Source organism: Calliphora vicina, chromosome 4 (genome assembly GCF_958450345.1).
Source record: "Calliphora vicina chromosome 4, idCalVici1.1, whole genome shotgun sequence".
Taxonomy (NCBI): Eukaryota; Metazoa; Arthropoda; class Insecta; order Diptera; family Calliphoridae; genus Calliphora; species Calliphora vicina.
The window spans coordinates 99,275,408-99,419,586 of NC_088783.1; the positions used below are offsets into that span (position 1 = coordinate 99,275,408).

The 144,179-nt window shown below is 31.6% G+C and overlaps 6 protein-coding genes across 9 annotated transcripts; 3 read left to right on the plus strand and 3 right to left on the minus strand.

Annotated features, from left to right (window-relative positions):
* Positions 1–8,785: 8,785 nt before the first annotated feature.
* Positions 8,786–33,687, minus strand: sol (small optic lobes). Of its 3 annotated transcripts, none has more exons than XM_065510080.1 (11): positions 33,431–33,687; positions 32,963–33,318; positions 23,166–23,698; positions 13,497–14,700; positions 12,951–13,195; positions 11,566–11,838; positions 9,929–11,481; positions 9,658–9,864; positions 9,335–9,601; positions 9,122–9,264; positions 8,786–9,044 (listed from the first exon to the last, which is right to left on the minus strand). In XM_065510080.1, exons 2-11 carry the CDS (start codon positions 33,301–33,303, stop codon positions 8,867–8,869), a joined length of 4,944 nt encoding a protein of 1,647 aa, XP_065366152.1. In that variant the 5' UTR covers positions 33,304–33,318; positions 33,431–33,687; the 3' UTR covers positions 8,786–8,866. The 3 variants fall into 3 exon arrangements, with proteins under 3 accessions (XP_065366152.1, XP_065366153.1, XP_065366154.1); XM_065510081.1 differs by having other exon boundaries at positions 32,963–33,343; XM_065510082.1 differs by lacking the exons at positions 23,166–23,698; positions 33,431–33,687 and having other exon boundaries at positions 32,963–33,132.
* Positions 33,688–35,427: 1,740 nt separating this feature from the next.
* On the plus strand, positions 35,428–37,182 carry LOC135957807 (acylphosphatase-2-like). Its single transcript, XM_065508611.1, has 4 exons — positions 35,428–35,557; positions 35,617–35,633; positions 36,536–36,645; positions 36,702–37,182. The coding sequence occupies exons 1-4, from the start codon at positions 35,428–35,430 to the stop codon at positions 36,814–36,816; spliced, it is 372 nt and encodes a 123-aa protein (XP_065364683.1). The 3' UTR covers positions 36,817–37,182.
* A 14,500-nt stretch (positions 37,183–51,682) lies between these two features.
* On the plus strand, positions 51,683–60,722 carry LOC135956559 (uncharacterized). Of its 2 annotated transcripts, none has more exons than XM_065507093.1 (5): positions 51,683–51,701; positions 52,338–52,506; positions 52,622–52,880; positions 52,944–54,536; positions 59,830–60,722. In XM_065507093.1, exons 2-5 carry the CDS (start codon positions 52,389–52,391, stop codon positions 59,942–59,944), a joined length of 2,085 nt encoding a protein of 694 aa, XP_065363165.1. In that variant the 5' UTR covers positions 51,683–51,701; positions 52,338–52,388; the 3' UTR covers positions 59,945–60,722. The 2 variants fall into 2 exon arrangements, with proteins under 2 accessions (XP_065363165.1, XP_065363164.1); XM_065507092.1 differs by lacking the exon at positions 51,683–51,701 and adding an exon at positions 51,950–52,279.
* Positions 60,689–76,910, minus strand: LOC135956560 (uncharacterized). Its single transcript, XM_065507094.1, has 2 exons — positions 76,770–76,910; positions 60,689–61,849 (listed from the first exon to the last, which is right to left on the minus strand). Exons 1-2 carry the CDS (start codon positions 76,877–76,879, stop codon positions 60,919–60,921), a joined length of 1,041 nt encoding a protein of 346 aa, XP_065363166.1. The 5' UTR covers positions 76,880–76,910; the 3' UTR covers positions 60,689–60,918.
* Positions 76,911–97,659: 20,749 nt separating this feature from the next.
* Sik2 (Salt-inducible kinase 2) lies at positions 97,660–114,917 on the plus strand. The gene is given in 13 exon segments (XM_065509500.1): positions 97,660–97,785; positions 97,869–98,120; positions 100,442–100,558; positions 100,636–100,699; positions 100,835–100,950; positions 101,012–101,182; positions 106,732–106,855; positions 106,918–108,164; positions 108,234–108,355; positions 108,414–108,532; positions 108,599–109,004; positions 113,471–114,497; positions 114,582–114,917. Coding segments are annotated over 13 exon segments (4,197 nt in total). The 3' UTR covers positions 114,888–114,917.
* Positions 114,918–128,046: 13,129 nt separating this feature from the next.
* LOC135957271 (G-protein coupled receptor moody) lies at positions 128,047–136,302 on the minus strand. Its single transcript, XM_065507991.1, has 5 exons — positions 136,121–136,302; positions 135,813–136,051; positions 135,218–135,743; positions 128,677–128,756; positions 128,047–128,612 (listed from the first exon to the last, which is right to left on the minus strand). Exons 1-5 carry the CDS (start codon positions 136,277–136,279, stop codon positions 128,210–128,212), a joined length of 1,407 nt encoding a protein of 468 aa, XP_065364063.1. The 5' UTR covers positions 136,280–136,302; the 3' UTR covers positions 128,047–128,209.
* Between the last annotated feature and the right edge of the window lie 7,877 nt (positions 136,303–144,179).

Consider the following 144,179-nt stretch of genomic DNA (forward strand, 5'->3'; position numbering starts at 1 on the left):
GAAAGCCACAGAGTTGATAAAAGCACACGTAACTGAGGGGCCTGTAGTGACTATTTATGTGGACAATCAGGCGATACTTAAGACTTTGAAATGTCACTTAATACATATTAAAAACATTAAAACATATTCAAAATCAAAAAAAAATAAAACAAATACTTCAACTATTTTAGAAGACTTTATATATTTAGAAAATGTCACAAGTGATCTGGTAAGCCTGAAAACTTACTCAACTTACTCTATATGTCCTACAAATACACCGAGTAAAAGATGATTTTCAATGTCTAGTTTTATAAAAACAAAAAAAGAATCGATATACTCCAAAGCATTTAAACTGTGTTTTACTTATTCCTAAAAGATTATTTTACCTTCATAAGGTCTTCAAATTTACTGACGTTAACGATCTTCGGGTCAAATTTGACCCAAATAGAAAATAGATTTTTTTTTTTAAAACTAACGTAGTTATTGACATTTAAAATTAATTAATGTCATAAAATATCAAAAATAACAACCACTAATTTTTAGAAAAAATGCAATTTTAATTATAAAATAAGTAAAATTTTACCCGAAGACCTTATGAAGTATAAGAAAAACAGTAGTTTGAGTATAATGTTCAGCAAATATGATAAAAAGAGACAGATATATATTAGAGCTACCAAAGATATATTGTAGTGCTACCAAAGCTCTAAAAAAATGTAACTTAATTGTGCGTAACAAAAGACCTTAAGTCCAAACAAGTTTATAGATATTTTTTTTGCCAATTTGTTTTTCTAAAAACCTAACGTAGTTGTTGACATTTGAAATTAAATAAAATTCATAAAATATCAACCACTCACTTTTAGAAAATATTAAATATTAATTTCAAAATGGGTCAAATTTGAACCGAAGACCTTGTGAAGGATAAAAGAAGTAATCAAAATTATTTTAATAGATAAAACATTTTTTCTTCTTATTTCTAGGCGGTTTAATATTTTTCCAAAAAACCGGTTAACCAGTTATTATAAAAAAAACCGAAACCGGTTTATATTAAATTGCAATTTTCGAAGAAACCGAAAATCGGTTTCTAAAAAATGTCGAAGAATTGATCACCCTACTGGCTATACATGGCTCTAATCTTGACCATGGTACTAGGGAAAGGGGGGGCAATACCTCCGATTTGAAACTAGATGCAAAGGCAACCAAAACGCTAAATGGGTTGGATAGGTGTAGTCTCAGAATTCTCGTAGGAGTGATAACGGGTCACTGCTCAATTGGGGGCTTCATAGGTAAATGGGATAATACCACACAGGATTTTCTAGGGTGTGTGGGGATGTAGAGGAATTGGAGACAGTAGAGCACATTATGTGCAACTGCCCGAGACTACACACAGTCATTTAAATCAATGGCTAGGTAACAGAATTCTAGATGAACTTGGTAGTGTTTTACACCGTTTAACCAAAAAAACGTTTTTTTTTTCGAAATCTCGGATTTTGGCGAACTGTTTAATTTAAAAAGTTGATTTTCGGTTAACCGGTTTATCCGGTTTTTATCACTCGGTTAACCGGTTTTTAAAATTTGGGACTAAAATTATTAAATCTCATGTTTTTGTGCATTTTATATTCATTGTGTACATTATATCAAACATTTGATGATTTTACTAAACGTTAAGTTGAGTAAGTCAATCAGTTTGACTTCATAGTGTGTTTTGTTCTTAAAATTTTATTTTATTAATCATTTCGTTAGCTTAGTGTGATTTGAAAAATTTTTGAAATCTGATAATGGAGTTTTATTACTTACATATTTGGTATGATATATAATGACAAATAATCACAGCTAAGAAGAAGTGCGTTTGCATCTTATAGGTCTTTTTTTGGGACTTGCAACATTTTCTATTTCATATCATGCAAATTTCAAAATTATCAAATATTTAATTAAAAAATTTATTTACATTTTTTGGTTGAAATTTAATGAATAAACCAATAATTAAAACAAGTATTATATATTTAGTAACATATTTATACTCAATTCCATTTGACTGAGTTAATAATTTTGAAATTTTTACAAAATAAAATGGACTTAGCACCTTTGTATATTTAATGTAAAATTAACAATTCCTGACTACTAAAAACTACAAATTTTAAAGCTGTATATACAGATTTTGGAATATTGGAAATTTTATGTTTTCTACATGGCAGAATCAACCAGGTACAATTATTAGGGAGAGCTTTCAATCAGTTACCTTGTTATGTCAAACTACAGAAATAAAAGAAACGAAGCAAAATAAAATTGTATATTGTTTCTTCAGATTTACACCACCAGCTTCACTTTATCTGCTACATTTCACATATTTTTGTTCAAAAGAACATTTATTAACACTAATTTTATAAGCATTTATTTAAAATTAAATTTTAATATTGTTTAAATTGAAAATTTTTGAAAATTATTTTATTTTTGACATTTGCTTTTATTGTTTTTCCAGTTTTATTTAGTTTGTATGTATTTGACATTTTAGGGAAATTATAATTGAGAACATACTTTCTAATAATTGTACCTGGTTTGTTCTGCCATGGTTTTCTACACATATATGACGGTTAACAGGTTTTTTCGATGTCGGTTAACCGAAAAATCGGTTTTATAAAAAAGGCCAATTTTCGGTTAACCGACAAACCGGTTTTTTACAAATACTAGTTGTTGTTGTTGTAACAGTTCGACTGTGCCAGATTGTTATTTCCTGAAATTATAAGAGTGAATATTTTAATTAATTGTGTTGATGTCAGTAGGTGGTAGTGGGAGCTGGAGAAACTGCGCCACCTCAGTTGGTCTTAACCACAGGTCTATGGGGCGCAAATTTGTAGACCTGGTGGGACAATTAAATAAATGCATTGTATCGTGAGGACTTTGATGACAGGCGGGGCAACGGTTTAAAGTGCCAGGAACGATACGTTCTCGGTAGCAGTTGAGGAAACTGCAACAACCGGCTCTTAATTGTGCTAATATAGTTCTTGTATGCCTTGGTAATTGTCTCTCACAATCCGATATCGCAGGGGTGTTCATTTAGGACTCTGTTGCATCTGTAGCCATTAATGGCTTCAGTAACCGCCGTTTGATGCAACAATTTCCGAGCACTTGCAATAGCCAATCTGTCGACGTCCGATGGTATGACGTCTTGGATGTCGCTGCGAAAGCGTCGAAAGTCCATCCGGATGTGTCGGGGAAGAGGATCCTGCATCAGAATCTGATGGTTGGGGTGACTCGGCAGATGGCATGCCAACAGGAACTGTCTAGTCAACAACACATTATGTTGTCTGACCGACCGTAACCTGGTCTCCTCATGTAGATGATCCACATTCGTCATCTTGACACAACCGGTTGCGATCCGGAGAGCATTATTTTGGGCCGTTTGTAAACCTCGCCATTGGGTGTCACTGAGGAATGAGGTCCATACTGGGGCAGCATAGTTGAGAAGAGAGCGACCAATTGCTTTGTATGTCGCTACAATCGTCTCTTTGTTCATGCCTCAAGAGGTGCCAGCTAGAGCTTTAAGGACCTTGTTCCTATTTTTAACCTTTTGGTTGATGTAGGTTGCGTGCCTTGAAAAGTGAAGGAGGCTGTCGAAGACTACCCCTAAAATTTTCGGGTTTTGAACCGTGGGGATAGTTCGACCTTCGACTGAGATGTTGAGCGCCGTCCTTACTTCTTTAGTCCAAGAGGTGAAAAGGGACACCGAGGATTTCGGAGCAGATAACCTGAGTTTGCGTTCCTGAAAAAAGTCTGTTATGGTGGCCAGGTATCGGGTGATTTTGGCACTTATGTCGTCGATGTTGACACCTGATGAAATTATAGTGCAATCATCTGCATACGACACCATGGAGACATTTGGGGGGGTTCAGGTAGCTTGGCAAGATATATGTTGAAGAGCATCGGTGATAGTAGTCCTCCTTGTGGCACGCCCATCTTTATCTTGCGGTATTTTGATTTCTGGCCTCTGAACTCGACAAACGCATGTCTTCCACATAGATAGTTGGCTATCCAGCGTTTTACATCATTTGGGAGTGTGGAGTTCACGATGTCATTAATCAGCATCGAGTGATCGACCGTATCGAATGCCTTGGATAAATCCAGTGCGGCGACGATGGTACGTTGACACGGTCGTTGCTGATTGAGGCCATTGGCGATCTGGGAGGTTATCTGAGTTAGAGCCGTTGTTGTGCTATGCGCTTCCCTGAATCCATGTTGATGTGTGGCTAGCGGGAAATGCTCTTTCAGGGTGGGTAATAGTAGGGATTCTAAAATCTTTGCTATTGGTGACAATAAGGAGATGGGGCGGTATGATACTCCTAGGGTAGCTGATTTTTCCGGTTTTAGAATTGGGATAACTCGAGCCACTTTCCAGATATCTGGAATCACCAAATGGTGAATCGAGAGATTCAGAAGGTGGTTGAGATATTCCAGACCTACTTTACCGAGCTTCTTTAGCATTATCATTGAGATACCATCCGGACCTAGAGCTTTAGAAGGTTTCGATTTGGAGATAATGAACTCGACTTCACGGGAGGTGAAGGAGCATGGCTGAGGATCTCGAGTAAGATTCTTAGTTCTCCGAACTATAGTCCTTTTGGTCCGGTTCTGCGTGGCGGGGTGTTCTATAAATTGCCTGCAGAATTGTGTTGCGCATTTCTTGGCATCTGTATGTTGCAAGTTATTAAACGCAATAGCAGCGAGGTTTTGATTTCGATTATTGTGCAATGATTCAGGTGGTCCAACTATTTGTTGCGGCGATGTTCGTCGACGATAAAGTCAATTTCAGCCGTCAACTGTTCAATTTGCTCATTAGCTGGATTGCTAGCACGCAGGAGATCGCGTTCTTGAGCCAATCTGTACAAACCGAAACAAACACTAGTAGTGTTGCTGGCTGTAAATTGAGTAACATACTAGTTTGTATCAGGGGAAATAGGTGGCTATTTAAAGCATAGTTTTTCTTCAATTTACACGAACACAACCCAATGTAAACAATAGATAGTAAAAATACAAATATTTCAAACAGTTGCTTGATGTTGTTGGGGATATTTTATTGTTTACCCATACATGCATACAAATATAATGCCTCTATTTGCGGGACTATGATTTAAAGGATATTCTAAAGTGACTTCAAATCCGTAAATCCTTTTTTCCGCTTTATGAAGATTTGGATTCCTCTTTTTGTTTCGCCTTTTACTATTTCTAAGACAATACATTTCTTCATGTCCCCCTCTCTCGGGATGGGCATACTTTTTCTATAGGACTCTTGAAGCTCGGGGTGGAAGTACACATAGTACTTATGGTAACAATAAATGTTAAAGCTGCTAACAACAGAAATAGAACATATTTGTTCAATTCACAACTGACGTTGTACAGTCGTATGAGTTGTAAGTCGTTTGAATGTACAATAGTTGTACAAATGTTGTTGATAATTTCTATATAAATATTTTGTACAACACCTACAACATTTTTACATATGTTTTTCGAATGTTGTATGAAAATTTAAGTGTTACCAAAAGTTCATATTTATACATAAACAAAAAATTTAAAATATTTTAGCCCAAAATAACAGCCAAACGGTAACACTGAAATCAGTAAATTTATTTAATTTATGAAAAACGATATTTTTTTTAAATATTTGTCAATTGTTTGCATTTTTTACACAATGCACACATTAGTTTGCTATTGTTCGCTTTCATTATTAATTTTACATATGAATAGATTTTGGAATGTTTTTTTTATCATCTTCGTTTGGACTTGGCGAAATTTGTGTTCACAACCACAATAGTTGTAACATACAACGTACAACATACAACTAGGTTGTGAATTGGACAATTATTTTGTTTATTTGTTGGAAAATAAACAAAATATTTTTAAAAGATAACTGTTACATTTTGTTAAAAAGATAATTATTGTATGCTGCTATTAAATAATAACTATTAAAATAATTTTTGCATTTAAAACATGTTTCTTTCCTGGTTCCGTTTTTAAGACCATGCCTGCATCTCTTTTGATAAGAATAAATTCTTACTTGAACCTCGATATTGTGGAGGGAAAGGAATTTTTTCCGGTAATTTGCTAAATGTTTTTTGTGGACGTCCACTATCTGTTACTAAATTAATAAGATCCTTGCCTTCAACTACATTGGCTGGTATATTAAGCAAGATTGATATCAAATCATCTCGAGTCTAAAAAGGAGCTTTTTGGATGAAACATTTTATAAATAAAAAATGGACACAGTCATGTCCGGGATAAGAAATTTGTTTTTCCGGGACTGGAGTAGAATTCGATAAATTTCTGCCATTTTCCCATTATAAGCAGCGATGTCAACTGGTTTGATCTTTAGGTCTCTTCTATTTGAAACGGTTCGAATAACCGGTTTTTAGCTTTTTTGTCAATTTATGAATTGAGGTATAAATTAAACTAAAATATTTTTTTTTATTAAAATCGTAAATCGTTTTTTTATTAAAAAAGGAGCAGAAATAACACGTTCAGTTGAAGTGGAATTAACTGCTAAAATTGCATTGTATAAAAGATTTAATTTATTTTAACTCTTTGAAAATTTGTCCAAATAATCAAAATCTTGTTTATGAACTTATTTTAATGTTAAACTGAGCTGAGCTTTCACAAAAAATTAAAACGAACCTGATTGCCCTTTAGAAATAATGATAATGACGCGCGACATTTGCAACTTGGTATTGATGTATAACTTGTTAATGGTATTCAACATAAAACTATGACACACATTTAGAAGAACAGTGTTGTTTAAAATAATCGCTAATTATTAAAAGTAATCGCAGTCTTAAAATAGGGGTCTTTTCGGAAATGCATCACTGCGCTGCATCTGATGCGCAGTACGTTCTAAAATGCAAAAGTTGCCAACACTGTAAATGCGCAAAAACCCATCAAACAAGCAAAAATTTGCCGTATAAACAGTGAATTATTTTTTTATTTGCAAATAGCTAACTCACGAAAACAATTCCTGATTAACGACACTATATGCAAATTAGATTTTAAACATTGCCATATTTTTTAACGTTTTTAGTTTTTCTTTCGTATTTTAAATATTTCATTGCGTTTTTGCATTAATTGAATTGTAAGACAAACAAGAATTTTTAATTCTTTCATTTTTGCATTTAAAAAAATAAGAATTTTCCGTAACCAAAGTGACATATAAACAGAGAGTTAGTTAATTGCAAATAATTTTTATTTGCTAATAGGCTACGTATAAACGTAGTAACAGATGCGCATCAAATGCAGCGCAGTGATGCATTTCCGAAAAGGCCCTAAATTAAAAAAATATTCGATTTTGTCGAATAATTCGAGACAAAAAACCCGGTTAGTCGAATAACTCGAAGAAAAACCCGGTTTAAAAAAAACGGAAAATTAAAAAAAAAAAAAAAAAAAACAGTTTTTCGAATAATTCGAAAACCGGTTTGACTACTTTAATTACCAACCAACATCGCTATTATCATCATAACTAAAATTCCCATCAAATGAATTTTAGACAGTTACCATCTATAATACCATTTCGGAAACTGAAAACGCAACTTTAGTTCGGTTGCCATTAGAGTTATTCACGCAAAATTTTTAATCCCGAAAATCCGTGAAATTGTGCGAGAATTCCCGGTAATTATTTTCCTTAGTTTTATGTGATGTTTTTCGAACTTGATTTCTCTAAAAGGTGCTTAAAGCTCCAAAACAAATGCAGAAGATTCATACAACAAAAAAGATTTAACCCAAATAACCAATAAAAAGTTCATTATTAAAATTATTCCAATCGAAAGTGGAATTAGTTTAGTATTTTGCTTTTTCACAAAGTGTAAAACGTAATTTTTTGTTTAATATTATTAGGTTTTGTTCAAGTTTTAATTAACATCATTACTTGATTTATAATTTAATAAGCTAAACATTGCCGATTTAAAATTAAAAATAAAATATATTATAATTTCTTTTTTAATTAAAAATTGGAAAAAATTGAAAAATGGAATATGACGAAGGTAGAAAAAATCTAATGGAAATTGAATGGTGACAGGTTTGTATATAACCAAAATTAGAAATCGAGTCAGTTCTCTATATAAAATTTTTATTGGACTTTTTATTTGTATCCAATTATATTTTAAAACCATAGACATTTTTTACATTCTTAAAATTTAATAATTTGTTCTAGGCGGCAACTAACTAGTTAATAATAAGAAGTGGGTGTTTAATGGGTCGATTACGGATGGCAACCGAACTTCAGTTGCGTTGCCAGAGGGCAACCACAAATTTCTGCTTGCCAATTTGGCAACAGAAATGATAGCTGCCAGTTGCCATCTATAATATCATTGAGGCAACTGAAGTTCGGTTACCATCCATAATCGACCCATAAAAACATAATTTTGGAAAAAATTCAAGGAAAAGGAAGTTGACAAACACACAAATGCAAAATTTATATTTTTTAAACAATATAATTTATGTATATTATTTATATTTTGTATTTATTATATTATTACTTTTTTTAATATGCACTTAACATAATGTACTTACAATTTTTTAAATAAAAATAAATAAAAACATTTTTAAATAATAATCGTAATATATAATAATAATAATATCATAGAGCATACCTACAATTATAATCAAATACGTACACTAAGAATTTCCATATTCATTTGTTTTGTTTGTATTTTAGTTTTTCTGAAATTGTTTCTTTGGAAAATGTATTTAAATATGAGATTTAGTATAATTATGTATGTATGTGTGGTTGTGGTTTTGGATGTGAGTGTTTGTAACAATTAATTAAAAAAAATTTTAATTAATTATGACAATAGCAACGACGACTAGAATGTTTGGTGAGGGTAATAAAATTTTGGTTTGGAATTTGATCCGCTTATGTTATTAAACGAGGAGCATGTAAGCCATGCACACTTTCAATTGGCGGACAATGTGTTGCACCTGGAGGGCCCCAGTCATGAAGACCACGAGAGTTGGCTAAGCGATGAGTTAGACGGTGGGCAATACTAAAACCACCACTGCCTTCCAATTGTGTAAGTACAATTATAACTTGTCTTTACCGACAACAAAGAAGAAAGAAACAATTTAATTTAAAACAATCCACCGCATTTGCGGACATTTTTTCGTTTACCTCTGAAGTGGTGGCACAGAATCAACTGTTTTCAATTCACCTCTGGTAGAGACAACGTTGTAACTTTCTTGGCAATCACACTTGACATGTATCCATTTGTTTTCATGGCGATTTTCGACCATTACCACAAGTCCTGCCCAACCCTGCAACAATAAGTTGATTGAATGGAGATTAGTAAAAACGGATTCAATCCTACGGCTCGTAATAAAATACCTTTGTTAAGTAGTATGCTGTCATTCCTTCTCTGCCCTCGTGACGTTGTCCTTTTGTTAGAGTTAAACTGATGATGGCGTCAGCCAAGAGATGTGGTGGTGGAGTTATTTGTTCTACAAGCAAACGCTTTGAACTGTGGATGGCTAAAATACAGCGTGGATACTGGTGGGGATCCTCAAGCCCTGTATGCCAATGATTAAATGCCAAACAAACTAATAAGTAAATGTCACGTTCCAACATTTTATGACAACCAACGAAGCCTCGAACCTAATTTAGATTTAATTATTTTTAAGGATTTGTAAATGATAATTGTTTTCAATTACCTGACGTTTACTGTGTTCCACTAAACGTCCTATTTCGGGAGAAGCCGGTGATCGTGTTCTAAATATTACCACACATAAATCCAACTGGGAACGTTGCGATTTTTCGGAATTTCTTTGGCCCTCTTGGAACAGTGTGAATTCAGCTTCGGTTGGTTCTAATACCGTTAGCAAAACACATGACATTGAACACAATGGTTGTAGAGTTCCCTAAAACAAAAGATGTATCAAATCGATGAGCAAAAGTGAAAATAAAATCAATTTAAATGTTTACCTTCAATCGTACTTCATTCCATCCTGAACGTACTTTGCAAATATCAATACAGTCAAAATAATTCAACACATCTTCAAATGAAATCCAAAAAACGCCTTCTGATGCTCCGTGTGGCATTAAAGTCTCACGCAATTCTTCCGTCCAAAGGTCAGAATCGTCCGACCAGTCACCGCGCCACGAAAAATGACCCCATGGATTGCGCAATTTCAGCAGCCGATGACCGTGTATGTCCTTTACGTCGAGGACAGAATACGCATGACGTGGTCTGAGACCTTTGCGATGATACTCATCCTCATCTACTTTCATATTGCCACCACCGCAACTAGCACCCATAAGAAAACGCACGCCTCGAGAGCTTAACAATTGCGCCCAGATAAGGTCTTTATCTAGTTCATCTTCACTAGGCATGGGCAGGGAACTGGCCTGCAGGGGTATGCTTTCACAAGGAGCTCCTGTTAGTGTGGCCAAACCTTCAATGGCACGGCCTGATACTAATGCTTCATAGCAGCCGTGAATTTTTGCCACCGCCTTTTCGATCAGTGGCACCCAGAGTTGTTTGCGTTTTGCTTGAGAGTAGACTAGGTGGCCGCGCTTATCACATGGTAAAAGATCATCCACTAGCACCGTTGTCCATTTACCATCCTTGCACAGGCGCACCTGATAAGCTCCCTGGGGACATATCTCTTTGGTTACTAAAACTTCTCTAACAAGATCTTCACGTTCGGCCAACACAGCCAGAGCACTCAAAAGCCAACAGTTTCCCAAAACACCTTGACAGATGTCCGAAGGCAATGGTGTTCGAAATACGGCCCAAGGTGGAAATGCTCCGCCATCGCAGTTTATTTCATGAGGACGACGCCACTGTACTACTGGATTTCCTTCGGCCATACTTTGTTGTGGATTATAATAGAGACTCTTGGGTGCTGGAGGAAATGAGTCATCTACGAAGAGTTCATTATTGTCTCGGCAGTATTGTATTATATTCTCCCACTTGTGCAATGCCTCGGCCTCTTCTATTCGTCGGAGATTCTCCATTAATTTGCTTTCCTGTTGCAACTCAGCAGAATGTCTATTGGTTTTATGTAGCAGCGCCATTTTGGTAATATTATTAACTAGACCTCTAGGACTCGAACACATTTCACAAACCACTGAGGCTGAGCAATTTTCATACGTGCATGCTGGACATTGCCAGGTTTTTAAAGAACCACTCGCAACAGAACTCCCACTCGAACTATGTCGATTTATCTGCTGACTCCCACTACTACCGCCGCCGCTTCCGCTACCATTGCTGGCCGAGGTTGTAGCAATAGGTGTCGTATTGCGCGACACAATACCTGCACCGCCACCCGTACTGTGTCGTTTAGGAATAGCTCCGGAAGCTGTACGATTTTGTCGTGGCGAGGGACTTCTAGAAGTGCGAATAGGCGGAAGTTGAAGATTTGTAGTTGGCGTAACACTGGTTGGCATTATTCGCTGATGAGCAGACGGCGGTGAAATTGTATCCGAAATAAAAACATTACTAGCACCACTATGATTCATACTACGATGTAATTCTAAAAAAATAAAAACAATTCAAGCAAACACAAGTTGAATTATATGTTGCTCTATTCGGTTTAGTTGCTTTCTTACACTCTTACCTTCAGGTATTGGAACAACAATACGTTCTCTATCACTTTCAATTGGCAGTGTTCTAACAGCTTTACAAGCACTACAAACCCCAAAAGCCAATGAATTCTTCAAAGTACATTGTGAGCAAGTCCAAAATTCTCCCTTACGTAGTGTCATGTCTTCGACAGATGATATACTCTTCAATTTAGAACCACCACATACAACGCAAGCATGATCTTTGCTCGAGTTGACCAGAGTACATTTTTTACATGTCCAAGTATCGATGGATCGCTGTATGTTTTCTATAGAAAAACAAAAAACCAAAAAAAAACCTCAAAATTATATTGTTATAATTGATTTAATGGTTTAAATATAATTGTGTACTTTATTTGTTCAACGCGATTTCAAAGTACACACTTGACCAAATTAAGCGGAGTTTCTGAATTCATTATCGTACTTTTTAACTCATAATATCACACGAGACGTGATACATAATTGCATTGACAATCATTGGATCTCTTTCTACTATACCTACGGATGCGCAGGATATACAGCTGTATCTAATACCACTGCAATTATGAAAATTATGGAGATGACGTTAAACTCGGAAATCCAGTTGGAAATTCCTGTGAAGAGTTTGGACACGAAGAATCAGATCCGTATTTTTCAGGCAGAAATACTGAGAATTTATTTATTTAATTTCAATACAAAGAACGCATTCGTGCCCAATAACACATGCATTGTTAGAATAATATCGATGTTTAAGTAAAATTTATGATAATAAAATGCAAAATTTATTAGTTATAAAGGGATAATATCATACAGTATTTATATATGTTATAATAATATTACTAGAAGAGGGTTTTTATGATGTGAATTTGCCAAAATATATTTTGACATTAACAGTGATGTATAACATTTTTAGGATCGCGACTACATCCACTTTCAAAAAGCATTAATTTTTTTTTTTTAAAGTGAAGAAAAAATGTTTTTTTTTTTTTTAATTTCGAACGAATTTTTTTATCATAAAAATTTAAATTAAAATGTTTCTAGAAATGACTATACGTAGCTGTTAATATAGTATTTCACAGAAAAAAAATCAATGTAAAATCTTTATTCGTTTAGCACCAAAAAGTATATTGTAAACCTCTCAAAACGAAATGGGTATGTAAATAAAGCAGCTTTTTACGAAATATTAGGAATTCCCTTAGGTTCTATTCCAAGAAACCTTAAATTTATGTAAAATTTAAAATAATATGAACATTTTAAAAATTTATTACAAAATTCTACTTTTCAGTCAGATAATAAAAATTCAATATGCACAATTTTGAGTATTAAAAATTTTGAGCAACCAAAAAAAAAAAAAACAAAAGACTTTTGGCCGCTATTTCAAAATTAAAATAATATTACATACCAGTCGTTGTTGAATCTGTTTTGGTAACTGTTATTAAATTGGGTTGAGTTAAAGAGGGTAGAGTACGCAGATTTTCACAAATTTCGCAACGTTCAGTCCACATACGATTGTATGCATAGGAACAGTTTGTACAAGTCCACATTCTACGTGAATTTGGAATTGAATTATTGTCAGTTCGGGTACCGGCCGCTGATCCACTTATATTATCACCAATACGATTTGACGAAGATGTTGGGGCATTTGATCTGCAACGAAAATGAAACCATACAATGAGAAATATAAAAGCAATCGACGCAGCAATTGTTAAATGTGTTAAGTGCAGTTATTTAAAAGAAATGAAAACAAAATGAAATTAATAAAGGTTAATTTGAAAATACAAATTATACACAAAAAATAAATGTGTTTTTCTTTAGTACCAATACATTTTTTATTCAACCATAACGAAAAGAAGTAATTAAATACGAAAATTAATAAAAACAAAAGAAACAAAATATTAAAAAAAAATTATAATAATTTAGTTTAGTTTTTTTCGTATATTTGTCATACATTTTGGATTCACTGGTCTTTCGTGGACCTTTCCATACTTTGGCATATATGGAATGTTCTGCATTGCTGTCGCTTCTCATATCAGCTGTAATGGATGTTGTTGTTATCATTGGATCAAATGATTGCGACGATGATGATGTTGTCTTGTTGGGCGCTAAACCCTGATGTAAATAATGATGCTGCTGCTGCGACTGCTGATGATGATGGTGGTCACCATCGTTTCCCTCTAGAATGTTTGATTCGGTTTGCAACATATTGCCCATGATATCGGACGTGCTATCAGCAGTACAAGTTAAAGAACTGGAAGGATGGATGTTTGTCTTTAATTTAATATTGTTGTTGCTATTACTATTGGTAGTATTGTTGTTATTGTTTAACAATAAATTATTCGTTGGTGTACAATCATTTGCTGTTTGCTGTTGCTTTAAAAGAGCTGCTGCGGCGATCAATTCACTTGATTGTTTATTTTTCGTCTTGTTATTCTTATTGACCACGGCATATAGTGGATGATTGGTTGCACAGGCATTTCCAGATGCCATACCATTACTGCCATTATCATCCGATGAATCTGTACATTGCAGCGAGACTGGTGTAGAAGGTTTCGTTATTGAAGTACCACATCCGCGACCTGTTGCAGCTGGTGATCTTTGTATGATGCAATCATTCTCATAAATGTGCTGTGGTTTATACATTCCTTTGCTGAATGTTGCATAACATATGCCACCAATACTAGCACTCTCGTTCGAACTGCGCCTCTGAATGGACTTTCGTTCGATACTATCGCTTTTATCACAATATTGAGGCAGGGATTCAGCCTTTATAACCGGCTGGCGATGTCTTCTCTTTTCATCACCAACACCAATAGCTCCTGATGCACTACAAGTATCTGTGGATCCTAAGCTACCACTTACAGCGCCCCCTGTTTTCCCACAGCCACCCACCACACCTTTGTGAGTGTCCAAGTCTTGTGTTGCCCAACAATCATTGACTGCAATGAACACACTATTGCGTGGTATGGTAAATTTCTTAGTATCATTTACCGCCTTATTGGTGCGCGACAATGTCGTTATAGTAAAATTACACTTTGGTTCGCGATTCTGATTCTGATTATGCTTTCGACAAATTGTGTCTTTTCCACCCACCAATTGATTTAAACGTCTTGAAGACTGCTGTTGTAATGGCGGCAGTTGTCCAAATGAACTTCCTAAATATCCAATAACAATAAACATTTTTATTATTTTCATTTAGTATATACTTTTGAAGTCAAGAAATTAAAACAAAAAATAAAAGCCTTTTTTTTTAATTAGAATACGACAAAGTGAAATTATAAAAGATGAATAAAATTAAAAGTCAAAGAAAAATTTTCTTTAAACGTTCCAAATTTCCAGATGGGGAACATGTTTGGATGTTAAAATGTCTGTGATTGTGCGAGAGGAGTTCGCATTTTTCATTTATATTATTTTCAAAAGGTAAAAAATTACCTTATTATATTTTCTATGATCACAATAAAATCAAAAATATGTACATATGTATGTAGTTTGGAATCTACATTTTGAATAGTAATAGTTTACTGCAAACATTTTGAATACCAGATTTAAATTAAAGGTTTATCAAAACCTAGTTTAAAAATTATTGTTATCTACATTAAAATGCATTTAAACAGAATATTTGTGAAAAATTGTCTAAAAAATCGTTTTAGACAATTAGATGAGCTACAGCGGACTTTATTTTTTGGCAAACTATATGTGCTAAAGCGTATGAACTGTAGGTAATTTAATTGATCATAAATTTTATAGAAATGAAAACTAAACGACTCACTAAAATGCAATTCTCTGAGAGCAAGCTATTTTAAAAAATATATATATTTCGCTTTATTCTGAAGACACCAGATTTTATAATTTTGTCAAGCTAGATTTAAGATTGGAATCACAGCGATAGTGTTGGGAACTATTGCCGCAGTCATAATATAAATCATGATACAGATTATTTTAATTGTTAACACCTTTTCTAATATGAACAAATTGGATTCCATTATTCCTATTAAAAAATAACTGTACTATAATGTTACATTCAAAATAAATAAATTTTTTCTACAAATTTAAAGCTAATATTAAGCATTTAATGACTACAATGACTATTGCCATTATCAGTTCCTAAGCTTTCAGGACCGCTGCATTCGTTGGCTGGTCTTCTTTTTGACATTCGAGTTGACAGATACTTACTGCATTTGATAATAATTAGGCAACTTATATCCTCAAAAAATCTACAGAATTGAAGTTTATTTCTAAAAAACATACTTTCTGCGAATTTCATTTTCATACTAACATATTTTTAGAGACTTAAACGCGTTAGAGTAATTCCCGCATTAGGCCTTCTATGGTAGAAAAATAGTCGCATATGCAAATGACGTGGTAATTCTGATCAAGGGAAAGTTTCTTGGCGATCTCTCGTCGTGGACGAAAACTGACGGTTTGGGTGTAAACCCATCAAAAACAGAATTGGTGTTCTTACTAGGAAATATAAGATGGAGAGCTTCAATTTGCCGAAATTAGACGGCGTTGAGCTGAGTTTATCAGGGGGAGTGAAGTATTTAGGAACCTTCCTTGACAGTAAAATGTCATGGAAAATAAATACTCAGAAAAGATTAAAGAAGGGCCTTAATGCCTACTATACATGCAGGAACTCAATTGGCAAAAATTGAGGTTTGCGACCAAGTATGGTTAACTGGATCTACACATCTCTTGTTAGACCTATTATTACTTATGGTTGCACAGTGTGGTGGGAGGAAACGTAGCTATAGGGTTATACTCAATAAAGCTCAAAGGTGTGCATGTCAACCCGCAGGTGTCCTTGGATATAATCCTAAACCTACTACCCATTGAGAACTATGTTGAGAGTGTGGTAGCAAGGAACTTACTCAGAATATTTGAATCTTCTTTGGTAAATCCTTTGCGGGCAGGTCACACTAGGATATTCCATCTGGAATCTCTGACTATAGGGTCGCGACCTTCAACTTAGGTGCATCACCCCCAGTAGAGTTCAACAGCAGGGATAATTGGGTTGGATCCGATCAACTGTTTGATGGGTGCACAGTTTTAACTGACGGATCCAAGATGGACTGTGGTACAGGGTCTGGGGTTTATTTGGTCGACAATAATATCAAGCGCTCTTCCAGGCAGAGATCTTCGCGATCTGGAATGCACACGTCAATAAGGGGTCTGCAGTGACTATATACGTGGACAGTCAGACGGCACTAAAGGCTCTGGAATGTCATTTAATTCATTCCAGCCTAGTAGAGGACAGTAGGAAAGCTCTCGAGGAGATCTTAATAAGATTGTGTTGGATACCAGGGCACTGTAACATACATGGTAATTAGGTAGCAGATGAACAAGCTAGACATGGTTCTGATCTAGATCATGATACTAGGGAACGGGGGGTAAATCCACCTATATATCACTACTACAGGTTAATATATGAAAGATTCCGTGACTATACCAACCAATCCTGGAGCAGTAGGACGGATTGCAAAGTGTCCAGGGCCTTTTGGCCAAAACAGAATGCAAACGCAACCAGAACACTGATAGAGCAGAATAGATATAATCTCAGGATTCTAGTTTCACTCCTACCGGTCATTGCCCAGTTGGAGCCTTCAAATGTAAATGGAATAATGGCACACAGGACTTCTGTAGAGTGTGTGGGGATGTAGGCTCGGTAGTTTTAGTATAATTACCTTATTATATTTTCTATGATCACAATAAAATCAAAAATATGTACATATGTATGTAGTTTGGAATCTACATTTTGAATAGTAATAGTTTACTGCAAACATTTTGAATACCAGATTTAAATTAAAGGTTTATCAAAACCTAGTTTAAAAATTATTGTTATCTACATTAAAATGCATTTAAACAGAATATTTGTGAAAAATTGTCTAAAAAATCGTTTTAGACAATTAGATGAGCTACAGCGGACTTTATTTTTTGGCAAACTATATGTGCTAAAGCGTATGAACTGTAGGTAATTTAATTGATCATAAATTTTATAGAAATGAAAACTAAACGACTCACTAAAATGCAATTCTCTGAGAGCAAGCTATTTTAAAAAATATATATATTTCGCTTTATTCTGAAGACACCAGATTTTATAATTTTGTCAAGCTAGATTTAAGATTGGAATCACAGCGATAGTGTTGGGAACTATTGCCGCAGTCATAATATAAATCATGATACAGATTATTTTAATTGTTAACACCTTTTCTAATATGAACAAATTGGATTCCATTATTCCTATTAAAAAATAACTGTACTATAATGTTACATTCAAAATAAATAAATTTTTTCTACAAATTTAAAGCTAATATTAAGCATTTAATGACTACAATGACTATTGCCATTATCAGTTCCTAAGCTTTCAGGACCGCTGCATTCGTTGGCTGGTCTTCTTTTTGACATTCGAGTTGACAGATACTTACTGCATTTGATAATAATTAGGCAACTTATATCCTCAAAAAATCTACAGAATTGAAGTTTATTTCTAAAAAACATACTTTCTGCGAATTTCATTTTCATACTAACATATTTTTAGAGACTTAAACGCGTTAGAGTAATTCCCGCATTAGGCCTTCTATGGTAGAAAAATAGTCGCATATGCAAATGACGTGGTAATTCTGATCAAGGGAAAGTTTCTTGGCGATCTCTCGTCGTGGACGAAAACTGACGGTTTGGGTGTAAACCCATCAAAAACAGAATTGGTGTTCTTACTAGGAAATATAAGATGGAGAGCTTCAATTTGCCGAAATTAGACGGCGTTGAGCTGAGTTTATCAGGGGGAGTGAAGTATTTAGGAACCTTCCTTGACAGTAAAATGTCATGGAAAATAAATACTCAGAAAAGATTAAAGAAGGGCCTTAATGCCTACTATACATGCAGGAACTCAATTGGCAAAAATTGAGGTTTGCGACCAAGTATGGTTAACTGGATCTACACATCTCTTGTTAGACCTATTATTACTTATGGTTGCACAGTGTGGTGGGAGGAAACGTAGCTATAGGGTTATACTCAATAAAGCTCAAAGGTGTGCATGTCAACCCGCAGGTGTCCTTGGATATAATCCTAAACCTACTACCCATTGAGAACTATGTTGAGAGTGTGGTAGCAAGGAACTTACTCAGAATATTTGAATCTTCTTTGGTAAATCCTTTGCGGGCAGGTCACACTAGGATATTCCATCTGGAATCTCTGACTATAGGGTCGCGACCTTCAACTTAGGTGCATCACCCCCAGTAGAGTTCAACAGCAGGGATAATTGGGTTGGATCCGATCAACTGTTTGATGGGTGCACAGTTTTAACTGACGGATCCAAGATGGACTGTGGTACAGGGTCTGGGGTTTATTTGGTCGACAATAATATCAAGCGCTCTTCCAGGCAGAGATCTTCGCGATCTGGAATGCACACGTCAATAAGGGGTCTGCAGTGACTATATACGTGGACAGTCAGACGGCACTAAAGGCTCTGGAATGTCATTTAATTCATTCCAGCCTAGTAGAGGACAGTAGGAAAGCTCTCGAGGAGATCTTAATAAGATTGTGTTGGATACCAGGGCACTGTAACATACATGGTAATTAGGTAGCAGATGAACAAGCTAGACATGGTTCTGATCTAGATCATGATACTAGGGAACGGGGGGTAAATCCACCTATATATCACTACTACAGGTTAATATATGAAAGATTCCGTGACTATACCAACCAATCCTGGAGCAGTAGGACGGATTGCAAAGTGTCCAGGGCCTTTTGGCCAAAACAGAATGCAAACGCAACCAGAACACTGATAGAGCAGAATAGATATAATCTCAGGATTCTAGTTTCACTCCTACCGGTCATTGCCCAGTTGGAGCCTTCAAATGTAAATGGAATAATGGCACACAGGACTTCTGTAGAGTGTGTGGGGATGTAGGCTCGGTAGTTTTGCTGGCTGTAAACTGAGTAACATACTGGGTTTTATTAGAGGAATATGGTGGCTTTTTGAATGACGTTTTACAGCGATTCTAAATCCGTAACAAAATCTTTCTTTTTTTCCTTTTACAAGGCGGTTTTGGACTCTTCATCAAATGTTCGTATGCTAAGCGAATGCGTGTTATGCCGGAAATCTAAGCGATGTCGGTTTTCAATATACTATAGAGAGGAAAATACTTGCGACCGGTAGAAGGCCTTCTATACAGGACTTTGTAAATATCAATTTTTAATACAATTTGGACCATAGTCGTAGTTAGAAAGGTATTTTTTATTTTTAATTTGATGTATAAAAAAAGATTGGCCATTACATAGTTTTCGAGTTATATGCACAAATATTTTCAACTTTGAATGCCCTCCCACTCTAAAAATCCTATATGATAATATCTTAAAACCGATTTGTTCCTATAAATTATTTGAAATTTTAGTGGATTAATTATATTTTTAAGACCTTATTCATAAACAATTTTTAAATTTAAAAAAACTTTTTAAAATCAAATTTTGTATGGAATTTTTTTTGAATATAAGTATTAATAGGTATATAATATATTTTTTACGTAATATTATTGTATAACAATCACCCGTATTCTGGTTGTCGTCGTCGACTTGCGTCGACAATTTAAAATTGGTATTCTGTTTGTCGTTATTGACTGCTATCGATAACCGTCGACACACATTTGATATTCTGTAAGTCAATACGGCGTCGATATTGTATTGTGTCGACACTGATTTTGTCGTCGTCATTTTTGGTGACGACTAGTTGTTTTTTTAAAGTTAAAAATCAAAAGATATAACAAAATGGAAAAAAATTAAAAAATTTAAGTAACAAATTCTTACCAATTTGAAAAACTTGTTGAGGAGTTGCGGAAAAATCCATCTCTCGCAAGAGGATTTAATCGAGGAAATGTTCCAAGCAATTTTAAAGTTCAATGAGAAGATATGACCAAAGTTTTAAATGCTCTTTGCCCACCCAGGAGACTTTTCGATGGATGGCAAAAGATATGGAAATCATTAGATGTTTATATATGTATCATAAATATATCATATTTTTTAGGCATGAAGAGATTTAAAATTTAAAGTTAAAAAAATGGTAACTAACAGAAGTGAGTGTAATGCTACAGGTGGTGGTAGATTTAAACAGTTGGCACTCATCCATTTGGAGGAAGATGTAGCAAATCTCTTGCAGTTTATTAACATATAAATCCGGAAGGTGTTGTGCAAGGTGTCCAATGGCAGAATCAGGGCAATAATGTTGAGATCCCAGAATCAGCAGGATTTTTTGGAAGGAGTGTCTGACGTTATTGAATTGGACACAATAGATGCCCCCATTGAACTAGAAAAACTTGAACTTAATTGCGAAATAACGTAGATTCGGTACCTTCAAGCTCAAATCCTCTACAAGAATATTGTACTCCGAAAAGGAAAAGAACCAGTTCTGTTTTCAAAAACTCTCATTTCTAAAGCATCCAGAGTTTCGGCCAATATTTTAGAAACGGCAAGTTGCGACAAACCCAAATTAAAATCGTTTCCAACACTAACCTGATACGAACCCTGTGCCAGAAATCTTAATGTTGTTGCCAATTTTATTGTTTTTGAAATAAATGATGATTTAATTCCATCTTTCAAATAAGGCGATATTGTTTCCAGAACATTCTTAAGGGCGGCCTTATTTAGTCGAAAGTAGCATTCAAACCTTTTGAAAAAAATATCATAATAAGCAATATGGAGGTATCATATTTTGATTTTTTTTCTCACTTATTATCTGGAAGTTTAAAGATATCAGAATTTTCCGGAGTTGTTTTCTTTGTAAAATTAAGTTTTCTTTATTTTTTTAAATCATAAACATAAAACATTTTCAAAAATAACGCCCGTATCACAATTTAAAATAGAAATAAAAAAGTTTCTTTTTTTAAATATAAAACAAAATGAATCAGCTGACTTAAATATTAGAAATGTGTGTTTTGTGTTATTGCATTTTTCGATAAACAGTCGACGTCGACACAATACGGTTACAGAATACCAAAATAGTGTCGAGGTGACGTCGACATAATGTGATGTCGACTCAAAAACGACGACGACAACCAGAATAAGGGTGAATATGAATGTCGTGGCGCTATTATTTTGAACACTGCTGTATATTCTTACATATATTCGTTAGTCAGATTTAATCGATTTGAAACAATGGTTATTTACATTGTACTACAAAACTGTTTTGCTTCGCATTTTTAGGACAAATTTGTTTTTCTTTAGTACATAAAATTTTTAAATAACAGGTAAAATAATTTAATAATTTTAACAATTTTCATTTTTGTTTAATAGTTTGATGCATTTTATTATATTGCTCCACAAAAGTCCTTTGTCTTTTTTTAATTCCAGTTAATTGTTTGAGTTTTTTGGTACACTTTTGAAATTTTTCTTTTAATTTATTAATTTGTTTGCTATAAGGATGCGTAATATGTATTTAGTCCTTATAGTCCAAAAATGCCGAAAGGAAAATATTTTAACATGTCCGAGGGAAAAAATATTTTGTACCTTTACCATTTTCCATGGGATTAACGTCATGGCTTTGAGGAGTTGTTGGCAAGTATGTTATAAAAAACCTAATTTTGACGGTTAAATGTGTGTGTTTCGGGTCATAATCATGTAAAAAATAAATGCTATTTCTTTGTATACCCATTTTGTCGGCACCGGAATTACGATTTTCTTTCCGAATGGATAAGTGGTTTTATCCTTACACCACGCCTGTTGATATTGTTGGCCCTCAGCACCCCACGGACTGTGTCCCGTTGTTTACATTTGTACATAGCGTTCTTCTTAGTTTGCCATTGATATATTAGGTAGATAAATTTGGGTTTACACCGTTTTCCTTGAGTATAAGTCAATCCTAGCATGCATTCAATAATTTTGGACGTACACTTTGTTGTCAATTTTCATTGCTTCCTCGTAATGTTGTCCAATTTATTACATTTTTATTGTTTCTATTAAATATATAACAAATGTATTTCATTGATTTGCACTTCTTGTAAAGGTGTAACATAATGTTTATCTCGGAAATTTTTAATTATTTTCCCTTTGGCATTTTTGACACAAAACAAACAAAATAATTGACCTGTAAATTGTGATGCAAAATAATAAAATGTAACAGCTAAATTAATATTATTAGAATATGTTGGGGGGTTTTCGCATTTTACACAATCACCCCTATCGCGAATCAACATTTCACATGAAATATTTTCCCTTTTCCTTTTTTCGTTCATCAACTTTGTTCACGTGAAAAAAATTCCCCTTGTTGTGAAATTTTTAGATGGAATTTTGTAAACAATAAACAGCTGTTACGAACAAAATCAACTATTGTGAATGTAAAGTTCATCATGATATTCCCGATAGCAATTTTCCCTTCGAGGGAAATGGATATTTCATGGGAACAAAATTTCACATGTTATTGTCGATAGGGGTGAATGTCTATTATCAATAACAAAAAAAAATATTTATCTTGTTATCTCCTAAAAATGCGTAATCAAAATAGTTTTGTGATACATCGCTCATTTGTTAAAAAAAACTAATAGCAACAAAAAAAAAAACTCAATGAATATTTAAAAAAAGAAAACAAAAATAAATGACAACATCTATCTACAACAATAAATTGAATTTAGCTCACCAAATATTTCATCTGAGCTTTGAGCTCCACTATTGGAAGAATATTTATTCATAAATGTTTCCGGTAAATTGAAAATATCTTTACGATTGTTGACAAAGCATATGTGACAACTGCGACATGAGAATGATTTTTCTGTTGTTAGGCTTTGTGTTCTACGAAAATATGGCGCTTTTTTAGCATTGCGTTTTGATTTGTTGTCAAAATGTTGGCCTCCTTCGAAACTAGATTGCTTATGATGTGGCGGTAATTTTCGATGACTTAGAGTTTCCTTATAAATCGGTGCCAAATAACTGACCGTATCGCAAATCAGACAGTGCCATGTAACTGAATTATTATCTGTGTCACATCTATCACATATCCAACGACGATTTAATGAAGGATTTGAGAAATGATGGAATAGTTCAATTGAATTCTTTACGTATTTTCGTGTGTTCTCACAGTCCACACAATTAGCTGGTAGGTTTTGTTGATTACGCTGCGGTCGTTTAAGACAACCTCTTAGTAGAGACTTATAAACACGTTTGTATTCATTCCTGAAATATCAAAAGTTTCATTCGAATTATTCATGTTTTTATACATAACCACATATTTTAAATTTGTATTATATCTGCTGATAACCGAACTAAAAAAAGAACATTTTTATGTACAAGTAAATAATAACAATATTAGGGGTTCAATTTATTTTATATACAAATATTCATATAATTGCAGAGTTTCATTACTGTATTGAACGATTGTTAAACACGATATAAAATTGTGTATAAATAACTAATAATCTATAAATAAAGTATGTAAATGATAATGTAATTACTATTTTGGGTGATTCGATAGGTATTTACTCAATTATTATACATATGTATGTATTATTACTCAGTATATATTATAGTTATACTGTATAAAATACTAATAAATGCAAATTTTTAATCATTAACAACCTAATCACAATGATTATTTACTCTAGAATTGACAGATTTCAAATGTCAAAGATTATAAATATAAATAAATTAAATCCTCATCATCATTTTCTGAGATATCTCGTAATAAGGGAAATTTTTACTTCTCCTTTAATCAAACGATTTCTTTGAAGCCATGGTAAAGAGGATTCTCACTCGGGTCATGCTTATGATAAGAAATTTTTGAACTTGATAAGGGTTAGTGACTTCAACTTATGTGAAACTTGCAATGTCATTGAAACTGCAAATCATTTGATATTTTACTGTATTAAGTATTATGATATACGTAGAAAACACATGGTTTTTAATAAGTATATATGCCTTTTCGAGTTACATAGGAATTACAACAATTTCTTCTTTTTTTCCAAATTATTTAGAGCACAACCCCTCTCGTACACGAAAGTAATCTGTGGAAGTAGGCGTCTGACAACGCCTTTCAAAGTTTATTTACGGAGTTACACAGAATCAGTGATGATTCCTATCATCGCATAAAATAAATCGCTAGTGGGCTAACCTGGCAATTTGTGTGTTGCATACACAGCCATATGATTTAAAACTCAAAAAAAAAAAAAATTCCTCATCATATGAAAAAGATTCGAAATAAATAAGGTTTAGCAAAAGACAAGAAATAATAATTAAAAATTGTCTGCTCTCCGGACACCATAATCGTTAGTATATATATAATGTGATGACAATTGTTAGAACCGAAAGCCTTCCTAAAGTCAAGAAAAACAAAAACAAATTGAATAACCTTCATTCATACTCTTCCAAATTGTTTCAATAATATTTAAAACTGGCACATTACCCGCTACTTCATTAGCAAATATTTTGATATTAAAATAAAAGTATATTAATGTACAATTATAAAATGTGTTCCCTAGAATTCTCACTCACTCACTCACTCAGATCCATATAACCTTTATTGCATGTTTCTAGGTTGGTGAAAAAAAGTACAAAGCATTGAATTCTCACTCACTTATGCCCATATTCGCTTAATTTCATACTTCTAGTTCCATTATTACAGAAAATTCAAAATGAGCTCAAGAAAACATACATATGTTTTAAAAAAGTACTAAACTGTTTACACCGATTTGGCCCAATATACACATTGGCACTCGTTTTCCAAATAATACTGTGTTAGTTAATTTTTGTATGAATCCAGGAACCAATGTTAAAAATTTTATAAAAATTGGCTTAATAATTTGAAATAAAATGTATTTTACCGTTTTTACCCCACTTTTGGTACTTTTTTCATCCCCATTGCGGTGATAAAATTTTATTCAAATAAGTTTCTAACGGTACTTTTTTAATACATTTATAGTAATGAAGATAGAATTATGAAATTAGACAAAAATTATCCTGATTGAGTTAGTATCCGCAAAAGGTGGATTTAGTGGTACTTTTCTTCCTTCTATTGCTACTTATACAATTTTCTAAAATAATTGACCTAGAAACATGAAATTAACCATATATGGTTCTGGAGGAGATTTTATGGTACTTTTTCCTTTTCGAATGCTACTTTTTGTATTTTCTTTACCAATGATAATTAAATAACCATAGTACTGAATAAATAAAAAACCACAACAATGAACCTAGAAACATAATCTTAAGCAACATGGTCTTGGTGCGTGAGAATTCACAATTTTGGACATTTTAGTACATTTTCTTTATTGAAATGGTATGTTTAGAATATTTTCTGATAATAGACATAGAATCATGAAATTAAACACACTTGATACTGAATAAGTCACAATCCTCAAAGGGGGATTTAATAAAATTTTTAATATTCTATAATATTAAAACATGTCAAGGTCATAAACTGCGGAAATAAAAATTCATTTGAATTTTTAAGGACCGTAGTTGGGAAACTTGGCGACCTTAATCCAGCCTTAAAACTTGAAGTGATACGCACTTCAGAGTTACCATTAAGGTCAATAGTGACAGTATGGATTCCTCCACCCGTAAGACCGGTGGAAACCATATTGGCACTGTTGAAAAAACAGAATGTTGATCTCCCTATAGACCAATGGAAGGCGGTAGCCTCCATGGTGTGTAAGGAGAACAACGGGAGGGATTTCCGGTTCGCAGTGGATCGTAAATCCCTCGAGATTTTGGACAAGGTGAAAGGGGTTGTCAATTTTGGTTTTGGCACTGTCAGGTTTCGGTATTCGAAACATGACACTACCAAAGAGGCTGCTGGTGGTGCAGATAAACCTGCATCATTGTGAAGCGGCCTCAACAGAATTGGCAAACTTTCTCACCAAATCCCAGACCGATGTGGCCCTGATCCAAGAACCTTGGATTAACCAAAATAAGGTTTGCGGGTTAGGGATAGCGGGATACACGTTATTTATCCCGTCCACTGAGGACAAGGTAAGAACGTGTATCCTGGCAAGGAGAGAACTCAAACTAATAATTTCTCATTCTTTTAGGGGCGGTGACATCACTGTTGTGAATAGGGAAACCAGGGGTGAGCGGACGCTGACTTTGGCTTCGGTGTATATGCCGTATGATGCAGTGGATCCACCAGGCAATGAGGTGCAGGAGCTAACGGCGTATACAAAAAGGAGAGGTGCTATCCTGGTTATGGGATGTGATGCAAATGCTCATCACAGCCAATGGGGCAGTGCTGATATCAATAAAAGAGGTGAGTGCGTCTATGATTTCATAACTGTCAATAATCTAGTTATCTGTAACAAGGGCAATATGCCCACGTTTAGGAACAAAGATAGGCAGGCGGTTATAGACATGACCTTGACGAACCAAGATGATAATTTCGTTAGAGATTGGAGGGTATCCACGGACTGTTCCTTTTCGGATCATAGTAGGATTACCTTCACTTTGAATTTTAACTCGTCCTTAAGGGTACCATTTAGGGATCCTAGGCGGACAAATTGGGGAACCTTTTATGATAAGGTACGTACTGGGTTTGAGCAGTTTAATTTATGTGAACTGATACCACCCAATTTGGAAATAACGGTGAACAATTTCACCCGTTTATTAAATGAGAGCTATGAGTCATCATGCCCAATGAAATTTCCCGGTAGGCGTAAACAGCCAAAATGGTGGACTAAGGAACTTCAAGTTCAAAGGTCGACGGTTAGGAAATCTTTTAATAGGGCAAAGCTCACTGGATTACAAGGAGACTGGAACAACTACAAGGTGTGCTTCAATAAATACAAGGGAGATCTGAAAAGAGCGAAGCGGACTTCATGGAGGAATTTTTGTGAATCCGTTGATAGCGTCAATGAGATGTCAAGATTTCGGAGAATTTTATCCAAAGACCCAAAGGTCATAGGGTATATTCAAAGAGCTGATAACTCATGGACGGAATCTAGCTCGGAAACACTCTCCCTGCTTATGGAAACACACTTTCCTGGTTGTGAAAGTATAGGCACTAGGGCTGACGATCAGGGGGCTAACATGCCTGAGGGAACTAGTCATGACTCTAGACAAATTGAGGGAATAGTCACTAGGGAAAAACTAGCCTGGGCGGTAAAATCTTTCGACCCGTATAAATCACCGGGTCCGGATGGAGTATTTCCGGCGATGCTGTGTAATATCCCGGATACGGCATTATTCCTCTTGGCGGATATCTTCAAGGCCTGTCTCAGTAGAAGGTATCTGCCGCGTGGGTGGAGAGAGGTCAAGGTTGTTTTCATACCAAAGGCCGGTAAGGCCAGCCACTCGAAACCAAAGGATTTTAGACCTATTAGCCTATCGTCTTTTCTTTTGAAGACATTAGAACGACTGATAGATCTACATCTAAGGAGCAATATAGATACCCATCTCATTAGCAACGCTCAACATGCCTACCTCAAGGGTAAATCCGTTGAGAGTGCGCTTCATGAAGTGGTCGGTTGTATAGAGCACAGTCTGAAGCATAGGGAATATACTTTGGCTGCGTTTCTTGATATAGAAGGTGCCTTTAACAACATCAGGACAGAGGCAATTAGGAACTCGTTAGTAGAACTTGGGGTCGACGACTTTCTAGTGAGTTGGATAATCTTAATGCTGGAAAGCAGGATTATCAATTCAACCCTAGGGGACGATGTGATCAGAAGACGGGTTACCAGAGGTACACCACAAGGTGGAGTTCTTTCTCCTCTACTGTGGTTACTGGCGGTTAATCCTATTCTCAGGACCTTCGAATCTAAGGGTAGGAAGATAGTCGCCTATGCGGATGACGTGGTGATCCTGATTAAGGGAAAATTTCTCTCAACTATCAGTGACATCATGCAGGAGTCGCTTAGCGATCTCTCATCCTGGGCAAAGACTAACGGGCTGGGTGTAAACCCATCAAAGACAGAATTGGTGTTGTTTACTAGGAAGTATAAGGTAGAGAACTTCAAATTGCCGAAACTAGACGGCGTCGAGCTGAGTTTATCAGGGGGAGCCAAGTATTTAGGAACCTTCCTTGACAATAAACTGTCATGGAAAATAAATACGCAGGAAAGATTGAAAAGGGGCCTTAATGCCTACTATACATGTAGGAACTCAATTGGCAAAAACTGGGGCTTGCGACCGAGTATGGTTAATTGGATCTACACTTCTGTTGTTAGACCTATTATTACTTATGGCTGCACAGTGTGGTGGGAGGCAATGAGGAAACGTAGCTACAGGGCTATACTCAACAAGGCTCAAAGATGTGCATGTCTGGGTATCACAGGTGCCCTAGGCAGCACCCCGCAGGCGGCGTTGGATATAATCCTGAATCTACTACCCATTGAGATATATGTTGAAAGTGTGGCAGCAAGGAACTTACTCAGACTATCTGAGTCTTCCTTAGTGAAATCCTTGCGGATGGGACACACTATGATACTGTATGAAGCAGGTCTTGTTAGTCAGGGCATTACTCCATCTGGAATCTCTGACTATAAGGTCGCAACCTTCAGCTTTGGTGCTTCACCCCCAGTAGAATTCCCCACTAGGGATAAGTGGGCTGGATCCGATCAACTGTTTGATGGGTGCGCAGTTTTCATAGACGGTTCCAAAATGGATTCTGGTACGGGGGCCGGGGTATATTTGGTCGACCAAGACATCAAGCGCTCATATAGACTCCCTAACGAGTGTAGCGTCTTCCAGGCAGAGATCTTCGCGATCTGGAAAGCCACAGAGTTGATAGGGACACACATAAATAGGGGGTCTTCAGTGACAATATATGTAGACAGTCAGGCAGCACTGAAGGCCTTGGAATGTCATTTAATACACTCCAACCTAGTAGAGGACTGTAGGAGAGCTCTGGAGGAGCTATTGGCACATTACTCAGTGAGATTGTGTTGGGTGCCAGGGCACTGTGATATACAGGGTAACGAGGTAGCAGATGAACTTGCTAGACATGGTTCCGATTTGGACCATGACACTAGGGAACGGGCTGTTAGACCACCCATTTGTCACTACTACAGGGTAATCTACGAAAGATTCCGGGACTGCACGAATCGATCCTGGTGCAGTAGAACAGATTGCAAAGTGTCCAGGGCCTTATGGCCAAGACTGAATGCGAACGCGACTGGGACACTGTTAGAGTTGGATAGGTACAATCTCAGGATTCTAGTAGGAGTGATAACCGGTCACTGCTCAATTTGAGCCTTTAAGGGAAAGTGGGATACTGACACACAGGACTTCTGTAGAGTATGTGGGGATGCAGAGGAGATAGAGACAGTAGAGCACATTATGTGCAACTGCCCTATGCTACAGGGTCATAGACTTAAATGGCTAGGAAATAGATTTCTGGATGAACTTGGTAATGTTGCTGGCTGCAAACTAAGCAACATACTAGGTTTCATTAAGGGAATAGGGTGGCTATTTAAGGGACGTTCTACGGCAGGTCCAAATCCGTGAAAAGACTAATCTTTCCTTTCTTTCTTCTTCTTTTTATCAGACGGAATTTTGGACTTCTTTTTTGCTTATTCTAATGCTTTTATCTTTATCTTTTTCTATCTCTATCGAAGGGAATCACAATGGACCTCAAGGTCTCTGGGTGGAAGTACACTTTGTGTACACCCTTCTAAACCTAACCTAACCTAACCTAAAACATGAAATTAAAAATCTATGATCCTGAATAATTGAGAAAGCAAATATGATATTAGACACAAATGATCCTGAATGAGTGAGCAGAAGGAGGACCCTGTGAAACTTTAATTCTTATAATGGCTCTTCTTGAATTATCTAAATTAATAATGAACTTAGACACAGAAAATAAAGGAGAAATTAGCGTCATACATATTTTGTTTATCCTAAAGAAAAATAAATTAATAAAGCTAGAAACAAAAAACTTTACACGTGTGAATCTGAATAAAGTAAAAACCGACAAAAGTTAAATTAATTTAATGAAGCTTGAAACATAAAATAAAGCACCCACCGAAAGCATTTTAATCAAACTAATAGCAAAAAGAACATGAAATGTTGTCAATTGCAGTTTTTTGCTTTATTTAGTTTTATACTAACAATTCTGGTAACAATGAATTAAATAATATACAAGTAATATTGAATAATATTGTACTCCACTTTCAATAAATTCAATGTTTTACAAGATTTGAAGAGCGTAATACTAAAAATCCAGAAATTCAATATAAGGAATAAATAAGCGAAATAAACAGTTTTTTTACACTCCTGAAAACTTTAGTTATAATATTTTAACTCAAATTGTTTTATAGGTACAATTTTCCTATAATATTCATAATTTATATTACAATTATCTTTATATATATAATTCTTCTGTACGTGTGTTAGTAACTGAACTCCTCCTTAACGGCTGGGCCGATTTCGATGAAATTTGTTGTGTGTGTTTGAGTGGGTTCCTGGATTTCACAATTTCACCTGGATTTTTAGATTCACAATTGACCTATATAGGAACAATGGGCATGGCACCTCCCATACAAAGTAAAAATTTATTATTGTATATCTGGAGTACTATTATAGTGGGGGTCTTCATACTTTGTGTGGCAGAACAACGTTTGCCGGGACAGCTAGTATATACAGTGAGCCTCAAAAGTGAGTATACACAAAAAATTATATGATTTTTTTTAAGATAATGAAAATCCTAAAATTTATCTATCGATTAAAATTTAAAAGTTTCGGTTTGTTGGCGAATGGTTTGAATTATTGATTCTGTTGTAAAAAAAAGATTCAAGTAGGACTATAATGATTTTCGTGATTTTAAAAAAATCAAAACATTCGCTGGTGTTTACTCACTTTTGAGGCTCACTGTACATATATTTCTGGCAAATATTTAAATATTTTCGTATTAAAAAAAATTTAGATTTCCGGTAATCCGGGAAAAGGTCAGATATTTCAAAAATGATAGTCAAAATGAAAATCTACATATTAAACTAATACCTACATATTAAACTAATCCTCGCTATTTCGCTATTTTGAAGATCATACTGCATTAGAAATGTTAGATTAATTAATTTATAAAATTACCTGTCAAAATAAAATTAAATTAGGCAAAAAAAATATGTTATTTTATTTGTAAACAAACGTTATATACGTTATAAATGTTATTTAATGATTCATTTTAATTATCATTAAATTTTCTAGTCTAGTCTATATGAAAATAGTAAAATTCGATTATAAATTTGAATTGGTGCAGAATAATACTACAAATATACATATCTAGTTTATAACTTCTAGTTATTTTTATATAATACCTACAATTTCTGCAAAAAAAATGTATTTATTGCTCAAGTATTAAATATATGTACTATATAGTATGTAGGTACTTACAATAATATTTTTGCCTTTTCTTAGTACACATTTCTTTGATAAATTTTAGAATCGAAAATTATTCTATATCTCTATATAATATAAATATATTATGCGATAATCCTTTGGTTTTTCTTTGATATTTAATAAATACCTATGTTTTCATTGTTCATTTTCATGACGTTTAATATTCAAGGACATTCATTGTTAACACAATATTCGATTCTAAAGAGCAAGGGACGACAACAACCACAATCATAGTCCATTAATTGCGATAACGAACTTAAAAAACTTAATGTAAATTGTTACTTAATGCACTTTCATTTTAATTTAATTGGGTTAATTTTTTAGTTATGCAAACAAATTCCTTTTTGGCCTTTATTAAATCGAATACTCTTTTTATTAATTCTGCTCTCTGAGCGTTCAACTTTATCACAAATTAAAAAGAATGTTAATTATTTTCGTTTTTTAAATTAAAAACAATATTTATAATGAACTTGGAATTATTTGATTTTTTAAGCTGGCTCACTGACAAACACGCACTTCCACACGCACGCACACACATACACAAAACATGACGATTCAACTTGGCATTGATGTTGTTCGTCGCTTCCCTACTCGTTGGCTCGTTTATTCGTTTATTCCTTGGTTCACCGTTACTGTCTATTGAAGCTTTTGACAATTCCTTTCTTGTGTATGTTTGTTTGTGTGTGTGTGTGACTGTTTTGACTGTTATTTTTTTTATTTTATTTTGCTTTTTGAAAATCGATGATAACAACCATGTAAACAACAAACAATCCGTTTACAATTCATCGATTTTTCAAACAGATGTAAAAAACTGCAACGTTTTGTACATGTGTATTTAGGTATACTCGCGAATACGAATGAATGCTATGACCATGCTATGGCTATGACTACGACAATGAAAACCCATTAAAGTTGACGCTCACGCATGCAAACAGGGTAAACAACAAAATGACAAAACCATAAACAGAAAAGAACAATAACAATGCAAACAATTATGTTTTATGTAGTAAATGTAATAACTTCGAGTTATGGAGCTCAGGAAATGCTATGTAGACAAATTGGTCAAGCAAGTCAGGACATTTTTTGCTACAGAATAGTATAGATACATACCTGTTGGCCAATGTTTCATCACGTTCAGTTTCGAGTGCTTGAGTTAAGATGGGTGTAACTTGAAGGGGCTGACTTTGATGTTCTTGTTGTTGCTGCTGATGTTTATTAGTAGACGACAGTGTTGTTGACGACTTGTTGTCTCCCGGTATCCTTGGCTCCTTGCCCCCTCCATTATTTGGATTTTTGCTTATTCTCAAACTATTACTATCTGGTAAATGCTTTAGAGTGCCTTCACATACCTTGCGCACTGTGCCACAGTTTAGACATTTTAAGGATTCCGTTGGATTGATAACATTGCAATTTGTGCAAGACCATTGCAATACTGATGCTATTGTACCCATTTTAATTCAATTGTCCTGTTTAGGGGCAAGACAAAATTACCTATTATCAATATTTGTATGTATAAAAAACTTTATCAGACTGTTTATCAATCACAATTCTTAAACATTTGATTCATTTTTTGTATACCTCCCGCCACCCACAAAATTTTTCCAACCCCTTTTTCAAAATGCTGGTGTCTACCAAAATTTATTTTCACATTTTTTTATTAAACTTTTAGAATATTCTAAGCAATCTTGAAGATTTACTCCACTGAATACGGCAATTTATTAAATACAACTTTTTAGAATTTTAAATACATTTCTTAAATTCTTATCACTTTATTTTAGCAAGAAAAATAATATTAGAGAAAAAATCAGTCTGTCTGGCTTTGTGCTTATCAGTGTTGGTAATCGTTTATTAATCAAAACTCGATAAATGAGTGTATTAAAAATCGCTGCAAATTTGCTAAACTTTTTTTGGTGTTTATATTTTTGCGATAAATCGCAAAATTCTTAACTTTGAAAATTTGTTTGAAAATCGCTAGGTTTTTCTTAACTAAACCACAGTACTAGTAGGGTTCTATAAGTCGATTGTTTGAACAATCGACTTTTTGCTGCAAAAGTCGAAATCGACTTTTTGGTCGGAAAAAAGTCGAATAGTCGATAAAAGTCGACTTTTTAGATTGCTAAAAAAATATTTAATTGCAACATTATAATAAAACTATTGCAATTTGGTACACTTGCATTTTTTGTAGTGTATGCTAATATAAATAATAAAAGTTTATAAAATAAAGCTTTTTTCTACACAAAATTCTTCTAACTATTATCGCCTTGATAAATTTAATTTTTATTGCTAAACATTACAAAAGGCGCATCAATAAATGTAGAAACCATGTATTTTTTACAAAAAAATTTTAAAAAGTCGAAAATAGTCGGAAAGTCGAAAATAGTGGAAATAAGTTGATTATCTAAATTTCGAAAAGTCGACTTTTTGTTTCAGCTATAGAACCCTACTACACGCAAATCCTGCGTGACGAACGTTTCATTCGTACACGTTTTCATATTTAAATATGATTTTTTTTTTGGTTTTTCAAATAATATACCTCCAACGAATACTATACGATATAGTGAGATTTAAGTGCAATTCCAAATGACATAAGATATTACGCTCATTACAAATTATCCAGATGTTTGAAAATTATCTCCTTTTCCGTGCGAGAAGTTGTGAAAAATTCCATTCAAAGTGAAATTACTCAAAATTAATTTGTATTTAAATTGAATGGTCAAAAATATAGCTGTCAATCGAACACTTAAGTAATGATAAAAACACATTAAAAAATTAAATTTATTTTGTATAAAAATAAGATATCTGAGCTAGTGTTGGATTTGGTAATCATGTTTAAAAAAACTAAAATTCTTATTTTTTTTATGGGATTTGCGCCCCATGTTGTGGGTTTTTGGAACTATTTTTAAGGATTCAAAAAACATCAATTGTATTAATTTTTAATGCAGAATCGACTGGTGAAATCATATTTGCAATATATTCATCCGTTTTTGCTCTACAGAAAAATGTGCTCGTCTTTAGGTGCATTGAACTACCACAAGGAGTGAAAATTTTCCAAAAAAAAGGACGCCATTATTTTTATTTACGCAAAAACCTTCGGAAAAATGATGATACCCGCAAATTAAATTTTTGAAATTAACTCTAATGTACATATTTACACAAAAAATGGGCGATATATCGAAAACGCTTTACTCAATTTATAATATTTCAAAATAATGAAATTAAAAAAAATATTCAAAAAGATATATGTATATGTATGTATGTAGATAAACAAAAACAAATTTTTCAAATGTTTAAAATTTTGTTTTTGCTATCCACATAAATATCACTTTGGTGATTTACAAAATTAGGACCATGTTTTTCATTCAATAAAATTGCATGAAATTTGTAACACAGTTGTGAAATTGTTTGCTGAATACACGTATTTTGCCATCCAAAAATAATTTTAATGAAAATCTAAGTATCTCGACTTCTTGGAATAATTGTTCCCGCATTTTATTACTACAATTCCTCTAAAGTATACTATTGTTAATTCTTTTACATTGCTAATTTTTCGATGATATCTTGGCAGACCCGTGCAAATGGCCAGTTTGCGACAGCTGATTGCTTTACTGCTTTGTAGTGTTTGTTATTCTGCAATCTGTAAGGAACATTTCTGTAATATGCCACAAATTTTACACTGTGAATTTGAAGTATTTGGAATAGTGCAAGGTGATAAATATATTTTTCAAAACTTTTTAATGTTGAACAATTTTTTTTTCAATTTTTAGGAGTTTCATTTCGTATGGTAAAGCATAACCAAGGCATATTAAATATACATATGTACATTAGGGACATAACTATTGGCAATTTTGGCAATTTTGGCAAATATGCAAATTGGCATATCAAAGTCGAATAGAGCATTAAAAAATATGAAAACCCACGGTATTATTTTTTTGCGGTTGTTAAAAAAGTTCACGCACCAAACGCCATAAAGTTTTTCATGAAATATTTTCAATTATTTTAAAATACAATATATTTTATTTTAATAATAACTGCGGACATACTTCAAAAGATAATTTTTAAGTAAGGGAAGTATACCTCGCACTTGCAAAAAAAAAAATATGAAATAATTTATATAATTTTTCGGAGAAAAAAAAATTGATTTATTTTAGAAATTGGTGTTGGTGCGTGATGTTTTTGATTCCAAATGACCTAAAAAAATGATTTTCATTACTTATACAAAATTGGCCATCACGTGGTGGTATGCCAAAAATTTCGCTAAAATTAGTTATATGCCTAATGTACATAACTTGAGTATAACCAAAATCACAACGACAGACATTTAAAGGAATGTGTTTATTTTTGTTACAAGCACAAAATGGGTTGTAAACATATTTGTTAATACGTTTCCGATTCTGCAACTAATGAAAATTGCATGTATTTTCTCGTATCTATTGTCGTTGCTCTACCCAAAATACTTAGCTTATCCGATTGTAAATTAATTCGTAGGACACTGACGAAAGATCAATCTGAAATATACATTTTATAAAATATAAGAAACTGATTTATTGGTATACCAGTATATTGCTATATTGGTATATATTGCAGAAAAACAATTATCTGGGAAATCACTATTTCTACAAATGTCTGATATTAAGTGATAGTTATCGATATACATAGTTTGATAATAACTAAAATTAAATACAGTTTACAGAAAAACAGGCGAAATCATTGGGTGTACGTGGATGGTGCATGAATACACGCAACGATACTGTTAAGGGAGAGATTGAAGCTCCACCTGAAGAATTTGCTCAAATGTAAGCACGCTTTGAATTTTTAAGTAAAATATATTAAAACGTCCCTTGATTTTAAGGAAAATATGGCTCGAAAAAACTGGAAGTCCAACTAGTCGTATAGACAAAGTTATTTTTGGCGATATAAAAGAAATTGATAGCTTTACATTTGAAAGTTTTAGTATAAAATATTAAATACATAATGTTAATTATTGTCTTATTATTAATATAGTAATATTTATTTAAAATCAATAAATGTATGTACTCTAACTCTAACCGAACACTTAGAGTTTAGTGTTCGGTTTTAACCGAAACAATTGTTTTCGAAATTAATTATGAATAAATTGATATGTATGCCAATTGCAAATCTCTTATCAAATATATGCAAGATATTTTTATATATTATCAACCGATTTTGTTTCGGATTATATCCCAAATTGAGATTTAAATTTAGGATATATGTATATCAGTTTATGCACATTTAATTTCGAAACAAATTGTTTCGTTTAAAACCGCACACGAAACTCTAGATAGAATTATGAAATTAAACACAGGCACTAATCTTGATATTTTATTTCTCCTAAAAGTATGTAATGAGAGCCCAAAAGCTGATTTTTTCATATGTAAGTACGCAAAAACGCCAATCATAAGTAACGCCTTCTGTAATTGTTCTTTGCATTTTTAAAGTTTCCCAGCTCTGGAACATTCTTACCCCCATTTTCTCAATCTCTGGTTATATTTTATAGTGGCGATATACTGACAGTTCTCATACAAAAAAATGTTAATTGAAAGTATATAGTTACGAAAAACGATAACCAGATATTGATAAAATGGTGCTAAATCTGCTAAAAGCTCTAGAAATAGATCATTCTAGTTTTGATATTTCATGAAACTACTAGAAGATAGCACTGTGTATTAGAGATGAGCGATATTTCCATACCTGTGATTTAATCACTGTGATTGAAAAATCGCTGGTAACAACAGTTACTGAATATTGCAAGTAACAGGTACATTTAAATCGTTCTTTCATATTTTTCAACATACTGTTAAATGTCGTTCCTTAATATTTTTCAACATTCACTGGTAACGTTTTTGAAAAATCAGTGGAACAACTGTAATAACAGGTACTTTTAATATAGTTCTTTCACATTTTTCAACATACTGTTAAATGTCGTTCCTTTACAGTGCCGGACTTAAATATTCACACAGCATACAGATTTCTCTTTAATCGTCCATATTTTTTAAGCGAAGGCCCCAACATTCGTACGGATTTCAACAAAAATATTTATTTACATATAACTTATGGAAATATATGGAAAAACTAAACATAAGGTGGCACATTTCAGAAAAATAATTATCTAATGTTTCGAAGTTCGATTTTAAGGGGGACAAAAATATTCACACAGTTTCTAATTTTTAATAGGAAAATAGTTTTTTTAAATAGTTCAATATTTTGTGGAGTAGCCTATCTTTTTCATAACTTCTTTTAATCGTCTTGGCATTGAATCGACCAATTTTTGGTGACGTAAGCTCCAATATTTTGCCATTTTTGTAACAGGACTTCTTTAAGTTGAGTATTACTAATAATATGGTGCTTTCCTACACGTTCGGTCAATTTATCCCACAAATGTCCTATGGAATTCATGTCAGGTGATTGCGGTGGAGTCGAGGATTGTGGGGAACATGATGCACTACCCATAAACACAGTGTGTTTGGGGTCATTGTACTGTTGATAACAGAAATATTCCCAAGCTTTAACTTTAGAGCACATTGTAGTAGGTTTTCTTTTAAAATATTAAGGTTGTCCACAAAATATTAAACTATTTAAAAAAACTATTTTCCTATTAAAAATTAGAAACTGTGTGAATATTTTTGTCCCCCTTAAAATCGAACTTCGAAACATTAGATAATTATTTTTCTGAAATGTGCAACCTTATGTTTAGTTTTTCCATATATTTCCATAAGTTATATGTAAATATTTTTGTTGAAATCCGTACGAATGTTGGGGCCTTCGTTTAAAAAATATGGACGATTAAATATAAATCTGTATGCTGTGTGAATATTGAAGTCCGGCACTGTATATTATTCAACATTCATTGGTAACGTTTTTAAAAAATCACTGGTAACAAATGTAGAAAGTAACAGGTACTTTTAATGTCGTTCTTTTACGTATTTAAACCAACTGTTAATAACGTTCTTTTATATTTTTCAACATTCATTGGTAAAAACAATTAATGCATATTTTTAGGCGCATAATTTTCTATATCTCCAACACAGTGTATAAAATAAAAAGTTAGTAACATATTAGTTAGTTCTCTTAAAATTTTGTTACATTTGCTTATTTCTTTATTTTCCTATGTTTTTTTTAACAGACGTTTTTAAATCAGCAAATATTAGTTTTAGGTTAACATAAGAACAGATTTATGAATGAAAATTATACATATGTATTCTTCTTAACATAATGGTTATTTTGCTTAACATAGACAAAACGTGATCACAGTCACTGTTTAAAAGTACAGTGATTTATAAATCACGTTCACTGAGAACGACGTTCTTCAAAAATCACGGGATCGCTCATCTCTACTGTGTATATGCATGGTAGCAGCGGTTGCAGTCACTTTATTGTAGGCGCTGTTAAACTTAACATCAACTGTATTACCAGTATGTTTTAATATACGTGTGTAATATAAGTGTGTGTATTAGGGTGGGTCAATTTGTTCGGGCGTGAAAAAACGTGACATGCGTATAGCAAAATCGGAATCTACACAAACTTCTAAGAAAATTACCAAAATAAAGTATGGGTCTAAAATCAAAACCTTGCTCCCGCTGAGAGACTTCCAAATACACGTTTAAGAAATTTCACTGTCCAACAAATTGAGATTTTTTGATTATAACAGAATAGCGATCCTATAATTCTGAAACGGCTGTTGAGTGTATAATTTTTGGAGAATAAACTTATAATTTTTTTTACAGTGGGCCAAAGTTTTAATTTTTTGATCGAAGGGTGCATTATACTAACTGAAAAAATTGTTGTAAGTTAATGTCTGAGAGAATTCTTATTGTCAGAGTTATATTGAGGAATTTTATGGGGATAATTTTTGTGGAAGATCTTAACACTCTATCTCCGCTATTTATGGATCAATTTGATCAATTTTTCGAGAAAATCAAAAAAGTCCTTTAAAAAAGAACGTTTAAGGACTAAAATATTCTACGAAAATGTTTGCATTGTAGGGTCCAAATGGCATCACATTAAACTGTCATATTCCATCACTAGCGCTAAAGGCGGGTTTCTCCTTGTCTGAAATTTCTACCTGCCAATAACCACTTTGCAAATCCAATGTGAGGAACCATTTTGTTCATCTAGTTTGTCCAGGGTGTCAATTCTTGGTAGTGGGTAGCTGTATTTTTAGTTGACGTCGTTCAGCTTTCTATAATCGACGCAAAATCTAGTGCTGCCGTCTTTCATTTTAACTAAAACAACAGGCGAGATCCAAGGACTTGAAGATGGTTCAATTATACCGTTCAGCTCCATTTCGTTAAACACCTCTTTCACTTCCTTTAGCTAGAGGAATACTTCTGGGCATCTGCTTTTTTGGCATCTTGATTTTTTAAGGCGAAGGTGGAGGTATGTTTCTTCAGAAGCTGTTTGGCCTTATTTCTATCGGGTGGCGCTAATTCTTCTACCTATTTCACTAGTAGCTCGTGTTCTTTGGTGGACATATTGGCAGGTTCCGGATTTTACTTGCAATTGATTACTGCTTCTGCTGAAGCACATTGATTGAATTTGGCTTAACGACTTTTTCATAGCTGGATAGGTTACAGGATTGTTTTTATAATAGGTCTGTTCATTTACTTTCCCAGTAAATACTTGCAACGAGAGAATAAAATCAAAATTTACAAAGTTACTCTTTTAAATTCTCAATAATAGTAAAAAGTAAATGAACGCTTTTCCAGTAACAATTGTTTTATATACACAATTTTCTTATTTTATTCCTTTTAAAATGTATAAATACTCAAATTTTCTTCAATTTTATTGATAATTTTTTTTTTTTTTTCACCACAAAAATAAAATTGTAAATAAATAAACAATAATACAAAACATTTGAAATATAAGCAGATATTACTAGTTCCAAATAGAACTTGTAATAGTTTGCAACGAGAGAACACTCTCTAAAATTTATACGCTCTTGATTTTTTCTCCACTTGCAAGTTTTTTGAGTTAATGAACGCTTTTCCAGTAACAATTGTTACTAACTAGTAACAACTTTTAGTTATTGAACAGAGCTAATATCACATTTTATTTCTACTGGTTCTACCACACACAAACTGTGTTGTCCTCACAATCTCCCTCCACACGGGAAGGACTGATGCTAGACGGTAACTAGCTTTCTTACTTGCATCCCGTTTTCATATCCGACCTCAAGCAGTATTTCCACATTTCGCCAAATAATAACTTTTCGTTCCATATGCAAATTAATGCCGTGACTAATCATGAAATCAGCACCAATGATTACTTAGTCCACAATATCGATAACAATAAATAGATGATTGACGCTAACATTGACAATGATTAATTTTACATTTACTTTAACATAGACACTGGCAGACTCTCCAGTAGCAGTGCGCAGACTTAGCCCGTATAATGGTTCAATCGTATTTTTGACTAAATCGGGCCTAACGATAGATTGTGATACCCCTGTGTCTATAGTAAAAATATGCTTCGGACCGTTGGCGTACCCACAAGCAGTAAGATTGATATTTTCTGCTATATTAGGGAAATGGAGATTGTGGGAGCTAGCCCGATTTAGTTAAAAGATGACTCCTGTAATTATTGTTGATTCGACTGCGGTTGTTTCTTGGTGGAGAAACATATCAGGTTCGTTTTCTTGGTGCTCGACAGATTCGCTGAATGTGACAGGCTTTATCGCAGTTATAACATTTAACTTTGGCTTAGATAATAATATCCCTGTTTATTGTGTCAACGCGAATGAAACGGTTTTTGCAAATATTGATATCAGTGTGGCATAAACCGCATGCTTACCTTTTAAAAATGGTTGTTTATTTCCTTTAAATAAAACGTATTCATTTAATTGCAAATAAAAGCGATCAGTAGTTTAAAATTTGAAAAAAACTCTTTATTTATTCAAATTTACACAACAATTTAAATAGTCACTCTTTTTTAATACACAAACTTATATTACACACTTTATAATGTCCAATAATACACTGGTAATACAGTTGATGTTAACTCTAACAACGCCTATGATAAACTGATTGACTGCTTCATGAATTATCTATCTAACGCACAAAACTAGAATGTTCTATTTCTAGAGCTTTTAGCAGCATCAATGTCAATGTTAACCGTTTTAACATTTCCAGTTGCCATACTTACAAACAATGTTAATAACTGCATGACTCTGATCCCTCACTGTCTACAGTTACGTTTTAACATTTAATTTTAGGCCATAATTAATTTCAGCCAAAGTTTTGGACCGATATGACTGAAATTTGGAATTTAGGAGTTATTCATGAGCACGTAGCTGGTTTTTTTGGTTTTTGTAATAGTGAATATTTTTAGGGTTGCCATCATATGAAAAAAAGTAAAAAAAACTGAATATCTGGAAAACTAACTGAAATTTTTTTTGGAAATTCGGCACGTTGAAAATACTCAAATTGTCTAACAAAATTACGTATAAGCCATTCAGACAAAATCTTTCTTGAAAAAGTCGTTAATTTTCCTTAACGATAAATTTTTACAAAAAGTTTGTATTTTTAGCCTTAACGAAGCTAAATCTTGTTTTGAAACATTATTTAAATAGATTTCACTGATAATAAAATTGTAAACAGCATAGATTTATTTCTTATTATTTTTTCACATTAAAAAGTCCGCTATATTTTAAGCTGAGTCTGTCTGAAAGAAAATGATATAAATCAAAACCGAAACGAAAAATAACAAAAAATAAATTCAGAATTCTTTTATTAACACTTTTCATTAATGAAAAACACGGCAGTGCACGGCCAACATTAGTAAAAGCTTATGCGAAGTTTATATTTATGGAAAAAGTCATTAATTTGAGGTTAAGTTAGAATTACACGTTTTGTTAACAAAAGCAATAACAAGGCGAATTCATACAAGGTGGTGTCAGTTCTACAAAAACAACAATTGGTCTTAACAAATGTCAAAAAACCAAAATTAAATTTTTTTTGGAAATTCGGCACGTTGAAAATACTCAAATTGTCTAACAAAATTACGTATAAGCCATTCAGACAAAATCTTTCTTGAAAAAGTCGTTAATTTTCCTTAACGATAAATTTTTACAAAAAGTTTGTATTTTTAGCCTTAACGAAGCTAAATCTTGTTTTGAAACATTATTTAAATAGATTTCACTGATAATAAAATTGTAAACAGCATAGATTTATTTCTTATTATTTTTTCACATTAAAAAGTCCGCTATATTTTAAGCTGAGTCTGTCTGAAAGAAAATGATATAAATCAAAACCGAAACGAAAAATAACAAAAAATAAATTCAGAATTCTTTTATTAACACTTTTCATTAATGAAAAACACGGCAGTGCACGGCCAACATTAGTAAAAGCTTATGCGAAGTTTATATTTATGGAAAAAGTCATTAATTTGAGGTTAAGTTAGAATTACACGTTTTGTTAACAAAAGCAATAACAAGGCGAATTCATACAAGGTGGTGTCAGTTCTACAAAAACAACAATTGGTCTTAACAAATGTCAAAAAACCAAAATTAAATATTAACGGCCGTATTCATAAAAATTTTAAATAGCATTTTAAGGCATTTTTAAGCAAAATTCCTTAAAATTGTATTCATAAACGTATTTTAGCTTAAAATACCTATTTCAAATGTTTTTTTAAATAAACGAATTTTAAAATTGCTTTTTACATTTTATCTTAAAAAAAAGGAATTTTAAAGATAAATGTTTATAAATTTGCAATAATAGACGATAATATTGCAATTGCTAAATATAATTTTAACTCCGCTGGGGAATAATTACCATTATAATAATATATGATTTTGTTAGATATTCCTCCGGCAGTGAGCTACATGAGGTTCACAAGTTAATTTTATAGACATTTTTGTAATTTACTATAAACCTGTAACGGAATGTAGTAATTAAATGTGTAAACATCGTGGAGGAAGGTCCTCACAATCTAATATACTCACTCCGGCATTAAAATTAAGAGTTTTCTCATAGAAAATCATTAGATTTTGTTACAATTTAACAAAATGATAATAAAAATAAATTAATAAAATAAAATAGTGATGTTTATTTAATCACAGAATATTCGTCATTCGAATACTTTTAATAATAATTTAAAAAAAATATATAAAAATGTTTGTATATTAATACAGTTAGGCTTAATATAAATAGGAACGGTTTTTATTCGCTGATTGTGTAAGTTTAACAACAAGTTTAATCTGTAATTTCAGATTTTATTTACTGAAAAATAAAATATTACGAGTACTTTATTATTTAATATTCGTTGTTTTGCTGCACTATGATTGAAGTGGCACATAAAAGTTATAGTGTTACCATCACAGAATTTAAAAAAATATTAAAATACTGTTTACTTAAAATGCTGATTATGGATACGAATTTATAACAAAGCTATTTTAGGCCTAAAATGTGTTTTAACTAAATTGTATTTTAAACCTTAATTGATTTTTTTATGAATACGGGGGTAAACAAATAAATATTTAAACTTAATATAGTGTAGATAATTGAATAGTGAGGGCTTTACTTATTTATGTAAACAATAAATATTTTGTTAATAAGCTTAGAATATGTAGATATTTAAATATAAAAACAAGCTTTGACAATTGTTAGAACCAAAAAGCGAAAAAAAAGTTAATAGCTGTTTGACTGACTCCAACATGTATAAATTCGCCTTGAGCAATAACGTCCACCAAAATATTTTGTTTTTTGTTAATTATTCACGATTTCCTTCTATTTGTTTAATAACTGATAAAAGAACGTTTTAATTCATATCAAAATTAAACTTTTTGTACTGCATTTTTAACGTTGCTTGCAAATGTCTACTTCGACTGCCTATAAATCAGCTGAATTTGTTTTTTACAGAAACCAAATATGCAGTTATTTGCTTTGATTTATGCTTAATCAAACGTCATTAACAAAAACATTATAATTGTTAGTTAGCGCAAAAAATTATTTTTGGTCAAGATATTGGGTCAAATTACCTAATGTGCGTTGGTTTATTTCCTTTTAATAAACAGGATACTTTTGATTGCAATGTACAAGTTAGACTTGCCACCTTTTGAAATTTCCAAAACGGGACACCACTAAATCAGAGAAAAATTCAAACAAATTCGTTTATAATAGACTATTTTGAAATTTCAAATGGTCGTCGAACTTCCCATACAAAGTAAATAGTTATTATGGAATATGTTGTGAACTATAACTGTGAAAGCCGTAAAACTTCGTAGAATTTACTTCGGTATCATTAGGCGTATCTTGGCTTAAAATGGGCGTGACATCTAGACCCCTTTGCGCGAAATTATCGTATGTTAAAAAAACCCAATTTTACAAATTTTATTAAATTTCTTTGCATTGGCTGGCATCATCAATAGTAAATTTTAAATTCGATACAATAACCGATTTAGTAAATTAAATTTCACATACGATAAAATTAACTTAGTAATATTTCCATAAATATAACGAATATCGTTATAATATTTTACTATGTAAAAAATGTAACATACGATAATTTCGCGTAAAGGGTGAACTGCTGAACTATCACTTTGAAAGTCTTCGAACTTTATACGAGTCAATTTGTTATCTAACCAAAAATGGGACTGATCGGAATAGGGGGGTGTGGCACCTTCCATAGAGAGTAAATATTTATTTTGGAATATCTGGAGAACTATAATTGTGGAAGTCTTAAAATGTTGTCCTAATATGTATCACCCTTACTATTCTATATAGATTTGGTGAAAATGGCATTGTGTTAGTGTGCGTGGTAAACTTTAAATTTCGAATATCAAAAGAACTATAATCGTAAAAGTATTTAAACTTTTTATGAATCAATTTTATATCACTATACAGAGTTTGGCTGACAATGAACGGGATTGGATTTTTTGAAAGTAAATATGTAGTTATTTTCAACTATTACTTTGATGAAATTCATATTTTCAAATATGAATTTCATATCACGGCATGAAGTTTAACCAAAAACCAAAATATCGGAAGAGGAGGTAAGTCACCTACCACACAAACTAAAATAAACATCTTCAGAACTATAATTGCGAGATTCTTCAAACTTTGTCCGAAAAGTTCTCTTAACATTTTACATAATTTGGCTGAAAATCGTCAAAGCGCAACGGGCTAATCTTTATTTGAAGTAATTAGGTATCACCAATTTGTTTTATATTTTTTGTGGTAATTAATGAAAAATTTAAGTTTTTTTTCAAAACGGGACAAATGGCGTCCCGTTCAGAGTATCGCCAGAACACGGGACATTCGACTCTAAAACTGGTCTGTCCCGACGAAAACTGAACGGTTGGCAAGTCTAGTACAAGTATACACAGGTAATGCAGTTTATGTCTTTACTTAACGATGGTTCAAATTAGACTCATTTACTACTGCAACCGTACTCACTATTTAAATACACTGCCATCTGCATCTGAGTAGCCTAGATTGTTCTTAACGGTCAAAACTCGTATATTCGAATTCTAGAGCTATACTTAAAAACAATGCTAATCAACCGCAACATTGTTGATAAGTAGAGGACCTCCATAGTTACATGCCCACTTTTCACATCTGCTGGTTCCAACACCAACAAACCATTGTCTATACAAACCTTCACTTCCACACGGGCCCATACCAAATTCTCTGACTGCGGTGGCAACTTTTGGTGCTCAACAAATACTAGCTTTCTTACTTGTGATTTTCTCTCAAATCCGACGTCAAGGGGTATTTACTTCGTCCACAATATCGGCAACAACAAAGTCATGATTTACGATAATGCCACCAATAGTTAGTTTCACATTAACTTTACCATGGACAGTGGCAGGCTCTCCAACAGCGGTGCGTAGACTGCTGTCTAGAGTCTAGACATACGACAGTTAATTAAATCTGGGTCAACAGTTTGGTACATTGTAAAGGGAAATTGGTACTTTTTCTTCAAATGATACTTTTTAACTTATCTATAAAAATCTTTTAATCAAGTATTTGAATCATATATATTGTTACGTTTTAACCTTTTCAAAACGCTGGTTTATTTCCTTTAAATAAACTGGATACTTTTGATTGCAAACAGCGTTGCCACTGAACAAATCTTATTCCTACCAAATTTTTGTCAAAAAACTACCAAAATCGTTTTAAACCTACCATTTTTTTAAAATCATATACATATGTCAAGAATAAAAAATAAGTTTTGATTTTATTAGACATACTTTCTGCCAGTTCTGCTGCTCTTATACCATTTACGTCATAAAAACGTGATATAAAATACAATTTTAAACTGTCCCATTGTTCTATAATTCTTGCAATAACACCTTCTAAAGATAACCATCTTGTTTGGCAAACACCTAATATTTTATGAGATTTTACAGAACAGTATTCCTGAAATTCTTTAAGCTCGTTAATTCTTTTGGGACTATGAGAGAAAAAAGTATATATATTACCACAAAGAAGCTCAATATATGCATAACTGGAGCAGAGTTGGAGTGAGTGACATGTGCACTTAATGTAAAACAAGTCAGTTTCATTAGTAAGTAACGTCACCAGTCATAACGTTAGCACCGTCTGTTACCAATCCGATCAAGTTTTTTAAAGGAACGTTATGTGTAGGGTTTTTATCCCGGTACAAATTTCCCGGGAATTTTGCCAATTTTTCACTACCCGATTCCCGGGATTTTTAGTCGGGAATCCCGGGAATTAAAAACTGACGAAAATACATTGAAAACAACTAAGAAATCCATTTTTTTCGCCAACAAACAGTGAAAAGTTTTTTTACAGTTTTTTGCTTGTATCTCGGAATAATAGATCGCTTACTATTATTATTTATTTGTGGTTTTTCGTATGAAAATTTAAAAAGTGAATTCATTATTTATAGAATTTATTTCTTATTGAATCATTCTAATTTCTTTAAATTTCTTCTTCAAATCCATAACAAAATAGCTTCTCAAATTTATTAATTGATTAAATTTTTCTTCAATTCAAATCTAGTACAAAAAGGCTTAAGAAAATTTTTTCAATTAATATTGTAAATGATTTGATTTAACAAAAATTTAATCATTCAAAGTTTGAATAAATTCTATTATTAATTAACTTTAAATTTAATTCAGTTTAAACAAAGGCTTTGGAATGAATCTATAAAATTAAATATTAGGAATGGATTTATGGAATAAAAGGCTGACATTTTTCAATTTAATAATTATAATGCTAAGTTTTTATATGAAATTTGGCTATAATATTCCTAATTTACAGTATCATTATATATTTCGGGTACCCGGGAATGTAGAAAAAAATGTCCCGATTCCCGGGAATCAAAAAAGGTTGGGAAATTAAAAACCCTAGTTATGTGCCGAAAAGAAATCTGTTATAAGTTGGAAAATTGAAACTGCATCTGCCTTAGTGATCTCTAATAATGCGATAAATCCATCTTGTAAATAAATACACAGAGAAAACAGATTCGTGATAGCAACCGAATTTGTTGCCAATCGAATGATACTATCTTAGTGACCGAATTTTACAGTTGTGGCTACCATATTTTGGAAGGGGTAACTAAAGTTTGGTTGCCTCAACTGAAATTCTTCTTTATCAACTGACTTTTTGTTGTTAGAACTGAAAAATTCTATGTGTGCAACCGAATCATTCGATTGGAAACAAATTCGGTTGCTATCACGAATCTGTTTTCTCTGTGTACTTTTTGATCCAACCTACCAAAAATCAATTTAAACTACCAAACGAAAAAAATCCTACCAAATTTGGTAGGAAAAGCCCAAAACGGCAACGCTGATTGCAAATAAAAGCCGTTTAGTAGTTTGAAAATTGTAACAACTCTATATTTATATTTACAGACACAATTTATAATGTACACGAATTTACTTGAAAAAAAAACACAACACACTTTAAGGCACTTAGATGATGTTTCCTCGAAAAGCGTCTCTGATCAACTCACTCACGACTGCAACCTCTGCCACTATTTATAACACTGCATTACCATCTAGAAAGCTCTTTAACTGTCAAAGTTCGAATATTCTAGATCATACGCCATCTGTGGTGTACTTTCTACAATGTTCTTTAACTGAATATTCGAATACAGCGTTGCCAACTTACGATCAAATCAACTGAAAGCTTTTATTTAACAATGCCCACAGATATATTACAGTCTGCCATTACAGCACTGTTATTTGAAAGCATTATGCTACTTTTAAATCAGCCCTTAAAATCGTTATATTTGAATTCAAGTACAATTTCGTAACAATATTAAACAAAGCTATGATCGAATGGAATGCTCTTTATTCTAGTCTAATAATAAATCCATGTCAGTTAAATTAAACAAATGTTCTGCCTATTTAAAAAAATACAGAATAACTTAGTTTCAAATATTAAAAGATATTTTATTTTTTTATCTTATTTTAAGTGATTTGGTACAATCAGTTACAATTATTAATGTTTGTTGGTACAATTTATAAATTTCATTTGCCATCCCTGGATCTCATCAAATGAGTTCAAGATTAATTCAGGGGTACTCCTACTCTATTCCTTATTTTTCTAAATGACCTAAGTCAAACTTCCAACCCTATCTATTCTTTTGCAGACGACAGCAACATTTGCCATTCATATTCATTCAACTATAGGCCAAGACTTTTGGAGATTGGGGCAATGAGGCATAACATGAATGATACACTTTACCAAGATCTTGTGACAATCTCCGAATGGGGTCATGCGAACAGAGTCGATTTTAATGCACGTAAGACTCAATGTTGTATGTTAACACACAAACGCACGACAGATGTTGCTTCATCTGTTTCTATGGGTTGAGTAAATATTAAGGAATCAAAAGCTCTCGATGTTCTAGGCTGGACAAAACATATTTTTCAAGTGTCGAAAGAAGCATTCAAGTGTCTAGGTTTTCTAAGACGGTGTAAGAAATACTTCACTTCATCTGATCTCCTTACTATTTACACCACTTATATCCGACCCAAAATGGAATACAACTCTCATGTATGGGCTGGTGCTTCGAAGTCTATTTTGGAGTTACTCGACCGCGTACAGGGCGAAGGTGCTTATCGGCGACAGTAGGGTATCCAGCTCTATTGATTCTCTGGAACATTGTCGCAATGTGGGTTGTGTTTCACTGTTCTATCGATACTACAATGGAATGTGTTCTGATGAAATTAGGGAACTTGTTCCCGATACGTTGTTTCTTACGAAATACGCGTTCATCAGCGGAGGCTCATCCATTCGTGGTCGATTGGTCAGTGGATCGCACAACACACTACAGAGAAAATTCGTTTTTTAGCCCACCGTCCGTATGTGGAATAAGCTTCCTGTCGAAGTATTTCCTGTCCCTTTCAATGTAGGAAAATTTAAATCAAATCTCCACAAACACTACTCCCTCTATCCTCCTTCCCATAACCTATTTTCCTAGTTCCAACACAATGCATTGCATGAGTAGGGGTCATCCCCTGAGTGCTGGTCCAAGCTAAAAAAAAAATATTAATTTATTCATAATTGGTCATAGCTCCCATACAAAACCCACTTCAGATAATAAAAATTTAAGTAATGACTAAAACATAGGAAAGTTTCATATAATTAAAATTATACTGTCTAATTTGAAAGAATCGTTTCATGATTTGCCATACTTACATGTATTGCCCCCTTCCGAAAATAATTCTAACTGTTTATAGAACAAGATCAGTCAGTCGAACGAATATTTAGCATGTGTTTAAATATTGTAACAAAAAAGCATGTAAAATTCTCGTTCAACTTACTCGATCTTGTTCTATAAACAGACAGTAAATTAAATCACGATCAATCTTTTTTGAAGCAATTTTTTATTTTTTTACTTTTGGAAAAATCATAACCGTAAAAGTACAATTTTTTCCAACGGTTTATCCAAGGCGTATTTAACAAGGTAACAGCAATGGCGAATTGAAATAAATACAGGCGAATTCACTTATTTTATAAATATGGAGTGTGACATAATGGCGTTCCGGCGAATATTTTTTATATATGTAGTTTGACATTATCGCATGCTAGGTATGTAATCAGCTGTGCTCCCGATGGCACCTTATTAAATGCATCTTGGGTTTATCACACAGTTAACATCAGTTTCACTCGAAAAAACCCTAGTTATGTGCCGAAAAGAAATCTGTTATAAGTTGGAAAATTGAAACCGCATCTGCCTTAGTGATCTCTAATAATGCGATAAATCCATCTTGTAAATAAATACACAGAGAAAACATAATGGCGTTCCGGCGAATATTTTTTATATATGTAGTTTGACATTATCGCATGCTAGGTATGTAATCAGCTGTGCTCCCGATGGCACCTTATTAAATGCATCTTGGGTTTATCACACAGTTAACATCAGTTTCACTCGAATATTTCTTTTTGAAACCATATTGGTATTTCGATAGCAATATGGTAACTTTAAAATCCAAATCAGTGATGCCTGTAAAACTTTTAAAAATCGCTTGCTGACTTAAAAACCTGTAATTACTAAAAACTTGGCAACAATTGCTATAATCAATGTGAGGTTTTAGAACTAAAAAATAAGTAATTTAAATTTTTTTTTCATACTGAAAATCTTTACATAAATTATAAATTTAATAACCCATAGAAATAAATAGAAAGACAATACGAAATGAAATAAAAATGTAAAGCAAAATGTCAGAATATGAACAACGAAAGAACAATGAAAGCAAGTGTCAACATAGAAAAGAAAATATGTTTAAACAATACACAATTTTTTTGTTGTAGAAAACTGATAAAATTTACATTTTTGAAAAGAAACTTTCGTATTTCAATCGTTAGCTACCAAAAGTGAAATATTTGTTGTCGTTTACATTTGGCTTGTGGTAAACTGAACCAAATGTTATAAGGATGTTAGAAATTATAACACTTAAAGTTGGAATAACTCTTCCATATAGTTTTGTTATAGATCTTCTAAAGTCCTTAACATTTTCTTCATGTTGCTTTGTGTTCTTGTTTTTTTTTAGTTTTGTATCTTTTTTTTATTCACATTGCTCTTGTCATATCTTTCTTCCCATTTTTCACTAGAATGAGTGCCATAAAGTAAAATGTAAAAGTCAGTTCAGTGAATTTTTTGTGAATACAATTGGCAAACTTGTAATATTTCTTACAAAAGTGATTTTTAAAAGACAAAAATACAAAGCTGAGAAGCAAATAATCAAAATATGTACATGAATTAGTTTCCAATTACCAAGACAAGGAGTATACAAGGATTCAGGGATGACAACAATGATGATGATTGTGACTTGTGGCAACTAATACTCGTTCGTATTCACATTCTGAGATACACAAACAGTAATTTCTTCGATTTAAGAAAGGACATTTTTTGTGTAACGCCCTTATAATTGTAAATTAGTATTGTGTGAATGAAAAATGGTTTATTTTGAGTTAAACACATTTAAAAGTACAACAATCGTATAAAGATTTTAAAGAAAGAAATACAAGTTTCCAATATTTTATAGCTGTTTATATTAATTGGATCATTTGTATGTGTGCAGGAGAGCACAATAAAAATGGATCAATTTTCACATGATCTAACAGTGGCCTTGGAGGAAACTTCCTTACTAGATCGTGCACGCGTAAGTCGTTGGGGACAGCAACGAAGACGAACTCGGTCAACTGGCAATTTACGTAAGTAAGATCTCGTTTTGCTGATAACGAACATAAATATATATATATATTTTTTTGTGGGCACTGCAGTTAAAATAAACACGATTTTATTTAATAATCTTTCGTATATTTTTAGCATGTGCACCACAACCCACAGAGGATTCGAGCAGTCCGACCGATATAGCTCATGGAACTACCCAAAATACGCACCATGCCACAAACACGAACAACAATGATGGACTCGATACACTAAACATTCACTTGCCGAGTGACTCGGATGAAAAAGATGAACCGGGCGCAGCACGTCTACCTTGCAAAGCCTTAAATCAGACATCAGTGCGACTTATGGGGACATTAGAGTCTGACTCCCTAAATGAGACTTTTAGTCCAGCGAGGTATTTATTTGCTATAGGTCTATTAATGTGAAAGAAATAGTTTAATAATAATAGAATTAATAGATTTTTCAAACCGAATGCGCGTCGGAAGCGCAAATTAAAACGCATTACAATGGACTATGAAATGAGCACAGGCGTTGAGCCACAAACAGATTTATTGGAGCCTTCGACGACGTCAAACTGTATATCGCCTGGAGCTGGTGCGGGTGGTAATGGAAATACTGATGGTGGTATAGTTAATGCCATTGCAGCTGGATGCACTGGCATAATGCGCAAACGAGTTCTTAAACCAGAACCCAACTCTCGTTCTCAGCTCTTCTTTTGTGGAAAACGCAAGAGGTCGAATCGTGATCGTTATAATGAACACGATCATTCTTCTAGCATGCCCCGTCACAACAATCAACTAGATGAGTATCGAATGCGACCTCGAAGTTTTTCATCGACTTCGAAACCTCACAGCGATCGTCTCTTGCCCTTGAACAAAGGCTTGTTGTCAAAAATTGAACGCATCTCACAGCAACAAAAGACTGAAACTGCCACAACCAGCAGTGCAGCGCTGGAGTTTTTGGTGTCGTCAGGCTCGACAGCACAACAACAAGCCGATGGTACATCCTCTACCACTATTGAGCAAGACACTGCAACGTCATTTTGTAACACGGACGGTGAAACACAAAATTCTACGGGAATGTTTGTGCCTTCACCTTTAATGGCAGCCGATGAAATGGCCGAAACTATTGAAGAGTCCTGCTCTTTGCCACAAATTAGTCAACTTAACGCAACGCCACAACAACAACAAATACAACAACAGTTGCAGCAAGAAAACAATTTCCGTAATCATCGTAAGAAAGGCAGTGGTCACCACAATCGTCGTCGTCTTTTACAATTTGCGGTCGACCAACATTCTATGGATTGTGAGGAACTAAACGATTTTAGTTCAAGTTCTCTAAGCTCTTCTGATTCGGAAGATAATCATGCTGCCAACGATACCGATCGTGAGGGTGATGATGAGTTGACTGACTGGCCGGGTAACGAAAGCACTTGCGGTGAGCTGAAATACGACAGTAAACGTAAGCTAACAAAACGAAATGCTCTACCACAAATAAAGTCCGATCCGGAGAGTGCAAATTCCATGTTGATGGCTGAAGACGACACTATTATGTCCAACACTACTGCCGTTGGAGACAGTTCCTCCCTCAACTGGCCCCCATCAAGTGCCGCCGAATACCGCGATGCTGTGGACTTACCATTCCAATCATCCGAGCCCATAACTATAGCCGCTAAAACCGGATTTTCGTCTATATGTCGCGGCAACTTGAACATTGCAGCTGAAGATCATTTGATTATGCCTCTCAAACAGATTGAAAGTGAGATGTCTGGCGAAACATCAAATCCATTTCTCTCCTCGCCACCATGTCAACCGAACGAAGTGCGCGAAATACGTGCTGGCTGTCGCCGTGTCAAAGGCGAACGACCGGGCTTTAGCATTAAGACTTCTGTGAACGAACGACTGGCACGTTTTCTTCAAGATCCACGTCAGTTGCAAATACGTCTGCCCGACATTGAAATCTACGAACACGAGAGTCTCATCAATTTAGCCACCTTATATTCATTACAGATGTCCTTGGACAATGGTTGTGCAGTGCTCAACAAAACGAGGTAAGGATTAGTACAAATCTGCATGTATCACAAAAACGAATTAATTTCGTATATTGTTCTACAGAAACTAAATCAAAATTGAAAATTGAGCTTGAGTATTTGTAATTCTCAGTCGCACTAAAGTTTTATTTGTATAATATCTTTAGCTTTCCTAAAGCCTTTGGGAAATGTTTCCCTGAAGCAATCAGTGTAAATCGCATATCCACCAAAAATAAATTTCAATGAATTTATCAATAAAATTTAGATTGTGAATTGAGCACATTAGAAACTAAAATTTATTAAAAATAAATTATGTTAGTTTGTGGACAACAAATGTATTTACGAATAATTTGTATACCCTTCACAATGAGTGCTACGTTTAGGGTTTTTAAACAAAAATAGAAAAGTTAAAAATTCCCCAGGACCCACATTAGTGTGAATAATAAAACTAACATTTTGTTACTCGGAATTTTTCATTCTTCCGAAAAAAACATAAGCAATCGTGTATATCCCGTAAGTTATTTAATATACACTTTGAAATATATATGTTTTAATTCGAAATAGTATAGTACATCGTCACATAAAATGCAAATTGCAATCTTTATGAAAATTTAATGAAGCTACATTTTTTTTTAGTTTAAATAAGTATTTATAAGTAATTAAAATAAATAAAAAAACATAAAAAATATAAAAAACCTATTACTGCTTTTATTTAAAATAAAAAATACATTTTTATTTAGGTTTTTATTTTTCATATAAATTTGTATTGATGATACGTTATTTTGGATTCAGAAAACAACAAATCAAAATAACGTAAGACACATAGCAACAAAGTATACTTTAAAAAAAGATTTTTTTATAAAATATATTTCTAATTTCATTGTTTCAATATCTCAAGTAGTTTCCATTTTCTATCCTTTTTTTGCTTCACCTGTAAACTTATGAAAAGTGATGTTACGTTTTTTGCATTTTATGTGACGAAATGAATTTTTTTCAATATCATAAGAAATACATTTCTATTTCTTATGATATTATTGAAAAATTTGACAAAAAGTAAAAAAAATCATACGATAAAACATATTGGATTATAATATTTTGTTGTATAACCGCAATTCTTCAAAACTGCCGCACATCTTTTTGTCATAAAACTAATAAGATTCTCTATTTTTATCATTGGAATAGATGACCATGACTCATTTTTCATCGGAATGAGGCAGCATCTTCTGCAATATATTTTTATATACTTGTTTGTCTATTAATACCATAAATTTTGTCTAAATGTACTAAACTTTCACCAGAAAAGCAACCGCCTCCATTCTTAAATTTTCCAGTATAGTATTTTGGATTTAGTTTGTTATTGATAGGTCGTCGATTCATTAAAATCCACAAAAATTAAATTAAAAATATACTTTATTCCATTGTGCAATAGTGGAGTTAAAATTTCAGACGATCTTTACGATTTTCTGCGATATAAATGGTTTCTTCGCAACTATCAGGCATGACACAGAATACCATTCCGATCAAAAGTTGTATTAATTCCGTATTTTGCTTCTTCAGAAAAAGTAAAACGAAAATTTCCTTCGGAATGAAACCACTTTCAGTTTTCATAGTTGAATTGATATTTGTTTGTAATTATCGTCTTTGTACAACTCTAGATTGAGATAATCTATTACTCTAGAAGCAGACGTGTATGGATATTTTTGAACTTTCTCGCATTCCGTGCATCTTCCTTATGTAATTCAAATGTAAGAAAAAGAATCGTCAACTTACGTTTAACCTTTTGCCGATACACAGTGGTTTAGGAATTTTTTATTTGGAAAATAATTCTGTAGCTCGTGAACGATCTCAGTTAGCTATCTAGTTGTTTCATGTTATCAACAAACTCAACAGCAACATTATTTATAGTCAGGGTTATTTAATGTAAAACATTCCGAGTGGGTGAAAATACCATGACTTTAGTTTTATGAACGTTATTGGTCATCTAGTCAGAGATACACTGTATATATAGCATAATCGATAACGGACTGTTCCTCTCTACAAAACTAAGCTTGTATATCATCTGCATATGCAAATGCGAAACATCTACCAATATTTATTTTTTTTTAAATAAATCATTGAGAAACATCTTAAATAAGAGGGGTTCGATTGAACCGACTCAACACTGCGGGACACCACTTTTAACAGGAAGTATTCCATATGATTCAGTATTCGAAGATGATACAATTAGGGAGGCTGAGAATTTAGAAAATTAAAACTATATTAACTTTTCCAACAATAAATTGTGACTTAATTTGATAAATGCCTTAGTCAAATCCAGAGAAATATGGTAACATGTTATTGCTTATAGTGTCGGTAAGAGCAACAAGTAGGTATGACGTACTGTGGCCACATCTGAAGCCAAATTAATAATGAATTTAGGTCCAAATAATCTAGGGCCGAATTACCGCATTCGATATCGAGGAAAACTGATCGTAATTATCTTATTTGAGATTATGGCATTCGACATCGAGCAAGAAATTTAGTAAAGGTCTTAAATGTTCTTGGTCATTGAATCATCCATTGTCTAATAGGAACAAATTGCTGTCTTCCAGCAATTAGGAAAACTTGAGGTGGTCATAATAGTATTCACTAAGTGTAAAAAATTATGTAAACCATAATTATGACATAATAAATTTCAAAAATTGCTGGCAGTACCCATCACTACCAGTTAATTGCATGAAACTGTTCAATGCGTTCACAACATCACATATCTAAAAGAAAAACTATTATCAACAAAACTCATCCTACTCAAGTAAAGTATAATATATATTTTGACATATACACTGAATCAATTAAGTCTCCGTACAGACATACTCATAATATAAACTAGCAATTTATGGTCACTTTTCAATACATATTTAAACCTTTTTTTAATTCATTTTATAAAAAAATCTTATAAACTAGAAATCAACATAAAAAAACTACAAACATTTTCCTTAAATCATAAAAATATACATAAATTCAATAATTGTACGAAAAGTATCACCAAAAAAGTCTCCGTACAGTTAACTATTTTAAGGCAAGGAATCCCAATATTAAACTTAATTGCATTTAATATGTGGTAGGTCCTCCTTTCTGAGCAATTGCTTCATTTTAATGGCTGTGTCAGGGAATCCAAAAATAAATAAATTTTAATGGATAGAAAAAAAATTATTATTAACTTGCAAAATGAAGGAAAAAATCTAACCGAAATCAAGGATATTGTAAAAAGACCACGCTCTTCCATTCAGTACGTTATTCAACAGTTCAAAAAAACCGGAACAATGGCAAATAAACAAAGAACTGACCATCCAAGAAAAATAGACCACCACTTAGAGAGAAGAATTGTACGATTTGTAGAAGGTAATTCAAAAATTAACGCATGTGTAATTGCGGGAAACTTGAAAACTAGTGATGAATTAACGGTAAACCTCAAAACTATAAGAAACGCTCTTAAACTAAATGGATACAATGGTCGAGTAAGCCGTAAGAAGCCCCTTGTTCGAAAAGTGAACATGAAAAAGAGATTGGATTACGCTATCGAGCATATTGATAAAGATTTTTTTATTTTGGGATCGAGATATTTTTAGCGATGAAAGTAAATTGAATGTTTTTGGTTCTGATGGAAGAGAAATGTTATGGAGAAAGCCAAATACTGAAATGAATCCGTATCATTTGATGCTAACCGTAAAGCATGGAGGGGTAACGTTATTGTTTGGGGTTGCATGGCTTCATCTGGGTGTGAAATCTTATTTTTGTTGAAAACACGATGGATAAATATTCATACCCTAATATATTAAAAGAAAACTTAAAACAAAGTTCTGAAAAATTAAGCTTGGGACGTTTGTATTGCTTCCAACAAGACAACGATCCCAAAAACACCCCTAGATTAGTAAAGGAATGTCTTATTTATAATGTTCCAAAGCACTTAAATCGCTCAGCTCAGTCCCCTGATCTCAACCCGATTGAGCATCTATGGGATCACTTGGAAAGAATGATTCGGCAGCACAATATAACGAGTAAAGATCAGCTAAAAGCCGTTATAATGGAAGAGTGGTATAAAATAGATTCCCTGACAACAACAAAGCTGGTCCATTCCATGCACAGTCATTAAAATGCTGCAATTGCTCAGAAAGGAGGACCTACCACATATTAAATTCAATTAATATTGGGATTCCTTGCTTTAAAATAGTTAACTGTACGGAGACTTTTTTTGGTGATACTTTTCGTACAATTATTGAATTTATGTAAATTTTTATGATTTTAAGGAAAATGTTTGTAGTTTTTTTATGTTGATTTCTAGTTAAAAGATTTTTTATAAAATGAATTAAAAAAAGATTTAAATATGTATTGAAAAGTGACCATAAATAATTGCTAGTTTATATTATGAGTATGTCTGTACGGAGACTTAATTGATTCAGTGTACATATGTATGTACATACAAATCATATTGAACAGAAAGCCTTATACACTCAGGTCCCGTTTTATGCGATAGATGCGTTCCAAAAAAAAAAAAAAACGCATAAATTGAATTCGCATAAAACGATACTCTAGCTTCATATAAAATTTAATGATTCGTTCCAAAATTCTGAAAAACCGCATAAATTCAGATTTTAATTAAAAAATAAGAACAAAATCGCATAAAAAAAATCAACAAAAATATATTTATTTCATTTACTTAAACAGTAAAAACAAAAGCCGTTTAAACAAAAATAAACAAAAATATAATATTAATTCATTAATTAGAGAAAAAACAGAAAATTATCCAAAAAATAAGCTAAACCATTTTTAAGGAAATTCTGTAAATATTTATGATTAATTTGAATAATTGTCTGCATCGTTTTGGAATTGGTTCAACGTCGCTTTCATCACTAGATGATATAATCATATTGTACAATATTATTTTCATCACTAGAATTTAAAAAAAAAACATCTAAAATTTTAAAATCTGTAAAAATCCAAAAAAAATTTGTTAATTTAAAAATCGCATAAATTTAAATCCGCATAAAACGAGACCTGAGTGTATTTAACTTTCAGAAGCTCCCAGGAAATGTTAGAAATACTTTTTGAATTGTCGAATTGGATTAAAAGAATAATGCAAAAATGGGACAGTTTCCCCAAAAAAAAAATGTTTTTTTTTTATATATATTAAGGTGAGGGTTATAAAATCTGACTTGTATCGCTGACTTAATTTAATAACGGTTAAATATGAATACTCAGTATTGTCTTCTGAAAACACCTTTACTTATATCACATTAATAATACCATATTTGTTTTCTTCTTCTTCATATTCCAGCAATACTACACAATCGGTTAATATCGATCAGCAAAGTCTCCAGAGTCGTCTATTATTGAGTGATTTCAAAAGGCGCTGCTATGACAGTAAAGGCAGTGAATTATTACATAAATAAAATTATGAAGCTTAGCTCTCATCCCTCACTCCTCTTACTTATCTATACATATGTATTTATGTATGTAGAACCATATTGTGTAAATGATTTTAGTCTTTAGCATCTTAAATCATTTAAAAAAACAACAATTTAACTTTCTAATAAATTAATTTATATTTAAATGTATGTGCACCTATGTCTTAGTAATGTATGCGTTATAATGATCATAATTACCACAATTATTCTTGCAAAATAGAAGAAGAAAAAAACAGCAACAATTTGATTTATATTATTTTTAAATATAAAGAATATAGTTTTATTTTTTGATTTGTTTTATTATGTCTTTTAAGTTCATTCTTTTTTTTTGGGTTATTTCTTTAAAAACAATTTATAAAGATTATATCTTCAGAATATAAGAATATTTTAATTAATTTTATTTGTTGTACAACTTATTAATTGCAATATTTAACAAAAAAACAAAATGTACAAAATTTTCGAGTTTTTTTTTTAAGTTTTAAATAAAGTTTTTTAATGAATAAAACGAAATTAAAGAAAAGATGAAAAGTATTTATATATATATAGATAATAGTGTAAATATGAATAGAATAAAACTTAAATTCAGTTTAAAAAGAACTGTTTTGCAATTCAAAGAAATAGTAATAAGAATCGAACATAAAAAATGATATTGGTTTACGATATCATTAAAATAACAATTCTTTAAAATATTTAATCTGCATATTTTGTAAATCTCTTAATTTTTTATGATGAAAAATTAATAAAAGTTGTTAATGTTTGAAAATTTTTGGCACATTCTGTTCTGAAAAATAATGATTTTGTACTATGTGCGTATTCAAATATTAAAATTAATTTTTGATTTATAATAACTTGATCAGATTAAATTATTCATTAACCCCCATGGGGGTAAGAGTAGAAATTATTAAAAATATTTGATTTGCTTTAAAAAAAATAAATGAAAAAAAGAATAATATTATTAGCTAGCAGCTAAATATAAGGCCACAGTGGCCCACATGAGATTCGTTGGATGACTCTTCATCTATTAATTCTTCGACATGTTCTTTGCTGTAAATACGTATAGCATCCTCATATATATCCTTGCGGGCCATGACTTTTTTATTTTGCCGAAATACTGATTTATAATTAAACATTTTTAGATTTAGGGCATAGTCGAAGAGAGTTGTGTTGACAAATGCATCATCGCCAACATCGAAAAATTCAATACATTCCGTTTCATTATAGTAATTGAGTTGGTGTTCATTTTCGTAAAACTCATCTCGCTGATGTACTGTTCTAAATTGTACCAATAATGTCTTCTCTTCTTTGTGATAGAATGTTCTTATTATATCGCTGCGTACATAACGAACATCCATTTTATGACCGAGATACAAAACGAAATTAGTTAAATTAGAATGCGGATTTACTTGGGCCCCAACTATTTTTAGGCTACAGTTTCGTATCATGCGCGATATGTAACTTGTTAAACGTGTGTTTGACGGCGTTTCGCTCAAATTTTTAATGCGTCTATGTTCAACTTCAAGATTTTTATACTTCAGCTCTAGATTATTTTTTTCTGCCGTTATTTTGTTTAGATTTGCCCTCATGCCACTTATTTGCTTTTCTAGATTGTTAATTTTAATTCCATCTTCTTTAAGTTTCTTTTCGAGGGTTTTGTTGTATTCCAGGGTGCTTTCTAGCGTTTCTTCCAACATTTGACATTTTATTGGGTTTCCTTTATTTGGAAATCTATTATTAGACCTTTTGAGTTCCAGCTCCAATTGGTTGATTTTTGATCGACACTCTCGCAATTGGTCTTCAAGCTGAGAGGTGTTTGGCTCCTCGTCATTAAGTTCCAGATAAATTTTATGCGTTTTTGGATTGTAAGCACGGCACTGGGGACAACTGGTGCTTCTATAAAGATACAAAAGATTGATCTTAATTTAACCAGAACCCAATCAATGCGCTTTTTTCATTACATATTTCGTTTACTTTTAATATTGTACATTTTAAAAGCTAGCATGCATTCGAATAGACCCAATAAAGATACATACCGGACAATAAACACAATATTTTGTTAATGCAAAATGCTGAATCTACAGTGACTTGATGCAGGTAAAAAAATCGAAAATTAGTCAATGTTCATCAAATTTATCAAACAAATTTTAAATTTATAAATGTACAGTGAGGCCTCGATTATCCGTGATTCGATTAACCGGCAACATCAATTAACCGGAAAAGAAAATTTAAATATTTTTGAATCGATTTAATTTTTTCCATCGATTAACCGTAATTACCTCTATTATCCGGGATTGTAAGCATATTTTTTTTCGATTAACTTTGAACAATCAATTTGAACAATGTGAATAAAACGAAAAAGGGGAATTCCCTCTATTGCATACGATGATTCGGAAGCATATACAAAAGTAGATTTTGCTGTTTATGAATGGTTCCGGAAGGAAAGATTTAAAGGAACTCCAATTTCTGGATTAACAGCGAAGAAAAGGCTAAAATATTTTACTCAAAATTAAATAAAAAAGCCACATTGTATTCACAAACTTAAAGCAGCAGGAGAAACATATGCAGTTGGTTATATAGCTGCTACAATTTTCGTGGAAAAATTAAATGAATTCATATCAATGAAAAAACACACCAATGAGATAATGGAGATTAAACAGACATTTTTTGAAATTGTTTACCTGAGAGCAGTTTGCCTTAATGTTGATAACGTTGTTGTGAAAGATTGTCCACCAAATTGGACGATATTGATCCAACTGATGGATCAGGTTGCAATATAAAGCCGTAAATGTCATTATAGAAAAACTATATGTTTTAAAAAACTACTTAAAATTGGTACTCAATCAACCGGGAAAATTGATTATCCAGAATGCTCCCGGTCCCGACCATTACGGATAATCGAGGTCTCACTGTATAATGATATACATACAAAGCTGTAAAAGAATTCATTCTCTAATTCTATTTTAGAAATTGAACTATATTTTAAGGAATTAACAATTCTTATAAGGCATTCTGTAAGATATAATTCGTATAATTAATTCTAAAAGCTTTTGATGTCATTGAATCAATTCCTAGATGAATTAATTCCTATGGAACTATAAATTCCCTCTGAATGAATTCTTATCAATGTTAAATTCACTCTGAATGATAAATTTTTTTTCAAATTCAGTCTATTACAAATTGAATTAAATAATATTTTAACCATTATATTTGTAACAGATTGAATGAACATTTTGATTTTTAATTCAAAAATATTTTAGTGTTAAGTTCTTGTTTGTTCAGTTAAAAGGCTAACAAATATTTATTTAAATGGTCCAGTTTATAAACAACTATATTAAGAACATAAAACTAAAAAATAATTACATACATATGTATATGTTAAGGGGTATTTGGATTAAACAAAAACTAAAATAAACGGAATCATGCAATCCGCAATTGTTTCCATTAATGCCTTATCTATTTTTTTCATTTTCACTTTCCCTGTTAACAATTGAGTCGTCGGAGGAAGAATGACATTCGCTCATTTTTTTTATTTTTTTTTTTATTTAAATAGAAATTATTGAACAATATTTTTTATTTAATTTTTTTTGGCAGTTTTGTTATATAATGAAAGAAATAGATTTGCACCGTACCAACTTAAATAAGTAGAAGTTCACAAATGATAAGGTATGATATTATGACAAATAAATATGTTAATATATATATCCTAACAAATGGGTTTTAATTTTTATTATGAATATTTTATGATTTTCTCTCTAATTACAAAAATTTAAATATTCAATTTAGAAAAGTGAATATACATATATTTCGTGTTTGCCGAATGTATATTGATTTTAATAATATTACAAATTGAATTAAAACTTTTTACAACCATTCAATTTGTAATAGAAGGAATTAAAAAAATAGAATGATCATTCAAGGGAATTCATTCCTTTTAAGAATGAATTCTGTTCTGAATTAATTCTATTCATTGTACAGCCTTATGAATGAAGCTAAGGAATTATTTACGGTGAATGGTTTTAACGAATGAAAAATTCTAATAACACTGTGCAACAAGAAAATCTTTCCCGAATTAGACCAACGGGAAATGAAAGTAGATAATTAGTATACCAAAACCCCCAAAGGGTTTTTAAAAGTTAGCTCGTGTTTTAAAGTTATTCGCCTTTAAAGTTCAGCTTTTTTGAGTACAAATTTTTCATATATATTTTATGAATAATCTATTGAAGTAAGTCAATATTTATATAAAGTAATTTTAGTTGAATGTTCTAGTCCTAATATACTTAAAATTCATTAATTTTAACACTTTTTGCAGATTTATTTTTTTATTTTTATAGTTTTTGGTACTTAGATACGCAATTATCAATTTTTGGAGAATTGCTGAATATTGCTGTAAAAGTATTGAGTAGTGGGTATCGTGTATCGAGTATTTGCCATATTGTTTGCAAGAATGTTTTTTTGCAAATAACGAGCAAACATCTGCTTACTGCAAGGATGTGGACAAACTAATGAGCCAAATGGACATTGGTTACAATGCGGCTGAGTGGAGACTTTTTATTGATAACTCCAAAACCAGTTTAAAAGCAGTGTTGCTCCATCAAACAAACTCAAAACCATCGGTACCAATTGCCTATAGTGTAGAAACGAAATAGACGTATGACTCATTAAAAACTATTCTTCAAGAAGTAGACTACAATAAACATCAATGGAAAATATGCTGTGACTTGAAGGTGGTAGCAATTCTTCGGGGATTGCAATCTGGATACATTAAATACATGTGCTTTCTATGAGACTGGGACTCCAGATATAAGGGTGATCAATATGCAAATCATGAATGGAAGTGTAGGGAATTAAGCAAACATGCGAATGCCAACGTCATTGAAGATCCCCTGGTACCTCAAGACAAAGTTTTATTACCACCATTACATATAAAACTCGGTATAGTAAAAAGTTTTCTGAAAACTGTGGTTAAGAGGGATGAAGTTTACACTACTTTAGCAAAAATTGTCCCCCCACTCACTGAAAGTAAATTAAAAGAAGGTAAAACATTTAAAATAAGTATATTTTTCTTGATTAAAATATATATTTTTTTATAACTTTTCTTCCTTTAGGTGTTGTGAATGGTCCAGACATTCGGAAGCTGGTCAAAAATCAGGAATTTGATAATATTTTAAATAAAAACGAATTGATTGCTTGGCAATCAATCAAAGAGGTTATTGGCGGGTTGTTGGGTAAAAATAGGTCTGACAGCTATCAGAGATCTGTTAACGCAATGATGAATACTTTTTCTAAAATAGGCGTTAATATGTCGCTCAAAATTCATTAATGTATAATGTAGTTAATTTTTATATAAATTATGTAAAAAAAAATACAAATTAAATTTTAAAAATTAAATATATATGAAAAATTTTTACTCAAAAAAGCTGAACTAAAAACCCTTTGGGGGTTTTGGTCTACTGATGTTCTACTATCACTTCCCGTTGGTCTCATTCGGAAAAGATTTAATGACCCGAAATTTGATGCACAGTGTAATTAAAGCCGAATTATATAATTTGAAATGATACATTCAAAAAGTTCAAGCTGAATTAAAAATATTGAATTGAATTCATTCTTTCACAGCTTTGTATACATACATACATATGTCCTGTTATAATGCTGATGAAAAAAAAATAACAAATACCAATCTAATTGAAGAAATATTAATGAAATAAATAATTTTCTAGTTAAAATAGGCTCACAGCTTAAATTATGCAATGCATTTCATTCTTCATTTTAAACAGTGCATAATCCAACGACACATTTTTTAAATTGTTGCAATTAGTTCCTCAACAGTCCAGCACATTATAGAAAGGTTTCGCTACGAAAATAGAACAGACGATAAGGGTAGATCTACGCCAAATAAAATATTTAATAATGCAGATAAGTGATGGATTGTTCGTAAAGTTAAAGAAAAACCCAATTTAAGTACTACAAAGTTGAAGAATGAAGTTGAAAAATATTTAGGTTTGAAGGGTTCTGCGCGAGGCCAATTCTCATGGAACGACTGCCCGAAATAAGCCGTTGATAAATGCTGTTAATAGAAGACGAAGAATAGAGTTTTGTCGATTTTCGTAATTTTTGCAGATGAAAGCAAATATAACCTTTTCTGGTCTGTTAGGAAGTCTTGTTCAAATGTTGTCGACAAAACTCGATTCTTCGTCTTCTATTATTTTTTATTAAAAATGTCTACAATACGGCCTTTAAATCGACGTTAATGTACAATATATATATATTGTAGAAGAAAGAATTCAATATTCCTCATATATGTATAAGCGATTTAAACAGTATTTTTGCTCTCCTGAAAACTTGTGTTTTCTAAAATAGAGGCTTTTTAATATAATTCCTCTACATACTTTTATTTATTTATTCAATTCAGTAATACAGTAATAGTAATACAAAAAAAACCTATATATTAGGTTAATACAAGATTCAAATTACCATTGTGGTACCAAATAGCATAGCCTTTAACGAATTTCGTATCATCCAAAGTCTCACCCGTTCCAAGCTGAAAAAATCTCATATTACCTCTAAATAAAAGAGAAGAGTCATCAGAAAACAAGAAAGAATTGAAAAACATCTACAAGGTCATTCACATAATGTATAAATAACAGAGGTCCCAAAATAGATCCCTGTGGAACACCGGTGTAGTTGGAAGTATACAGCAACAAATTGTGACCAAAACACTCACCCTATCATTATTAGTATTCTCTCTAATCGAGTCAGTGAGCCCTCTAAGAAAGATGGTATTAAAACCAAATCGATAGACATGTTGTGACGCTTAGATAGAGCAGGGTGTATGGCAATAGGTCTAAGGTATTCTAAACTATGAACAACTTTAAGCATAGGGATGAGATGGAAATTACATGAAGGATGAAAGGAAATTACTTGATCATGTATCTGAGTAGGTTAATGATTTTTTGGGATGTTAAATTATTTTTCTTTTGTAATTTTGAACACAAATATTATATTTGGCGGAGTGCACATACCTTTTGTTGACTCGATAATCTGTTTAGGTTTAATACTCGATAGATGCATGACTTTTCAGAATACTATATCCAATATAGGTGCTAAAGTAAGTCTAGTGATGAGATCATTATACTCCTTAGATTATTACTTACCTACATATACACATCTGCTCAAAATAATAGATACACCAAAATTTATTTTTTAAAAACGAAAAAAAATAATGGTATATTGTAAAATTATAAAAAAAATTCAGTCGATTTTTATTTATAGTTAAAAGGAGATTAAAAAACAAAAACAAAATATTTCATAATTAATAATAAATATTATAAAGTAAATTAAATTTCTTAAATTTCGAAAAATTTGGTGCTCATAATAATAGATACATTTTTAAAAATTCTTATTAAACAAAAGCTAATAAATTTTATCTTAAAAAAATTAGTTTATTATTAAAGTAAAGCTAGTATCCAGTATATCCACCTTTGTTTTGTAAAACTTTCTCCACTCTTCTGGGCATACTGGATATCAAGTTCTGACACTTCTCCAATGGAATCTCGTACCATATTTTTTGCGTTTTCTCCCATAAATCGTCTTTATTTTTGAAAACTTCCTTCGAAAGCCTTATCTTTAATTCACTCCACAAGTTTTCTATTGGGTTTAAATCAGGGGATTGGCTGGGCCAGCTTAAAACAGGTACGTTATTCTCCAAGAACCAGTTTTTAACTAATCCTGAACTATGTTTTGGGTCGTTGTCCTGCTGGAATGTCCATATTAATGGCATATTTTCCGATGCATATGGAAGCATTACGTTTTCCAATATGTCTCTATACCCACTAGCATTCATGGTATCTTCTATTCGGAATATCGGACCAACACCATTCCATGAAAAGCAACCCCAAACCATTATGTTTCCCCCGCCATGTTTTACCGTCTTTTTTGTAAATTTAACGTGGAATTCTTTTCCTTTTGGTCGGCGTACATTTCTTTGGCAGTCGTTTCCAAACAAATTTATTTTTGTTTCGTCGCTCCATAAAATATTTCTCCATTTTTTTCGCCTTCACACCCGGACCATTGTAAGTGCTCTTTAGCAAATTCTAATCTTGTCTTGATATTTTTTGGCGCATTAGTGGCACTTTTCTGGCAATTCTTCCCGGCAATTTAGCTTGTAAAAGACGACGACGAACTGTTTGTGGACTGATTTCGTTACATAGCTCCGCAGAAATAGCTTTCGATGATATGAAAGGGTCTTTTTTAACCATAAGGACGATCCGCCTATCTGTTTCTGGACTGGTTTTCTTTGGTCTACCGCGAGTTTCTCTTTTTTGTTTTTTAGATAAAGCATTTTGGACAAAATGTAAAGATCTTCCTATGCTCTTTGCTATTTCCCGTAATGATTTTCCTTGATTTCTCATCGTTTGAACAATTTTTTTCTCATCTTCGGTACAATGATGATTTCGTCCCATTTTCTTCAAAAGAGTCCTATTTTTTATAAAATTGTTGCTAAAATTTAAATTATACTTACTGTTTCACGTAAATAGGAACAAAAAATTGCACAAAAAAAAAATTCTATATAAACAAATTACAAATTACTGATGTGTATCTATTTTTATGAGCAAATAATTTTTTGTAATTCAAATAAATTCGTTTTTAAAAATCAACATGAAAGCAAATAGTTGCCAGATTTTTGACTGACATGACATTGCCAGATAGAAATTTTAATAATATGATGTATTCTTAACGCTTGCGAGGAAATTTTCAATGTTACCGCCATTTAAATTTTTTCCAATTAGGTGTATCTATTATTTTGAGCAGATGTGTATATGTACATTAAAAAACAACTAGCTCATGCTATTCTCATGACCAAGGCAAGGTCAAATTCACTTTTGACAATTTATCTTTCCGAATCGAAAAATTTGCAACAAAATGGCATCGATTTGTTGTTGCATATTTTGTTATAAATGCATATTTTGTATATTTTTCTTTAAAATGCATATATTTAGCATATTTTTCCATTTTATTGCATATTTAATTTTCTTTTGATATATTTTTGTAGCAGCAAATAGTCTAAAGGTATTTTACTCAAAACTTATTCATGTAACATGTTTAGCACATGGCTTACATCGAGTAGCCGTAAAAATTAGATCTCAATATGAAGATATAGATTTACTAATTTCGAATGGAAAAGTATTTTTAAAGGCACCATCTCGTGTTGCTTAATTTAAAGAAAAGTAATAACCAGCACAATTACGTACACATTTCGATTCTTTTGAATTCAATTGCAAAAGTATTTAGTTAGTAGCAAAAATTTTTTTTCCGAATTTTAGCGATAATACAGTTTTTGGGTCATTTTGGCCCACAGGAGATACAGGGTTAATCTCCAACAAATTTTTTTTAATGTAATTTTCATTAATATAAATCTACATATTTCTGGAAAACAATGCATAAATTTACGAGTTTCACCTATTTATTTAATATAAATATTAAAATTTAGCATATATCTGAACTTTGACCTAGATGCGTGTCTCGAAATCGTTGTCCGATTTGGCTCAAATTTTCAGCACTTAACTTTTAGAGTCACAATATTCCACCCGGCACTCTTTGAAATGTAAAAAAATAATCGGCGTCACCCTAATGTACATATATATTGAAACGTGACCAGAAATTTATATTTTTCTTGTATTAATAAATATATTTTAAATAAAAAACTTGTTTTTATTGCATATTTTTGTCATGTTTAGTGCATATTTTCTCTCTTTATAGTGCATATTATAAGCGCATATTTTTAATTTTTTAGTGTATGGAAATCCTTGCCTTGGTCATGACCCATATAACAATTTATAGTGGTACTTCAATATTAAATTTTAAACGTATAAAATTATTTTTTTTACTAATGGCGTTATAATCTCTGATCATTTGTCTGATTATTCTGTAAATTTCTTAAACTGTTCATTCCTGTCATTCCTCAAAATTGTAATTTTATTTACATTTTATCAAAGTATTGTTACTCAATCATCACCATATCTATTACACCTCTTTAATTTTTCTCGAACAGCTCTACATTTGAAAGATATTTTTTGGTAAGAATTCTTTGTCTCCTAATTTAAAGAGGTTTAATTTATCAAAGAGTATACATTAGAGTGGGTCAATTTGTATGGAGCCAAAAAAATGCAACAAGCGGTTATCAAAATCGTAATCTACGATGAATTCTAAGAATGTTTGCCGAAGAAACCATGGGTCTAAAATCAAAACCGAGCTTCCCATTTTTAACGCGAAAATTGTATATTGAGAAATTTTATTAAAATCGGATTATCGGTTTGGAACTTACAAATTTATTTACACCTTTTTTATTTTTCATTTCCCCCACTGTGACCCAAAAGATCGGTTTTAGGTTCTCGCACAACCACAATATGAGATTTTGTAACCATCCTCGGGTGAAGTTTATTGTTAATCTTCTCCATTTGCAAAGATTCATCCTTTTTGACTTTCTTTCCTTTTAAAAAATCCCAAACATTGTCAAGTTTCTTAAAAGGCTCAATAAAATGTTAGCACATTTAAACAAAAATATAAAATACAAAAGGAAAATTTTCGCATTAAAAATGGGAAGCTCCATTTTGATTTTAGACCCATGGTTTCTTCGGCATAACTGATAACCGCTTTGTCGAGAAAAAAATTGACCCACTCTAGTATACATATTTAAAAAAATCGACTAGATTTTTTGGAATATTACCAGCATACTATTGAGTTATGATTTTTGAGTACATTCTCGCATAATATTTTGTTAAATATTCAATATCATTAAGTAATTGCTCAACTAACTATCTTCAGATTGGATATTATTTGTTTCCTATTTTCCAGTAAAGGTTTTTAGTTTTAGTATTATTACTTTTATTCATTTTTTTATTGTAAAAATATTGTATTAATCATGATACAACAACATAAGGTACACCCAGTAGAAAATAAATTCTCAATTATACAATTCTTGTAACGTCAAACAAAAGACAATATAAAAAATATGTAAAAAGTCAAAATCAAAATTTGACGTTATAGGGCTAAATATTGAAAACTCTCCCTAGTGATTCTACCTTCTACAATTATTGTATCATGGTATTAATCATATATGGCCCAATGGGCTCGATTATTTAAATAAAGAATGAAATAAAAAAATATATATCTTCAAAACCACGCACAATTATTAATAATAACTAGCGGGCTTATTTATATTTATACCATGTATAGAGAGATTTAGATTTTTTAGGTATCAAAAATTCATTAATTGCATCAAAAACATTCATTGTTATTTTGATTAATAAGAGATTTCGTTACACAAAGATTTTATAACTTCACATACACAGTTATTACACTTCACAGTCATTTATTCTGAGATGAAAATCTTTATGGAGACTCTAAAGATTATATATTATAATTAATAGGTATATCCATCGTTTTCTCAGAAGAACAATTATAATTTTAAAATATTAACTATTTAGTTGATAGTATAATTTATGACTCCTATCAGCTCGAACCTCTGTTGTCTGTCATATTTTGATTTTTTTAAAGCATATTTTCCTAATAATAACAATTGGAAAATACATCAAACTTCTTACTATTTTAACAATAATTGCTGAATTCACAAAACCCCTTGTATCGAGTGTATTATTGTATTCAATACAATAGTGTAAGCTTGAAAAAATTGAGAGTCGGCCTACATGTTTTACATACTACTAGGATATTCAAATAATCGGGTTTCTGGTTTAATCGATCAAACCATTAATCGAGGTTTAGATTTATTCGGTTAATAATCGGTTAATTTAAAATTATTCGATTAACCGAATAATTTCTATTTTAAATTCAAAATACAACAACGAATTTTGTGTACACAAACATAAAAACAGCAAATAAGGTATTTGAGATCATTTTTGTAAACATATCGCCTATTTGCTGCAACAACGTCATAACTCAAAATCCGTGTTTTGTTGAACTGAGTAATGCAAAATATGAGCCGTTCTATAATCTTTCATATAGTGTTATCAGTTTTCAAAAGCATATAGGCGATATGTTTACAAAAATGATCTCAAATACCTCATTTGCTGTTTTCATGTTTTTGTACACAAAATTCGTTATTGTATTTTCAATTTAAAATGAAAATAGAAATTATTCGGTTAATCGAATAATTTTAAATTAATCGATTATTAACCGAATAAATCTAAACCTCGATTAATTATTTGCTCGATTAACCGATTAAATCAGAAACCCGATTAATTGAATACCCTACTAATCATGTTCAAAAAATATCTAATTTTAATTTGAAATTTATATTTGAATAAATACCAAACAATTGTTTAAAGTGCAAAAAAAAGGAATTTCGGTTAATCGACACAAATTAATCGGTTTAACGGTTAACCGATTAACGGTTAATCGATTGAATACCCTACAAACTACTCTTTCAAAAACCTTCATACAATATACAATGGGTGTTCACTAACAAATAAACAAAAAGTGTATTTAATACAAGATACACGATACAAATTGTTGTGAATTCAGCAAATAAAAATAAACAAATTTAAAAGATACCTATTTAAGAAAAAAATCAAAACTAAAATACCAAATACTTTTATGATCAGCAAATTGTTGTGCAAAATAATAAAATGCTAACAACAAATCAAATTTGAATATTTAATATTTTATTTGGCGAATTTCTAATTTTAAATAATTTATGTATATTATTAATTTTCATTTCAATTATACCCATAATGAACAGATTATTTTCCAATTAGATGAGAAATTTACAATTATATATACAGTGGCGGCCAGCTATGTAGGGACTAATATTTGAATTTTTTTATCGACAGAATTTTAAGTGTGACAGTGCCAAAACAAAAGGTCCTAGGGGTATGAAATTTAGTATTAATATTTGTAAAATTTTTTTGGAAAAATCGGTACAATATATATGCAGAAAGACATGTGGAAATACGCAGACCCGCCTCAGCGAACATCCTATCATCTCTTAATAACATGATATTATCGAAACAAGTGAAACTAAAAATACGAAATTTGGTCTGAATATTTTCTAATACAGCCCAATTATGAATAAAAATTCCCCGGGAGTTTTTCACCTTTTCTCATTTTTCCTATTCAAATTCAATGGGAAAAAACTCCCGCGGAATTTTTTGTTTAAAATTGGGCTGATAATAAAAATATAATCATATAAATATTAGGAAATATGTTTATTTAACAAAAATTTTGTCATGTTGTAGGAAATGCTTTTCGTGGTGAATTTGTTTGAATTGATACAGCTGAATAAATTACAATTCTGTGTTAAAACAATCCATTTTAATAAATATTTGTTGAAATATTTGAAAAAATAATTGAGAATCACATGGAATAAAGCAAACAATTTTGAACCTAATTAGCTGACCACCACTGTATATATTGACCTTAAATTCATATAACTCTTAAACTAAAGGTAGGTTCACACATGACAAATATTTGACGAAAAAGACGTAACCACTAAATAAAATACATTTGAATTCTTTTATTTATTTGAAAAACTTATTTTACTTAGGATGATTCAAAACAAAAAAATTAGTTTTATTTTATTTGATGCTGTTTGATCTTACAAAACACTTGTAAGAGTCCACACGTCAAACAAATTTATGCTAAACAAGTAATAGTGCTATATTCGGCTGTGCCGAATCTTAAATACCCTTCACCAAATTATACTTCAAAATTTTAAATATTTTTAGGTAAACAAAATTTAATTTTTTTTACAGTTGTTTTTTGAATTTTTTGGAAAAAAAAAATTTTTTTTGTTTGTTATTTAAATTTAAAATTTTTTTTTAAATTTAAATTTTTTTTTTTTTAATTTAAATTTTTTTTTTTAAATTTAAAAATTTTTTTTTTTTAAATTTTAAAATTTTTTTTTAAAATTTTTAAAAAATTTTTTTTTTGTTTTTTATTTTTTTTTTTTTTTTAAAAAAAATCTGGTTCAAAATTTTTTTCCCGATTTTGACCCATTGTAGGTCCAACTTTCTATGGTCTTATATACGTCGTTGCAAATGTCTTTGAAATATCTATCATTAGATATCCATATTGTCTATATTAATGTCTTAGTAATCCAGATATAGGTAAAAAAATAGGTCAAAAATCGAGGTTGTCTTGGTTTTTTCCTCATATCTCAGCCATTTGTGGACCGATTTTGCTGATTTTAAATAGCAAAATTCTCGAAAGCATGTCTGACAGAATTATTGAAGATTTGGATCCCGAAGATATCTGGGGTCTTCAGAAAACTGATTTCAACAGACAGACAGACAGACGGACAGACAGACAGACAGACGGACAGACAGACAGACGGACATGGCTTAATCGACTCCGCTATCTATAAGGATCCAGAATATATATACTTTATAGGGTCGGAAATGAAAAATGTAGAAATTACAAACGGAATGACAAACTTATATATACCCTTCTCACGAAGCTGAAGGGTATAAAAAAGTGGTTGGTTTATTCTAATTACTTTTGCAATTTAATTTAAAATAATCGAAATATACACGTAATTGTCGTTCTAATAAGATATAAAAGACATAAATTGGTTAGAAAATGTTAATGTTATTAAAAAATCGCCAGGCCATTAACCTGTGTCAAGCCACTAGAACAATAAATGTTGGAACAAAATTAACCTATTTTGAGAAATATTAAAATAAAAGCTTATTTTTACTTAAAATATATCCATATTTACTTGTATATTAGTTTTTGTCTTCGTAGGATACCGTTAACCTATTCGAAGGTATGACCAAAAAAATTTAATTTATTTAAAGGCAGTTTCAAAACTCCAATTTCAAATTTTTAAAAATTTTGTTAAACAAATTTCCAAATTTTTTGATCATCACATTGGGATTTATTGAGAACATAATAGGGAATAAAAATATGAAAAAAGTATGAAAATACCTCCTATAGTTTTTCCGTACCTGCGATTTAAATTTTGAGATTTTCGAGAAAAACAATTATTTTGGCCATATTTTGGAGAATGAGCCGAATTTCTTTACTGTTATGATTTTTAAGCAAAAGCTATTCAGAATATTATATTCCAGGTAATTTGAAATATAGTCTGAAAGTTTTACTAAAATCGGAAATCGTTAACCCGTAAATCGTGAAGGTCAAAAGTCAAATTCTTCAATATTTGGAATTTCTCATGGAAAGATAGCTAAATGTTATATATTTTTGGGCCGATTTTGATGAAACTTAAGAAAATTATAACACATTGGAATATAATATTCTGAATAGCTTTTGCTTAAAAATCATAACAGTAAAGAAATTCGGCTCATTCGCCAAAATATTGCCAAAATAATAGTTTTTCTCGAAAATCTCAAAATTTAAATCGCAGGTACGGAAAAACAATAGGAGGTATTTTCATACTTTTTTCATATTTTTATTCCCTATTATGTTCTCAATAAATCCCAATTTGATGATCAAACAATTTTGAAATATGTTTAACAAAATGTTTAAAAATTTGAAATTGGAGTTTTGAAACTGCCTTTAAAAAAATTAAATTTTTTTGGTCATACCTGCGAATAGGTTAACGGTATCCTACGAAGACAAAAACTCATATACAAGTAAATATCGATATATTTTAAGTAAAAATAAGCTTTTATTTTAATATTTCACAAAATAGGTTAATTTTGTTCCAACATTTATTGTTCTAGTGGCTTGACACTCAATGGCCTGGCGATTTTTTAATAACATTTTCTAACCAATTTATGTCTTTTATATCTTACTAGTTAATTTTCGTTCCGGCTTCGCCCGGTAGCATTTACACCAGCCTGTTCTTATTTATTTGCAAATAAAATATCTAAATTTGTACTGCATACTTTAGGGAGCTTTTTTATTGCAGTTGGCTGGACTCACAAAATAAAGAATTTCCGAGTTTTACCCGGAATTTTTTAATTTTTTTTCTTTGCAAACCATCTCCTGAAAATTTCGAATCGAATAAAAAAAAATCAGCCAAATCGTTCCAGCTGTTCTCACGTGATGACATTACATACATGGACCATTTCATTTTTATATATATAGATTAGAACGACAATTACGTGTACATTTCGATTCTTTTAAATTAAATTGCAAAAGTAATAATTTAATGCCAAAATTTTTACAAAAACTGAAAAATTGCATTTTTTCCCCTTGTAAATGCACCTCAAAACTTCAGCGTCCTTGCGGCACCAGTTAACGTTACCCTATCGTCCTAATATTTTACACAACGTGTTTCTACAATACATGGAACCATTCTAGAGTGGGGGACGCCCTGTACATAGAAATTTTTTTTCGTCCATACAATCTTGGAGAACTCTAATCAGAATTTTCGAATTGTTTTCAGAAATTTTAATTTGTATTTGTATTTCAGAAGTTTCTGGTATTGCTATTAGAATTTTCTGAAATACATATGGAAAATTCTGAAATATATTTAGAAATACCTATCTGAAATACAATTAAAAACATCTGGAATGCTATTGGAATTGGTGTAGAGTATATTGTATAAACTTCTCTATGTGAGACACTCATATATCGTCGACGCGCCAAAAAGAAATGTTTTTCAGGAGAGCAAAAAATTTTATTTTTTGTATGAAATCTAATTCATCTTTTTGATAACTTTTGAACCAGTGGATACATTTGAAAATAATTTCACAAGTAAATGGACGATCAATAAGGTAAGAAGATCGAATAACATACATGTTATTCGAAAAGAATTATATTATTGAAACATGACACTTGAGAGTTTTTGTTAGCGCAACGACTATATGTACATATGTAAATCTAAAATAATTACCGGCTTTTCCATTGCTGCATACAAACAAAATGATAAATATGTCCACAAGTAGTTGAATACAAATTGTTTTCAGATCCTTTAAAACGTTCGAAACAAATTGTGCAAGACATCTTTCATTTAAAAATACACGCACCAAATATCACTTCTCAGTTTTCCAACAACTGTTATAATTTGAGCAACTGTCAAAGAAAAACTATATTTTGTCCAAAGCAAAGTAAATTAATAAAGTAGCGACAGTACTACAACAAATACAACATATACAAAAACCACAAGCAATTTTGTTGTTGGTTTAAGGTCTGAGCTGTCAAAGTTGTCTGTTGTTGTTTTTGCTTTTGGGCTTGTTGTATTTTTCGCCACAACAACCACAAGTGAATTGACAGTTCAGACTGAATAAAAAAAATAGTCAGCTGTTCTACTGAGTCTACTTCATTAATTTACTTTGATTTTGTCGATGTCTGCATATTTTTTTTTCTTTGTTTAAAGTTTGACTCAAGCTGAATTCAAATATGTTCTACAATAACAACAATTGGTCTAACCAAATGTCAAAAAAACTGAAATGAAGAATTAAAAAATGTGTATTGAAACTTAAAATAGTGTGGACAATTGAATAGTGAGGGCTTTACTTATTTATGTAAAAATAAATATTTTGTTAATAAGCATAGAATATGTAGGTACTGAAATATAAAAACAAGCTTTGAAAGCCGCTAGAACCAAGCACGCTAAAATAAATGTAATCAGCTGTTTGGCTGACACCATCTTATATGAATTCGCTTTGGTTTGTCTCAATATTAAAGTTTTACTCAAAACAGAGCTGCTTATCACAGGATGATTCAAGGTATATTAATTATATTTAATATACCTTGTAATGATTCTAAAACTCAAACCAGTGTTGGTAATTTTTTTTATTTATAACTCGTATGCAAGGTCTTTAACATAATTCAAATATTTTTTCGACGAAATAAAAAACGTAACGTTTCTTGTAGTATGTAGTATATTTATTTTTAGTTTATTTATCCAGTAGCTCGTTTCTGTATTTCTCGCATCCGAAAAACGTTCCGCATGAAATGAAACAAAAAACGATTTTTCTCACACAATTGTATCTTTACTTTGCGAGAATTATCTGTCATTTAAATAATTTTCCAGCAATTATTGGAAGGATGTGAGAAAAAGTGTTTCTGTAACAAAATGTTCAGAGAAGTTTCTCACAAGAATTGTCAAATTAAGTCACATTTCAAATTGGTTCGAGAAAAACAAAATTTTAAAAAATATAGTCATTTTTAATTTCGTATGTATAAATATGGAGCCCAAATCTGCCGAAAAGGTAAGTAGGAAAGAGTTTGAATGAAATAATTATATATACACATATATATATATCGAGCCCTTAGCGCCAAATTATCGTAAGCGACAAAACACAAATTTTACAGAAGAAGGTGACCAACTTTGAGGGGCTACGTACTTGCCCCCATTAGCGCTAGGAAGCTGAATCAACTCGAAAACACCTCAGCTCAAACCATGTGAAATTTCGTAACAATATCTCCAATAGTTCCCAAGATACCGAATTATTTCCAAAAAAAAGTTTCTGAACCACTGTGAAACGGTTGATAGTGCAACGTTCGTATTTAATATTTTACTTACCCCCCGAATATAGGACAGTTACCTATTAACAAAATTCATTTGGCAGAAAATTCGCCGGCACATATTAAAAATATTTTTTTTAATATTCCGACAAATCTTTACTTAAATAATGACATAAAACCCAAGAACAAAATTTGCCCGAATCCACAAATAATGCAACTCAAGCGCAAATACTACCCATAACCAATAGCTCGGTAACAGAACCAGCTGTAAAAAACAAAGTTATTGATCAAAATAAAAGTGAAGCACCACAACATACGGCTACTAATGATGTCAATCAAAAAGCAACAATACCAGAGGTTGTCAATAATTGCAATGAACAAGTTAACAATCCTTTACTTACTGATCACATAGCTGGTCCGATTGTAAAAATGCCCGTTTCCCTTGATGAGTTTAAAAAATATACTAATAATGAGGAAATTGTGGACAAACTCTTCAATATAAAAGCCCAGGATAATAAAGAGTTATATAGCTTAGGTTAGGAAGGGGTGTGCACTATGTGCACTTCCACTCGGAGACCTTGAGGTCCATTGTGATTCCATTCAAATAGGTAGACAAAGAGGATAGCCGTAGAGTAATAGAAGAGACCAAAGTACCGCCTGTTGAAAACAGAAAGAAAGATAGATCTTTTCACGGATTTGGAATCTCTGTAGAACGTCTCTTAAATAGCCACCCTATTCCCTTAATGAAACCTAGTATGTTGCTTAGTTTGCAGCCAGCAACACTACCAAGTTGGTCCAGAAATCTATTTCCTAGCCATCTAACTCTGTGACCCTGTAACCTAGGGCAGTTGCACATAATGTGCTCTATTGTCTCTAGTTCCTATGCATCCCCACACACTCTACAGAAGTCATGTGTGACATTATCCTTAAAGGCCCCAATTGAACAATGGCCGATTATCACTCCTACTAGAATCCTGAGATTATACCTATCCAACTCTATCAGTGTCCCAGTCGCGCTCGCATTCAGTTTTGGCCATAAGGCCCTGGACACTTTGCAATCTGACCTACTGCCCCAGGATTGATTTGTATAGTCACGGAATTTTTCGTAAATTAACCTATAGTAGTAACAAATGGGTGGTTTAACATTCCGTTCCCTAGTATCATGATCCAGATCAGAACCATGTCTAGCCAGTTCATCTGCTACCCTGTATATCACAGTGCCCTGGTACCCAACACAATCTTACTGAGTAGTGTACCAATAGCTCCTCTAGAGCTCTCCTACATCTATCTACGTATATTGTCACTTCTGCCCCTCTATTGACGTGTGTCTTTATCAACTCTGTGGCTTTCCAGATCGCGAAGATCTCTGCCTGGAAGACGCTACACTCGTTAGAGAGTCTATATGAACGCTTGATGTCATAGTCGACCAAATATACCCCGGCCCCTGTACCAGAGTCCATCTTGGAACCGTCAGTGAAAACTGCACACCCATCAAACAGTTGATCGGATCCAACCCACTTATCTAGGGAACTCTTCTGGGGGTGATGCACCGAAGCTAAAGGTCGCGATCTTATAGTCAGAGATTCCAGATGGAATAATGTCATGACCAATAAGACCTGCCTCATACAATATCATAGTGTGACCTGTCCGCAAGGGTTTTACCAAAGAAGACTCTTATAGTCTGAGTAGGTTCCTTGCTGCTACACTCTCAACATAGTTCTCAATGGGTAGTAGGTTTAGGATTATATCCAAGGCCGCCTGCGGGGTGCTACATAAGGTACCTGTGATGCCCAGACATGCGCACCTTTGAGCTTTATTGAGTATATCCCTGTAGCAACGTTTCCTCGTTGCCTCCCACCACACTGTGCAACCAAAGTAATAATAGGTCTAACAACAGAAGTGTAGATCCAATTGACCATACTAGGTCGCAAGCCCCAGTTCTTACCAATTGAGTTCCTGCATGTATAGTAGGCATTGAGGCCCTTTTTTGAAACTGTATTTTCCATGACAGTTTATTGTCAAGGAAGGTTCCTAAATACTTGGCTCCCCTGATAAGTTAGTTTTCGCCCAGGACGAGAGATCTCCAAGCGATTCCTGCATGATGTCACTAATAGTTGAGAGAAATTTTCCCTTGATCAGAATCACCACATCTTCCGCATAGGCGACTATTTTCCTACCCTTAGATTCGAAGGTCCTAAGGGTAGGAGGTAGGTCACATCGTCTCCTAGGGTTGCGTTGATAATCCTGATTGCCAGCATTAAGATTATCCAACTCACTAGGAAGTCGTTAACCCTAAGTTCCACTAACGAATCCCTAATTGCCTCTGTCCTAATGTTATTAAAGGCGTCTTCAATATTAAGAAACGCAGCTAAAGTATATTCCCTATGCTTCAGACTGTGCTCTATACAACCAACCACCTCATGAAGCGCACTCTCAACAGACTTACCTTTGAGGTAGGCATGTCTCATATGGCATATACACCGAAGCCAATGTCAGCGTCCGTTCACCCCTGGTTTCTCTGTTGACGACAGTGATGTCACCGCACCTGAAAGAATGAGATATTATTAGTTTAATTTCTCTCTTTGCCAGGATACACGTTCTTACCTTGTCCTCAGTGGACGGGATAAATAACGTGTATCCCCAACCCGCAAACCTTATTTTGGTTGATCCAAGGTTCTTGGATCAGGGCCACGTCGGTTTGGGATTTGTGAGAAAGTTTGTCAATTCTGTCGAGGCCGCTTCACAATGATGCAGATTTATCTGCACCACTAACAGCCTCTTTGGTAGTGTCATGTTTCGAGTACCGAACAGTGTCAAATCCAAAATTGACAACCCCTTTCACCTTATCCAGAATCTCGAGGGATTTGCGATCCACTGCGAACCGGAAATCCCTCCCGTTGTTCTCTTAAACAATATCTAGGCTACAGCCTTCCATTGGTCTATATGGAGATCAACGTTCTGTTTTTTCAATAATGCCAGTATGGTTTCCACCGGTCTTACGGGTGGAGGAATCCATACTGTCACTATTGACCTTAATGGTAGCTCCGAAGCGAGTATCACTTCTAGTTTTAAGGCTGGATTTAGGTCGCCAAGTTTCCCAACTACGGTCCTTAAAAATTCAAAAGAGTTTTTATTACCGCAGTTTATGACCTTGATTCCCTTATCCCAGTCAGCACCTTTGAAAGATACGACTTCAGAGCTACCACTATAGAAGGCCATCTTGTCAAGGAGTCTAGCTTCAAGCAGCTGCCATTGATCGGTACTGATCTTCCCATCCGGATCATTCCGATCAATTATGGCTGCCTGAAGATATACATCCTGACTCGACTTCTTTAACTTCTTTGTTGACGAGGTAGGCTGGTCGTCGCCAGATATAGCTCTCTTAATGGTCTCCTTTTGGGTACCCTTAAGAGTGCCAGATGGGGTTACACCAGCATTTCCCGAAGCCTTGTTTAAACATAGTTAAAGCATAAACAATGTTTAAATATATTTTTTTCCTACAAAAAAATACATTTAAACATTGATTAGTCTTAACTATGTTTAAAATTTTGATAAGTTACCAGGCCTAAGTATTTTTTGTCACAATTTAAGTTTATGTAAGTTTATTTTTTTATATATTTATTACAATTTCTATATACAAAAAATATATATATAAAAGAAAATCACCAAACCCGTTCTAAAGAAGGAATGCTTTTTATGTAAGCTTCCGTTAAAATATGTTCGATGGTGGTAATGTTAAACAAAAATCATTGCTCGCAACGCCCAATAAAACGGATACTGGCTAAATGCATGCGAATCCTTCCTATTTTGAAAAGTATTTATAGACATTTATCTGAATCTAATAAACATGTGAATAAGAATTAAGCAATTGTACAGAAAATATTTAAAATTTATAAAAATTTTAATTCTTTATTCTTAAATCACAAACGATGCGGAAATTTCAACAAAGAACTGTCAGAGCCAACTAAAAACTAGAGGCCAACAGGAAAATTCAGTAGTTTTATGTGAAAACCTAAAGTATGACAGGTAAGTTGCTGCATATGTATTTAAAACACGATTTTTATATATCCATAGCTATTTCTCAAACATTTAGGATAAAAAATTATTTTATTTTTCAACATATACTACGTTTATACGCACGGCTTATTCGCAAATAAAAATATTGCAATTTGAAAAAATTGCCGCATAAACAGTGAATTATTTTTTTATTTGCGAATAGCTAACTCACGTAAACAATTCCTGTGAGCTCTATGCAAAGTTTGTCCAATTTTTTTTTATCCCTTCCAAAAAAATAATATTTGTCGAGGTCATCAAAATAGGTATTTTTTGTGAGATGATTTCATCGTTGGAGCCAAATCTCTTTCCGCCGAGACATTTCTTCAGGTTTGGGAACAAGAAATAGTCACGGGCTAAATCCAGAAAATAGGGCGGAAGAGGGAGCATTTCGTAGCCTAATTAATGGATTTTTACCATGAAAACTCCGCATGTGTGCACCCTTTTGTGCATCCGATTGTGAGCAAACGCTGCAGGCATCTTGCGGAGAGCTTCCTCATACCCAAGTGATCATTCAAAATTGAAACCACTGAGCCAAGTGAGATGCCTATGGCTTCCACAATCTCTCGCACTTTCAATCTCCGATCGACCAACACCATATCGTGATCATTTTCAATTGTTTCGAGTGTAGAGATCTCAACTGGACCTTAAGAACATTCGGCAGCTTACCTGCTTGTCAAACCACTTTTTTACCATTGAAATTGATGGTGCAGAGTTTCCATAGTATTTATCAAGCTTAGCCTTTATTTACGTGATGTTTTTTTCTCAACCATAACGTTTAATGAGCAGACGATATTCACTTTTTTCCAATTTCTCCTCAAGTCACGAGGTAATCTGCTATCAATGGCTCTCAAACACAAACTAAATGACGCAGCTTGTTCAATTTTGACAGGAGTCAACTGACAGATGCGGCTTTTTTAACCCACCCTCTTATATTCTGGATCGTTATAGATAGCGTAATGGTGAACTGGAAACACACTTATTTTCATGCATGACTGATTCAACGGGCTTTGGGTATTTAATAATAAAATACAAATATGCTTGACTTAATATAACCCTTAACACTAGAAACATCAATTAAATCAGAAATACTAATATTGGTGCATTGCTCATTTTTAATTAAAAAAAATCAAATCCTCCTGGTCTAGAATCGTTGAATTCACAACATTTACCTTAACCAAAGTCACAGACGATATCAAATTCTGTAGTTTCATCAAAATCATTCTATTTCTGGTTAGTACAGTTTCAAAAAGTTTTGTATTGTCTGCGTGTTTCTTTTTTGTATTCCGAATTATCGAATTAACTGTGTTTTGTCAACTTATCTATTTGGATCTGTATTTTGGTGTTTATTTGTCTATTATATTTTATTTGTCTATTATAAGAGTCAATTAGCTGTCGTTGGCTTTACCTTAAATATTCAGGATCATCAGCATCGGGTGTGCCAGCAATGACTTTTAACGCATTCCCTATGAAGTTAAGACTTCCTACGTGCCTATGATGAACGTTAGAGTTGATAGCAGCGTTTCTATGTGTTGCATATCGGATATCAAGATTTTCATTACATGTGAATGCTGTTCCTCATCAGTTCCCTCATCTCATCAACAATCTCATAATAAATAGTAAGTCATGACGTCGCCGTCTATTACCGGGATGTAATCGGAATGCGATTAATCAATTATTCTTGCCGAAGTGATCGCAAGGATGGGAAGAAATAACAATGCAAACCTATAAGATAAATCTAAATTAGCAAACTGTTTGCTTTTTTGAAAAAGAAAAATGTAAAATAATATTCTATCTTAGATTGTCCTTATGGACCACCCTCCCTTTTATGATAACGGTCGTTCCTCATATAATATAACATATATAATATAACAGCTTCCTCATATAATGGGGTTAGCTTATTTCCTAGTCGTCTATATTCCTTACAAAAACCTTATCTCCTACTTCGAAAGCTTTTGTTTTTCTATTCCTATTAAAATACTCCAACTGCCTTTCCTGCGCGTCATTAATTCGGTTCATTATTCCTGACCTGAATTCAGGCGAAGCGGAATGAATGACATTTATTGGTTTTTCATTGGTCACGGAATGAATTGTTTTATTGTACTCTATTGTTGCCTGTAAGATAAGATCAACTGTGTCCTCAGTTTTCCTCTCCAACTTCAAACACCTTGCTATCTCTGCAAGAGTACTATGAAATTTTTCTACTTGTCCGTTGGAAGTACTATGTAATGGTGGAGCGTTAGCTATCTGAACATTAAATTGATCTCTCAAGATCGTAGTAATGGTTTCAGAATTTAGACACCTTTCGTTGTCGCAATATATGACCTTAGTCCGAGGGAAAAAGTTCATTAATTGAATAATAGGATCCTTCACATCTACTATTGTTCTTGATTGTATTGGTTGTACTATAGCAAATTTCGAAAACTTGTGCACACAAGTTAGGAAAAATGTTCTGTCAGTGGAATAAATGTCAATATGTAGGATTTAGCCCGCATACGAGGGTATACAGGTTTCCTCCATCACATGTTTCTCCGGATGTCGTTGATACTTAGATCTTGAACAAGTTCTGCAATTTGCAACTAATTCAGTTATCAATTTCGTCATTTTAGGAAAATAATAGTCAGAGAGTATTCGCTTGACGTTTTCTTGAGCCGCTCTATGGGCTCTATTATGCTCGGCCGTGACAATTTCTCGTTGTTCGCCCTTATCAAATATGTCCAGAACCAGGTTTTTAGCATATCGAAACTTCGATGCGGGGAAAAGTTGAACTAATTCATGTTGTAACTACGTCCCTTACTCTATCTAATAGTCTAGTCTTCTAGTCTTGCTACCAAACATAATAAGATTGCGAGTGTGCGAAATTCCGCCTCCTCCAAAATTATCTGATTCCAAAAACAGTTCACCGGTTGTTTAGTGGTTTTTATCGTATAGGTTAGTGACTCTTCACTATGTACCGTAGCTATGTCAGAACGATGTTCATCATCCATTATATGGATGTGGTGTCGAGATAAAGCATCCGCAACCTGGTTCTCTCTTCCGGGTTTATAGAATATGTTTGCATTATGCTCATCGATAAACGCTTTCCAGCGTTTTATCTTTGCATTAGGATTACGACCAGAGATCGCAAAAAAATATTAAGACACTTTACGCCATATAAATAATGACGAATGGACTTTAGAGCCCATACAATGTCAAGGAGTTCTCTTTCGTTTGTTGGAAAGTGTATCTCCGTATCTGACAGCACCCTAGATATCAAAGTTTTGGGCCTTCCATCTTGAGACAGAACGGCTCCAAGACCATGAGACGATGCATCAGTTGTTAAATCGAAGGGCTTTTTGAAATCGGGGACCTCAATATTTTAATATCCTCAGATGTTAAAATTGTCATTAACTTATGAAATGCCTGTAATTTATCTCCTTGGAAATCGATCGAGCAGTTTCCTAAGAACACAGTCGATATGTCTAACATGAGCTGTCTTTTCTCTGTCTCTTTCTGCTAGTTCAATTTGATGGAACCCAGATTTAAGGTCCAGAGCAGTAAAGTATTTTGCTTTACCTAAATTTGACAATATAACCGATACGTTCGGTACGGGGTATTTGTAATCAATTGTTTGTTTGTTTAACTTTCTAAAGTCTACTACTAAACGCTTCTTTTTATTTTCTAAATGGTCGACACCTTTTTTGTCAACGACCCAAACTGGGCTATTATATGGGACCTAGAAGGTCGAATAATTCCGTCGGATAACATCTGTTCTATTTCGGCATTTACGAATTCAGTCACACCCATTGGGTACGGATATAGCCTACTATATACTGGAGTTTCGTCCTCCATCCGAATGGTAGCGACGATATTAGTATTATAAGGCAAAGCCTCACTGGGATCAGCAAATACCTTCATTCGGTTTTTCATTATTCTTTGGAAATCTGCCTTTACAGAAGCGTGAACGTCTATTTTGTTAACCTCAATAAAGTTAACGTCTTTACATTAAAAAAATCAATTCTTTCCATTCCAGACCCATGGGAAAATTGAACTTTCCTTAAATAAATCTTTGCGTTGACACGCTTTAATATATCCAACCTGGTGATTCTGTCGAAAGTGGTCAACGAGCTCAGAATAAAGAAAGTTGTATTCTCTCCGAACAGATTTATAGATTTTATGGAGTGCACGCTAAATTATTTACACGATTGGGGAAGTGGTTTAATATAATTTTTTGAAGCGCTTGTGTCAATAAAAAATCTAACGTTCCTCTCAGCCGCAGATCTTTTTATGAACGGTAGCATGGAGTTTCCTCTAAAAAATTAACGAACTCAGTAGACGCATTTGCTTCGTCATCAACGTCCTGTGATTCTGAATCTGCTATGTCACTGTAATGATCCTAACATTCTTGTAATGGAGGTTCTCCATTGTCAGATATAACATGTCTTTTAAATTGCTGTCTTTGGACAGTTCCACTGTTGTAAGAGTTAGTGGGTTGTCTAAAACGGGAAGACGTAACACTCGTGATTCGCCTCAACCTCTTGAGCGTGTGCTAAAGCTGTTGGTAAGTCAGAGGAACGAGCTGAGAAAAGCACATCGAATAATGGCTTCCTGAGACCTGACACGAATACGAGAAGAGCGTTCTGTCTGTATTTTTCATTTAACTTTGTTGCTAAGACCCTATCGTATGTCATTAAAGTTTTGTTGGTCAAGAGAGAAAGCTTTCTCTCTACCTCATCATAGTACTGAATAACAGACATACTTCCCTGTTTCGCGGGATTTTTTTTCAACTATAAAAATAAGTAAAAAAGAAAATTATTTTACAAAGTTGTGTCATTTTATTAAAAGAAAACGAAAAACAATACATTACAATTCAATTCTACTAACATAAAACAAAAAAATTGTTGGTTAAAATATTTGGAGATCATGTGTTACTATAAAATTAAATATTAGCGATATTCATGATGTAGAGCTCTTGTCCTGGTAATAGAGAAAAAGAACAATTAAGTATCACAAAATTTTATAAATTGTGCTTGTACCTTTATAATTCGCTGTCGATCAATATGTTAATTGCATTTGTAATGCAGTTTTTAGCTTCTTTCTTTTAATTTTTCTGTTATAACGAGCCCTTAGCGCCAAATTATCGTAAGCGACATTTTATAATTTTTTTTTTATTGCTAAAATTAAAATTTTATGGACCGACTGATGTTTTAGCGTTCTCAGAATATCAAGATTGTTAATAACTTCAGAATTATAGGGGGTAAGATTTTATCGTAAGCCAATGTCTACATTTTACAGTAAACGAATTTTATCGTAAGTGACACATAGTGGTATAGAAAAAAAAGAGGGAAATAAATCTGTAACTTCTAAATGGTTAGATTGGTGAAATTTCACATGAGTAACGAAGAAGTGTTTTCGAGTTTAAGTTTTGAACGAGGACCTCATGGGCCCACCACGCCCGCGACCAAGGGTCCTCAAAGTAGGACACCTCGGGTATATTACTTTTTTAAAACGATCCTATTTCTTCGTTTGAGAACCGATTTCAAAAAATTACACACATAAAATCTTTTCATCAAGTTCTACAAAAGACCTAGTCGTAGCTATCAATTGTTTCTTATCCAAAAGTTATATGCATTTGAATTTTTAAAAATTTTGAAAAGCCGATTTTTCGTTAATTTTTTGGGAAAAAAGAACTTTTTTCCTTAAGTTATCGCAAAAAATTTCTAAGAGGATGTATAAGGAATTTATACTTTCTGAAAGCTAAGTTTTCATAAAATATTTTAAATGAAAAAAAATTAAAAAATTTTGTTACCGAGGGGACCAGGTCCATTCAAATAACACCTAATTTTTATGTAAAATTAAACTTTAGGGCAAAAATTCTCAAATCGCATATTCGATATCAAAATATAGGCCGACTTCATAAACGCAGTAATGCAAAGCAATTACAAGGCAAAGCAATACTTTGTGACATTCATGAACGCATAAATGTTTTGCAAAGAATCATAAATAAAAACAGTACACAAATTTGACAGATGCTGTGCATGGACAAGCCTTGCCATACAATAATGAACTTGCGACATTGTCAAAACAAAATCTATTGCGTTTATGAACACTATGCATTGCAATGTTGCTTTGCAAAATGCGTTTATGAAGTCAGCCATAATAACCGATTTTAGATGGCCCAATATGCTTTTAATTATTTTGTAAAGGATTCTGATAACTCCGACCCTGGTATGGATATTATAGCCAAAAAACTACAAATTTCCATTTTTGGGATTTTTCAACACTTTTTTGGGAATTGCGAGATTGCTGATAATAAATTTCAAAATTCGTTTTTATTTTTCCATTTTAAATATAACTGTGAAATTTCATTAAAAACTATTCATAAATAAATATTTTATTTCAATTCGAAAAATTTGTATCTATGCAAAAATTCAATAAAAAATATTTTTTGTCATATTTTTCAATAAAGTATTCCATGAATTTTTAATTGTCAAAAGTTATGAATTTTTTGATGATACGTTGTTTTGCATTTTAGGTGAAGATATGTATGTAGGACTGAATTTAACGTTTCTTTATTTATTTTTGTAAAAAAAAAACTTAACTTAAATTTATCTTTTTTGAACTACAAGTGCATTTTTAAATTGTCCAGTTATTTTTTAAAAATCCAGGTAAATTTTTCTTATGGTTTAGTTATTTGACTTTTGCTATCTGGCAACCCTAGATTCGACACAGCTGAATTTCTTACCAATTTTAATGTTACTTTTATTATTTGCTTTTATAGAAATATCTCAAAAGTTTGACGCCCTGGATTATTTTTTAATATTTTTCCCAAAGTTGTCTGTCCTAAATTAACAAACCCATATATGTTTCACATCACGAACAAAAACCTTATGTTAAAACCTAGTGTTACTTTTTGAATATCATTTATTTTCAGAATCTTCCAACTGTTTCGCCATCAACTTTTAGCAAAACTAAAACGGACATTTGATAATGATATAGATTTTACTTCAGAGACCTATGAAATATTTCTACAATGCAATGAAATTCCTTTGAAGCAGTTGGTAAATGACTTTTGGGCACACTACGAAGAAGTGGCAGCGTATTTTGAATGAAAGAGAACTGTATATGAATTATTACCACATTATTACTACAATTTTTTAAAAAATGTATACAACAGAAGAAAAATGTCTATGGAAACTCAAAAAGATTAAACAAATACTCAAATTAAAAACAGTAATGAGATAAAACCAAACGCCGGCAATTTCACCTAATGCTGCTATAGTAGCAAAAGAAAATGTAAATAATATAAAAAAAAATCTCAAGAAAAAGCTGCAAACAACAATAATTATAGTAAAAATAATATTGCATTATACAATAAAAACATGGGTAGCATGATTTAATACTAAAGTTGTAAACTTCACTTAAATTAAATGTTGACTTTTATACTCTTATCTAAAAAAACTAAAACTGAGGAAATAGACTTTTGTGAAACAGGCTTATTTTAAAATAAATTAATAATACAAAACTATTGTTAAAACAAGCTTTTATTTAAATGCTCTAAAAAAGAAGAAAATTAACTTTAAATTAAATGAATCTATTTACAACATTACTAGCATATTACCAGCTACTTCGTTAGCATATATTTTCATATTAAAATAAAAGTATATCAATGTACAATTAAAAAATGTGTTACATATGTAGCATGTATGTAGCATTAAATGTGTTACTGTGTTACTTACATATGTAGCATGTATGTAGCATGAAACATCTTAACTTATCAAATTATTTGATAAACACCCACTTAGGACCATATATGCATCATTTCATGTTTCTAAGTCCATTGTTATAAAAAATTCAAAAAGTACCATTAGATGAATAAATAAAAAGTACCTATAGTTCAGTTCTCACATTTTGGTACCTAAATATTATCCCCTATTCCTAACACTAACTTCACTCAGAACTTTAATGTCGATAAGTGAAATAATTTAAAAATTTAAAAAAGTACCATTAGGAGAAAAGTACCAATTTCCCTTTTCCTCCTTGAACAGTTTGAAATTTAAAAATATTCCATTTTTCCAAAATTGTTTATGTCACAGACATGTCTCAAACGATCAAAATCTTTGTTAAGTGCCCAAGAAAAAATATGTTTTAAAAAAAGTACCAAACTATTTACCCGGATTTGGTAAAATATAAACCTTGGCACTCGTGTTCCAAATAACAACCGGTTAGTTAATTTTTGTATGAATCCAGGAACGAATGTTAAAAAAGTTATCAAAATTGGTTTAATAATTTCAAATAAAATGTATTTTTCCCGATTTTATCCCCTTTTTGGTACCTTTTTTATGCCCATTGCGGTGGTAAAATTTTATTCAAATAAATTTCTGTATCGTTGTGGGAGCTCAAAATAAAATATTCGTATGTCTATGTCAAATTATAGAAAAACATATTTTATGAAAAAGTACCAAAAATTAACACAATTTTTATTCCTTAAAGGTTCGAATTTCCAAAAAGTACCAAACTTATATTTTTTATTTTTTGTTAATTAAAGAATACGATTTAAAATTTGTTTCTATGTTTATTTGTTTAAAAGATACATAGGGTGCAAAAAAAGTACCAAAATACAGTTTTTCCCCTTTTCCCCCCTAAAAGTTTCGAATTTCCAAAAAGTACGAAACACCTGTCAGCTTATTTTTTAAATGGAGTAACATGATATTTTAAGTTTTTTTATATCTTTATTAGTTTTGAAGATATAAGGTTACCGAATTTACCCGTTTTTACCCTTTTTACCCCCTAAACGTTCGAATTTCCAAAAATCCCTTCTTATCGGTTCGTTTTGGGGAGGGAGGAACCCACAGTTAAAATTTCGTGATTCTAGCTTCAGCCGTTTGGGCTGTGCGATGATGAATCAGTCAGTCAGTCAGTCAGTAACGTTACTCTTTTATATATATAGATTAGATATCCATATTGTCATTAATATAGACAATATGGATATCTAATGATAGATATTTCCAAGACCTTTGCAATAGTAAGTTTGACCTGCAATGGGTCAAAATCGGAAAAAAATATTTTTTAACCCGATTTTTTTCACCAAAAAAAAAAATAAATAAAAAACCAAAAAAAAATTTTTTAAATTTAAAAAAAAAAAATTAAAATAACAATTCGAAAAATTTTGGAAAGAAAATATAAATTTTGTTTACCTAAAAATATTTAAAATTTGTATTTTGAAGTATAATTTGGTGAAGGGTATATAAGATTCTGTACAGCCGAATATAGCTCTCTTACTTGTTTTTTTTTATAAATTTGTCTGATTAATTCGTATATTCTATAGATATAAATTCAAAAGTTTAATAAATCAATATTTTCATTCCCGATGGTTTAAATAGTGTTAATAAAAAAGTCACATGGCGTTGCCAAAGCAAAAAAAAAACAAAATATGTTTAAAGTACAGAGTTGCATAAAGAATATGTACATAAATGTAACGGTTCAATTAGCTCGTTACTTATTGTAATATTATTCAAGACCGATTACATATCATACGATTACTCGTTTGATTATATGTCATTTACTTCTTTATTCATATACACTAATGCATTACAATACAGTTTTGTTGTCACTGTTGCAAAAATAAAAAAAATAGTATTCGAAAAGTTCACGAACATCCTTTATTACCGTTGATATATACACAACTAACTAATACTGCCATTATATAAAAATATAAAAACAAATAATACCTACATAGTTTTTAAAAGAAAAATTAAAAATTTTGTCCAGCATTTATTGGACAAATTCAGTGTGATTGTGATATTTTTAAGAGATTTCATTTCCTTTTACATATTTTGTTGTAGTTGTTATGCTTTTTCTGTGGTATAGCCGACATTGACGACCTCGTTCGAGGCCAATATGCAATGTTCTCGTTAATTTTGCGGTGAAAATTCATTTAAACTATATTTCGTTTGCAGTGTATGAAGTTGTAAGATTTTTTAAAAAAATAAAACTTGTGATATTTTTGTGTTTTTTATATTAAAAATTACTGCTATCATTAACAAAGTATAATAATATTATGAAAAATATGTGGAAATTAATATAAATCATTTATTAATTTAATTAATTTTGTTTATACATACATATGTGCTGATAAAAGTATTATTGATTAAAAAAAATCCACTGAGGAAAAAAATGGTATGTAGTAGAACTATGTGTGTCTATATTTAACTTTTTTTATTCTTTTCTTAAAACATAGTTTATAACTTGAAGAAAAATATTTCTATTTTCATTAATAATACTGTTAAATATAAGAAAATCTCTGTTTTATTATATGGACATATTAATCAAATAATAATTTCTATTTGAATTCTATTGGAGCTCGGTTATTGATTTTTCGCATAAACTTACAGTCATTTTCCTTTCTCTTTCTCTCTCTCCCACTCCATTTTTTCACCACTGTCTCTTTTACGCTTTAGCTGTTGATTTTGTTTTTACTATTAAAAAACTATCAAGTGTCAATCACACGGTCAACATTGTTTAATTGTCATACCAGATATCTGCGTAAAAACTTTCTTATTTATCAACCTAACTTTAACTTAATACATCGCACAGTGGGTTCAATGGTACCTAAAGTGTCGATTAATTCATAGAAGCCGTAGTTTTAATAGCACATAAAAACACAGCATTTTAGAAAAAAAAACATTTTTTTTAACCCTTAAGCGCATTATTGTTTTATGGAACAAAAAAAAGACCTTACTTCACAATTTATGCTGTAACTTTGGAATGGAAAGCGATAAATTAATGAATATAATTGGAAATTAAAGCATACTTAATGTAGTATTAAAAAATTCAAATAATAAATTTATTATATGTATTTATATTAGTACAAATATAATAAAATCAAATTTTTGTTTTACAAACAATTTTATAAAAGTACAAATTTTTTCATAAAAGACGCAAAAAGGAGTATTATAATTTTTTGGCAATGAATAATCATAAATCCATAAAAACAAATCATTTTAGAAAAAAAAAGTTAAAAAAAAAAAATTTTTTAACCCGTTAAGCGCATTATTGTTTTTTGGAAAAAAGACCTTAGCTCACAATTTATGCTGTATCTTTGGAATGGAAAGCGATAAATTAATGAATAAAATTTGAAATTAAAGCATACTTAACGTGCTATTAAAAAATGCAAATAATAAATTTATTATACATATGTATTTATATTAGTATAAATTTAATTTAAATTTTAATTTTTGTTTTTCACAAAATTTTATAAATGTAAAATTTTTTCAAAATAGTCACAAAAGAGAATATTGTTACGAAATTGTACTTGAATTCAAATATAACGATTTTAACGGCTGATTTAAAAGTAGCCTAATGCTTTCAAATAACAGTGCTGTAATAGCAAACTGTAACATATCTGTGGGCATTATTAACATAAAAGCTTTCAGTTAACCATTGATCGTAAGTTGTTACAATTTTTAAACGGCTTTTATTTGCAATCAAAAGTATCCGGTTTATTTAAAGGAAATAAACAAACGTTTTGAAAAGGTTAAAACGTAACAATTGGTGTCAGAAGTGGGATTGCAAAATTATAAGCATGAAGTTTGAGGAACTAAAAGTTGAACAACTCAAGAAAGAATTGAGTAAGTTGGAGCTACCAACAGCAGGTAACAAGGCAGAATTGCAGAAGAGGCTGATAGACGAATTCAAGTAGAGTGATATTCACATCGGTGCTTACGAATTCGAGTATAAGGAAGAAATGGAAGTTTCTACACGATCAGCAACAAGCAGCATGGATTTAAGCACAATGTTTGCGGCTATGATGGAAAAGATGGAAGGAATGGAAATGAAATTTGAAGAAACTTCTAGAGCGACAGACGAAAAGCTTCAGCAAATATCGGAAGTTATAAACAGCAGAGTGGATGGCATTGAGAAAATGTGTCCGACTTAGAAAGCTGTTTAGAAATACAAGCCATAGACGTCAATAAAAAACTCTCCGACTTAGAGATTGGTGTCGACAATAAACTGCACGATCTGCAAATAAAACTTAATAATCTTCAATGCCAAGATGGACCGGTTCGAGTTATTTCAGAAGCATCTAGCAGAATAAAGGCCCCTAGTTTTGATGGAAGCACACTAGGGTTCTATAGCTGAAACAAAAATTCGACTTTTCGACCTTTCGACTTTTTCCGTTTTTTAAAAAGTCGACTTTTCGAACTTTCGACTTTTTTCGTTTTTTAAAAAGTCGACTTTTCGAACTTTCGACTTTTGGTGATTTATAAAAGTCGACTTTTCGAACTTTCGACTTTTTAGTTAAATCGACTTTTTTCGACTTTTTTAGACTATTTTCAAGTTTTTTAGACTATTTTCGACTTTTTTAGACTATTTATGACTTTCCGACTTTTTTAAATTTTTTACAATTTCTTGTAACAAATACATAGTATCTACATTTACTGATGCGCCTTTTGTAATGTTTAGCAATAAAACTGAAATTTATCAAGGCGATAATAGTTAGAAGAATGTTGTGTAGAAAAAAGCTTTAATTTATAAACATTTATTATTTATATTAGCATACACTACAAAAAATGCAAGTGTACCAAATTGCAATAGTTTTAGTATAATGTTGCAATTAAATATTTTTTTTAACAATCTAAAAAGTCGACTTTTATCGACTATTCGACTTTTATCGACTATTTTCGACTTTTATTGACTATTCGACTTTTGAGATAACATAATCGATTGTTCGACTTTTTTCCGACCAAAAAGTCGATTTCGACTTTTCGACTTTTTTCAGCCAAAAGTCGATTTATAGAACCCTACAGCACACCATTTAATGTTTTCAAGTTCCAGTTTGATACAGTTGCCATTAGAAACATGTGGAACAATGAAGAAAAAGCTATAGAATTGATATTGGCCTTAAAAGGGAATGCAGCAGTAGTTCTTGAAAGCGTGCCAGCAAGCAACAGAAATTGTTATGATGACATAATGAAGGCGCTACAACGTAAGTACGGTGGTGAACATAAAAAAGAATTGTACCGAATGGAATTGCGTGGTAGAGTGCAGAAACCCAATGAGACGCTACAAGATTTTGCGTTGGAAATCGAGCGTTTGCTACAGCTTACTTATCCAGGGGAGAACAACCCATTTTTGGACCATATCATAATCGAATTCGAATATACGAGCCGCAGCAAACATTCAGCGTTGCCATACTTGCGATCAATGATCAACTCAAAGCTTTTATTTAGTGTTAATAATGCCCACAGATATGGTACAGTTTAAGAGGCACTGCTTTCAAATAGCATTATAAAACTTTAAATCAGCCGTTAAAATCGTTATATTTGAATTCAAGTACAATTTCGTAATAATATGTATAAATATGCAAAAGCGCCAAAGTCCAGTTTATTTTGTAAAAATTTCGAAATTATTATCTCAGTCAAGTGGAATTGAATAACTATGGCGCATATTCATAAATCATAACTAAAGTCGGAACTAGTAAAACAGAAACTAAAAAGTATATCTATGAACTACTGTTGTAGATCCTATTCACAATTCATAACTAGCTTAGTTACTGCTTTGACATGTAGAGAAAACAAAATATCGATAATATTTTGATCGATATATATTGTAATTAATTAAAAGGCTTATAAAGCTATTAAAAAACTATTTTTGTTCTCTAAAAAGTACATACAAAATTTATAGTTATAGTTTGTATGTAAATCAATTAAAATAAGGGCATGTAAAATTAAATTTTTCAATAGAATGTTGTTGACAAAAAAAAAAACACATCTCTAGATTATTTTCTTTTTGTATAGATGTATTAAAATGAAATCAATCAGCTATTTTTTTGAATGTATTAGTTACAACTATCCACAACTTACCCATGATTAAGTGCTAACTAATTGTGCTGAAAGTAACCAATTGTGAATAACTTAAATAGGTACTTAAAAAAGTTAACACTTGGTGATTGTTTATGAATATGTGCCTATATTACTAAATATATATTATTTTTTTTAATTATTGGTTTATTCATTAAATTTCTACCAAAAATGTAAATCATAATTTTATAAATTTATTATCACCTCGACTTTCTGATATGCAACATAAAATGTTGTAAGTCCCAAAAAAAAAGGAGCTATAAGATGCAAACACACTTCTGTGATTATTTGTCATTATAAATCATACCAAATAAGTAATAAAACTGCATTAACAGATTTCAAAAATATTTAAAAACAAGAATTTTAGAACGTTTTTTTTGTAATATATGTATATGAAAAGGAACGTTTGTATATAAAATGTATATAAAAATGAAATGGTCCATGTATGTAATGTCATCACGTGAGAACGGCTGGAGGGATTTGTCTGATTTTTTTTTATTCGATTCGAAATTTTCAGGAGATGTTTTGTAAAGAAAAAAAAATCAAAAATTCCGGGTAAAACTCGGAATTCGGACGGCCCTGCTACCGGGCGAAGCCGGGCCGTCAACTAGTGATTAATAAAATAAAATTTTAAGAATAAAAATCATTACTAAGTTTTTAAGGCATAATTTAATTTTAATTTTTAATAGTTTAATGGATTCTGAAAAGTTTTGAATCGTCATCTACTATTTAGAGTCATTGTGAATCTTAAAATTTTTTATCGCAGGAATTTTGTATTGCATATCAGCAGTTTAGGTTACAAATCAGACTAAATGTTTGATATAATGTGTATATAATGAATATAAAAATTAATCGAAACATGAGATTTATTGATTTTGGTTTCGAATTTTAAAAACCGGTTAACCGAGTGATATAAACCTTATAAACCGATTAACGAAATTTCGAAGAAAACCCGGTTTTTGGGTTAACAGGTTTATAAACACTAGTTATAAGGATAAAACCCCGAAATAAATAATTTTCATATTGCTTGAATCGCCTATAAATCATCATTGAACACTTAAATGAATGATAAAGTTATTAAGAATTTAGAATTCTTAGAATATTTGATATTTTTTACACCTAAAATATATAAAATATTCCAAGAATTATAAATCTTATCAGAAGAAATCAAATCAATGAATTACAAAAAATGGTAAATCAAGAGAATTATTTATTTGCTAAAGAAAATGGAATACAAATGAATATTTTGTATCACATTTGAATTCTGTTTTTAGAATATTTCCCGGTTTAAGAATTCTGTAATTTATACAGATGAATACATGTAGAGATGTGATTATTAAAGCAAATTTGTACTATATATTGAATTTTATTTGCAGTAATCTATAATGTGGAACTGAATGAGAAAAGCCCAAAACCAATATGGGAGAAAGTGACAATGAAGATAAGAAGGCCAATAAAAGTGGTATAACTGAATCAAAAATTACAACAAAAAAGCAAGAAAATGATCACTCAGATGTGGACGTTAGGAATGGTACGTTATAAATTGTTATGATCTTTATACTTATATAGTTAATAACAATGAACATTTTCATATGATTCCTTTACTATTAGGCGATTATGATAAAGAGAAACAGACACAAGCGAATTATGCGAAGACATCTAAAGATGATGTCAATACTAAGGCCAACAATGACTCCAAGGAGTCGGCTTCAGCAAAGCAGACTCTTAATACCACCAATCATCCGAATATTGCATCATCAAAGGACACATTAAAAAGCAAAGAACCTATTCGTGTTGGTTTTTATGACATCGAAAGGACCATTGGAAAGGGAAATTTTGCTGTGGTGAAATTGGCGAGACATCGAATTACCAAAAATGAGGTACATTAATAAATCTCAATTTTATTTAGTAATATGTAAATAAAATGTATTACTTAGGGCCAGCAATGCCCAAGTATGAATCTAAATTGCAAAGAAAATCGCTTCATAAATAAATAAATATAAGTGTTAACATCTAAAACAACAGATATCGCGTCCATAGACCTAATGTAAATCATTTACGATATTTACACCACCATAAACTTATCGTGTTTTTTATTTAAGACTGAATCACAATTCCGAAAATAATTTGATCGTGCATAAAGTAAAAAAAAAATCCAATAACAGCGGGACGATGTTGACCATGCTGTTTTAGGAGACGTCTGTCAAATCTGTTGTTTATTATTCAGACGGTAATGTCAAATCACAATGCAAAGGGCAGAATCAAAATTTTTTGGAAAACATGGGCGTGGCCATGTCAATAACATGAGTTTAAGTTATTAAAATAAGTGTTTAAAATTTTTAAACACGTGCAAATTTGCAATTTTGTTTTACATCCGATTTTAAAGTTTTTTATATTTTTGGAAAGCCCTCGGCTAGGTCTTGAAAAAACATGCTATTTATCTCTTATAATTTTCGAGTTATAGGCATTTCAAAATTTAAATTTAAAAATTTTGCCATACATTGGTTCGCTTTTTTAAAAATATAGGTCGGACTTTGGCTCCGAATGTACTCGAATTTTTTTTGGTTAGACAACTAAATTACGAATATCACACAAAAGATTTCAGAGCAATATCAATTTTGGATCCAAAAATAAACGATTTTCAATTTAAATATTAAAAAAATTGTTAATTTTTGCTGTTTTTTGGCCGAAAAGGTGACTTAACTCTTTTTTTTATTAAAAATAAACTTTCTTTAAGAACATATAACAATTTTATATTTTCGAAGAACGTTTATATAAAAAACATGTCCTATTTTTCGAGTTCTTCGGAATGTGACCTATTTTTTATAAAAATTTCAACTTCGGGCCACATGTTCTAAAATCCCAAGGCTGGGATCAAAAAACGTGAAGCAGTTTTAGAAACCTTGATGTGTTCCTTATTAATCTCCAAAGAATTTTCCCAGCCCCGAAGGAAATGTGGACCCCATGGGCAAAATTATAAAAAAATGCCATTTTTGGGATTTTCTCTCCAATTTTTTGGAATTGCGGGATTTCCTTTGACCTTTTGACAAAATTTTAATAGTATTGCATAGTATTTGTTCTTACAAAAAAATTTCAAGTCAATATCTCAATTAGATTAAAAAATATGCCACTTTAAAAATCCGTCCATCAAAATTATTCCACTTTTTCATACTAAAAAATATGTATAAATTTTCTTAATATTTTATTCAACACAAGTCATTGGTTCTGACTCAGTCACATTAAAAATATTTAAAAAACATTTTTAGTATGAAAAAGTGCAATATTTTTGATGGACGGAGTTTTAAAGTGGCATATTTTTGAATCTAATATTGATAAGATATTGACTTGAAATTTTTTTTTAAAACAAAAAATAAAAATTAAAATTTTTATCAAATTTTAGAATTGCCAGATTTATTTCCAAAAAATTTTGATTCTGCCCCCTGTGCAATGGCAAATAATACCATTGAACAGTACATCCAAATGATAAAACTTTATTATCGAAATTAGTGTCCGCCATTGCAAACTTGACCATCATCCTTTTAAGCGAGCACAATTGCCATATGTAGGAAGCCCCCAGTCCACACTCGGTTCACCAGTTACTGTTTGGAGCGGATTTTAAGCCGACGACATTATTGGTTCTTACCTATTCGAAAACAACGTTTGTTACTGGCGATCGCTGCAGATCAAAGACAACTACTTTATTTCGACCCGAATTGAACGATATGAATGTGGACACGTGCTTCCAGCAGGACGGCGATACGTGCCAGATTGTGAGATTATAACCGCTAGACGTGTCCTTATGATGTTTTCTGAAGCCGCATTTATTAGAATAAAAAATAATTTCGGTAATTGCTGAAACGCACCTTGAATTATTCCATTTCAACATTGATCCGCCCTTATTGGAAAACACTTAATTATGGTATCGAAATTAAATGTACACCAAGTAAATAACTAACAAATTGAAATCATACTTCCGATTTCTGTGAGACACATCAATCCCTCTTAAATGTTTTAACAGTTTTCTGGACAGAAATGGCTCAACCAGAGTTCTAAATGAATATAATATTACTATTTAATCGTATTGGTGAAGGGAATCCCATGGGTGGGCATGTCCGACTATATTTCATTACTTGTTTTTATTTTTATTGTATAATATAGCTATCAAATTAAAATTTAATGAATTCATTTTAATTTCATAAAGGTTGCTATAAAAATCATCGATAAATCTCAATTGGATACGACCAATTTGCAAAAAGTTTATCGTGAAGTGGAAATTATGAAGCGTCTTAACCATCCCCATATTATTAAGTTGTATCAGGTACGAAACCAACCAACCACATCGATTCGAATATGAAGATTTACTTATGTAGTTATTTTCTTATGTATTTTGTGAAGGTGATGGAAACAAAAAATATGATTTATATTGTATCAGAATACGCAAGTCAAGGAGAAATATTTGGTGAGTATTTCTTATTGTAAAACTGGGTAATTGTGTGAAGTTCATATGTCTATATAGTACATTGGCCAGAAAGTTATTGAAATATATTTATATACATATGTATATATCATATTTACTTGATTCACATTTCTACAGATTACATTGCGAAATATGGTCGAATGTCGGAAACTGCTGCACGTTTTAAATTCTGGCAAATATTGTCAGCTGTGGATTACTGCCACAAGAAAGGAATTGTCCACAGAGATCTTAAGGTAAATTATTATGTTAACATCGACAACATGACTTTCTCTTATAATGAATTTATTTTATTAGGCTGAAAATCTACTTTTGGACAATAATATGAATATAAAAATAGCTGATTTTGGATTTTCGAATCATTTTAAAGTAGGAGAACTACTTGCAACATGGTGTGGCTCGCCTCCATATGCGGCACCCGAAGTTTTCGAAGGAAAACAATACACTGGACCGGAAATTGATATATGGGTATGTTAAAACATATATGTACTTTTATATGAAAAGTGTCAATCATCGTTTATGTTTTTAATAATAGATTTTGATTTTTCCTGAAGTTTTCTTAGAATATTTACTAAAATACCTTAATAATGTGTCCCATACTATGAAAAATCAAGTAAGAGAGCTATATACTGTTGTGCTGAATCTTATATACCCTTCACCAAATTATACTTCAAAATAAAAATTTTAAATATTTTTAGGTAAACAAAATTTATTTTTTTTCCAGTTGTTTTTAAATTTTTGGAAAATTTTTTTTTGTGTTGTTATTTTAATTATTTTTTTAAATTTAAAAAAAAAATTTTTTGGTTTTTCAATTTCGTTTTTTTTTGGTGAAAAAAAAAATCGGTTTAAAAAATATTTTTCGATTTTGTCCCATTGTAGGTCCAACTTACTATGGTCTTATATACGTCGTTGCAAAGGTCTCTGAAATATCTATCATTAGATATCCATATTGTCTATATTAATGTCTTAGTAGATATAGGTCATAAATCGTGATTGTCCTGGTTTTTTCCTTATATCTCAGCCATTTGTGGACCGATTTTGCATGTCTGACAGAATTATTGAAGATTTGGATCCCGAAGATATATGGATGGGGTCTTCAGAAAATTGATTTCAACAGACAGACAGACGGACATGGCTTAATCGACTCCGCTATCTATAAGGATCCAGAATATATATACTTTATAGGGTCGGAAAATTGTATTGTGGAAATTACAAACGGAATGACAAACCTATATATACCCTTCTCACGAAGGTGAAGGGTATAAAAAACTCATTGTCCGAATTTTATTTTAAAAATAATTTTCTGATCTTTTTTGAAGAAGTCTTCAATAATTGTTACATATGAAAAATAAAAATCAGTACAATCTGAGTAGATTGACGTTTGAACAACGCCACCAAATTTCGTGCGGTTTACGCGCCAAAAATTAAAATTTGGATAATTTAGTAGCGTTGTTTTACCGTCAATCTATTCTCGAGATTTGCCAGAATATACTGATCTGAGCGCAGTAATATAGTTCGTCTGATAGTTTTTGTTTTGTTTTTCGAAAATATCTTCGGTATCTTTTCATATTTATATTGTTACGAAATTGTACTTGAATTCAAATATAACGATTTTAAAGGCTGATTTAAAAGTAGCATAATGCTTTCAAATAACAGTGCTGTAATAGCAAACTGTAACATATCTGTGGGCATTATTAAATAAAAGCTTTCAGTAAATTTGATCGTAAGTTGGCAACGCTGTATTCGAATTCGAATATTCAGTTAAAGAACATTGTAGAAAGTACACCACAGATGGCGTATGTATTAGTAAGATCTAGAATATTCGAGTTTTGACGGTTAAAGAACAATCTGGAGTGCAGATGGCAGTGTTATAAATAGTGGCAGAGGTTGCAGTCGTGAGTGAGTTTATCAGAGACGCTATTCGAATAAACATCAACTGAGTGCCTTGAAGTGTGCTGTATTTTTCAAGTGATTCGTGTACATTATAAAGTGTCTATATTTCTGAGAATTTATAAACGTATATAAAAAAACATTGAGTGACTATTTAATTCTGTGGTTATTGTTCATTTTAAATAAATAAAGAGTTGTTACAATTTTCAAACTACTAAACGGCTTTTATTTGCAATCAAAAGTATCCGGTTTATTTAAAGGAAATAAACCAGCGTTTTGAAAAGGTTAAAACGTAACAATATACATAATTCTTCTGTACGTGTGTTAGTAACTGAACTCCTCCTTAACGGCTAGGCCTATTTAGATGAAATTTGTTGTGTGTGTTTGAGTGGTTCCCTGGATGGTTTAGATTGACAATTGACATATATAGAAACAATGGGCATGGCACCTCCCATACAAAGTAAAAATTTATTATTGCATATCTGGAGTACTATTATAGTGGTAGTCTTCAAACTTTGTGTGAGCTCTGGCAGAACAACGTTTGCCGGGACAGCTAGTTTCCTATAAATTGGAAAATAACACGTAATAAGTTTTTTGGCAATATCTCATTCCACTTACTCGTGGAAAAATGGAGCTAAAATGTTTTTAATATTTTCAAATATTAATTGATAAGAACTGGCTTCAAAAATTAATTTTTAAATCGAAATAGAGATGTACTCAAAGATCCGAAACAAGTAATTCAATTTTCGAAATCAAAATAAATATTTGGTCAATTCTCAAGGTCTCTTATCAGTCATATTGTCATAATGTCTTAATATTCCACGACTCGGCGGCTCGGCTTAACCGACTATTAGGGATTCGGCTCAGGTCTCTGCTGGTTGGTTATGATAACACAATAAACATAACATACAACATAACATAGGACAATAAACATAACATAGGACATTTTTTGCTTGAAAAGCTATAAAAACCATTGTGAAATATTAGGACATTATGACAATATGACATGATAAAAGACCTTGTGAATTAATTCATAGGCTTAAATCCTTATTGAATCATTAAAATTTTTCTTGAATTCAAATCTATTACAAAAAGGCTTAAGTCATTTTTTTTCAATTCATTTTGTAATTGATTGAATGCAAAACAAAAACAAAACTGAATGTAGAAAAAGGTAGTTTAATGCAATTTGTATTAGATTTCAATTAACAAAAATTTAATCATGCAAAAGTTGAATGAATTCTGCAATTGTCTAAATTTTAGTATTCAGTGATATTCTTTGAATTATTACAAATAAATTATAATAAAAAATGAACTTAAGCCAAAATTAAAAATTTACTTTCAAATTAAATATCGTTTTGTTATTTCCTTTTACATATAACTTATGTAAATACTAGGGTATTCAATCGATTAACCGTTAATCGGTTAACCGATTAATTTTGGACGGTTAACTGTTCGAATAATTTAGAATTGCCGATTTTCAAATAACAAATAAACCGATTAATTTGTGTCGATTAACCGATTAACCGAAATTCCTTTTTTTGGACTTTAAAAAATTGTTTTGTATTTATTTTTCCCTTTAAATTCAAATACAAATTTCAAATTAAAATTAGATATTTTTTGAACATCCAATAAACATGATTATTGAGTATGTATAACAACTGACATATTTAATTTACATATCTTTGAAACTTTGTATTTACATGTATAGACGAAACTTTTTTTGAAATGAGTCTTTTATCATAACTAAACGAAACTATTAAATTAATGAAAATCTAAAACAATCCGAAAAGGAATATTCTTTGTCATGCTTTTGATTTCTCCAACATTTGCTCATATGCTCATTTGCTGCAACAACGTCATAATTCTAAAAAAGTCGTTTCGAGAAAAACGTCTTTGAATGTTTTATGACATTTTACTATTTCTTAAATAAATTGTCAAACAATCATGCGATTTCAGAAATATAAATGGTAGATGTTAATATCTTTCTAATCTGTATTTAACCAAAATTTTTACTTATCAAATATACATGAAAAAAAAACATGAATTTTAATTTTGATGTTTACAACAAAAAAACACTCTCACACAAAAAATAATTGACTTTTTTGAAAACTGATAAAACTATATGAAAGGTTATATTACTCAGTTCAAAAAACATGGATTTTGAGTTATGACGTTGTTGCAGCAAATAGGCAATACGTTTACAAAAATGATCTCAAATACCTTATTTGCTGTTTTTGTATACACAATTCGTTGTTGTATTTTCAATTTAAAATTAAAATAGAAATTATTCGGTTAATCGAATAATTTTAAATTAACCGATTATTAACCGAATAAATCTAAACCCGATTAATTATTTGCTCGATTAACCGATTAAACCAGAAACCCGATTAATTGAATACCCTAGTAAATACATAGAAATTATGGGTGCTGGGAGAAATCATGGACCAATTCTTACCATTTTCAAAAAAGCTTGTCCTTTTATCATAAGAAAATTGCATGGTATTATCTGCAATACATATATGTATGTATTTAAAGAAAATAGCAAAACAATTTTAAAAAATATATACTTTTTGGGTGATTTTATCACATTTGCGATCATAACTCTGGATGTATTTCTACCGATTTTGCCCATTTTCAATACCAACAATTTCTGATCAACAAAGAATATTTAGGGAATATTTCGTACACCTACGCCCTTCCCTCGAAGTCCTGTCACGCCTTCAACAGTTGCGCCTTGAAGGAAGGATATAGCTAGATCGCTCTTAGAATTTTATTATGACCCAGAATAGAATTTAGCTATTCGGGGTAACATAAACAATTTGTTACTGATTTTATCAATAGCAGATTCTTTCTTGGAGTGTAAATCAACAATAGGTTTTTTAATATATCCAATCCGCAATACATATATGTATGTATTTAAAGAAAATAGCAAAACAATTTTAAAAAATATATACTTTTTGGGTGATTTTATCACATTTGCGATCATAACTCTGGATGTATTTCTACCGATTTTGCCCATTTTCAATACCAACAATTTCTGATCAACAAAGAATATTTAGGGAATATTTCGTACACCTACGCCCTTCCCTCGAAGTCCTGTCGCGCCTTCAACAGTTGCGCCTTGAAGGAAGGATATAGCTAGATCGCTCTTAGAATTTTATTATGACCCAGAATAGAATTTAGCTATTCGGGGTAACATAAACAATTTGTTACTGATTTTATCAATAGCAGATTCTTTCTTGGAGTGTAAATCAACAATAGGTTTTTTAATATATCCAATCCGGGTGCCAATTCAATTGTTTAATTTGAAGAGTTTGGGGTAAATACATTTTTCAAGTGAATGACAAACAGGTTATCTTTTTCAGATAACCTGTCCAGATTTTACAAATATTAATTTGTCTTTTGAGTTGAAAATTACATAGTAAATAACAATTACTTATTTTTATTCTCTATTTTCAAATACAATTGGTCAATTCACAAGGTCTCTTATCAGTAATATTGTCATAATGTCTTAATCGGAGCTGTCACAGAATCCAGTCATTGTCGGAATCGGTTTTGAAAACAACAGAAAAAGTAAATTGGTCTTGTGAAATGGAAAGTAATCGGTTTTATATTCGATCTAGAATTAAATTCTTTATCTATTATACAAAAAATTACATTGGATTTCATGAGTCAAATGCCCCTTTTTTGTCATTTTCAAAACCGATTCCGACAATGATTGGATTCTATGACAACCCTGAATATTCCACGACTCGGCGGCCCGGCTTAACCGACTCTTAGGCGTTCGGCGTACAGAGTAGTATTATTTTAGAACATTTTCAAACCATTGTGATATATTAGGACATAATGACAATATTACATGATAAGAGACCTTGTGAATTGACCAAATGTTTATTTGTATATAGTGGTGATGAATTTAGGTACAAGGAATCTCCAACGATCTTTCCCTTGTTCTGAAAATTCAATTCAAAATCAATAAATGGGTTATAAATCTGTTCAAAAAGTATGTTAACTAAAAAGAAAGAACTTAACACGTTTTAATCGATACTTAGATACATATATTTATGTATGTATGTCTATATTTTGGAAAATTTAATTATGTTCTATTGTAATTTTATTTTTTACAGTCACTTGGTGTTGTACTTTATGTTTTGGTTTGTGGAGCACTGCCATTTGATGGTTCAACATTGCAGAGTCTTAGGGATCGTGTACTCTCTGGACGTTTTCGTATACCATTCTTTATGTCTTCAGGTAAGATGGAGCTTATTCATTGCAAAATTTTGGTTATTCATAAAATTTTCATAAAACTTCAGAGTGCGAACATTTAATAAGGCGTATGCTGGTGTTGGAACCATCGAGACGTTATACCATCGAACAAATTAAACGTCATCGCTGGATGTGTCCAGAAATTTTAGAACTATCGAACATAGCAAAATTCAATGTAAATATGGATGGTACAACTAACATCGAACCCAACGAGGATATAATGCGCATTATGTCTGAATTCGCTGGCATACCACCGGAAAAGACCAGAGCCAGTCTAAAGAAGAACAGTTACGATCATGTGTCTGCCATTTATTTACTGTTGCAAGATCGAGTTTATAATAAGAAAATGGCACAAGAAAAACACCAAATGAGTGCAGGAAGTGTTGGTCTTAATAATACCACCAGTAGTAGCACTATTGCATCATCGTCATCGTCACTGCCAAAATACGCTGGTGGAAATAAACAGCACACCCTATCAGCCTTATCTACTCTATCGACGTCCTCTGCATCGGCTCAGTATTCGTCCAAAATAATGTACAAACACAATAGCAAGACATCGGCAGCTGCAGCAGCAGATCAGCATCGGTTGAAAGCGAATCATGTATTGCATGAGGACCAGGTTAGCAATAATCTGCACCTGATAAAAGAGCACTATAGCCTTTTGTCGAAACTAAGTCGACAGACATTGTTGAGTGAGCGTTCTTCTGCTCCGGGTTCAGGGACCGCCGAACATTTATTGCACTCGAAAATAGTCGATAATCATCTGAGATATCATTCGGAGAAGAGCGGAGGTCGTACGTCTCGCCAGGACTTGGGCAATAGCCAACGTCCAATAGGTTGTTCATCTTACAGTATAGACAATAATAAACATTCCATTACGAATCTGAACAGTCGCGACATCGTTGCATCGAATCAGCGTCTAAATGGTGGACCACCGGCGCGAGTTATTGACGAACGTTCAATGCGTGAACGTATGTTCAGTGGGGCTGGTGGTATTGCTCATTTCAATATTGAAGAAAGTATCCTAAAACAGAGCTCAGAAGACTGTAGGCTTTTACTGCAAAAAGCCACTGCCATATCAGAATCCAAGAACAATAAACACCAACAAAAACCAAAAACGACTGAGGATAAACAAATGTCCGATACCAAACTCAACGAATCCAAACCCCTATCAAGCTCAACTAGTTTCGATTCATCCGCCGTTTTAGATCAGAGTCTAAGTTTCCGCTACAAAATGTCTGCCGAGGCCACTAAACTATTCCAAACCCTACAGGAAAGCCCTCTGCCTGTAGAAGTAAGTCCATTAACCCTTACAACATCCATTATAGATTATGGTAAAACTTAGAGATTTGTCTGTTTCTAGGAATCCGATAGCAAGGAAATTACTAAAACTAAATCAAATGTTACTCTCAACTCAAATGGTGATCATAAGTCTCATTTGTCCGATAAAAATCAACTGCAACATAATTCGGAAAAGTACGCAGGGTAACGTAGAAATGATCTAGCGAGTTTTTGTGTAATATTTTAATGATTTGTGTTTTAGTACAAATGGCAATGATAGATCAACAATGAAAATTTCATCGAAGAAAGTTTCCGCTCAATGTAGCTCAAGTACAGACGAAGGTTGTGAAACTGATATGGGAGGGACAAGTGATACCAAAGGTATGATAATTTGTCTTTTGATAAGTAACATTTTAATATGTGTGTATATGCAAATAATTATCGCAGATACTTCGCAATCATCAATCGATTTAAGAAATCAACGAATACAATCATATGCCAGCAGTAGCTCTTCGAGTGGTGTGATCGGCAGTTATTCAAAAAGCCTAAGTCAAAATCTTAGTAGAGGATCCTCGAAGAGTAATTGTTCAACATTTGAGAGTATTGATTTTAATTTGGTTACAAGCATCGATCTAGCTGGAAGTCTACCTTCCTGTGCTAGTAACTCAACTCTGGCTGCTTCGGTTTCCGCCGCTAGTGCTGGCGGAAGTGTCAATTCAGAACAATCATCAGAACGTTCATTTTATAATAGCAATAATTCATGTGTCTATATGCCACCTGTAACAAGTACATCATCAATGTTGTCCACTAAATCGACTCCCTATACAGACAAACGTTCACCGATACACTTTAGGTATGTATACATACATACATATATAAACATTAATATATCGTTAGTTTAGAGTGAACATTCGCTCTATTCGCTCTATTTTTTTTTTAAATTTTAAATTTTTGTTTTCTAAATTTTTTTGGGTGAAAAAAAAATTCGGGTTAAAAAATATTTTTTCCGATTTTGACCCATTGTAGGTCCAACTTACTATGGTCTTATATACGTCTTTGCAAAGGTCTTTGAAATATCTATCATTAGATAACCATATTGTCTATATTAATGACTTAGTAATCCAGATATAGGTAAAAAATCGAGGTTGTCATGTTTTTTTCCCATTTGTGCACCGATTTCTTGAAAGCGTGTCTGACAGAATTATTGAAGATTTGGATCCCGAAGATTTCAGGGGTCTTCAGAAAATTAATCGACTCCTCTATCTATAAGGATCCAGAATATATATACTTTATAGGGTCGGAAATGAAAAATGTGGAAATTACAAACGGAATGACAAACTTATATATACCCTTCTCACGAAGGTGAAGGGTATAATAAGCTTTCATTTTAATATTTCTCTAAATATGTATGTTAATTTTGTTCCTACATTTCTTGTTCTAGTAACCTGAGACACGTTAATGGTCTGGCGATTTTTTAATAACTTTAACATTTTTTATTCAAGTTTTGTATTTTGTATATTATTAGAACGACAATTACGTACACATTTCGATTATTTTAAACAAATTTGCAAAATTAATTATTAATGGCAAACTTGAAAAAATTGCATTTTTCACCTTCTAAATGCATCTCAAAACTTCAGCGTCGTTGCGGCACCAGTTAACGTTATCCTATCATCCTAATATTTTACACAACGTATACATAGATTAATTCTGGAGGGGGTTGGGGGAACGATCAAAATTAGCAATTTTATTTTTTTGGAACACTCTAATATACAACCACCAGCAATATAATATTTATGAGCACCGATTGTTGTGCGTTTTGTAGAAAAATACATATCTATTTCACCCTATTTGGTTAATTTTAAATTTAACATTGCTAGAGCATGAGGCCTTATATAGGATGTAAACTGTTTTTTTGCGCACACTTTTTGGCATTTATGATACGTCTACTCCGGCAAATCATCATGAATAGATTTAATTTGAAAATCAGTCATCGATTCGCGCTACTTATAGTCGACTGTGTTCAGCGATTTTTGGCTTAACGGCTTTTTTAAATAAAATTTGCCTCATTTGGAGTGAGACTGAAAAATGCACATCATCTGATATTATTTCATCAAAAATGAAGCCGGATCACGTGTAACGGTCAATGAGAGTATGGATGACATTTATACGGGCGAGATGTGGTTTCAACAGGATGGCGCTACTTGTCATACGGTGACCGCAACCATCAATTTATTGAAATCAAAATTTGGCGATAACTTGATTTCGAGAAATGGACATGTCAATTGGTCTCCAAGGAATATTTCCTGTGGGACCATGTGAATTCACTAGTTTATGTTGATTCGTGACGCGGTAGCCCTATGCCCTAAATAATTTTCAAATGTTAATGACATGTATTGATTTGGAATACAATTTTTTATTAAAATTTACTTTTTTGTGTTAATTTTTACAATTTTAAGTTCTATAGGTCTTAAAAAACACTCTTTATAATTAATAGATCGATAATTACAAAACCCATATGCATAATAAATTTGTATATTTTACATGTGTGCATTATATGGGACTATGAAATGATCGTTACAAAACCAATAGCATAATTTTTGAATACAACTGATCTGTATAAAATTTTGGTTCGATATTTCTATTTTTATGATTTCGGAAGTGGTTCTTATATGGGAAATATGAGCAGTAATGGGCAGATCTTCATAAAATTAAGTGCGGTAATTAAGTTCTTGTCTACACGCAGAGAAAAAATATAGTTGGGCATGGTTACTGTAACTATTTAAATGGTTACAGTAACCATGCCCAATTATATTTTTTCTCTGCGTGTACATGAATTATTGATGTCGAATTAGAAACTGATTATGATATTTATAAGAGTATAGGACTAGAAAAAACAAAAGTTAATTTTCTTACTACTTTGCACGAGCTAAATTACAGCTCAGAGTTGGTAATGTAAAGTGTGTCCATTTATTAAAATTTCATTGATTATATACTAAATTATTGCTTACATTGCATTTTAACCTAAAGTGGAGAATGTAGCAGTTGGACGGAACATTGGTCTTCTCCAAACTGTTACACTGCCGTCCGATTAAAAAATATTATCTAAGATTCCGTTCCAGAAATCTTCAGATTTATTTTTGTAAGATTGTTTGTAAGTATTTTTCAATCGGACGACAGAGTAAGAGTTTAGAGAAGGCCAAACACTGAATTGGAAAAGAACAATGTAGTAAACACTATCAAACATGGTGGAGGAGGGGTCATGTTGTGTGGTTGTATGGCTGCATCTGGTGTAGGAAACTTAGTTTTCATCGACGGTTCAATGGAAAAAACAGTGTACCTTAATATTTTAAAAGAAAACCTACTACAATGCGTTCTAAAATTAAAACTTGGGAACATTTATATTATCAACAGTACAATGACCCCTAACACACAGCCCATGACGTCCGAATATGGACAGTGTATCATGTTCCCCACATTCTCCCAACTCCTCCGCAATCATCTGACATGAATCCCATAGAACATCTGTAGGATAAATTGGGCGGAAGTGTAGGAAAGCACCATATTATTAGTAAGACTTAACTTAAAGAATTCCTGTTACAAAAATGGCAAAATATTGAAGCCGACGTCACCAAAAATTGGTCGATTCAATGCCAAGACAATTAAAAGAAGTCATTAAAAAGATAGGCTACTCCACAAACTATTAAAAAAAACTATTTTCCTATTAAAAATTAGAAAGTGTGTGAAAATTTTTGTCCCCTTAAAATCGAACTTCGAAACATTAGTTAATTTGTTTTCTGAAATGTGCCAACTTACATATATGTAAATAAATATTTTTTTGAAACCCGTACGAAAGTTGTGGCCTTCGTTTAAAAAATATGGAAGTTTAAAGTTAAATCTGTATGTAGCTAGATCGTCTTAGAATTTTATATGTTACAAACTCAATGACAAAAGTCTAAAGAACAAAGGTTAAAAATTGAACTTGTTTTTACAAATCTTCTATGAAGTAAATATTCCATATACATATGTATGTATATTAGGGTGGCCCCGTTTGTATGGAGAAAAAATAAGGTATCGATGTTCCCGCCTAAAATGAAAATTTGATTCATTCTAAGACTACGTTTTGAAATTTTTTCGTCCTGGGGTCAATATTTGGCGAGCTGGATCAAAGGATAAAAAGGTCCTTTTTTGAGGTTTTTTACATTTTTTCCATATTTCTTCCAAAGGAAGTATATGTAAATTTGGTATCATATGAAAGGTCTTTGAGAACGCATTGAATTAGTTAAAAGAAATTTAAAAAAAAAAAATTTTAATTAAAAAATTTTAAAAATTTTCGACAAAATTTTAGTTTTTTTTAATTTTTTCATAGAATTTATTCAAATACATAGATGAAATTTCTTGATCATAAACATCATGTAATTTCACCGAAATGGTTTTTCTCGTTTTTTAAAATTCAATCCAGTTCAATGTTTATTCAAATTTGTTTAAACCTAATTTCATCCCTATCTGACAATCTCTGTACTCAATTCATAGTATATGTATGGGCATCAAAATAACTCAAATTTTATAAGCTTTCCATCGATGTATAAATTCTTATACTTTTCTTTTGTTACACTACGAATATTTAAATTTAAGCTAAAACATTTACTATACATCGCGCTATAATGATTATTTTAATGTTATTCCTTTGGAATGTTGTTGTTAATTTTAAGTAACATGTGAAAAACTGCTTAACAGATAGGGATGAAATTGGGTTTAAACAAATTTGAATAAACATTGAACTGGACTGAATTTTAAAAAACGAGAAAAACCATTTCGGTGAAATTACATGATGTTTATGATCAAGAAATTTCATCTATGTATTTGAATAAATTCTATGAAAAAATTAAAAAAAACTAAAATTTTGTCGAAAATTTTTAAAATTTTTTAATTAAAAATTTTTTTTTTTAAATTTATTTTAACCAATTGAATGCGTCTCTCAAAGACCTTTCATATGATACCAAATTTACATATACTTCCTTTGGAAGAAATATGGAAAAAATGTAAAAAACCTCAAAAAAGGACCTTTTTATCCTTCGATCCAGCTCGCCTAATATTGACCCCAGGACGAAAAAAATTCAAAACGTAGTCTTAGAATGAATCAAATTTTCATTTTAGGTGGGAACATCCGCAACTTAAATTTTGGGGCCACCCTAATGTATATATTACAATATATATTAATTTTTTATGAAATGCATATATCCTCTTAGTCATTGAAATAACCAAAACTCATGATAACTCAATTATATTTCTAATTAAATTTTCTATGTGACTTAATAGGGAAGGACGTCGAGCGAGTGATGGCTTAGTGGCACAAGGTATTGTAAGTGCTGCGGGTCCTCTACATAATGGCACAGCGTATGGTAGTTATAGGTACGACACCCATAAACGAAATGGATGGCTTGAACTACAACAGCTGCAGAGAGAAGCACACACCCTTAAATCTAAGTACAGATCAAATCTGCCATTAGATGAATTCAATAATTGTCAATTTCAACATAGTCAATTCTATACACTGTCAAACAGAATACCTGTAGAATTCCATCAGCCATATTCGCCACATGTAGTGCGTGCAATGGAAAATATGGAGAATTTTCCTGATAAAAATGGCACAATTCATCCGTCATTGTATCATTATTTGCGTTTGGATGCAGCAAATGCTGTATATGCAGGCAGTATGCCAAGAGCCCACCACGAAGGTTTGCTCTACAGTCAATTGAATGCGGCAGCCATGTTGCCCATGCAAAAACCACCGCTGCAACAGCAATTACTGCAGCACAGATTGCTGCAACAGAAGCGACAGCTATTTCAAAAACAATACGCCTTGGAAGCGCAACTGTCACGGCCACATCACATTCTAAGGGAGCATGGCTACAAATTAAGTCCACATCCACATGTTTTGCCCATTACGCCAACATCCACGCCACCGCCTCAACCCATGCCGCATCCTGATGAACTAATGGAGTTGCACATGCTCGAACGCAGTGGCAAACTCCATCACAACTCGTTGGCACCATTAACGCCCTACTCCAGCAACCACCACGCCGCCCTTAATAATCATTACATGAAAACCACATATATTAAACAGCAATCGGCCGATGTGGCTGTCCTACCAATGACCCGAAGCAGAAGTCCCAATATTAGTCGACATGCTTCGGAAACGTGGAATTCTTTAAGTGCAGCGACCATTGTGCACAAGAAAATGTCACCGGTCAAAATGGAGAATGGAACGAGTCGTGGATCAGCGTCTACGCCCACATCTGTGTTAGCACCACCACCACCACCACCGACATCACATGCATACCATGTAATTGTTAATCCATCATACGTTATATTTCGAAATTATTAATTGGTCAACTGTATGTTTCTCTTTTTTTTCTTTTTCATGCAGCCAACATCTTCATCAACTTCATCCTCAACTCCACCGCCGCCACATCATCCCTCATCATCATCACTAACACTCTCATCACCACCTGCCACACCATTATCATCATCATCGTCACTGGCACTGGCACCACCAACTGCATCTTCGCTGTCATTGACAAAGCAATCATCTTCCAACTCATCCTCGTCATCGTCCTCATCTTCATCATGCACAACAGCAACAAATTTATATACACCGAATTGGCAGACTGTCATTAAACCGCTTAGCGAAAGTCCTATTTTAGAAATGGCCGAGCACATGGAATCTGTTTAAGAGCACATACCGCATCCTATATATACTCTCTATCTCTCTCTCTCCCTCTCAATTATTTTCCTACTCTACTCCTACATCGTAAATCAATCAATCAATCGATCAATTATTTATTTTACTTTTTATTTGCAAAAATACTAGTATTTAATCATTATGTATGTAATTACTTAGTTAACAACAACGACAACAACAACTCTCAATTAGTATTTACTAGTGTTTTAATGGTTTTAATTCAATTACATACATAAATTCATATTTAATAACATCGCTGGAGATGATGATAAATCACAGATTAATGATCTCATATTGAAACTAAATTATGTTTTCTAACAAATGAGTTTTAAATAATTTGTATTTAGGAAACGAATTAACGACGCACAGTGGTATCTGATAAAAAAAGGGAAATATATCTGTAACTTCTAAACGGTTAGTCCGAATGACATTACACATGCGCAAAGAGTTTAAGTTTTGAATTTGCACCTCACCACCAAGAGCGGGGCCAGATGTCACCAAAGTAGGAGACCTCGGGTATGTTCAATTTTAATAACGATCCTATTTCTTCTTGTCGAGTACTACATAAAACATCATCGTAACTATCAATTATCTCTTATAGATTAGGAGATATTTATATAGGACTAACAACAAATTTATATATCAAATAAAGAGATCATTGCTTAGAAAGTATGACTGAGTCCAAAGTTACATGCATTTGAATTTAAAAAATTTTAAAATGGCGATTTTTCGCTATTTTTTTTTTTATTCTTTTTAAGTTATCTAAAAAATTTCTAAAAGGATGTATAAAAATTTGTATTTTTTGAAAAGCTAACTTTACATCAAATATTTTAAATGGAAAACAATTTTAAAATCTTTAATACCGTGGGGACGAGGTCCATTCAAAAAACGCCAATTTTTTATGTAAAATTCAACTTTAGGACAAAAATTCTCAAATCGCATACTCGGTATCAAAACGTAGTAACCCATTTTAGATGGTCCAATATATTCTTAATTATTCTGTAAAGGGTTTCGATAACCCCGCCTGTGCTATGGATATTATAACCAAAAAACTAAAAAATCCCATTTTTTTGGACTTTTCAACACTTGTTTGGGAATTGCGGTATTCCTGATTACAAATTTCCATTTTTAAATTATTTTAGAAAACCGAAAATTATTCAATGTTCATTCAATTTATCAAACAAATTTGATATAAAATGTAATGATATACATATGTCCTGTTATAATGCTGAGAAAGAAAAAATAACAAATACCAATCTAATTGAAGAAATATTAATGAAAAAAGAATTTTCTCGTTAAAATAAGCTCACAATAATGCAGTGCATTTTATACTTTCTCTGATAATTAAATAACGGTGCAATGCATTTTTTTCTGTTTAGGCGCTATGAAAGCTAAGGACATTTTTAAAGAATTTTTAAAAATTAGTTCCTCAACTGGCCAGCACATTATTAGAAAGGTTTCGCCACGAAAATAGAACAGACGATAAGGGTAGATCTGCGCCAAATAAAATATTTAATAATACAGATAAGATATGGATTGTCCGTAAAGTTAAAGAAAAACTTAATTTGAGTGCTCCAAAGTTGAAGAATGAAGTTGAAAAATATTTAGGTTCGATGGGTTCTGTGCGAGGCAAATTTTGATGGAAGGACTGCCAGAAATAAGCCGTTGATAAATACTGTTAATAGAAAACGAAGAATTGAGTTTTGTCGACAACATTTAACAAAGACATTTGATTCAGGAAGTCCGTTATTTTTGGATTTATCCAAACACAAGACTTCCTTTCAGACATGAAAAGGTTACATTTGCTTTCATCTGCAAAAATAACGGACTTCCTGAATGAAATGTCTTTGTTCAAATGTTGTCGACAAAACTCAATTCTTCGTCTTCTATTTATCATTACATTTTATATAAAATATGTTTGATAAATTGAATGAACATTGACTAATTTTCGATTTTCTAAATTAATTATACCTGCATCAAATGAGCTATGAGTCACTGTATATTTTTGAAAAATAGAAATAATCCTCTATCCATTGATATATAACATCGATCGTTTTTAAAATTTAACATAACAGAGGTTTCCTACTTTGGGGACACCTGGCCCCGCCGCTGTTGGGCCCATGAGGTCCAAATTCAAAACATAAACTCGACAACACTTCCTTTTTGCGCGTGTCAAATTTCATTCACATCGGCTAACCGTTTAGAAGTTACAGATTTATTTCTCTCTTTTTTTGTTCTAATACCACTGTGCGACGATTAATCGTTGTTAAATTAATAACACTAGTTAGTACATAATATTAATTCAAATATATGTATCTACATAATTGTGTATGTATTTATACTTGCAACAAATAGTTACATAACTACATACTTACATACGTACGTACGTATTTATTCATTAAGTATTCAATATTTACAAACATAGATAAAATAAATAGCAGAAAATATCACACTTTCATTCATTCATACATAAATACATAATTATCTTATATACTACGAAATATACTAAATACATACATACATACATATATACATTTGTTATACACATGTAAACACTTAGATAAAAATATCAACAAACATCATAATTAAATGTACAATAACATACACACATCCTTATTTATTTATTGATTTATATAATTTATCAAGAGCCGAATAAAAATGGCTTTAAAACCCAAGTCATTTTTCCAATCTACTACGTGACCGAGGTCATATTTATAACCTTTCTTCATGAATTGCGTTTGCAATTTCTACTAACTTCTGTTGAGACCCTATAAATTACATATATTCTATATCCATATATATGTATGTATATCGGAGTCGATTTAGCAATGTCCATCTGGCCGTCTGTTCGTGTGTGGGTCGTAGTAAATTTTCAAATCTGGTACAAAAATGCTTTTCCTACAAAGTGAAAATGAGCTTTCGAAGAAAATCTTTAAAACGCCCTTATAAGTAAACAACCAGATGGATGGAGCTTTAATTTATCACACGGAGATATTAGCCAACTTTTCATCATAAATTGGCTAATTAAAAATAGTAGATCTTCTTATCCCGGAATAACTTGTATTGCGCTGTTTTCAATCACATTTTATTATATTCAAAAATAGTAAACATTAAGAGGGCATTTGCATTATGAATGCACTTTTTTCTTATGTATTTATATAGTTTAAAGAGGCCATAAGTCGTCAATGGGGTCAATTAAGGGATAAGCTATTTATAGACGGCAATACTGAGTATTAATATTTGTCAAAAACTCAAGTATCATAATACAATTTCATCGTCTAAACAAAATTTGTATTAGATTTTCAAAAAATCTAATATAAATTGCGAGCCTTGGCTCACATTTCAATTTGACACGTCGTGAAAAATTGAAATGATTTTGCAGCAAAATGAGGCATTTAGGAAGGCCGCTACTGCTTGTTTTTCCCGCTGTGCTTCAACGTAAAAAGAGCCACATTCGTATAGAATATGATTTTCAAGGAACCGATATCTGCGGTTGGCCCAGTTTAATCTCATGAGCATAGAGTAGTCTACTCACTATCTTATTCATATGGACACAGCACGCTGCAGCGTTCCGGAATCCTCAAACTGAGGATATTTTTTATTTGTTGCTGCGCCAACATATTTTACATTCAACTATCTGAAATCCCTTATAATCGATTTTTGTTCTGAGATCATTTTTAGTCGGTTACTTTCATTGTTTAAATAAAATCGAATAAAATACATACATACATATTATAATATTTAAACATTAACATGCATACATTCACATATACATAAACATACAAACATTTAAGAAACAAATATTTAGATATAAAATATCAAATCGGATCGCAATTATATTACAATAATAAAAAATAAATAATAAATTAAAATAGATTTTTTGGTTTTTGGAAATTCTACATTCTTAGTCTAGTATTAATTATTAATACTAATTATTATTATAATTAAATATAATACATAAATATTGATAACAATAATATTTCTCCCTAGTTGTGTTACTAAATTATAGTTAAATTTGATTAGAAAAAAAGAAGAAATAATTAAAATGAAAAGTAAAACGAAAACAATAATCTTATTATATTGAATATTTAAAATATTGAAACAAACAAACAAATAAACCCAAAGAAAAAACGATGAAATTAAAAATTTATTAATAAAGAAAAAATTATAATAACAAAAAAAAAATACAAACACAAAACAAATATCAATTATTCAAATGCATTTATACAACTTAAAATAATGGTAATTAAAAATATATAAAAAAAAACAATAATAATAAACATCGATTGTTCATAAAATATAAAACTATAAAATACTATAAAATATTTATTTCTCCAAAATGTGGGTAAATCCATTTCATTTAACGTACCATATAATTATGATGTAAATACTACTTTACTTACCTAGTAAGCCAGCAAGTAATATTGGAGCAACATGATTACTACTTATTATTTGACTGAAACACTAGTTATTTTTGTTCGAGATTTGAAAAAATTCATGGGTCCTACTTATAAATGTACTTACATTCAGTTCAGTTTTATGTAGTTACATTCACAACAAGAATATGTAGCAAATGGTATAAAAGTGGCGATTAATTGAAATTTAGAAATAAAGTTTTTATAATAAATTTTGGTATATGGTAAAAGTAGATAAAATTCTACATCACTAGCTGTAAAAATCAATCAACTAAGTTGTTTACTTTCTTTTCAGTGAGTGGTCAAAATTAGCAAATTATTGCTGTTTTAAAAATAGTGAAAAATTTCGAAATTTTTACAATTGAAGCGATTATTGTTAGTATTAAATCTATTAAAAGTAAATCTTTTATAATGAAACCTTCAACATCAGGTATTAAAGTATATAGTAATTTTTTTTTATAAAAATTATGTGTATATGTACACAGAAAAAATCATGATAAAAATATAGAAGGTAGTTTCAATCAAAATTTTTTTTTTAAAATAAGGTTTTTTGAAGTTTCCTTATTTTGTGAGCATTATAAAAAGCGTTGCCACATTCCAAAAAATGATTATGATTTTCGAGAATTTTTTTACAAAAAATGTGTAATTTAATTTATTATTTAAATAAAAATGTATTATGTTGTGTTGGGAGTTATTGATTCAATTCCTAACGTTCAATTACTTATTAAAACACGTTGACTATTTTTATATGTATGCATTTTCTTCATTTTTTTATTACTATGTAAATATTTTATATCTTTTAAATGGAGAGACATGTAGCACACGGAAGAATGTATTTTCAAGATCTAGCCGAGCACTCTCAGAAAATATAAAAAGTCTTTGAAATCGGATGGAAAACAAAAAATGCCACGCGTTTAACAAATTTACATGTCGAAGGTGCCCTACTTTGGGTCCCATAGCGCCGCCATTGAAGTATTTGTGGGGTTCATTTTCAAATCTTAAACTCGAATATTCCTTGGGTACGCCGTTTCGAAATACGAGATTTATTTTCAAATAATTTCGATTCTACTCCAGTGTGCATAGTTAATGGATTATGATCGGTAATAATCGGTGATATATATCCCAAAATATGTTTACATAATAAATAGTATTTTTAAATTACCTTGTGTTCATTGGGACAGCATTCATATCCAATCTAACACGCTTTGTTTTAACTGAAATATTACTTTTAACTAAATGGTCGGAGCACACCATTGGCAGTTTTGGCAAATCTTCTTCGCAAGCTTTACATATATCCATAAACTGTTGTTGTTGTTGGGTAAATATTTTTTCTATTTTTTAATAATTTTCAAATTAATGAAAATTATGTATTCCCAAAGGGAAAATTTGAAATTGATATGGCATTACTATTTTAACGAAAACGTCAAAATCCTTAAGCATGTCAGACGTAGAATTTTAAAAAATAAAGAGAGAATGAAACTACCTTCTATTTTTCTACTATGGAAAAAATTATGACTAAAATATTTTCAAACAAATGTATTTTATTATTTATTTTATTTGGTTTCATAAATATTTTAGTTGGTTTTAAATTTGATGGTTAACAATGCTAACAACTTTTTTTAATAATGAGAAACGTCTATTTGTTTTGTAAATATTTTAACATAATGTACTTAAAATCAAGCACGTTTTCATTTTGTGATACATTTTTATAATATTCAAAATAATAGACAACACTTGTACATAACAAAATATTTTCTTTATTAAAATTTTGTTTGAATTTTTTTATAAACTCAAACAATTTTTTAAATTATTGAAAAAATGTTTGTTTACTTTGAAACAAAAACAAATTTATAGTGAATTTTGACAAACAGCTGTAAAATAAAAATAAATTATACATATATTTTGAAAAAAAATATTTACATATGTACACAATTTTTAAGTTTTGGTCGTCATGAAACAGACTAGGAGTTCAAGGGCTCAATAACTCCTCACGTTTCAAGATTGGTAAGTATGTATGAACTTAAAATTCTTTATTATATCATTGTTAAACATTCCGGTATAATTGCAGACGTTGTTAGCTTCCTATGACAGAAATTTGGGAGAATACGACATAATTGGTAAGACGATTGATTTTCATTAAGATGAATGTGAAAACTGGTTTATCTTCCCACAGGTGAACAATATCCATATAACTTGGATTCCCGTTTGCTGGATAGTCCGTAAGTGGGAGAAACTAGTTCATATTTTATATGACAGTATTTTCTATAGAAAATATTGTGTATAACAGTATTTTCTTTAGAAACTATTATATATAACAGTATTTTCTTTAGAAAATATTGTATATAACAGTATTTTCTTTAGAAAATATTGTGTATAACAGTATTTTTATATAGAAAATATTGTCTATAGCTGTATTTTATATAGAAAATATTGTGTATAATAGTATTTTCTTTATAAACTATTGTGTATAAAGTATTTTCTTTATAAACTATTGTGTATAACAGTGTTTTTCTATAGAAAATATTGTGTATAACAGTATTTTATATAGAAAATATTGTTTATAATATTATATTATAATATATAATTAAAATATTTGTTGATTTTGAATTTAAATGTTATTAATATTTTAATTGATTTAATAAAAAATATTGTTTGAATATCTAGTCAAAACCAATTATTTGTTTCTATGGTTTTATTAAAAATATTGTTTGATTTTATGTGGAATTTCATATAAATGTTTCATTGATAGTTAAAATATTTTAATAAGAAAAAAAAATTTTTTTTTTCAATAAAATATTTACAAATTTTGTTGTTTGATTTTGTGATTTTTGTGATAGGTCCCATTTCAATAAAATATTCAATTGACTTTATGAATTTTGTGATTGGATTTGAATTTTTGTTTTTTCTGTGTACCTACGTATATTAGAATCTAAAAAACTTCCGGAAGTTATCGGTTTACATGAAAGCAAAGACGAAATATGAACAATTCATGCCTATACATTAGAGTGACAGCCGATTTTTATTTTTTAGATTTCAAAGAGTGCCGGGTGGAATATTGTGACACTAGGCCTAAATGTTAAGTGCTGAAAATTTGAGCCAAATCGGGCAACGATTTCTGGACGCGCATCGAGGTCAAAGTTCAGATATATGCAAAATTATACTATTTATATGGAATAAATAGGTGAAACTCGTTAAATTTCTGCATTGTTTTCTAGAAATGTATAGATTTATTTATATTAATGAATATTACATTAAAAAATTGTTTTTGGAAGTTAACCCTGCATCTCCTTTGTGTCAAAATGACCCAAAAACTGTATTATCGCCAAAATTCGGAAAAAATGCAAATTTTTCAGATATTTTAAAAATTTAGCTACTAAATAAATACTTTTGCAATTGAATGCAAAAGAATCGAAATGTGTACGTAATTATCGTTGTAATGAGATATAAATGACAAAATTTGATTAAAAAATTTTAAAGTTATTACAAATTCGCCAGACCATTAATGTGTTTCAGGCCACTTGAACAAAAAATTTAGGAAAAAAATTAAGATATTTCGAGAAAAATTAAAATAAAAGCTAATTTTTTTTTAAAATATATCCGTATTTACTTGTGTATGAGTTTTTATCTTCGTAGGATACCGTTAACCTCTTCGCAGGTATGGCCAAAAAAAATTATTTTTTTAACGGCTGTTTCAAATCTCCATTTTCAAAATTTTAAAAATTTTGTTAAACAAATTTCAGAATTTTTTGACCATCTCATTGGGATTTATTGAGATCAAAATAGGGAATAAAAATATGAAAAAATTATGTCAATACCTCTTACAGTTTTTCCGTACCTGCGATTTAAATTTTGCGATTTTCAAGAAAAACTAATTTTTTGTCCATATTTAGGCGAATGAGCCCAATTTCCTTAATGTTATAAATTTTAAGTAAAACCTATTCATAATATTATAGTCCTTGTAATTTTAAATATGGTCTGAAAGTTTTACTAAAATCGGAAAAAGATAACCTTAAATCGTGAAGGTCAAAGGTCAAATTTTTCAATATTTGGAATTTCTAAAAAAAAGATAGCGAAATGTTATATATTTTTTTGCCGATTTTAATGAAACTTGAGGAAAGTATAACAAAAAGTCCAGAATTTAAAATAGCACCACAAAAATGGAAATTAACTCTTAGCAGCACTTGGGGTCCAAATTACCCTCAACTTTTAAAATCATGAAAAACACAGCCATTTTGACCCCAAGTGCTCTTAAAGGATTAAATCCATTTTTGCACTGTTGTTGTAAATGTTAGACCCCAGTGTATATTTGGCTCAAGTTTCATTAAAATCGGCCCAAAAATATATAACATTTCGCTATCTTTTCTTTAGAAATTCCAAATATTGAAAAATTTGACCTTTGACCTTCACGATTTAAGGTTATCGTTTTCCGACTTTAGTAAAACTTTCAGACCATATTTAAAATTACAAGGACTATAATATTATGAATAGGTTTTACTTAAAATTTATAACATTAAGGAAATTGGGCTCATTCGCCTAAATATGGACCAAAAATTAGTTTTTCTTGAAAATCGCAAAATTTAAATCGCAGGTACGGAAAAACTGTAAGAGGTATTGACATAATTTTTTCATATTTTTATTCCCTATTTTGATCTCAATAAACCCCAATGTAATGATCGAAAAAATCTGAAATTTGTTTAACAAAATTTTTAAAAATTTGAAAATGGAGATTTGAAACAGCCCTTAAAAAAATAATTTTTTTTGGCCATACCTGCGAAGAGGTTAACGGTATCCTACGAAGACAAAAACTCATACACAAGTAAATACGGATATATTTTAAATAAAAATTAGCTTTTATTTTAATTTTTCTCGAAATATGTTAATTTTTTTTCCTAAATTTTTTGTTCAAGTGGCCTGAAACACGTTAATGGTCTGGCGAATTTGTAATAACTTTAACATTTTTTAACCAAATTTTGTCATTTATATCTCATTACAACGATAATTACGTACACATTTCGATTCTTTTGCATTCAATTGCAAAAGTATTTATTTAGTAGCTAAATTTGTAAAATATCTGAAAAATTTGAATTTTTTCCGAATTTTGGCGATAATACAGTTTTTGGGTCATTTTGACACAAAGGAGATGCAGGGTTAACTTCCAAAAACAAGTTTTTAATGTAATATTCATTAATATAAATAAATCTATACATTTCTAGAAAACAATGCAGAAATTTAACGAGTTTCACCTATTTATTCCATATAAAGTACGATTTTGCATATATCTAAACTTTGATCTCGATGCGCGTCCAGAAATCATTGACCGATTTGGCTCAGATTTTCAGCACTTAACTTTTAGGCCTAGTGTCACAATATTCCACCCGGCACTCTTCAAAATTTTAACAAAAAATTTTTTCCATACAACTGATTGTCACTCTATTTTTTTATTTTTTATTTTTATTTATTTATTTATTTAGTCTATGGATTAACTCCGTTCAGACAAAAAAATTTAAATATTATAAATATTACAAACAAATTTAATGTAATCTATTTAAATATAAAATTAAATTACATTTAATAATATTAATACTCAAAGTTGTATCGATAATATTGTACAAATCATTAAAATTTAAACAGATTCGACGAAAAGAGTCAGCATTAGCATAATTTTGTTGAAAATATGGAATTTTTAACGGATGGTAATAACGTGTAGGGCGTTGAGGGACATTAAAATGTAAGTTGCTTAAAAGGAACTCTGAGCTAATATTGCCATTAATAAGGTTGATAAGAAATATGACATTCAACATTGTTCGGCGACTTTTTAAAGTTGGTAAATTGAGTTCCAATAACCTGGTACTGTATGGAGGAAGATATATAGATGGATTTGGGTAAGATCTCCTTAAAACGAATAGCAGAAATTGTTTTTGGACAGACTCAATACGATCACTATGGATGTTATAATATGGATCCCAAATGATTGATCCATATTCGATTATAGGTCTTACAAGAGCTGTATACAACTGTTTTGTTATAGATGGATCAGAAAATTCCTTTGACCATCGTTTAATAAAACCAAATACACCACGAGCTTTATTAGTACACATATTTATATGTTCGATAAAAGATAACTTAGCATCAAATAATACACCAAGATCCAAGAAAACATCAACAACCTCTAATTTGAAATCACCAAGGAAATAGCATCCAATTGATCTAGTTTTTCTGGAAAAACGCATATGTTTACATTTTTTTAAATTAATATCCAAGATGTTAATTTGGCACCAAACGAAGAATAAATTTAAATCCTGTTGTAAATGGGGCTGAACAATAGAGTCGGCACAACATGAAAACAGTTTTACATCATCTGCATACATAAGTATGTTGGAAAATTTTATTGTGGTAGGAAGGTCGTTGATATACAATAGGAATAGTATTGGTCCTAGATGACTGCCTTGCGGAACTCCAGATTTGACGATAATATTTTTAGATAATGCATTATTAAAACGCACACGTTGTTCACGACGGACAAGATAAGATTTTATCCATTCCAAGCAGCAATTCGTAAATCCCATTATATACAGCTTATGCAACAAAAGATCGTGGTTAACTCTATCGAAGGCTTTACTAAAATCAGTGTAAATAACATCGGTATTACATCCATTAATGAAACCATTATTAATTATTGTTGTCAGTTCTAGCAAATTAGTCGTAGTCGAACATCCTTTACGAAAACCATGTTGGAAAGGTGTAATTATGGAAGAAACTTGATGACTTAAAAATTCGGTTAGATATTGTTCAAAAAGCTTAGGAATGACGCTTAATTTAGCAATACCTCTGTAGTTTATTATATTCGATTTATTCCCAGATTTAAACAGTGGAATAATAAAAGATTTTTTCCATAATTTCGGAAAGTAGCCATACTTTATAGACATGTTGAATAATATTGTTAAAGGTGTTGCTAAAGATTGTGCACAATTTATAAGAAGGCAGCTAGGAATACCATCAGGTCCACTGTAGAAAGATGGTTTTAGTTTGATTAATAGAGTGATCATATTGGCAGTAGTGATGAATGGAAATGAAATAGGTTGTTGTTCTGGAATATAAAATGGATAAGTTTTTGATGTATCATATTCAGCATTAGAGTAAGTTGAAGCAAAAAAATCCGCAAACAAATTACTTATTTCCATATGATTGGAAGTCTCGGTTGTAAGGTATTTCATTAAGGACGGAAATCCGACGGAATTCCTTTTCGAGTTAACAAATTTATAAAATATTTTAGGGTCGCGTTTAAAGTTCAGTTTCATCATATTTAGATAATTTTTATAAAGGTTAAGATTGAGTAAATTGTATTTAGCACGGTATAGAGAATATTTAGTGTAATCATTCAGCAATCCAGTTTGTTTATACTTCTTATAAAACTTATTTTTTATATTTTTTAATCTCGATAGAGGTTTTGAATTCCAAGGAGGGCCAGATTTATTAAGAACTGCATATTTAGGTACACAATCATCAATTTAATAAAACAAAGTTTTGTAAAATGAATTTATAGTTGCATCAATTGCTGCCGGAGTACCACTGGATAACGACAAAATTTGATGCCAGTTTGTATTATATAAAAAGAAATTTAAATCGTTGTAGTTAGTCTTTTTAAAACAGTAATCTTTTATGTTATTTAGTTTTTTATTTGGTTTCCCGGAAATTGGATAATTACAGTTGACTTCAATAGTAGGATGATGACGATCTTCAGGTTTAGTGACAGGATGATGACGGACCAAGGAACAATCTTTAGGTTCATTTACGAATACCAAATCAAGTAGTTTATTAGAGTCATTTAATACTCCATTTATTTGAAAAAGACATAAATCCGAAATGTTGTTTAAGAATTCTTCGATGAAATTGTTTATATTTATTGGAGAATAACAAGAAGAATCAGGTATATATTCCCAAGATAGATAAGGTAAATTAAAATCTCCAAACACGAGGACCAAGTCTTCGGGGCTAATCGAATTAACGACGGATTTTATTGCAGAGAAGTGTTGAAGATAGGTTATTTGATCTGAATTTGGAGGAATATAGGAACATGTAACGAAAATGTGTTTACGGTTTAATTTTATTTTGACTGCAATAAATTCAACATTGTTTAACGGAATGTTGTCAATTTCAATGGTCTCCAAACATTTAGACACAGCAATCAAAACTCCACCACCAGTAGTATAAGTAACTCTGTCACGTCTAAAAATTATATATTTATTGCAAAAAATTTCAGAATTTAAAATATTGCTGTTGAGCCATGTTTCGGAAAATACAAGGATTTGATGATTTAGATCAAAACTATCAATATACAAGTTAGAGAGTTTAGATTTAATACCATTTACATTTTGATATATAATATTTAATTGAGTATCATAGTTGTTGATCAGTTTTTTGAAAAATTAGTTGAGCGGGAGGGCAAATGAACAGTATTAGCTGATCTTTGGTTGTCTCTGTAAACATATTCACGAATCAATGCATTATCAGGCCAAAATCTAGGATCTATTAAATGGTCAAAGATTTCGGGAGGTACCATAATTTTAAATGATGCAATAGTTCTCGGCTGAGAATATTTAAACTTATAGATCACCATTTCAACATCAAGATTCAATTTGGTTTTGATATAATATTCAATATCGTCAATTGAATACATACATATACATACATACATATTTTCCTTAAAAAAATAACAAATTTATACTTTTTTTTAGTTCTAGGTTAATTTAAAACAATAATACTTTTATTCGGTGATCAAATTATGTACAAATAAATACACATTATTTATGTACATTTTATGTTTATTCCAGCCATGGACAATACGGCCTTAAACTTTAAATAGCTTCTTCTTACATTTGTCATTCTTACAAAATCATGTTATATTTTCGGAACACGATTGAAATCTTTGTGGGATGACAAAGTTTTACATCGGCATCTTAGTAAATTCCAGTAGGCCTGCCGATATTCCGACGACATAAGCACATAAATAATTGGATTGATGCAAGTTGTTAAATAGACCAGCAGGTAACCGCTGATGTTGAAAATGTGATTATCGTTGGCACCTTTCCAAATTTTTGTTAACGTTATGGGCAAATAACAAATGACAAACGATACGAATATCACTAGTATCATTTTCAAGAGCCTGCGATCTTTTATACTCATACGCCCCGGATATATTGCCGATGCATTCGATGTATTGCCCATGGAAACGTAATGATTTTTTCGGGGACTAAATCGTGTAAATGATGTTTTAATTGATGTTTTTATCGGATTATGGCGCCTGTAATAATAACAAAATATGTATGAATATGACAAATTTTGGGTAGTTATGTATAATAACTTACGCTGATGTGTTCTGTGTTGCGGGATTTGATGAACTTTTGGTGTTAGAATTATTTAAAGGTTGTGTAGATTTGGTTGTTTCCTAAAAGAAAAATAAACAAATATTTAAGGATGTTTGTAGTCAGATATGGAAAATAAGAAAACTATACAGAAATAAATTAAAAGAACGTGCCGATAAATCGGATATACATATATCTGGCATAGCATTCTGCTACCATATTTCTCTCTATATTTTAAAGTATGTTAAACAAATATGTATCTAAAGGGTATTTATTAATGCGCTTCCTATCTTTAAATTTAAATAAAACAAGGCGAATAAATCTGGCTGAATTTGAACGATGTCAGGAGTAATGTTTTCTGTGAGGACCGCTGTGTTTGATGCTTATTCGCATAACCCTGCGATTTAAGAAAACCGCACAAAAAAAGTCTAATCACCATCTCGGTGGCCAGATCACATCGCCTCCACCTGAGATAATCATGCACTCAAATAGCTCGTGCAGAATAACCAATGTGGCATGAGCTTTGTGGCACGTAGTCCCGTGCAAAATAAGTTTGTAATCATCGACCTATAGCGCTTGCTGTTGATGGTGATGGGCTGGCCTACGTCGTTCTCAAAGAACCAAACAGTAACTTTTTCGGGATGCATTGGACACATTTGGATCAAATGTGGATTGGTATCGTACCAAATTCGAACATTTTAAAATAAACCTAGAAATATAATTTTGAATGTATCCGCCTTTAATAAAAAATAGGTGTGTGGTACTTTTTGGAAATTCGTAATTCTAGGTGCTCAAAACGGATAAAAATGGTACTCGTTAAAAATAAAAAGCAGAAATTCGTACTTTTTTGAAATTCTATTTTGAATGAAAATGGCCTTTTTTTTGGTACTTTGATGCATTCAATGTAATTTGAAGATAGAGAAAGTTCATATTATGTAGTTAATACGAATCTAGATAAACGGAGGTGACGACTACTTGTTAAAATATGAAAACGAAGAACACATTTGCCATATGTCTGTCAAAATAATAATAAAAGGAGTGATTCATTTAAAGAGTTAAATGAAATCAACACAGAATTAAAACACGTAAAAGTGTTACCGAATTTTGTATACCCACCATCAATATGTGACAATAACATATTTTGCTGATATATGGGGGGTAGGGTTAATTATGGACCGATCCTCACAAATGTTGGTAGAAAGATTTTGGTTCATATAAAATTTGTTATTGTCATCACGATATTAATAAGACAATTAAGAATGTTCAAGTCATTTTCTGAGGAGGACCTTGTATGGGGACAATGTACAAATGTTGCCCGATTTTTGTCATACTAATTATTATGAGACAATATTGAATTAATAATTATAAGTATAATTTCCGAGTACAAAATTTGTGCAAAATTCTATCAGGATTTCTTAATAATCAATATATTTATGACTGCTCAAACAGTATTCCGAGGGACATTTGTATGGGGGCTATGTGAAATAATGGACCGATATTTCCCATTCTATACAAAACAAATAGTGTATTCAGCCGACAGACAGACGGTCAGACATAGTTAGATCGTCTTAGAGTGTTATAAGGACCCAGAATATATACATATGTATACTAGAGTGTCCTTTAGAATTAAATGTTTGAAATATTGAAACGGTACCGCTGAAAACTTTCGTAATGCCCCAAAATACCACCAAAAAAATGTTTACCTTGTTCTAAGAAGGGCAACCCGTGTCGTCTTTCGATTTAGTTTTGAGGTGCATTTACAAGGGGAAAAAATGCATTTTTTCAGTTTTTTTTTTTTAAATTTGCCATTAAATAACAATTTAACTTAAAAGAATCGAAATGTGTACATAATTGTCGTTCTAATAAGATATAAAAGATAAAAATTAGTTAAAAAATGTTAAAGTTATTAAAAAATCTCCAGGCCATTAACGTGTCTTAGGCCACTAGAACAAGAAATGTAGAAACAAAATTAACATATTTTAAGAAATATTAAAATAAAAGCTAATTTTTACTTAACATATATCCATATTTACTTGTATGGTTAACTGTATCCTATGAAGATAAAAACTCATATACAAGTAAATATGGATATATTTTAAGTAAAAATAAACTTTTGTTTTAATATTGCTCGAAATATGTTAATTTTGCTCCTACATTTCTTGTTATAGTGGCCTGAGTCACGTTAATGGCCTGGGGATTTTCTAATAACTTTAAAAACTTTTAACAATTTTTTGTCTTTTATATCGCATTAGAATGACAATTACGTACACATTTCGATTCTTTTAAATTAAATTGCAAAAGTAATTACAAAAACTGAAAATATTGAATTTTTTCTCCTTGTAAAAGCACCTCAAAACTAAATCGCAAGTCGGCATGGATTGCAATCATGATAGAAAGACAAAATTTCATATTTAACTATAGTTTTATATATATAAAAAAATTCCGTGGAATATTTTTTTGTTCACTTTCGGGTAATGTTTGTCGGGAATTTATTCATAAGTTTTCTTCTAAAATTTACTATATTCAGATACGTTTCGATGGCCAAATTTGTTCACTCCACTCAAGCCAAAGCTGAAAAAATTGGTTATTAAGAATGTATCAAATTTAAAGTTCATGTTCTTAAACGAATTATTAATATAACTGACATTACATCTTTTAGGGATATTCAATGATCATTATTCATATTTAGAGAAAATAATAACAATAATAGTGGTTCAAATTTGTTTATCAACAATCAGATTTGAACATGGTCGAAATTCTTAAGTTTTATAATTAAACAATGAATTTATTGATTTCATACTGATTAAAACTACGACTGTGACAAACCGATCAAATGCCACTATTAAATCTGAAACCCTTATAAAGGCTGGACCAACAACCATCCATTATTATAGAAAATTCAAAAAGTACCATAACAAAAATAACCAAAAATTTTCCTCTCGCGGATTTTAATTCATTCAGGACCATCTGTGTCTAATACTAAATTTTATGTTTCTAAGTCCATTATTATATAATATTAAAAAGAACTATTAGAAGGAAGAATACCACCACTAAATACAATATTTTTAGAATTCTAACGCATTCAAGTTTATAAAAAAATCAAAACGTACATTTAGTTGAAAAATATGAAAAATATTTTTGTGAATTCTAAATCATTAATTTGATATGTTGGACCTCTCGTCAGACCACTCGCCTACAGTTTTAAGGTTATTAGTAGTTCCAAGTAAATTGGAAAACTCTTACTCTTGTTTCCCTAACAAGAAAACGAATTGGTTAAAGTATAAAATGTATGTTAGCTCACACTTGCCACAAAACATCTCATTGAAAAATTAATATGAGATACAATCCGCTGTCGATATATTTACAGACATTTTAACAAACGCCGTTAAAGTGTCCACGCCCCCAGTCACCCTGGGGAATTACAGACATTCAAAATGTCCTAAAAACATTGAGTCTCTTGTCAAAGAAAAGAGAACACTCAGACGTCAATGGCAACAATCGCGATCTCCGAACGTAAAGGCTAAACTTAATAAGTGCCAAAGAAGACTTCACGTCACCTTAAAGATTAATAAAGAATCTAACCTGAGAAATTATCTTAGAAACTTAGACCCTACTAAGAACACGGAATATAGTCTCTGGAAAACTGTGAAAAATATGCAATGCCCACTTGTATATGAGTCGCCCATACGCCTTCAGAACGGAGAATGGGCAAAAAATACTTCAGAAAAAATCGAAGCATTTGCCAATCACTTGGAGAATGTATTTACCCCAAATGATACAAATTCATATATTAGAGATAATGTCATAAACAATGTGGTGCCAGCCCCACTAAAATTCCGGTTCTCTGCCGTGAGGACGACGGTCAAAGGTCTTAAGGCTGGAAAATCACCTGGTATAGATGAAATTACTACCACGATGATAAGTAATCTGCCCAACTCAGCACTGAGAATTATTTTGTTCATATTTAACTCAATACTACGTATTGGATATTTCCCATCCTCATGGAAAATATCTGATATAGTTATGATACCAAAACCGGGAAAAGATGTCACTCAAGTGACATCATACCGTCCCATTAGCCAGTTGTCAATATTCCCAAAACTTTTTGAAAAGTTGTTACTTGAGAGACGTATAGTGCACCTTGACGAAAATTGCATTATTCCTGACCATCAATTTGGTTTCAGAAGGAAACATAGTACTATCGAACAGGTACATCGGATAACTACACTTATTCGGAAAACCTTCGAGAGCAAGCAGTATTGTTCCCCATTATTTATTGACATATCTCAAGCCTTCGATAAAGTCTGGCACGATGGACTAATACACAAAATTACTATATTACTACCTGCGAACGTACATAAACTGCTTAAAAATTACATACAAGAAAGATCTTTCCAAATCAGATCAAAGGATGTGATCTCAACACGTCGAAAAATATCCGCTGGTGTACCACAGGGAAGTATTCTAGGGCCGTTCCTATATATTTTATATACTGCAGATATGCCTACGAGCGCACTGACTCACACATCTACATTTGCGGATGATACCGCTTTTTTAAGTACACATGAAAACCCCGTAATAGCTTCTGAACAACTCCAGTCTCACATCGGCGATTTGGAAAAATGACTGGACAAATGGAAAATTAAGGTCAATGCAACAAAATGTATTCACGTTACATTTACTTTAAGACGAGAAAGTTGCCCTTCCATACAGATAAATAATATCAAAATCCCAGAACAGAGCCATGTGCGATATCTCGGTATCCATCTTGATCGCCGTTTAACATGGTCCCACCATATTGAAGCCAAGGTTACGCAAATAAAATTAAAGTCAGTCCAACTGTACTGGTTAATTGGCCCACGGTCTGCTCTAGACTTGGAATACGAAGTGCTGTTGTACAAAACAATTATAAAACCGATATGGCTATACGGCATTCAGCTATGGGGAACAGCCTCCTCATCTAACGTTGAAAAATTGCAAAGAAAGCAGTCAGCACTGTTAAGGACAATAACAGGTGCCCCATGGTACATTCGCAATAGTAATTAATATCCATAGGGATCTCAATGTCCCCATAATACGCGAGGAGATCAAACTCTCCAGTCTAAAATACATTTCAAAACTAATGGATCATCCAAACCCCCTCGCCAGGGAGTTGCTGTCATTTGAGGGTCATAGACGACTGAGGCGATTGGAAACACTGGATCTGGCCAGATAATCATTTAACGAGCACTCATGTTGGACATTGCAGCGGCAATAACAACTTTAGTTTTAGTTTAGGTTAAGATTTGAATACTTATTTGTGAATTTCTAATAAGAAAGATTCAATAAAGAAAAAAATACTGAAAAAAAATTTACATGCGTACAAGCGTGTAATTTGAGTGTAAATTTTACATGTGTTTTGTTATGTAACAAAAATTTTAACAAGAACAAAACACATGTAAAATTACACTCAAAGTACACGCTTGTATGCACATACAATTTTTTGAAAATAAGCGAATTCACTTAATTATGAATAAATTCGAAAAGAATCCATAGATTTTTATGATCGATATCTCATTTTGTTCCTATTACAGGCTTTACGATAAAGCAATAAATCTAAACAATTTCCGCCGTTTTCGATTTTTTATGATTTTTTTAAAACAAAAAAATTGGATATTTTTATATAAAAAATATATTTTTTGCTTCAATTTGTTATTATAACTCCGAAACTACTGAGCCTATTAAAACGGATTAAAGGTTATGTAAATTTAAACTTTCTTAAGTTTACTTCAATAATATCGGACTAACCGTTTTTGAGTTATCATAAATTATGTGGAGAAACATTTAAAAAAATTCACAATTTTCGAAAAAAAAATTAAAAAAAAAATCTACCCATAGAATTTAAAAATTTTACCATTTTTGTACTACTGGAACCACAATACATCAAAATTGTGTAGTGGTTTAAAAAGCCTCCAAAATTTTTTTGATTTTGTTGCCCTGTGTTAGAATTAAGAAAAAGTTCCATGAAGCCCCACTAAATTAATGTTTCTAGATTCTTTGGCAAATAAAATACAAAAAGTATTATTAAAGTAATTATAATAAAGAAAAAGTTCAATAAAGTCTCCCTCTTGGATTCTTATTCACACAGAACCATATATGCTTAATTTCATGTTTATAGAAAATATTTATTACTAGTTAACCGCCCCGGCTTCGCCCGGTAGCTATTTACTAATGTTAGTTCTTCAAGTTTCTTCACCTGCCTGTTCTTATTTATTTGCAAATAAAATATTTAAATTTGTACTGCATACTTTAGGGAGCTTTTTTATTACAGGACTGGAATTTTTGATTTTTTTTCTTTCTCCTGAAATTTCGAATCGAATAAAAAAAATCAGCCAAATCGCTCCAGCCGTTCTCACGTGATGTCATTACATACATGGACCATTTAATTTTTATATATATATAGATAAGTTATTTTATAAATTGTTAGTAAAATCAGTATGTGAAAGTCATACCAGATAATTATTTTTTTTTGGTCGAAATCAACATCTTTTACATATTTACTTACATTTGTAAAACTGGAAGATGTGTTTGATTTGGCTTCAGTTTTTTTACTAATTTTTTCATACGATATTGGTAAATTGTCTAAAGAATAGTTATCGTCTATGAACTGAATATCGTCGGCCACATCGAAGGGCTTTAGGTCCAAATAATCGGCAACACCACCCCCAGTGTCCGCAACTTTGATGAGAGCCCTGACATTTTCTGGATCTGTGACGTTTCGATTAGATTCAGTTCCTTTAGGCGATATGGGCTTTGATGCAGGTTCTCTGGAACGGAATGCCGCTTTACGTACCAAATAAAAAATGCGTGCATAACAGAATACAATGCATAAACAAGGCACCATAAATGCCAGCACAAATAAAAACTCTTTGGGAGAGCGATCGTTATGATCATGTAGAATGGAGCATGAACCAATCGCTATGTCTAGACCAAACTTGCCCCAAATACCACGCCATGTTGGTATCATAATTGAAAAACACAATAGCCATGTACCGATCACCATTAAAGCCAAGTACCGATGTTGATAAATTCTTTGGAATAGTAAACGATACAATCATTAGATATGTAAATAAAATATAATTATAGGATTAGTAACGTACCTTGTATAATGTCTGGGATGGGCAATGATAACATAACGATTGATTGTTATCAGGGATACTGTGAAAAGCGATACCGCCAATAGACCGTAACGCAATAGTGGAAATAAACGGCACAACAAATCCCCATGTATCCAGGAACGTCTCAGAAACGTCGATGCTGCCAAAGGCAAATTAAAGCATCCAAATAACAAGTCGGAAATTGATAAGTTTATTATAAATACAGCTGTGGAATTACGGTTCTGAAATATTAATATTTTTTTTTAAATTATTAAGTTAAAATACTTATTTCGTAAAACCGTATTTCGTACCTGTTTCCCTCGCGATAGAGCAGCAATGGTTAAAATATTACCTGGCACCCCGATGACCATAAACACTATACACGCTATAGCTGCAAAATTTAACAGCTCATCAGAATAGCCTTCAAAAAGCTCATTTGGAATTTTATTTGAGGAAATACTGTTTGGCATTTTAATGAATTTGTCGAAGAACTCTAAAATAAATAAGTAATACATACATATATTATAATAACCATTATGGTGTGTTAAATAATCTTGTCTCATGTTATCTTTCAATTTCTTCCTTTATATCCAGCTAAAACTGAGTTGAAACCTATAATGGTGCACCAGTCATATTCGGGGTTGTCATAGAATCCAATCATTGTCGGAATCGGTGTTTTCAAATATGTACCACATTTATAAAATGCACTGCAATATAATACTTCTTATTTTAAATGAAGTGCTATTACAATCGGTAGTTTTCTTGGAGATGTCATAATATGTTTTACGACTTTAACCAGATTATCAAACATTTTCCGTCATTCTGCTGAAAGATCCCAATTTTTCCATCAGATCAAACAGATTTGTGGGTTCGAGAACACACATGCGAGTTCTCTGAAACGAAAATCCACAAGTGGCGACAAATTGAAACAGTGCACGAATTTCGGGACACCTTTTATAAAAATTCGAAGACCTCGTCATAGAAACTATGTATTTTGAGTTTTTAAACCTATAAGAAATTGTCTTTCAATCAAAATGATTACCAACTCAGACTCATTCTTCGTACATTTGGTTTACATTTGGTGAATAGAGTAACTTCGGGTAATGTGGACTACCGTTTTGATTTTTCTAAATTTTGGCCACAATATATATGGATATTAAAAGAGTTGTGAAGCAATAAATTAGCTAATGTATTCTCTAATGGTTTTTGCAGTTGAAAATTTTTTCCGTTAAAGGATAAAAAATTTATGTGAAAATATTGTAAGGAACCCAAAAATCAGCATTAAAAAAATTGGAGGTTAATATGGACCACTATATGAGGGTAATGTGGACTAGTATTTAATACATAAAATTCATGAACCAGCTAATCATGAATGATTAAAAAATTTAATTTCAATATATTTTTATTAATACAAACTAAAAAGTCGCGTTCTTGGCTTAGATAGATAGCTTACAAAGTACGTAGTTATTGTCGGGTAATATGGACCAGTAGTACATAATCAAGTAATTTAAGTGGTCCACATTACACGAACTTGGGTTACAGTGGTAAAAAGTTATTTTTACCTAATAATCTAAATGTGCTTAAATTCTTACCAAATATATGCAAAACTACGTGTCCACTTTAACTATATAAAACAACCAAACATTAAATTCTACCAAGTAACTGTACCAAATTTTGTTTCTTACTTGAGCCGAAAAAAATGTTGAGTTGTCGCATTAATTTCAATACAAGAATAAAAAGTCAACATATCAATAACTCATGAAAGCAAATGTGTAATTGTTGTTTCAAACAAATTGTAAAATGTACGACAAATCAGTTTTATCATACCTTCAATAGTTTCTGAAAAAAGACACTGGTCCACATTAGACGCATAGTCCACAATACCCGAAGTTACTCTACTAGGGTATTCAATCGATTAACCGTTAATCGGTTAACCGATTAATTTTGGACGGTTAACTGTTCGAATAATTTGAAATTGCCGATTTTCAAATAACAAATAAACCGATTAACCGAAATTCCTTTTTTTTTGCACTTTAAATTTTTTTTTGTATTTATTTTTCCATTTCAATTCAAATACAAATTTCAAATTAAAATTAGATATTTTTTGAACATCCAATAAACATGTTTAGTGAGTATGTATAACAACTGACATATTTAATTTACATGTAATTGAAACTTTGTTTGTATTTACATGTATAGACGAAACTTTTTTTTTGAAATGAGTCTTTTATCATAACTGAACGAAACTATTAAATTAATCAATATCCAAAAAGGAATATTCTTGATTTCCTCAAAATATACAATCAGCGAGAAAGTTTTTTCCAAGAAAAGTTTTATAAAATCTAAAGAAAAAAATCGTTTAAATTATATTCTTTTTATAAAAGATTATTTCCGAAGATCTCACTAAAACTATAAAAACTCACACATCGCTCATTTGCTGCAACAACGTCATAATTCAAAAAAAGTCGTTTCGAGAAAATCATCTTTGAATATTTTATGACATTTTACTATTTCTTAAATAAATTTTCAACAACTCATGCGATTTCAGAAATTTTTACTTATCAAATATACGAGAAAACTTGAATTTTTACAATGTTTACAACAAAAAAACACCCTCACACAAAAAATATTTTTTTTTTTGAAAACTGATAAAACTATATGAAAGATTATATATAGAACAGCGCATATTTTGTATTACTCAGTTCAATAAACACGGATTTGGAGTAATGACGTTGTTGCAGCAAATAGGCGATATATTTACAAAAATGATCTCAAATACCTTATTTGCCATTTTTTATGTTTTTGTATACAAAATTCGTTGTTGTATATTCAATTTGAAATGAAAATATAAATTATTCGGTTAATCGAATAATTTCAAATTAACCGATTATTAACCGATTAAATCTAAACCTCGATTAATTATTTGCTCGATTAACCGATTAAACCAGAAACCCGATTAATTTAATACCCTAGTGAATACGTTTTAATCAAGGTTGCCAACCGAATCGAATAACGGTATTTAACCCTCTAATGCCCAACTGATCGCAAAAATGCCAATAAATGCAAATATAACTGATTTTGCATTTCAAAAATTCATGTAACAAACAGTTGCTAAAAAACGCATTTAAATAATTTTAAAAAGCTTTCAATGAAAATTATCGCCTGTTCTCTATATGCATATTTCTGAATTACCAAAATATACTTGGATTTTTTAAATTAAGAACATTAAATATAAATATACTGAAGATATTTTGAGAGTATCAAATTAGTATTGGGTACTATTGCACATCAAATACATGGTATCAAAAAAGTAAGATCGTAATAATTTGTCCATCCCTGTCGTCAAGGTTCAAATACTATTTTCTACTAGCAGCAAAATTGTTAATAGCGTAGACAGACGATAGTTAATTTTCATTAGCAGTCTTAATTCAAATTAACTTATGAATTATCCCCATCCTAATGTGCATTAGCTTTGACGTAAATACACAAAATCAGCTATTTTTTTTAGCTATTTCAATGTGGCAATACCGTCGGCAATCAGCTGTTGCAAAATTGTTTACTATTGTAAAAGAAAACGTAACACAGTAGAATAGAAAAAATAGAGGGAAATGAAGCTGTAACTTCTAAACATTCACATTCACAAAGAGGAAGTGTTGTAGAGTTTAACTTTTGAATTTGGACTACCTGGGCTCACTAGGGGCGCGGCCACTAGTCCCCAAAGTAGGACACCTCTAGTATGTTTAATATTTAAAACGATCCTATTTCTTCCTTTGTGTTCCAATATCAAGCAAATTATATATGAAGAAACCTCGTGGTAGCTATCAATTGTCACTTACAGCTTAGGAGATATTCGCATTTGAAAATTAAATTTTCAAAATATTTACCCACCCTATTCGAGTTCTTTGTTAACAGCGGATCCAAGTATTTCCCGATTTTCTCCAATTTACCTTTATTGGACTAACAACACATGTATGTGTCAAATAGAAAATTGTTCAAAAATAATGACTAAGTCCAAAGTTATATGTATTTGAATTTAAAAAATTTTAAAAAGGCGATTTTTGCGATTTTTCAACACTTTTTTCAAAATCTTTTTTTATTTTAGCATTTTCAATAGAAAAATTTCATTAAAAAATATTAATAAATAAAAATTTTATTTCAATTTGCAAAATTTGTATCTTTGCAAAAACTTATTAAAAATAATTGTTTGTCATATTTTTCAAAAAAGTATACCCTGAATTTTTTAATTGTCAAATGTTATATATATTTTGGAAAAAAAAAGACAAAATCCCCTATCCATTGATAAGCTTAACTTCTAGCAGAGAATTTACCGATTTGCAACAAATTTGTTCAACATTATACAGTTTACAAACACAACTGTTTACTAAATGCAAAAACTGTCAGGGTTAAATTTTAATTCACATTAGTGTGCTGTTAATGTCTGTCTACGATATAAATTATATATGCAATTTAACAATTTGATATCGTTATTGAAACTGGATTTGAAGTGAAACAAACAGTGATTTACCAATTTGTTCGAATTGAAAAGTTTCTAAAGTCAAAACAGGGGTACGTGTTACAGTTAGAAATCCTTCCCACTTCTATCTTATTATTTTATTTTTTAAGTATCTATAAATTTCTTTAAAATGTATATAAACTTCTCTGAAAAATTATATAAATAATTGCAACTTTTTTTTGAAAGTGTGAAGAATACTTCCCTTATTTAAAATTATCTTTTATGTCCGCAGTTAATATTAATTATAAATACAACTTAACGAAGGAATAAAATGTATTGTATTTCAAAATAATTCAAAATATTTAATGAAATGTTTATTTAAATTTTCTTAATATTTTATTCAACACTCAGTAACATTACGAAAATATATACACATTTTTTATTATGAATAAGTGCAATATTTTTGATGGAGTTTTAAAGTGGCATATTTTTGAATGTAATTGAGAAATTTTTTGTAAGACTAAAAATTAACTTATCTAAACAAACAAATTTAACTTGGAATAAATGTGGATCAAATTGTTCCTAATATTTGCAATCCTATTCAAATTTTGATACAAATTTTAGTTTTAGAATCTCAATAAATATGTAATAAAATCTTTATTTATTAACAAAACTCAATGAAATTTTCAACGTTTTTTTAAAACTGTCATTCTAAATAACAAAATGTAAAAATCAAAAATCAGCAAAAATTTTATTTTTTGTACAACACATTTTCTTCAGGGCTGGGAAAATACTTTGGAGATAAATAAGGAACACACCAAGGTTACTAAAACTGCTTCCCGTTTTTTGATCCCAGCTTTGGGATTTTAGAACATGTGGCCCAAAGTTGAAGAATGTTTATTTTTAATAAAAACAAGTGCTATATTCGGCTGTGCCGAATCTTATATACCCTTCACCAATTATACTTCAAAATTTTAAATATTTTTAGGTAAACAAAATTTAATTTTTTATCTAGTTGTTTTTTTAATTTTTTGGGAAAAATTTAAAATTTTTTTTTTAACTTTTTTAAATTTAAAATTTTTTTTTTTAAATTTAAAAAATTTTTTTTTTTGTTTTTTAAATTTTTTTTTTTTTTGAAAAAAAAATTCGGGTTAAAAATTTTTTTTCCGATTTTGACCCATTGTAGGTCCAACTTACTATGGTCTTATATACGTCGTTGCAAATGCCTTTGAAATATCTATCATTAGATATCCATATTGTCTATATTAATGTCTTAGTAATCCGATTTTTGACCTATGTATAGGTCAAAAATAGGTCTAAAATCGAGGTTGTCTTGGTTTTTTCCTCATATCTCAGCCATTTGTGGACCGATTTTGCAATTTAAATTGCTATATTTCTCTCTCTGAATATTTTTGAATCCGACGTCAAATTCTAGTAGTGGCATGTGGTAGCGGGGATCATTTAACCATTATGTGTCATTAATCCTAAATACAAATTAAGACCTTTGAATTCTATGTTTATATTGCTTGAAAAGTATTTGTATTCAGTTCATATTTTTACAAATTTCACTGTTCACTGCTATCATTTTAAAAATTTTATTATTTTTCTTTCCGTTGACAAACCTGGTCTTCTAAATACACATATACAACTGTTTATTAACGACATTTTAATTTTCTAGGGGTATTTTTATGAAGTTATCATAGCTTAACTATTAATTTATTAATATACATACATATATGTATTAGGGATGCCAACCCCGAAATCCCGGGATTTTTCGGGATCGGGATTTCCCGAATCCCGGGATTTCCCGAATCCCGGGATTTGTGAAAAACCATCCCGGGATGACGGACATATAACATAAAAATCAAAAGAAAGAATCTAAAAAGTACATTAAAAATCCCAATAACATATTAATCGACATCGAATTATAAAGATACTTTCACAATTTCTAAAATTTTGTGACACTTAATTGCTCTTTTACTATACAATATCATGAATACCGCTAATATTTAATTTTATAGTAACAAGTGGTCTCCAAATATTTTAACAAACTTTTTTTGGTTTTATGTGGGTACAATTGAATTGTAATGTATTGTTTTTCTTTTTTTTTAATAAAATGACACAATTTTATAAAATAATTTTCTTTTTTACTTATTTTTCTAGTTAAAAAAACATTCCCGGGAATCCCGGGAAATGAACTTTTTCATTCCCGTTAAATTATCCGGGAAACCCCAAACCCTAATTACAATTAATAAGTTTTCAGGATATGCTAAATAACTGTTTCTTTGAATCACTGGGCCGACAAACCTTTAAAGTTGTTGCTAAGTTTGATTAGTTCAAAAAGATGTCGAGGTCCGTCTTTACAGCTGGGAAGAGTTTTTATAGAAAACCACACAGGAGCATAAACCTTTACAAAATATATTGCAAGAGTTGTTAGAGTTGTTATCAACTGAAATATATAGATTAAGGTCTCCACTGATATCTTCTACGCAAAGCTCTGGTAAGTTCGTGGGAATTGGTTGAAGCTTCACTATTGGCCTTCATTAAAGTTTTCAAGTTCTTTGCCAATTTCTCCTAAAAATGTTTGTGGTCTTGATGTTCCACCATCAATATGTTGAAACAGGTATCTGAATGGCAGTTCATTCATATGCAACATAAAAATCTTTTTTCTAATAAACGAATATACAATTAAAAAATTTAGTAATACACCCGTATGCAAGAAAAAGATTTTAATGGTAGTAATTGTAATTGATCTGTTTCTTCACAATCTGACTGATCATATTCATGTTCAGATGCACTGCTCAATATAAGTATCTGGCTACTTATAGTCATTTGTGTAATGCAAGTACATTTCAGAAAATCTTTGCACTTACATGCCGAAATATAAAACAAAGTCTTGCTTTCACAAAAAATCTATTCCAACTTTTCTTTAAGAATTTTCGGGTGAGACTTTAAAAGATTTTTACATTTTAAATGATATGTTCGTATCATAACCTTCATTCGTCTAACATTCGCCGGAGGCAGTAAAACTTAAAACAATGCAATAAAATTTTAGATATATATTAGCTACACCATTTGGCACATTTTTATCTCTGAGCCTTTCAAAAATGTTTGAAAAAAAATTTTGACCCACCCTAATGTACATTGATGTTAAATTCATACAATTACAAACCCCATTATTTTCATACTCTAGCTATCTATCTCAAGCTTATCCTGAATTAAGTTATTACTCAATTACGAGAATATTTAATTTATTATAGATTTCCACAAACTTAATTACTAAATCAAAACTTTGTATTTTTATTTATAACTAGCTGATCCGGCAAACGTTGTTCTGCCATACAAATTATTTCTAGTGACTATTTTGGTTGTTAAATAAAAAATAACGAATGTATTCAAGTGAATTTGGCATTATAGGTATTTTGATGCCAAATGAAGAGAAATACAAACAAAATTTTTTAGCCAAAAATATTTTAAAAAATGGGTGGATAGGGACATGTCCTAGCGGTATGGAATATAATATTCTCGTACCTACCAAAAATATATACAAAATTTCATAAAAATAGGTAAATATTGATATTTGGATATTGCTCATACAAAATACTAAAATCTCGGCTAAAAAACGGTTGGATGAGGGTCGGTTGATGAAAATTTTGGGTTATAGGTATTTTTAATCTATATATATAAAAGAGTAACGATACTGACTGACTGATTCATCATCGCACAGCCCAAATGAAATTTTAACTGTGGGTTCTCCCTCCCCAAAACGATCCGATAAGAAGGGATTTTTGGAAATTCGAACGTTTAGGGGGTAAAAACGGGTAAATTCGGTAACCTAATATTTTCAAAACTAATAAAGATACAAAAAAACTTAAAATTGCATGTTACTCCATTTAAAAAATAACCTACAGGTGTTT

Excerpts from the sequence above, each read along its gene's own strand:
- sol (XM_065510080.1), bottom strand. The coding sequence starts at position 33,303 with ATGGGTACAATAGCATCAGTATTGCAATGGTCTTGCACAAATTGCAAT. Across the intron at positions 11,839-12,950 it reads AACAGATTCAACAACGACTG|AAAACATACAGCGATCCATC; the intron begins GTATGTAATATT and ends GTTTTTCTATAG. Across the intron at positions 9,265-9,334 it reads CAGCATACTACTTAACAAAG|GGTTGGGCAGGACTTGTGGT; the intron begins GTATTTTATTAC and ends TTATTGTTGCAG.
- LOC135957807 (XM_065508611.1), top strand. The coding sequence starts at position 35,428 with ATGGCCAGTTTGCGACAGCTGATTGCTTTACTGCTTTGTAGTGTTTGT. Across the intron at positions 36,646-36,701 it reads CCTGAAGAATTTGCTCAAAT|GAAAATATGGCTCGAAAAAA; the intron begins GTAAGCACGCTT and ends CTTGATTTTAAG.
- LOC135956559 (XM_065507093.1), top strand. The coding sequence starts at position 52,389 with ATGGATCAATTTTCACATGATCTAACAGTGGCCTTGGAGGAAACTTCC. Across the intron at positions 52,507-52,621 it reads TCGGTCAACTGGCAATTTAC|CATGTGCACCACAACCCACA; the intron begins GTAAGTAAGATC and ends GTATATTTTTAG. Across the intron at positions 52,881-52,943 it reads GAGACTTTTAGTCCAGCGAG|ATTTTTCAAACCGAATGCGC; the intron begins GTATTTATTTGC and ends TAGAATTAATAG.
- LOC135956560 (XM_065507094.1), bottom strand. The coding sequence starts at position 76,879 with ATGTCTTGCACAATTTGTTTCGAACGTTTTAAAGGATCTGAAAACAAT. Across the intron at positions 61,850-76,769 it reads ATGCAGCAATGGAAAAGCCG|AAGCACCAGTTGTCCCCAGT; the intron begins GTAATTATTTTA and ends GTATCTTTATAG.
- LOC135957271 (XM_065507991.1), bottom strand. The coding sequence starts at position 136,279 with ATGCCAAACAGTATTTCCTCAAATAAAATTCCAAATGAGCTTTTTGAA. Across the intron at positions 136,052-136,120 it reads CTCTATCGCGAGGGAAACAG|AACCGTAATTCCACAGCTGT; the intron begins GTACGAAATACG and ends TTAATATTTCAG. Across the intron at positions 135,744-135,812 it reads CATCCCAGACATTATACAAG|AATTTATCAACATCGGTACT; the intron begins GTACGTTACTAA and ends ACTATTCCAAAG.